Source organism: Erigeron canadensis, chromosome 1, assembly GCF_010389155.1.
Source record: "Erigeron canadensis isolate Cc75 chromosome 1, C_canadensis_v1, whole genome shotgun sequence".
NCBI classification, from domain to species: Eukaryota; Viridiplantae; Streptophyta; class Magnoliopsida; order Asterales; family Asteraceae; genus Erigeron; species Erigeron canadensis.
Genome location: NC_057761.1, coordinates 49,748,562 through 49,887,497, shown reverse-complemented (window position 1 = coordinate 49,887,497; position 138,936 = coordinate 49,748,562). Strand labels below are relative to the sequence as shown.

The 138,936-nt window shown below is 32.6% G+C and overlaps 13 protein-coding genes, 2 long non-coding RNA genes and 2 pseudogenes across 19 annotated transcripts; 8 read left to right on the top strand and 9 right to left on the bottom strand.

The window, feature by feature from the left end:
* Positions 1-4,331: 4,331 nt before the first annotated feature.
* On the bottom strand, positions 4,332-11,429 carry LOC122594203 (ubiquitin-like domain-containing protein CIP73). The gene is made up of 19 exons (XM_043766677.1): positions 10,513-11,429; positions 9,936-10,095; positions 9,700-9,817; positions 9,212-9,319; positions 8,984-9,102; positions 8,791-8,874; positions 8,513-8,668; positions 8,332-8,419; positions 8,122-8,252; positions 7,746-7,910; positions 7,592-7,663; positions 7,379-7,502; positions 7,216-7,275; positions 7,068-7,133; positions 6,949-6,983; positions 6,529-6,681; positions 5,526-6,023; positions 4,812-4,967; positions 4,332-4,479 (listed from the first exon to the last, which is right to left on the bottom strand). Exons 1-19 carry the CDS (start codon positions 11,427-11,429, stop codon positions 4,420-4,422), a joined length of 3,270 nt encoding a protein of 1,089 aa, XP_043622612.1. The 3' UTR covers positions 4,332-4,419.
* Positions 11,430-14,845: 3,416 nt separating this feature from the next.
* LOC122603039 (DEAD-box ATP-dependent RNA helicase 8-like) lies at positions 14,846-22,965 on the top strand. Its single transcript, XM_043775656.1, has 10 exons — positions 14,846-15,287; positions 16,285-16,345; positions 17,336-17,570; positions 17,789-18,027; positions 18,182-18,433; positions 18,514-18,694; positions 19,046-19,134; positions 19,212-19,285; positions 19,391-19,502; positions 22,566-22,965. The coding sequence occupies exons 1-9, from the start codon at positions 14,962-14,964 to the stop codon at positions 19,467-19,469; spliced, it is 1,536 nt and encodes a 511-aa protein (XP_043631591.1). The 5' UTR covers positions 14,846-14,961; the 3' UTR covers positions 19,470-19,502; positions 22,566-22,965.
* A 140-nt stretch (positions 22,966-23,105) lies between these two features.
* Positions 23,106-24,584, bottom strand: LOC122603050 (remorin-like). The gene is made up of 5 exons (XM_043775667.1): positions 24,505-24,584; positions 24,165-24,360; positions 23,733-23,820; positions 23,544-23,625; positions 23,106-23,464 (listed from the first exon to the last, which is right to left on the bottom strand). The coding sequence occupies exons 2-5, from the start codon at positions 24,313-24,315 to the stop codon at positions 23,264-23,266; spliced, it is 522 nt and encodes a 173-aa protein (XP_043631602.1). The 5' UTR covers positions 24,316-24,360; positions 24,505-24,584; the 3' UTR covers positions 23,106-23,263.
* A 15,947-nt stretch (positions 24,585-40,531) lies between these two features.
* On the top strand, positions 40,532-45,063 carry LOC122585108 (myosin-9-like). The gene is made up of 8 exons (XM_043757206.1): positions 40,532-40,929; positions 41,584-41,784; positions 41,882-42,004; positions 42,128-42,165; positions 42,238-42,340; positions 42,445-44,364; positions 44,450-44,587; positions 44,669-45,063. Exons 1-8 carry the CDS (start codon positions 40,852-40,854, stop codon positions 44,840-44,842), a joined length of 2,775 nt encoding a protein of 924 aa, XP_043613141.1. The 5' UTR covers positions 40,532-40,851; the 3' UTR covers positions 44,843-45,063.
* Positions 45,064-45,697: 634 nt separating this feature from the next.
* LOC122585090 lies at positions 45,698-49,656 on the top strand. Its single transcript, XR_006321662.1, has 2 exons — positions 45,698-45,842; positions 49,311-49,656. It is a non-coding gene; the product is annotated as an uncharacterized LOC122585090 (long non-coding RNA).
* Positions 49,657-58,955: 9,299 nt separating this feature from the next.
* LOC122583343 (protein LURP-one-related 11-like) lies at positions 58,956-59,644 on the bottom strand. Its single transcript, XM_043756034.1, has 2 exons — positions 59,408-59,644; positions 58,956-59,306 (listed from the first exon to the last, which is right to left on the bottom strand). The coding sequence occupies exons 1-2, from the start codon at positions 59,642-59,644 to the stop codon at positions 58,956-58,958; spliced, it is 588 nt and encodes a 195-aa protein (XP_043611969.1).
* Positions 59,645-79,111: 19,467 nt separating this feature from the next.
* LOC122585597 (probable LRR receptor-like serine/threonine-protein kinase At1g63430) lies at positions 79,112-83,394 on the top strand. Its single transcript, XM_043757720.1, has 11 exons — positions 79,112-79,272; positions 79,389-79,521; positions 79,844-79,915; positions 80,000-80,143; positions 80,233-80,469; positions 80,931-80,995; positions 81,089-81,534; positions 81,632-81,764; positions 82,076-82,233; positions 82,342-82,557; positions 82,955-83,394. The coding sequence occupies exons 1-11, from the start codon at positions 79,182-79,184 to the stop codon at positions 83,198-83,200; spliced, it is 1,941 nt and encodes a 646-aa protein (XP_043613655.1). The 5' UTR covers positions 79,112-79,181; the 3' UTR covers positions 83,201-83,394.
* Positions 83,395-83,980: 586 nt separating this feature from the next.
* On the bottom strand, positions 83,981-84,973 carry LOC122585598 ((+)-neomenthol dehydrogenase-like). The gene is made up of 3 exons (XM_043757721.1): positions 84,884-84,973; positions 84,596-84,787; positions 83,981-84,488 (listed from the first exon to the last, which is right to left on the bottom strand). The coding sequence occupies exons 1-3, from the start codon at positions 84,941-84,943 to the stop codon at positions 84,111-84,113; spliced, it is 630 nt and encodes a 209-aa protein (XP_043613656.1). The 5' UTR covers positions 84,944-84,973; the 3' UTR covers positions 83,981-84,110.
* Positions 84,974-91,243: 6,270 nt separating this feature from the next.
* LOC122594194 ((+)-neomenthol dehydrogenase-like) lies at positions 91,244-92,456 on the bottom strand. Its single transcript, XM_043766665.1, has 4 exons — positions 92,443-92,456; positions 92,049-92,301; positions 91,698-91,952; positions 91,244-91,621 (listed from the first exon to the last, which is right to left on the bottom strand). Exons 1-4 carry the CDS (start codon positions 92,454-92,456, stop codon positions 91,244-91,246), a joined length of 900 nt encoding a protein of 299 aa, XP_043622600.1.
* Positions 92,457-97,019: 4,563 nt separating this feature from the next.
* On the bottom strand, positions 97,020-102,749 carry LOC122582594 (stress-response A/B barrel domain-containing protein UP3). 2 transcript variants are annotated; one of them, XR_006321205.1, is made up of 12 exons: positions 102,647-102,749; positions 102,471-102,536; positions 99,771-99,828; positions 99,510-99,637; positions 99,230-99,369; positions 99,041-99,109; positions 98,810-98,948; positions 98,627-98,689; positions 98,490-98,533; positions 98,279-98,384; positions 97,557-97,616; positions 97,020-97,214 (listed from the first exon to the last, which is right to left on the bottom strand). XR_006321205.1 is itself a non-coding variant. In XM_043755014.1 (11 exons), the coding sequence occupies exons 1-10, from the start codon at positions 102,738-102,740 to the stop codon at positions 98,298-98,300; spliced, it is 888 nt and encodes a 295-aa protein (XP_043610949.1). In that variant the 5' UTR covers positions 102,741-102,749; the 3' UTR covers positions 97,020-97,214; positions 98,279-98,297. The 2 variants fall into 2 exon arrangements, 1 of the variants encoding a protein (XP_043610949.1); XM_043755014.1 differs by lacking the exon at positions 97,557-97,616.
* A 1,269-nt stretch (positions 102,750-104,018) lies between these two features.
* LOC122594183 lies at positions 104,019-105,475 on the top strand. Its single transcript, XM_043766656.1, has 2 exons — positions 104,019-104,036; positions 104,792-105,475. The coding sequence occupies exons 1-2, from the start codon at positions 104,019-104,021 to the stop codon at positions 105,473-105,475; spliced, it is 702 nt and encodes a 233-aa protein (XP_043622591.1).
* Positions 105,476-106,939: 1,464 nt separating this feature from the next.
* LOC122594175 (jacalin-related lectin 2-like) lies at positions 106,940-107,904 on the top strand. The gene is made up of 2 exons (XM_043766645.1): positions 106,940-107,137; positions 107,484-107,904. The coding sequence occupies exons 1-2, from the start codon at positions 106,940-106,942 to the stop codon at positions 107,856-107,858; spliced, it is 573 nt and encodes a 190-aa protein (XP_043622580.1). The 3' UTR covers positions 107,859-107,904.
* A 1,933-nt stretch (positions 107,905-109,837) lies between these two features.
* Positions 109,838-113,048, bottom strand: LOC122598062 (protein NLP4-like). Of its 3 annotated transcripts, none has more exons than XM_043770682.1 (5): positions 112,756-113,048; positions 112,512-112,672; positions 111,769-112,223; positions 111,423-111,470; positions 109,838-111,242 (listed from the first exon to the last, which is right to left on the bottom strand). In XM_043770682.1, the coding sequence occupies exons 2-5, from the start codon at positions 112,663-112,665 to the stop codon at positions 110,781-110,783; spliced, it is 1,119 nt and encodes a 372-aa protein (XP_043626617.1). In that variant the 5' UTR covers positions 112,666-112,672; positions 112,756-113,048; the 3' UTR covers positions 109,838-110,780. The 3 variants fall into 3 exon arrangements, with proteins under 3 accessions (XP_043626617.1, XP_043626612.1, XP_043626622.1); XM_043770677.1 differs by having other exon boundaries at positions 112,765-113,048; XM_043770687.1 differs by lacking the exon at positions 112,756-113,048 and having other exon boundaries at positions 111,769-112,231; positions 112,512-112,587.
* A 1,427-nt stretch (positions 113,049-114,475) lies between these two features.
* LOC122598048 (DEAD-box ATP-dependent RNA helicase 47, mitochondrial) lies at positions 114,476-118,310 on the bottom strand. Of its 2 annotated transcripts, XM_043770666.1 has the most exons (3): positions 118,225-118,310; positions 115,447-117,204; positions 114,476-114,856 (listed from the first exon to the last, which is right to left on the bottom strand). In XM_043770666.1, the coding sequence occupies exon 2, from the start codon at positions 117,138-117,140 to the stop codon at positions 115,458-115,460; it is 1,683 nt and encodes a 560-aa protein (XP_043626601.1). In that variant the 5' UTR covers positions 117,141-117,204; positions 118,225-118,310; the 3' UTR covers positions 114,476-114,856; positions 115,447-115,457. The 2 variants fall into 2 exon arrangements, with proteins under 2 accessions (XP_043626601.1, XP_043626592.1); XM_043770657.1 differs by lacking the exon at positions 114,476-114,856 and having other exon boundaries at positions 115,259-117,204.
* A 2,821-nt stretch (positions 118,311-121,131) lies between these two features.
* Positions 121,132-123,200, top strand: LOC122594165 (annotated as a pseudogene).
* Positions 123,201-125,983: 2,783 nt separating this feature from the next.
* Positions 125,984-126,866, bottom strand: LOC122594156 (annotated as a pseudogene).
* Positions 126,867-137,135: 10,269 nt separating this feature from the next.
* LOC122598107 lies at positions 137,136-138,264 on the top strand. Its single transcript, XR_006323536.1, has 2 exons — positions 137,136-137,699; positions 138,007-138,264. It is a non-coding gene; the product is annotated as an uncharacterized LOC122598107 (long non-coding RNA).
* Positions 138,265-138,936: the final 672 nt, after the last annotated feature.

Sequence of the window (138,936 nt, the reverse complement as noted above, 5' to 3'; positions counted from 1 at the left end):
TCTTCGTTGGCCTTTCTAACACAATCTAAATCGTTTTCCCCACTTGCATGACCGATTCGAGTATAGATTTGGTTGAAGTTTTGAATAATTGGACGTATCTTCCTCCATTTCGCACTCACAACTTCGGGGTCACGGTAATCTTTCGGCTTTTCTTCTAATGTCGCCAAAGCCTCGGTTATTCGTGACCAATATACCCCTTTTTTTGATAATTTGCTACAACAAAAAACCAAACACAAATAATATTTCAAATAAAAAAAACTGTTTTTTTATTAAAAAAACTCGGCTTTTTTTTTAAAAAAAAAACTGTTTTTTTTTAAAAGTCGGCTGTTTTTTTTTAATTAAAAAACTGTTTCTCTTTTTAAAAAAATCTGAAATATATTTAAAAAAAACTAAAACAGTTTTTGTTTTATAAAAAAAACGAAATAGATTATAAAAAAAATATATGTTTTTAACACAAATTAAAAAAAAAAAAGCGAAACAGATTTTTTTCCAAAAAAAAAAAACCGAAGCAGTTTTTTTTTTTAAATGGACATATTTATATATAAAAAAAACTAGTATGCATAAAAAGAAAAATACCACATTCCGGGTCTTCGGTTACCGATAGCCAAGCCGTAGCTAAATTCATTTCTTCCGACGGTAACCACGTTTGTTGGACATTTCTTGGTCGTGGTTCGTCTTCGCCGGCCACTTTTTTCCTATGCCGCCTTGGTTTTGATGGTTGAGGGGTGGTTGTGTCTCTTGAACAACATCATCATCTTGAGAATCTTGTGGTGGAGTATCAACTAGCCTTTGACGATCAAAAAATGAACCGGGAGTGTTTTGTTGGCTAGAGGACCCACCAAAAGTTTCATGTTGGCTCGAACCACCCATACCCATACCCATACCCGGACCCATACCCATAAACGAACCCATACCCATACCCATTTGTTGATTAGTGGACATATGTTGAATCAATTGAAAAAGTTGTGGGTTGTTGAGTAAATTAAGGTCGTTCATCATATCGGGTTGTTGATTTGGGTTATTTGGACGTTGACTACGACTACCCGGGTAAAAGGGTTGTTGTTGAAGTTGTTGTTTGAAAACATTTTTGGTTAAAAATGAAGAAGATGAATGTAAAAAAAGGAAGAAGAAAGGTATATGTGTGTGTGAAATGTAAAAGGAAAATGGAATGGAAAAGGATATGATTTTAAAAAAAAGGGGAATTTTTTTTTTTTTTAACTTGGTCAAAAACTAGCCGGTGGGAATTAAATTACCTTGGTCAACGTGCTGGTCAAAGGGAAAGAGGGCAAGGCGTGTGGGTCGGGCGAGTCAAGCGTTAGTCGACGGGGGTGGTGTGGGGGGCGACGGTCGGTGACAAAGGGCGACGGTCGGCGTAAAAATGGTCCACTCCGTTTAATCTAAGTACAAAAGTTAAATACCATTGGAACTTGAATACCGTACACAAATACCCAAAGATAGGTGGCTCAAATTGTAGAGGCGGCTTAAATAAATCACACATCATTATGAATATCAGTACCCTCCAAAATAATGATGCAATTAACATGATATGGAGACAATTTATGACTAAATTGCTGGTGATGGCTTGATGTAAATAGGAATAGAAAGCTAACACTCCATTCTTGAGTTTTTATTTTGAAGGATAAAAAAGGGAAAGGAAAGAAAACTTTGATTTTGGTATTCTTGAGTTTTTCTTTTGAAGGAATAGAAAGTGAAGGGAAGGAAAAGTGAAGCAATTTTTATCTCAAAACTTTCCAGCCAAAAATGGCATGATTTGGAAGGAAAGATTTATAACACATTAAAAGACTACATTAGAACCACTACAGTATCTCTCCACAATCTGCTGCTGTTGCTAAATTACTGCTGCTTAACGTTGATGTTGCTGTCATTTGGTCACCATCAATTGTGTATGTGTGTTAAACTATGTATGGCTGCTTGAATATGCAAAAGGACAGTGTCAAAAGGATTGCTCATGACAAGTTTTTGTTGAATCGTTGATGTGCTATCATTATTTGGGTTTCTAATTTGAAAGTTGACTTTTTTTCATTTATAATCGCTTGAAGATTAATGTTCTGGGTAGATATATGGTTTTATTGTTTTAGGGGCTTTTATTTTTTTTTTCTTTTTACTCAACTAGAAAATATTAAAAAACTTTCTTTTTTGTTTTCTTTTCCATTCAACTTGAGAATGTGTTTTTTATATATAACATTTTTCCTTTCTTCTCCTATCCAATCTTTCCTTTTCCTTCTTTTAAAAAAAACTTGAGAATGTAGTGTAAAAGTCACTGACTCAACATGATTAATTTGCATTGTTGTCATAAGTCATAAAATGTGTAATTATTCAGGATAACCAATTGTTTCAAGTATTTTATATAGTTTTCCGCATTCTTATGAAATCCTAAAGTTTGACCCGTTTTTAATCAAACGTTTTATTTTAAATTCGTACATAACTCCTAATATTCCTAAAATTTGCACACGGGATCAATCGCTAGTAAATAACTTAAACAATAATAAAAACAGGGGGAGGGGGGACACACATAATCTGGGTTTTGTGTCTTGAAATAAACTTGATATTCGATCATATTCCAAACGGTGTCTTTTTTCCTGAGGTGTCCGCCGTTGTAGGTGAAACGCAGCTTAGATCCAACAGGGTTTCCAGAGTTGTCGGTTATGATCTCTTGTTCCCCATGGGGTCGATAGTATCCCTTTAAATCCTTCCCCTTTCCCACGTTTCTTCTCCGGCGCAACTTTTTGGAAAATACTTCCAAGAAAGATTCTTTCTTGATCACCTTGGTATTTGTAAATGCAAGATAATGTAGAAGTCCATCCACATTGGCCTTTACAAACTCAAACTCAACTATTAAACTTATTTAAATTTATGTGAAATATTAGGAAATATTAATTTAATAAGATTGTGATTGGTTAATATTTAGTTAAGATTAAAATAACATATATAAGGAGATGATTATTCTCTTAAATATGTGTGTTAAATGCATGTTAACACCATTGTATATGTAGTCACCCGCCATTGGCTTAGCTTAAAAAGCTATTTGAGAAGATAAAAAGATATTTAAAAATGATATATGTAGTCTTGTAACGGTGTGTGAAAAGATCAAAATCTTAAAAACTTTGACTTATTTAAATGAGTACCAACATACCTAACCTTAAGGTTGGGACCTTCGATTGACCTACACTTTCATATCCACCCCCGTCATCTCTTTAATCTTTTAAGCTGAAGAAGAAGTCGTAGCTTTTGGGGTAATAATTTGCAGTTTTGCAAAAAAAGATATATATTATTTTTCCCTTTAAAATTTACAATAAGAAGTCAACAACTATAGGGTAAAAAGGAAAAAAAATTGTAAAAAAATATATATTACTTTCGACCCGGATCTATTTGGTTGCAAATAAAGTACGTAAGGGTCTGTTTGTATAACCATTAAGTGACTGAATGAATTAAATGACTCAATAATTAAATAATGTGTGTACGTATTAAGTAAATAAAGTTGTTTTCTTAAATATTAAGTCAAAAATAAACAATTTTGATTGACTTAATAGGTTAAGTACTTTTTTACTAGGTCCACGAGTAGTAATCATGGTTAACCACATAAATAAATATGCATCACATCTAATTTTAAAAAATATATTCATTTTCAAAAAAAATTAAAAATATTTTTTTTATTGTTATATTTATACAATGCAAGTTTTTATTTTAAAGTATATCATAATTTATTACATAAAATGTCTTCTATATGATATTAGTAATATTTTTTTTTATATGTATAACAAAGTAAACAAACTTTCTTAAAAAGATATACTTTAGGATTATATGTAGGCATTTATTAAAATTCAGTTCAGTTCGGTTAATCACATACAAAGAAAATAAATAAATGTAACTGAACCATTATATATCGAATTTTATCGGTTTTTGGTTTTCTTAGGTTTCAATTTTTTTGCATTCGGATCACACAGTTCGATCCAGTTTTTCGGTTTTCCCATTATATTTTACACCACACTGCAATACAGTTTTTTTGTTATCAAGGATTGGATCCAAGACTCGATGCTAAACCAACCCAATGGAAAATTCACAATTACCTCATAAACCGATAAAAACTTTATCTGATTTCATTTATCATTTCTATGATCCTAAGGATAGATAGATAGATAAATAGATAGATAGATAGATAGATAGATAGATAAAAAAAAATATATATAGAATCAATCTAATATATAAAGGGGAAAAATAAATAAAATTTTCACATATAACGTCATAATTCAGATTGTCAAAAAACTTATCAAAAACTTATCAAAAACTAATAACATCTCATGATATGCGGTACAAGAACTTCATATCTCTCCGGCCAATAACAATGCATGCCACAGAAAATGGTAAAAACTAAAAAGGAACATCAAAAAGTTGCAATGATCATCGTCTGGCTCCTTGAAGTCGTCGAGAAATATCACGTTTCAACATCTCGTTAAATTCCTGCAAGTCCCATACATAACTTAGTTAAACCCGTTAAATTTGACCTCTTCCTTTATCTATACTTTATGGGAATTTTGATAAATGTACCATTATATATAAACTGTATAGCTAACTATACAAGTCACTAATGTACAACTGTGATATATACATCAAAATAAATTATAGGAATATCCCTTCCCATATTTTATGATTTGACCCATTTTAATAATGCATCTCAGATAGGCCCATCAATGGGTTGAATTTGCCATTTTTTTAAAACACAGGTGACCCACAAATTTCTATCTCACAAAAAGCTAAAATAATGAGATACAAAGTTGAGCGAAGAGGCTAACCAGAGCAAGCTGCTCCTCTTCCATACATAACCCTTCAAGAGCATCATGATCAAAAACGTTGTTGTGTAAAGCAGCAGCAGTTTCGACTACGGATGAGAATATTTCTAGAGGTGGGTACTGCTCCACAATTTTCTGGGCCGCGTTTTCAAGGTTCATCTACATATATGAAGCAATTCACCAAACTAAGCATCAGTCCAATAACAATAAAACAAACGCAAGAAAGAGATCGCACACATATACTAACCTCCTCAACCCTTGCAAATCCAAGGAGCCATAGACACATATATGTTAGAAGTGGTGATAAATTGATAATGAAGGGTAGGATGAGGTGGATACCGGGTCAATTTGGGCATGACATGCAGGTTGACCAAAAACACTTTTGGCCTTAAACCTTTGTAGCTTTTATAACTGACGTGTGATTTAATTTTGATAGGAATTACATCATTTCAATTATGAAAAGAAATTAATCAAACGATGCAGGATATTTTATATTATAAATTACACTTTTGACAACTTTTGATCCATTAGATAGCTATTTTTGTCCGTTGAACTTGTTAAATACAACATAACCTGAACTTTCATTGATGAGTAAATAAATGGATTAAACTTGCCACTTATGGTACAGGCATCTTTAACACACAAAAAAAAATGAAAATAGGTCATGCATCTATAAAACAATCAGATACTGTCAAACTTGTCTGGGTCAGAACACACCTGAAAATCACTTGATGATCTTTCACGAACGTTCAAACTCTTCACACTACTGTAACGTCGTTGAAGAGTACCTTTCCTAGATGGTGTTGATTGAAGTGAGTTTGAACTTGAACTCCCACTATTGAGAGCTTGACAAACAAAGGGCATCATCTGCTGAATCATATTTGACATATCTTGGTTTCCGCCACCACCAGGCCCACCCGTGCCCGTCAACATGCTAGCCAAATCCTGATTACCATCCATTTGTTGAGTAACTGTGTTCATCATTGCAGGGTTCTGAGCTAGTTGACCCAATAAATTTTTCAAGAAATCTGGAGATGGAGCCCCGGGTTGATTTGAAACACCAGCCAACATATTAACTAAAGCAGGATTCTGCATAACTTGATTCATGGTTGTAGCAGGATCCCATTGGCCACCAGGAGATGCTAGGCCTTGATTAGAATGTGACGAAGAAGCACCACTACTTCCCATCTCTGACCTTGTCTGTCGATGGCGTCTCTGGTTGAACCAACCCATCAACACTATTTTTTGCCCACTTGTTTGTACTTTATAAATAATTAATGTACTAAATAAGATTACAAATTTTAAGTAAGAGGTTTTAAAATTTTGAGAACACTTTAGGCGACTTTTTACCCGTTTAACCCATTGGAGATGAAGTCTTTTATAGTTTTATGTATGATATGATATTCATAGCCATGATAGATAAAGTGGTCACTGAACTTTTATGGTTTTACTCACTTACATACTATAACAAAATATTTCATAACCCAGTTTGATTGTCACAACCATACCAGTTATAACCTTTAGTCCAGTTTTTATCCAAATTACTCACAGCAAACTGAATAAAATTCTGAAGGAGCTTAATGAATCAATATCCGAAAAGGTCAACGAGTGATATAAATTGAATGATGAGCATTTAGATTTGTGAAATTGCACTTAAAATAGATAACAATGATGTGATATTTCAGTTTTATACCAAATGAAAATTTGGAAAGCGGCACACCTTAGGTTGTAAACCACCTGGGCCAAGTCCAAGAGGAATTCCTGAAGCATTTCTAGGCGTATTGCTCCTCCGACTGGATGACGGACCACCTTCTGTTTCACTTAACGATTTCATTTTAATACTATCAGAAGTAGCATATCCTGTGTCTCCATCCTGTTAGATACTATGTTACTACGGGGTCAGATAGGTAGGGAAACAGGATCTTTAAGTGGGTTGGATCGAAACGCAATCAATTTTTGTTATTTACAAAAACTGACTTAGTACAAATCTGGATGTTTAAAACATGATTTAACAGATTGTATAAACTAAAAATACATTTTTGTGCTTTTATCTCATTAGAGCTAAAATATAAATGAAATCAGGTAATTCATCAGCATAGGCGCAAAATTTTTGACATCTAGAACCAGGCCTAAAACATACCGTCCTAATCTCAGGAAGACCCGCTTCTGCATGTCCTAGATTGGCAAAATACCAAAGTTTAACAAAGAATCAAACTATAGAACCAACAGCAAATACCAAATCAATTTAAATGAACCTACCAACAGAAGCCTGATTTTCACTTCTCATGTTATCACCAACACTTCGGGTTTGGGAGCTGGCTCCAGCTATTATCATAGATAGTAACAAAAAATTTGTAGTAAAACAGAAATGCAAGCTTGGACTGAAAAGAGGGGAACATAACATTACCATTTCCGATAGTAAGTTCTCTTTGGTTTGATTCAACATTAGGTCCCCTGGGACCTACTCCTACGGAAGAACATAAGTGCAGACTATTAAAACATGTACAGTGATTAGACTACTCAACATGAAGTCCCATGAAGTCAGCATGGTGTTGATTTTAGTTACTTACCAGCATGGATATGTATGTTAAGGTGTCTTGGAACAGCTCCACCTCCAATGGGACCAAAACCCCCAGTATCCACAGTAGGATTTACATGGCTACCAAATAGAGAATTGGTTTGCAGAGGAAAGGGCTGCAATAAAACGATCATTGTTGAATTTATTTGATCATGATTTCATCTGTGTTGGTCAAAGCAATATATTTAGTGGAAGTTTAACAAACCTGAACCATTATAGGATTAGGACCTGATGAAGATATGTAAACAGCAGGTCCGGCATTCACAGAAGATTCAGCCTAATATGTTCACTTGGTCAATAATAGATCATGATTCCTATAAGAGTATACTAATGAGATGAAAAACAAAGAAATAACATACAGGAGTTTGTCCAACACGTAGTGTCAGCATTGTACGGCCAAGCTCAAGTAGAAGAGCTCCTAAATGTTGCATAGCAAGCCCAGACTGCATGACTTCTGTCTGAATCTGGGTTCTCACCGTGACATCACTAGAACTCTCATCTTCCTCCATTCTTCTTGCTATATGCTACAAATTACAAGGTAAATTTAGTTTAATGGCCATCTGAATTATGATAAAATTTTGGTCATTTGGCTATTTTCATAAGTGTGCCAACAATACAAAAACGCATACACTGCAAAAACATAGATGCAAGAAAGAATAGATCTTCCAACTATTGAAGAATAAATAAGTGGAAAACTTAAAAAGAAATTCGGGATATAGAGAAAAAGGTAAGTACAGATAAAGAATCAATAGCGGAGCCGCTGAGAAGACGTTGTGCATGTCGGAGAACAACCACCAAAGCTGCTGGTGATAGCAAGCCACGAACATTTAACGGCAATTCTACAGCCGGTAAACTTTCTGTACTATCTGAAGGCTGATACCCTGCAAAGAGCTCCAAAAGTAAAGGTCATGCAAACAAGAAGTACTTAGGTTTTTATAAATATACTTGATCTTGAGGTAATACCATTCTGCGATAAAGCCCGCTCCATGTGATTCATAAACATAGAAAGTGTGTACAAAGACTCGGGAATTGGCTACAGATATACAAGTAAAGGAAAAATGCAAAGTAAGACTATAGAAGGTACGCAGACTTTTGATATAAAAAGAAGTTCAAAATACGTGACTACGGTAGCAAGCGTAGGTATAGTTGGTGCAGGAACTTGAAGCTCTCGAGGCACTGATTGACTAGAACTTCTAGGCTGGGAGTGGTTTTCCGTGTGAGCATGATTGCTAACACTTGCTCCTGTTTCATTTCCTTGGGCAACTTGCACTGGTATACTGAACTGTACATAAGCAGACAATCAACATATATATGTAATCAAGTACTAATCTCAACTACATGCAGACATATCATTAGATTGTTGATGAGATGAAAGGGAAGTAAGGACAACAGTCAGTCAGTCACCTGCATATTTGTCTGTGCTGAACTAGTACCACCCAAGGGGGCCTGACCCGTAAGTCCAAAGGAATTAAGAACTGCCCCAATAACCTAGAATGAAAGAAAAAGAGTCTAAAGTCTAAACTACATTGGCCATTAAAACTATACTAGCTTTTATAGATAGCAGTTAACAGAATGCACGGATTAAAAAGGAACACACCTGACTTATATCTGGATTTCCACCATCATCTTGATCCCCAGCGCCAAATGTACCAAGAACGACACTATGTGAAACATGTCCAACCTGAGGATATGTATTGGTAATATCAACATCTTGACCTGTGAAGAAAAAGGTCATATTTTAATTCATTTTTTGACTTAATATCACATGCATTTGGACTACATATAGAACATAAGTCAGTATTTAACGAGAGTACAAAAAAGACACCTGCATAGCTACTTCTTGCAGTTGTCTCTACATTGGGGGTGCCAGATGAGGGTTGGAATTCAGATGGCTGTCTAGCCACAACATGCAGAGTATGTCCATTTTCAATATCTATAGACCGTCAAGGCTAGAACTTGAGAACAAATTAAACACACACACACATATCAAACCATCTAAAACATATTTTTCGGAAAGGGCCTGTCCAAAACAGTAGTACAACTTACATCGAAAACTACTAAGTACTAACATGCAAAAATAATTTGAAATGAGATACTCAACTATCAACTATCAAATTATTTCCTGGTGAGGATAATTTTCAAAATTCATACAAAAATCTTTTTGGGCCTTATATCCATTTTGCCAAAAAAAAAAGTCTGTATCCTGATAAGAAACAACAAAATAATAACTATCAAAAGTGTTGAATTTTGATAAAGGAAATACATTTTCTACACCAAACAACCTTATTAACATGTAACATAAATTTAGGATACGATATTCGGAAAGAAGGTCGTCATCTTTCAACACCTTGCCTCTAAAGATCAGCCGTTGTTGCTCCACTGGAAGGGCAACTTCACTAGCTATTTTATCCTTAAATATTGAAACTTGCATCTGAATTTGGCAAAAAAGATACATGTAAATCTAGCAAATAACAAAAGAACAACCATTCAAGTCATATTGAACCGATTAACAAATTAAGCAGGGAGAAGAGATAGGGGGAGGGTGATACATTTTTGTCGACATTAAAGCTATGTAACTGCGAATCTAGTGTCATGACATTAATCTCCACTGATGTTCCATGTCTCGTTGATTCAACAATTATATCGTTAGCGTTAGCAGTAATTGCACCTTCCTCGACATGTTTATCTGCAACACTTTTCGATTTCAAACTTTTAAGGGCAACATCTGCCATACTCATGCTTTCATCAGCTTGCTGTTCTGCCACACTAGTCAATTTAGTAACATCAGCATGATCTGTACTCAGACCCTCTTCATAAAGTTGATTCTCCACACCCGTTGATTCTAAACCTCTAACAGCAACGTTAATTGTACTCGCACCTTTATCAGAGTGTTGATCCGCTTCCCCATTAAAATCTGACCTAGTAACAGCAACATGATCTGTTTCATCAAAATGTTGGTTTTCCACATCTTTTGATTTCAAACTTTCAAGAGCCACATCAGCTATACTAACGCCTTCATCGGAATGTTTATCAGCCACGCCAGTCAATCCTAAACTTGTAGCAACATCGTCATCTGTTCTTAAACCTTCATCAGGATGTTGATTTTCTGATTCTTTTGATTTCAACCTTTCAAGAGTCGGATCAGCTATACTAACGCCTTCATCAGAATGTTTATCAGCCACACCAGTGGATTTTAAACTTGACGCAATAGCATTGGCTGTACTTAAACCTGTATCAGAATGTTGATTTTCCACTTCTTTTGATTTCAAACTTTCAAGAGCAACATCAGCTATAGTAACGCCTTCATCATAATTTTTATCTACCTTCCCAGTAGATTCTAAACTTGTAGCAACATCTGTACTTAAACCTTTATCAGGATGTTGGTTTTCGGTTTCCTTTGATTTCAAACTTTCAAGAGCAACGTCAGCTATACTAACGCCTTCATCAGAATGTTTGTCTACTGCACCAGTCGATTCTAAACCAATAGCAACAACATGATCTGAATTCAAACCTTTATCAGAATGTTCATTTTCCGAATCTTTTGATTTCAAACTTTCAAGAGCAACGTCAGCTATACTAGTAACACCTTCGTCAGAATGTTTCTCTGCCACACCAGTCGATACTGAACTTGTAGCAACGACATGATCTGTACTTAAACCTTTATCAGAATGTTCATTTTCTGCATCTTTTGATGACAAACTTTCAAGAGCAACATCAGCTATACTAACACCTTCATTAGAATGTTTATCTGCAACATAAGTCGATTCTGAACTTGTAGCAACAGCATGATCTGTACTTAAACCTTTATCAGAATGTTCATTTTCTGCATCTTTTGATGACAAACTTTCAAGAGCAACATCAGCTATACTAACACCTTCCTCAGAATGTTTACCTGTCACACTAGTTGATTCTAAATTTCCAACAGAAACGTTATCATTACTCACATGCTCATCCGAATGTCGATCTACTACCCCTTTTGATTCAGAACTTTCAATAGCAGCATTATCTTTGCCATCGCTTTCACCATAATGTTGATCTGCCATGAATAACTATCTTGAACAAGATAAGTGTGAACTGATCAAGACTATCTACTAAGCATATACTTCTAATCTTCAACAAAATCTGTTCATCTGAAACATAATGATCGTACGTAACATAACTACTAATTATTTCAAAACGCATAATTAAGCAGTGATATCATAACATCAAATCCTCGGCCACTAATGTGCAATTTGATTACTAGTAATATCAACTTTGATTAGTTTTGAGTATTAATTTGGCACACAGAAAGAATTGTTTTCTAATGATATTGGGAAAACACCACTTATAATACACATTTTCAATTCATGATCTTTAAAGATATCAATAAAACTAGCTAGGATATACTTACAATATTATTCAGTTAATATTAATTCGTGAAGGAAATTACAATAAGGATTTCATATCATGTCATAGATTGCTATGAGGTTACTAAATTGAATAATACACAACAAAAACTAGAATTCACATTTGAATTTAGAAATTAGCTTCTAATTATAAATTAATGACTTGCCAGAAATAGTCGATCATCTTCTTCTTGGTGCGCGCATGCATGCATTAATTAATCTAAGTAAGAAGGAGATCCAGAGGATTGATTGTTTGTGTTTTTAGGATCGAACTCTGAATTGCAATGCATCGAATGCATGATGAAGTTTAATCTGCATGTGCATGTATATCTATATTTACGAGCATGATACCCGCGCGACGCGGCGACGACGGTTTAGTGGTGTTGGTGATGACATCGACAATTGGTGTCGAGTGATGTAAGTTGATGTAAAAATAATAGTGAAAATATTTTATAAGATAAGGACTTAGAATGTAAATTAGCAAGATAAGAGTTTAGAGTGTATATTAATTCATTAAGAGCAAATATGGTAAACGCTAATATATGGGGTGTTTATTAAGAGCAATTTCGTACTTTCGTATGCAACTATTGTGTAACACTTTTTATTTTTAAGGGGTGGATAAACTTTATAAAGGAGTATAGATACTTACTTTATATTATAAAGCAAATAGACTTTTGTTTAACATTGTAATTAAGCTTAACATTTCATCAAAACCAAATGGGAAAGTGAATATAAGGTTGTCCCATACTTAAAACTTAAGTATGGAACCCCTCACATAGCATTTTCAAAAACCATAAGGTCGCGTTTAGTTCACAAAATTTGATGGAATATATGGAATTGGAATTGAATTTCATTCCTTAGTGTGTTTGGTTGTTCAAATAATGGGCGTAAGAATGTAAACATTCCATTATTGATGGTATCTTTATTTCTTAGGGATGCAAGAAGAAATTTCATTCTTTCCGTCCTTTAATTTTTCAAAAAATCAAAAACATTCCGTCAAATTCCAAACCTTCAGATTTCAATTCCTTTGAAAGATTTCATTCCTTGCAAAAATATTCAGTGAACCAAACGCGCCTTAAAATTCATGGGGGCCTTGTGATTTATATATTATATAACAAATATTAAAAAACATTATGTGAGGGGTTCCATACACAAGCTTACATATGAGACAACCTTATATTTACTTTTCCCAAACCAAATTACATCAATAACCTACACTATTTGCCGTTGCACTGCCACCACCACCAATCTCCGCCGCCACCACTGCATCACCACCACCACCGCAACACATGGATACCGTTCCAGTATATATACGGGTGTGTTTCTTAAACTTTCAACCGTTTGTATTTGGTTGTTAGATGTTTCAACCCTTTGTATAGTGGTCACGTCAGACATAGTTTTCTACTACGACTACTAATCCACAAAAAGAAGAAGAAACGATGTCATTAAGGATTTCTAACCATTAAGTATTACTGGACTAGTTACTAATAAAGTAATAAAACTAATTACTAATCTACCAATAAACTAAAACAGGATTGAAGTCTTCTTTGATAAACATTTGGCTCATTCTTTAGACGACACGTGTCTCTTTTAAAATCCTAATCTGATTTTTTTTTTTATAATTATCAAACACTATTGAATAATTAATATAATATTATCTATCTATCTATCTATCTATCTATCTATCTATCTATCTATCTATCTATCTAATATATGTCTATTAAAGTGAATTATATATATATCCAAATCCTTGCATTCGATGTGTATATCCATTGTCCATAATTACACAATGTAATCTTCTTTTTATAGCATGGCACGAGTCGCTTTACTATTTAGTTTTTAGTATCCGGTTTAAAAGATGATCTATGTTTTGAGATAATTATAATTATTACCCACTTTCTGTATAAGTCATTTTATTCATTAGTTTATTTTTAATTTTCTTTGATTCAATGTAATAGAAAGATAATATTTCGGCTGCTGCTTTTTATGTTTGCAACCATATTTGCGTCGGTAAGTTTTCCTCCCTTGGTTATATGTATACTAGCCTTGTACCCGCATGATGCGACGGGGCATAAGAATAAAACACCTGTTAAGTAGCGGTACCGTGTTATTACATGAATGTATGATTCAACTTAAGTGTTTCTTAGTCCGGTAGAAAGTGCAAACCACCGTTGTTTTAGGGTGAGCGTAATTAGTTTGATCGATTATTAAATTTAGTAAGGCATGTGTGTTCTTTTGGTATACTAAGTGAGCAGGTTCAGGAAAGGGAAGAGACAAGCGTAAGGTATTTTTTAAGGGTGTTTTTGGAATTTCAGGGATAAAGTTTTGATGGTAGTATAGATTAAAAGGGTAAATTAGAGATTTTAAAAGTAGAGTGTTAAATTTTAGGGGGGATAATTTGTTTATATAGATAGTATAGATATTTTCGAATTTTGATTGTATAGGATTATTATCCAAAATCGATTTTGAAAATATTTACTAAATTCTTCTGTGTTATTATGATTAATACTTGATTATTATCACCACACTTGCTTTTGTATTCTTTTTATTTTTACATATAGGATTAAAATAGCGTTATGTATAATAAATATGAAGTTTCTTTATTAGTTTTGAGACATACCACATTATCATTAACAAATTTCGTATTGCATGACATATATTGTATCAAACTGTTATATTATATATCAAATAAAGTTTTTTATGCGCTGTTATTACAACCATTAAAATATATAATTATAAATAACTATAAGTCCAACCGTGCAACACGCACGAGTATTAGTATTAATAAAGTAACAAAACGTAACGATAAAAAAATCCAAATATTACTCTATAAGCCAAGGATGACCATTGACTAACCAATCTGGCCATTGACATTTTCGGTTTTATCTAAGGTATGTTCGATCCTAAGTAATGACTAATGACAAACTTTTGTATTTCTATTTGTAATAAGTCATGATCAACTTTGTCTAAGATATGTGTCAATCCCAACTAAATTTTTTTTTAAAAAATATTCTAAAATAATTATAAAAAGTTAGATAAAACAATTAGTTTTGGTTTTGTTTCCACTCCACACTCACTAAAACGCACCCACTCTCGATCTGAAAAAACACACACACGCACACAATCAAACAAGCATTCAAACTCTCATCTCTGGAAAACCATAACTTCGCAATTAACCGTCATCTTGCCGATGAACAACAACAACAATAACAACAACCGCCGGTATCCTCCCGGTATCGGTAACGGCCGTGGCGGCGGAGGATATTACGGCGGCAGCGGTGGCAATTATCAAACAAACCCTAATTACCAAAATCAACCTAGAAACCCTAATTACCAAAATCAACAGTCACAACAACAATATAATCAGCAGCAGAAGCAACAGTGGCTAAGATTAAACCCTAATAATAATACTAATAATAATAATCCTACTGGTTCTTCTTCTTCTAATAATAATAATACTAATTTTGAAGTTGAGAAAACTGTTCAGTCAGAAAACACTACTACCGTCGATTCAAGGTCTGTTTATATATATATATACACGTTTATATGTATATATACATTCTGTTCTTGAAACTGCAATGCTTTAAATTAGTCGAATTCTTGACTTCTTGTTATATTTATCATTAGGTTTTACGGTGTTATCATGATACATTGATACTATAATATGTGTGTATATATATATATATATATATTTGTGTGTGTGTGTGTTTATCATGATAACTTACTTGAGAGAACTGGATGTTTGCAAATATTACTCGTATGTGACAGTTTTATTTTGGAATTTCGAGTAAAATGCGTGTATAGATGTGTTATTGTAGAGAAAGCGGAGATATGTACATATGAAGGCAATGTGTTTTTATTTTTTATTTTTTTTCCAATCTTGTAATGAATGTTGTCGTCGGTGGGTAATATATATATGTGTTTGTGTGTTTATACTATATGTATGTATACGTTTATTATCTTTTTGATAAATGATAATGTAGTTGAGAAAGCTGGATAATTGAAACTTTGATGTAATGTTGTATTTAAGAGTTTCAAGGGCCACGTGCTCTCTATATGTGTCATTATAGAGAAGTTAGAAAGAAAGAGGAAATACGTAGGCAAGGAATGGTTGTTTTTTTTTGGTCGTCAGCAGGCGAGCAAGTACAATTATCTTCTTTTTTTGTTTGTTTGTTCAAAATGCCAAGAGATGTGTGTATAAATGCCATAGTTTAATATGTTCGAAGTCTGTTACCAAAGTTTCCTTTATCATTTGTTTTTACCTTTGACCTAAGGTTTTCTTTTGCCGTATCTACAATTTCCAAGTTTTTCTTTTATTAAAACTCGGCAGCCTTTTGGTATGTGAGATTTTCTCTTTTTTCTTTTTGCTTGCGAAGTTTTGGTTGATTTGTTGTTTCCTTTACTTTGTTTGGTTCATTAAAATGTGTTGTTGTACATTTGTTTTCCATATGTAATTTACACCTATATGTAAACGGGCCCTGAATTCAAATATCTGTCATTTCTATGGGTTTAGCTCTCAGGACTGGAAGGCACAACTGAACATACCTGCAGCTGATAGCCGTTTCAAGACTGAGGTATGCATGTATCAGTTGACGCTTACACTAATGATGCTTAATCTTTTAGCGTTGTGTTTTATTACCTTTTACTATCTGAAAACTTATGTATATTTTAAGTAGCAGATTTTATCATTTATAGCCATTATTATGCTATTGTCTTGTACATAGGAAGTGTTAATATATATCCTGCATCCAAAATGGAAATCATCGTTACAAAGCTACAATCTTGATTCTTTACATAGAAGTTACTTGCTCTGGATTAGTGACAGTCTATTCTTATTGAGGCTGAGAACAATTTTTTTATTCTATGCTTTCATATAGATGAGCTTTTTTCCCCATTCTTTGAGCAGTTAGGATATAGTTGCAGTTCTATGCTATTACCACTTTACTCTTTCACTATTAAGGGAACTTTAAGTCAATCGATGTAGCATTGTTTAAGTTATAAGACACTATTGCATTCATTCATCTCTCAGAATAACAATATACTGGGATCTTAGATTAACCTGGAGTAATATAAGCTCTCTTGCTATGTTGTAACTTTTAAAATATCTTGTTTTACTTCTCTCTGTCATCTTTTTGTTGTCAAATATATTTATTGTCAAATGGGAATCTTGTTGGACTAAAAACAGTCACACGACGATAGTAAGAACCAACAGCAAACTATAAAAATACAGTAATAGTAATACTGTAATAATAATGATAATAATACCAGCTTAATAAATAGAGCGAACCATTAAGATATAACAATAACAATGTCAATAATAATAGTAGCCTTAATAATAAATTAATTAATAATGGTGATAATAATAATGAAAAATCATTGAAGGGTGGTTAAATAACTGGAAATGAAGCACTTCAAAGGAGTTGCTTGAGGTTCAGTCCAGCCGGTCGCCCAGTCATAATTTTGCTGGCTTGCTGTTCAAAAAACTGATAATTGTGAATATCTGATCACTGTATATTTATACTTGGAAGGAAGTATCTTCTTTTTAATAAATGTTTGCTATACAGGATGTTACAGCTACCAAAGGAAATGAATTCGAGGACTACTTTTTAAAAAGAGAGCTACTTATGGGAATCTATGAAAAAGGTTTTGAAAGGCCTTCTCCCATACAAGAGGAGAGTATTCCTATTGCTTTGACTGGTAGTGATATTCTTGCTAGAGCAAAAAATGGAACCGGGAAGACAGCAGCGTTTTGCATACCAGCACTTGAAAAACTCGATACAGATAACAATGTCATCCAAGGTTACTATTTATCTACATATGATAATGGATACATGTATGCCATTCTTGCAGATGATTTGGTATTATATGTTCAGTAAGCCATCCTTGCAGATGATGTAGTATTATATGTTCACTTGTTCAGTAAACATATTGGTTTAAGCTTTTGTACTCTTGAGAGAATAGGGTGCTCAAACATATGAATTCTATAGCTGACTAGTGTTGTCAATAATCTATTGCAGTTGTGATACTAGTTCCAACTAGAGAACTGGCTCTTCAGACATCACAAGTTTGCAAGGAACTTGGTAAGCATTTGCAAATTCAAGTAATGGTCACCACTGGAGGAACAAGTTTGAAGGATGATATCATGCGCTTATACCAACCTGTCCATTTGCTCGTTGGTACTCCTGGAAGAATTCTTGATCTAACAAAGAAAGGAATTTGTCGTCTTAATGAGTGCACAATGCTGGTGATGGATGAGGTATCTTCTATAGCAGTTTCATCCCATATCCCGCTGACAATATATTGAACGTGTGATAATCAATAGATTGAACGTGTGATAATCAAATAACTTATTCTGATCCATTTGTGAGTCGCCTAAGATTGAATCTAACTTTTTTTCTTTTTATACTCAGGCTGACAAGCTGTTGTCCCCAGAGTTTCAGCCTTCTGTTGAGCATCTTATCAGTTTTCTTCCCGAGAACCGGCAAATATTAATGTTTTCGGCCACATTTCCTGTTACTGTCAAAGATTTCAAAGATAGATACCTAAGAAAACCGTATGTTGTTAATCTAATGGATGAGCTTACTCTTAAAGGTATCACCCAGTTTTATGCTTTTGTTGAAGAAAGACAGAAAGTTCACTGCCTCAACACTCTCTTCTCAAAGGTTTGGTCATAACTAGAACAGTTTTCTCTGCAATATATTGTTGTCTACAGCTTTTGATTTGTTTTATGTCTTATTTACAGTTGCAAATCAACCAGTCAATTATTTTCTGCAACTCTGTGAACCGTGTAGAACTATTAGCCAAAAAGATTACTGAGTTGGGCTATTCTTGCTTTTATATTCATGCTAAAATGTTGCAAGATCACCGCAATAGAGTGTTCCATGACTTCCGCAATGGTGCATGTAGAAATCTTGTTTGTACCGGTATTACTCCACTACACTACTTCGCAGTGTTGCATGCTATTGCATATTTAGGGGGTGTTTGTTATTGTGATTACAAAACAGATTATGCGTTTTCAAAATAGATTATGCGTTTTCAAAACTGCGTTTTGAAAAAGCAGGTAGGTACATGCTTCTTCAAAACTGCGTTTTCATAGCATATAATCACTTTTTTCACACAAACACTTTTTTAAATTATTTGCGTTTTACAAACGTAATAATCAGATAATCACTTCAAAACGCATTCCCAAACACCCCCTTAATGCTATTACTACATTAATGAAATGACAAGTACCTGATCAATGATTTAATACTCAATTTGGTTTGCCTTTACAGATCTATTTACAAGAGGTATAGATATCCAAGCAGTCAATGTTGTTATCAATTTTGATTTTCCTAGGAATGCCGAGACCTATTTACACAGGGTAAGTCATTTTCTTAAATTTAAAATATAACTCTTTATGGTGATCTTCTAAACTGAGATATTGGCTTCTGATTTTAGGTGGGTCGTTCTGGAAGATTTGGTCATCTGGGGTTAGCTGTGAATTTGATTACTTATGAAGACCGTTTTAACTTGTATGTACTGTCGTATTTCTATGTGCTATACTGCTAGGTCATGGTATACCTTGCTGCCCTATAAGCATACTTACTAAAGCTGATGTATATTGTGCTTTCCTGTAGGTATAGGATTGAGCAGGAGCTTGGAACTGAGATAAGACAAATTCCTCCCCAAATTGATCAGGCCATTTATTGTCAGTGATCCATAACATATGCTTTACAATGGTCAATGATGGTAAGAATTTCTTGCAATATGTGGTAATTTGGATTTAAAGCACCTTGATTTATCTACTTCATAGCTTAGTAGAGATGGCAAGATGCACAGATTGGGGAAAGGGTCAAACATGCAACCTTTGTATATAAGATTTAGTTACACGTGAAGGAAAAGAAACTGATGTATCTCATAAATCAAAGTGAATTGATGAGATAGATCTTTACTTCCTGATACCATTAGCGGTTTATATTTTTTCAAACATATCTCTCCCCTAAGCTGAGAAATAGATGTCCTTTGTATTAAACTTTTCTACAAGATCACGATAACAGAATCATGTTTTAATTCTATATCTATGTTTTTTGTCCTATATAGTTGTATTGAATTGTGATGATAGTGATAGACTGATAGCTGAGTTACTGTCACAGTAAAGCTTTATAGGGTCTTCTAGTTCATTTTTAAAACATCTAAAAGATTCTTACAAAGTAGAACTTACATCTTGTGCACTATCCTTAATTTTGATTATTCTAAATTTCTAATGAACGTGCCCCAACAATCTGTTTTAACTTCCCCAATGGACCAGCTTATTTCTAAGGAAAGTATAGTACCCATACCTGACTGTTAAGTGGAAAACTGATTCCTTGGACTTGGGTTTGAGAGGAGGATTGTTGGGTGAAAACCCAATCCCACATGGAAGATGTCAGAATAAATACCAGTATATAAGTCTATGGGTGACTCACTGACTCTCATTCTGTTACTAGCATCCGTTGGTTTTAGAGTGAAACCCAATTAAGCTTCTGTGTTGGGCATTATGGTTGGCTAAATATCAGTCCTATCACGATTCACTAGAGAAACTGCATAATCTGTAGCATTATAGGTCTGAGTAAGAGTTCTCTCTCTTAAAAGAAAATCTTTTCTCCCTAGCTGTCTTTCGAGTAATATAGTATTCTACTTGCAACTTGAAATTGAGGTTCTTTTGGGTCTTGCATAAGTCCACCTGTTATACTTGTTATTTTTTAAGTGAACATAGTGGAATTGGAGCAAGGTTGTTTTGACACATACATAACCTTTCTTTCGTTGCATATTTCATTTTTTGCATCTCTTTTGAAAACCCTTGTGGGATGTTCTTGTAAACTCTGTTGTCTAGCACTCCATAAAGAGGGAATGTTTAAGTTGGAAGTAATTGCTAGTTAATGTGAGCTGCTAACAATGACAAATTGGATGTCTGTTCATCTTTGCAACAGGAAAAATCTTCTTGTAATCCACTCTTTTTTTTGTCTCCTTTTGCTGCTAACCTTTTCTTGTATCTTTTAAGAGACCCATCTGCATGTACTTATGTGTGATTTGCAATCTACAATATACTTTACATTTGGCTCATTCATCACCTCCCTAGTGACACTGAAGGACTATCAGACATAGCTTTTGTTTTTAGACTCATGAATTTTTCGTGGCATTGTCTTGTTTTTAAGATAGACATAATATGATAGTGCACAAGAGGATTTTTTGTGTCCAATCTTTTGTCCCTTTTTTAACAGCGATGTGTGGATTAAGGTTGTTTGATGGATTCATGAATAGTTCAACTGGTGTGCATGGCGTAAATACAGATTCTTACTATCCATTCCCCAATTTGGATTTTGAAATTTTGAACTTGTCATTGCGGAAATGTTTTCTTCTTGGACGCACATGAGAAAGTGTTTGTGACTCTACATAACCATTTTCATAGCCTAGTGACTTGATAGTATGATGACTCAACGCCCAACGGAATTTGGTTACTGAATGTGTGATGGTTTATTTGGAAGATAAAATATTTAGGTTGTCTAGCACTCGTAAAGGAAGCCTATCGATCAAGTATGTGGCGTTATAATTAAGTTTCAATTGGTATTGAAGAGATGTCTGTTATCCTCTCAACTACTGCATTTCGTTGTGCTATATTACATATACTGAACCACAATTCATAGGTGATGTCACGCAATAGTCTCTAGCATTGGCCGTCCTAAAGTTTTGCAGTTTCCTCTAAGTTGGTTAAAAAAAGCATCAAGTAATATTGGATTAAGCAATGTTCTTTGTACTTAGAAACATGATTTCCTAAATAAATACTTTTTAATGTTACAACAATTTGAAAAACCTGCAAGGTTTTTCATTATGGTTTACTATATGGGTGTGGAATAGTTGGCTTACCAACGTCATGTGGTGAGTAGCATAAACTCTATGATTGACAAGGCGGGATTTATGTTCAATGTTTTACGAGACAATCATGTAATAGGAATGTAAGATTTACTTGAAAGTCATCTACACTTTTCAACAGCTTTTCTTGGTGTCCTGGAAAACTTTTCAGTTTCAGTTTTGTTACCATTAAAATCTAAACTTTCTTCACTTATAGGTTCTGTATTTTGTGCTTGCGATCTCCATTGCCCTTCATAGGATCAAAACTTTATAGTTGCAGTTCGTTAACATTAAATTCTATGTTACCATTAACATAGAGGTTCTGCTAATCATAGAAATCTCAAAACATAATTCTTTACCTTCAAGACTGTTGCAGATTCATTTGGATCATTTGAGATAGTCTTTTTTTTAAGTTTATAGTTGGCTATTCTGCATTTAGAAGATATTGGGTGGTTTGAGATGTTTTTGTTTTGGTTGAGATAATGAGATCAAGAGTAGGGATGGGGATGGTTGATAGAAGTCAGGTAGGAAGGTTGGTGACCAACTATAAGTACAAGTTTGCAGCAATGAAGGTTGTATAAAGTTAAGAGAGAATCGCTGAAAGTCATTGAAAGAAGGACAGGAATAAAATCTCAAGTATTGAAAGACTTGGTAAAACTGTACATACCAAAATTTACAAGTGGAAGAAAAAGTAACTAATTTGTATTCTATATTAGATAACATTGATCAGACAAAGCATACATTAAGTTAAAAGATTTACTAATTTCTACAACAATTTATCTACATTGGCAATTCTATTACTTAAGAGGAATCTTGTTATTATACTTTGGTATTTTCTTATTGTTTTGATGTTGAAGCCTGTCATTTTTCTTGAGTCTCGGGACTCCATTCTTGAGCAAGTCTAAATATACTTTGTTATTTCAGTGTACCCTGCAGATTTAAAATCTTTGTGCGTTCTGAAACCTGAAATCAACGTTGAGAAAGCAGGAGTTGATACATGGATTGTGGGATAGAGAAAGTAGAAGGATAACAGTGGTTCAAGGCAAAATGACAGACAATATGTTAGAATCTTTTTTAATTTCTATACTTCTCTTTTTTAGTTAGAATCTGTTATATGCTAGCTCTGTATGTAGCTGAATGTGAGTGAATAGCATATTAGCATGTAGTCTGTTCTTCATATCCTTAAAAGAAAAAAAAAAAAAAAAAGGCAAAAAAAAAAAAAAGAGAAAAAAAATAGTATCAAGATTTAGAGAACTGAAATACCTTCTGAGCATTTTTTAGATTAATTTTGGATATCAATTTGAAGTTTCTTTTTCCTTGCTCAGTATTTGTGTTTTACACTGTCGTTTTTTATGCTGATATTTTCTCTGTGCCTGTTGTTATATAGTGGAATTCATTTGATGCTTCTTCAGGTTCTCCTAGTATGTATGAATCTAGTCATAAGTAAACACACTATATTTGATATATATTATACAAACCTCAGGTTTGTTGAACGAGAAATGAACACTCTAAAATCAACAAATGATTACAAGATATAAATTTATAATTCAATGACATAAGGGTTGCCATTATATTCTTTATGATATGTTTGAGACCATTAATGTGTCTTTTGAAGCTGCTAATCAGTAGCCGAAGCATTTAAACAGTTTGGTTGGCAAAGTTCCTGTAGCCTGGAACTTTGCAGCTGCCTCTTCCGCCTTAATGATATCTTGGCCCCTTTTGGCTATTACTACAGCTCGTTTTTCTTCCGCTTCCTTGTGGATGGCCGCCATTTTGTTCTTCGTCTTTTCCCTCTGTTTTCCCTTCTCAATCTCAATGTCTTCCTGTTCCATTTACATATTTGTAAGTTACTGTTTTTACAATGTATTATTAATGTTATAGGGCAGAAAGGCAAATGTGCACCTCAATCTTCCTGAGGTCTGCTTCTATTTCTGCTCGTTTAGTGTTCTCCCATGCTTCGATTGCTGACATTTTTGTATAGGCCCTGCACACACGTCATGCATGTGTATGCGATTACTGAAAGGTGTACAGAATATGTATACCATGTATAGAGTATATTAGTATAATTTTGAAGAAGGTGAAAATAAATACTTGTTGTCAGCCTTAGTCTTTTCGTTCTCTTCCCAGGCTTTGATCAGTGCCAGTTTCTTTTCTGTGACGATCATATCAAGTGCAGCATCTAACGTCGAAATTGCAACATCCAAAAACAATTACAGTATATATTATAAGTTTCTCACATGATAGTCAGAGCTTATGTATGCATGTATATGTTAACAGTGTATTTCTCGGACATGTTTAAAAACTTTTAGACATCTCAAAAACGATCATCCAAAGGCAGATGCATGTACAAAAAAGCCATTATTTTTTGCTGATGTGTTTGTGAGAGATAAATCAATCATAGATTATGAGATGATGAGGTGCGTAATCGCCACCTGCTAGGAGGCGGGTGATGAGTTTTATTTGCGTCTGAATTATATTGATCATCTCACTATCTTGTGCACGAAAGAGCAGCAGAAAACTTACCGTCGCTGACAGGAGGTGGTGGTGCTTTCTCTGATGGTGGTGTTGCAACCGAACTTGATTTTGGCTCCGGGGGTGGTGTTGATATATGAGTTGATTTCAATTCGGTTTCCAAAGGTACTTCGTTCTTGGTTTCTTCTTTTTCTTCCCCCATGTTTCAATACCTCTTTGATCACACTTTTTTTTGTTATCCGGATACCTAGAAAACAGTCAAAAGGGTTTCAAAAGATTGTGAGAAAAAGAAAGAGAGGAAGGTATGTGGGTAGGTTAGGTTGGTAAAATAGGAAGTGGGTGATGCTAAAGATGGATGATACATAAAGATCACAATCGGTTGGAACGTTACCTACTAAGTTCGAAGATTACAATGTTTTATTTCCCATTTCCGAACCACTTGGAACATATCTGGCTGTTACTGAATATCTTAAATTTATAGTGATGACTAAACAAATAATTTGCTTCTTAATATGGCTAAACAAATATAGTAGTCAGATACATATATGTTGCTATATTTCACACCATTTATTTTTGTAGAAGTCGGTTATTTATGTCCTATTTGTTATTAGGGATCAATAAAATAAAGTAGTCAAACATGCATGTTTCATTTTTTTTTTTTTTAAATGCATGTTTTGTACAAAATAAAACATATATTTAGTTCACATAATTCTTATGACCAATTATCGAGAATACACTTCTGAAAAGCCGGTTATGTCTAGTCCGAAATTATTATCCAACTTTTTTGTTTATCTAGATGATAAAAATGTCAAAGAAAGTGAAAGTATCTCAACTGTTTTCGATCACTTCCGTGTTACTTTTACTTTCTTAGCTCATGGTTATTTACCAAAATATATTATACTAGTACTAATACCCGTACGATGTACGGTAGTTATATAGACTGTATCATAAAAAAATTCGAATATGCCTCATACATGATTCGTGAGTATGAAATAAATTGTGGTTAAAGTAAACCGGTGATCGAAACTAAATTATAATAAACAGTAATGATAAATAAAATATATCTTTAGTTAGAGTTTTGGATTTACCTTAAATTTTTAAAATCACATCAAAATCGAAACTTGTAAGCATAGTGAATGACAACAAATAACTATGTGATTTCGGATCGTAAACTCAAATTTTTGAAGTTTTCATGTTAATAATTTATTATAATTAATAGGAGTTGAAGAATTGAAAAAGAAAAAGAGATAATTTATCAATAAGAAAACAATCAATCAAATAAGGTTATAATGTTATTTGTATTAATAAGTAAAGAGTTAGAATTTAATTCTAAGTGTAATAAAAAAATTGAATCTATATAGAATTTTAAAAAACTAATTAAAATAAATAAATTAAAATAAAACTTATCGATAAAAGATTACGCCACGTGTTATTTAAAAAATATTTCAATCCTATTTTAGTTTATGGGTAGATATTCAATGGATGTTGATATACTTCATATTTTTAATATTTCATAGCTCGTAAGACGCTACATGTGTCTAGTTTTACTTTTCTCATACATCATATCGTTTTCATGTCTAATATTTTATATTCTTGCTTACAAAGTCATCCACTCATTAATTATCTTGATAATCTTTATCTAAATGCAATCAAAATATTAATCATGAAGATGAAGAATCAGGATGCTAAGTGTTTTTACTTTTATATAAGGGTGATTATTAAACAAGTATTGTTTATTAGACATGCACACAATTTTTTTTTTATCACGCCCCATATATAAATCGCAGTTAACACAACTATTAAAGATCAAATGACCCAACATGTACATACATGGTTAGCCCGGACAGTTGGAAAAAGCCCATATACGAAGCCTTTATGATCAAATGACCCAACATGTAGAACGGCAATTTACACACATACACTGATACACACAATGACACAAAATAGAGTAATTTAACCAATGTTTTTTTTTTTTAAGGCAATTTAACCAATGTTAATGTCATGAAAATTTGCAGCTGAAAATGAGCTAGTGTACTGTCTTTCTTGTAAAGTTCGTTGTCGATTATACTCTCGAAAATCAATATATTTTGAAAACAATGTACATTAAAATTTGTTGTTGGGAATAGGCAAAATCCATATTTGGTCATTGCAATATCCTGACATTCGACTTCACATCGAACAAGTCAAACCTCGGAACATGTTGACTCAATAACTTTGACATATATTTAACTAACAATCACTTATCATAGTGAGTCACCGAGTCTAATATCCCAAAAAGTGTAACTTCAGATGTATCGAGGTGACTTGACAACTATGAAATTATACACTCGAGTCCATAAACAAATGTATTATAAACATAATGTGTGGTATAAAAATATTTATCTGAAAGGGAAAACAAATTTTCAAAATCCATAATATTGGATTTGTATGACAAGTACAACTACCACACATTGAATGGAAGAGTTTCATTCAAGATATAAAAAGTTATTTTGTCGAGCAACTTATTCATCAATGTAATAAGGCAGTCAAATGACATGATATAAATATAACTTCAAATTAGTCCCTCTGCTTTTATTAGTCTTTATAAAATGGTTATTAAAATTTTGTTTTCCAATTTTCATGTTAAACTTAATGATTAAATTGAACATATTTTTGTAAAATATATATGATGAACATGTTTTCGTAAATTTTTATGAAGAAGAAAAAAATGAAGAAACTGCTCAGTGCGTCCCTCCAACCTTTGCTTGGGATGAGGATCGGACACATAACCTCTGTCTCCAGATCCCAAAGTGTTTACCACTGATCTAGTCATGCTGCTTTTTAAGTTTTTATGAATAAACCAATACTTAACGGCTTAATGCCTGGAGGGTGAAATGACGTGAATTTCTTTTATTTGTTGGCAATTAAGAATTTAAGATCAACAGGGAAAATTTAGATCGTGTATTATTTGTTGTTTCATGGATTGTATTTTGGTATTGGTTATTTTCTAGTATCTCACTAGTTGGTATTATATCAATATAGCGAACTTTCACCACTTAAAGACTTTATGGTTTGATAACTACAACTAAAGAATTTTGGCCATTAAAAAAAAAAAGAACTTTTATGGCTAACTATAACCACAAAGAAAAAAAAAATTATTCATTGCTAATCAGGTGAACAGAAACATAATTATTAATCGTTCATATTGAACAGAAACATAATATAATCAACCAAAACACAAGATAAATTCTCAAGTTGATTACCAGATCAAATCAATCTAAATTCTCAAGTTAATATAAATTGATTTGATTATCTAATTATTATTAACAGTATTCTCCATTGCTAATCAGGTGAGATTCACACAACTATTTGTTATGTGTTCTATTACAATCAATCTAAATTTATATGAAATAAACGATAGAATACAATATGAATATTGAGAGAAAACCAAAAAAAAGGGATACGGCCATACGGGTTATGAACCCTAAGGGGGCGTTTGGTTCGCAGAATTTTTTTGAAGAAATTGGAATCTGTCAAAGGAATTGGAATTTGATTGATTTATAATATTTTTTTATGTTTGGTTAAGCAGAATTGAGTGGAATTTATAATATTAATTATAATAGTAATAATAAAAGTTAAAATATATATTTTTAATTAGCAATATTAAAAATTTTTACAAAATAAAATTTTGTTATAAAATTAAATATTAATTTTATTTTGTAAAATATTATGTTTGTAATATTTTTGAAAATTTATATGTATTATTGAATTTTTTTATAAAACAATACTTTTAAAAATTTATATATAAATTTTTTTAAAATTTTGTAAAATAATAATTATATAATATTTTTTAAAAAAAATTATATATATTCTTAAATTTTTTATAAAATAATGTTTTTGAAAACCAGTAATGAACTTTATAAATATTAATAAATTTTTATAAAATTTTAAATAATTTTTAACAAATATGAAGTAATTATTAACAATAATATTAATTATTTAATAATAATAGTAATATAAATATAATAATTTTTTAACAATAATAATAATAATAATAATAATATATAGTTTTAAAATATATTATAATAGTTTTAATAATCAAAGAATAACTATAAAAGATTTAATTTTAACAAAACTTGAATTTTAATAGAATCTCAAACTTTTCATCAAAAATGTGAATGAATCTTGAATTCCATTATATGATGGAATTTGAAGGATTCCAATTCCAATTCCATGTGAACCAAACAACTAATGGAACGGAATCTGAATTACATTCTGCCAACCAAACATGATATGGAATGGAATTCAGATTCTAATTCAATCAAATTTCTTGTTATACTGCGAACCAAACACCCCCTAAATGGTTCATAACCAGATATTTATGCATGGAAAGAATGGGCATTTGGCAGGAAGAGTCCCTGAACTTTAACTTTGTCCATCTTGTCATCTACAGCCATAGTCTTCTATGCTTGACATCTTTAGTCCTTTCTAGGAAATAATTATCACCTTTAGTCTTGCACAAATGCTAATCATACCATAAGTAAAGAACACTTTAAACAAGAATTAGATCATTCTTTCTAACACATATGTTGCTGTAATACACAATGATGTATCAACCATAGCCATTAAAGTTATGGTTAACTCTAGTATTGTGCCTGTACCTTTACAAAAAGATTGACACGATAATTTTGGAATGATTGTTTTACCTTAATTTTAACAGGATTTGACTTTTACCATTAATTGGTGAGCATGAATACAGATGGTCAAGTTGATCGTTTTCCCCTGCATCGTGAAATACTAAAATTAACGGGTTTTGACTCTGTTCGGCTAGGTTGGACCAGCTGACTGTAACTTTTAGTCATCGAGTTATCTTAGACGGGGTTTAAGCTATAAAGTGTTTAGCTCGCTGTTAACAAAAAATATTGTTGCATCAATTTAAACTTAAAATACTTTTAAATCCATTTGTAGAAATTTAAGCATAATATTTAATCTTTTATAATTTTTATGTGGAGTGATCATAATCTCATGTATGCAACTTTATGAAAAGAAAGAAAAACATAAAAAGGAGATGTTTTTAATTTTGGTCCAAATAAGAAACAGAGGAACCGTTGGCTTCAAGTTTCCACAGAAAGATTAATCACGTGAGAGGTTTTGTATTGCAGGCTGTCGGCGCACGTGATTAGCTTCTTTTTTGAAGACGATATTTTCAACTAATATATGCTCACATATATCGTGGGAGCATGACCATATGCCACCTACAAAACAAATACGGAGTACTATCTTTTATAAAGACATTTTTAATCATTTTCATTAACTCCCACATCTACCTATATCTTCTATTCTTCTTCACTTTAATACATTGATAACCTGGATCAAGAAATTCAAAGATTTTTTTAGTTTAGGTAATGAATAATCTCGTCACGTAATTCATATGAGTTTTTTTTTTTTTTTTTTTTAACTCTTTTTATACTCCTCGCAGTCCAAATATCAAAAAGTATCTACAATCTTGTTATTTGTTTTGATACATATATTTTACGAGTAAATATTACGTATAAATATTGTGAGGTTGTCATAACCAACTTTAATCACCATATAACTTCGTTTTTGTGCTTAAATAAATTCATTTATGATTAGATCTTCTACATTCCTATTAACTCCAAATACGACAATTTGATAGAATTATAACATAGTTGAAAGTCACGTAAATTATAAGGTCAAATACACATATACTTGTCTTGGTAACTCCATAACGACATAACGGTCCTTCAAAAATCAAAACTGTTACAAGGTGTTGGCTTCAATAAAGTGGTGAAGAATAAATGTAGTCAGATGCTTTTTTAAGGTTTTGATAAACATTAACAAACAAAATACTTACTTAGTCAAAGGTCAATGGTCAATACCCACTAAGTAAGTCATAAACACACTCTTAAAAATCCGTTATTATTATTGAATCACAGTGTTCTTTATTGTTTTTTTAACTACATTTTGGGTTATTGATGGAATGATGGACCATTGGGTATCATCATACAAGCCGAGGAAATCCATTTTTTTTAAAAACCCGCTTGTAAGATTCAAACCAAAGACATGGTTATTGAACCTTAGGGGTGAGTATGGATCGGTTTGGTTCGGTTTTTGTTTAAAACCGAAACTAAAATCGATCCATTCGGTTTTTAGAAAACCAAAACCATTGGATTCGGTTTTTGTTCGGTTCGGTTTCTCGGTTGATGTTCCGGGCGAGATTTGGCCGAAAAGTGGGGGAGACACGCCCCACTTTGTTTAGCCTTAAGAGTTAAGACTAAAATCTAAAATTAATTAATCAAGATAAATTTATCATTGTTGTCATCATCTTATCGCTAGCAATTGTGTATTCCTTCAAAATAAAAATAAAAAGGGTAAATGGGGAACCATCTGGTCCCATGTATCATTTTTAGTACGCATAACGCACATCGCATAGAACTCATGTCAGGTAAGTCATCATCTTCACAAATGGAATCACAAGATATTTTAACAAGTTTTAAACATGTGACTCCTGGGCTTCATCTGTGAACCCATGACATCTGCTTTCCTTGAAAATGATACATGGTTTTTATGAATGATGATAATAACAGTTGTGAATAAAAAGCTATTGTATTACATTCATCAAAAGTGAGAAGATTATAAATATTAAACAACTTCTTGAATTTTCTAACAATAAATAGGAATATTAATGCAACCAATTATTTGTTGTTAACAAAAATACAAAATCAAAATACCTAGACAAACAGATATCAAATACGCTTGTAAGGATTTAGCTTTAATGGCATTGTTTTAAGGGTCTTTGAAGTATGTAATTATGCAACCCAAAAATGAATATTAAAAATTTTAAAAATATCACGAAAAGGTTCAATCATGGTGACAAAAGAGGATGCATGTGTGGTGGATTGAGGGACCGGGCCGGGCCTGACCATTTTCATGGACAACATTACCCGTGATCCGACATAACTTGTGCTTTCTTTCTTTCTTTCTTGAGTTTCTTCTTCTTCAAGTTTATCATCTCTTCCTTTAAATCTTTTTCACCACGTGAGACATCACATAATAGCTATAGCTAATCATCGAAGAATTAAATAATGGCGTTTTAGTTTGAGAATGTTATAATGCATAGTTTGATAGATAATTTGATGGAAAGATATATTTGTTTATTTATTTATTAAAACTTTAGTAAATCTTTTGATAACACTAAAACTTCTACATCTTATTGGTTTATACACAAGTTAAACAATTTTAAGCAATGATTACTAAATAGAATATAGTTCATGAGTCTAAACTTTTAGAAAAACTCTACATCTTTAATAAATGAAGAATATGTAGCCTTTAACTTTACAAGAGCAATAGTAGAAGATGAAGAGGGTCATGTGGCAAAACCTATAATCAATTGTGACAGTAGTAAGAATAAGTGGATTCTTATGTTTTCCTTATTAATGAACACTAACTTTATAGTACCAATTTTCGAAAAACATTTTTTTTTATGTGTTAAAGACAAGAATTAATTTTACGGTTATGGACATGTACAACATAACTTTTTCTTAACCACCCATGATCATATTAAAAGCTTTCGTTGTGACGATGATACAAACACAAAGTAATACAGTATGCAGTGGCGGAGCCAGGATTTTTATTCTTGGGTTGCCAAACGGTTTAAGTAACACTAACAAGTACTCGTATAAAATTAAACTACAAAATTAGGATTATACTAGTCTGGGGTTGTTAATTATCTTAAAACTAAATAAAATTCCCATAAATAGTATTAGAAATATAGAATTTTATAAACATTGTGGGGTTGTTATGGTCACCCTTAGCCACCACACAGCTCCTCCACTGACAGTTTGTGTACCATTCGATGGCTATACAAAATGATAAATCAGCCAATTTTGGATTAGAGACGAATGGTAATTAAGAGACAGTAATTGGTGTTGGATTAAGGGTAGCTTTCATCGGAAGAGGGATGAGGAGCATAATTCTCAAACGATCACATTTGATCTATTGATAGGTGCCCTGCTCCAAAATCCCCAAATTAAGTTAATTAACCTGTCACCACACACATTATTGAGTGACTGATTTCACTAACCTCACATTAGTACCTTCTAAGCCACATTAATGACTAACAACATAAATGACAAATTAGGTGTTGATTAAAGTGAGAAGATTAATGACTTTGACACTGCAGCATGAATGGTTAGGTTCAACCCACAAACATTTTCCTCATTTTCTCCCCTTATTTTCAACACAACTAAAAGACTAATCAAATAGTTTAAAATGGTCCAAAGTATACTATTCTGTACTCAATTTATATGCAGCAATTAGAGCATAAAACCAAGTCCTGGTGATTATATCATGGTCTTGTGTCCTTTGTGTACTTTTTATGCATATACAGTCTAACCTCTATAAGTTAATACTCGATAAATTAATATTTCGATAAAATTAATAATTTGTGCAGTCTCAACTTAAGAAAATTATTGTAAATTAACACTCGATAAATAACTAAATCGCTAAGTTAAAAAAATATCTAGGTCCTAACGCCATTAATTTATAAAGGTTCTAGTGTTCTACTGTAAATTATTATTCCACACTATATCCGTCATGAGATTTATTAACCATTGCACAAACAGAGCAAACTTTTGTGCACAAATATATATAGACTACTTTACCTCTTGACTTAGTCCCTCAGTTTACATAAATTATATAAAGGTCTAATTAACCCAAAAAAAAAAAATTGCAGTAACCCTATTCTTTTTCTTTTCTTTAGTTTAGTAGGTAAAAAATGCAGTACGTACTTGTGATCAATGAGTTTATATCGATTTACCCTTGTTTTCTCTTATTCCTCCGCCATTTCTCTTCTATACCTTTCATGATCAATCATCATCTTGTATTTACTAGTGTGATTGTGATTAATATCGTTGATTTAAGATCATCAAATTTTTAACACAAACTATAAATTATGAACACAACTTGTTAGCTATTTAAATATTACAACTATTTATGTCCCTTACCATAATTTCGACTAGCTTATCAAACATATCAAATAAAAATGCAACATACTTCCAATTGACAACCAGTCTACCCCAAAAAGGAAAATATGGAGTAAGTTGGCATGGCCACTAAAATTAAATCAAATTGGGGGTCCGTAGAAACCATGTGAGTAGACCACTCCGGTAGGCCAAGACTCACAACTCTATTGTATCATTATACGTAAGCTAAACATGTTTGACATAAAATTAATATTAAAATGATTTATACCACACAGGCACACACAACAAAGAATTTACATTCATCGTTAATATATCAGTTTAGTTTTTTTTAAAATGAAAGATATAATCTTGAATCCAGTAGTCACTTGATGCCTTGATGGGCTGATGTGGTCCTCAAATCATATTGGTAGGTCATCATCATTCAGTTTAATTATAACAGCTTTTATTTATCCATTTCGATATGTGAAGTAATAAATATTTATATATTTTTTTAAAGTTTTATTTACAGGCTAGATTTTTTTGAGGTATATACTTGTATGAAAACACATTAGTAACTAACCAATGGATATTAAGACGCGTATTGTATGGGAAAAAAAAAATTTAAAAGAAGAAAGAAAGAAAGAAAGAAAGAGGAAAAGGAGATAGATGGAAACTAACACCAATTCATCATTCGATACGAGCATGGTACCCGCGTAATGCGGCGGGGGTGGTGCGGAAAACGGTCTAATGATGTCGGTGATTGTACTATTGGTGGCGGTGGCGGTGGCGGTGTCAAGTAGTGTAGGTTGATGTAATTGTGATTAGTATAAATTTTTAGAACATAAAGACTTAAATTAATTATTACAATAAAAGTTTAGAGTGTAAATTATAATTTATTAAGGGTAAAACATAAAAAATCAAGGTCCAAGGATAATTATGGTAATCCAAAAATAAAATTACCTAAAATAAAAAAGAGGGTATTTCTTTTATAAAGGAGTAAAGATAAACATATACTACTCGTATATCTTATATTTTTCAAAAATAATGTTATTTTGTCTTTTAATAGTAGTATTATTTAATATAACAATGTACAATGCATAATTTCTTCATAGTTGTACAATTATTTTGAACCCAACTTATTCAAAATGGACCTCTCTATCTGAAAAATATTAATATGTTTAATTTAAACTCAATTAAATAAAAACTGGAACTTTTATTTTTTAAAAATATCTACAACTTAATTTATATCAATAAGATTGAATAGAAAATTTCTCATTTAACTCTTAAATTTTGTGTCAAACTTAAAGTAAAAAGTAAAATATTAAAAAATGTATATACGTGTTTAAAATATTACAACATATAAAAACATTTCCGAATATTTTACGTAATAACATGTTACTCGTAATTATAACTTAACTGTGTACACGGAAACGGAAGCAAAAATGCATAGAGGAAATCACAATATAAAAATCCACATAAATGCTACGAATTTTTTTTTTCTATAAAGAAAACACAGATAAATGGTTAATATCCCTACGCGGATGCGTCCATGCCGATTCGACTCTCGGCAATACGCTAAAGGGTTTGCTTCTCATGTGTTAGATGAGTATATATAGCAATCCCTCACCACATTTGCATATAACAGGATTCGAATATGAGACCCAGGAGAGAACAACATTGTGAAAAACCTCTGACCACTAGGCTAACTCCGTAGCAAATAGCAAAATGCTACGACTTAGCTAGTGAATAAACAATACACGTATGGTACACCATCACATGATAATAAATGCGCAAGAAACATGTGAATTGAATCATAAATTATTATGTTCTTAAAATGTAGCTCGATTAATGGTTAGCAATTCTTGACCGGTCACCGGTGGTAAACATAATGTCAAAGATTATTAGACATTCGAATGGTACAATCTGAAATTATAGCATGTAGTATAATCTAGCAAATATTATGAATAAATAAGTTCGACAAAGTTTTTAATACGAGTAATAAAGATCTAACATATCATATTATATTTAAATTTTTCACATGACATAATTGTCTTATATGTGAGTTAGAAATTTATTTATCAAAATTTATAGTCGATGAATAATTTGATATCTTATAAATTTATGATCTATAACTTAAGTTGTACTCTATTACTTTAATTTTTGTGATATATATTGGTAATTAATTATTCACTTCAGAGTACAAAGTCTTTAACTGAAAACTTTTTTTTGGTTCAATATGACTAGACTTGTAATATTTTTTTTTAATGAGAAAACATTATTGGTTTTGATAATTTTTCTATTTGTAGTACAAATAATAATTAACTTTAACTTGTTTCAATATAACTTTAAATTTGATTACACAACTTAAGAGGCCAAAAGCTAGTGTTTTAATGCAAGGAAAATGCTAATGACAGCCCTAAGGGCTGTCACTAACAACTTATTACATGCTTAAAAACTTGTACATTATATATTAAAAACCGCCCCCTGATTTTCCTAACAGCAAGGTACAAATTTTAATGCACCCAATTAGTTTTTACTAACAACCTTAAGAGCTGTCACTAACAAATCCCTTAATGTAATGCTAATTTATGTGTTACGTGATTCGTGGGGAGACTTTTGAATTAAAATAGCAAAATGTATTACTGGTACATAAAATAAATTGTCTTAATTGTATATGTTATCAGAAAAATAATTAAACACAAATTTAGTCAAAATGAGAAAATTTTAACCACTGAATTAAAATCAATGGTCAAAATTTATAGATGATTTAAAAATCCTCACCATTGATATTTATCTAATGATCAATATTATTCTAATGTTACCTTTCAAGTTAAAAACAACTTAGAAAGATCTTCACCCAAGTTTACATACAAGTATACAACTATGTGGTTGTAATTATTTGCATTTTGGATAGAGATTTTTTAAAATTGTTTTTAATTTCATAGGTGAAGTTGAGAATATCTTGACCATTATATTAAAATCAAATGTCAAGATTCAAATATGGTTTTTGAATCTTGACCTTTGATTTTAATCCAATGATCCGGATACCAATTTTACATGTAAAGTTGGGTTTTAACTTTAAAGGATCTCAATCCGTGAGTTTTTGACAACGTTACTCTTGCTCACACCATTTTAAGCAACGTATGGATAGATGTTTCTATTTACGAGTAGTTTTTTTATTCCTTATATGGTATTTATGTTCCTTCATTACAAAGGTGCGGAACAATTACCAAACTTACAAAGGGTTTGTAATGAAAAAGCAAAATTAACAGAAAATCTTCTAGTTAAGGAACAAAATAATATTTTAATTTTAGAAAGAGGTATTAAGGTCAATTAGCTACAATAGTGGTGTGTTCATCTTTCCTTAATACTATTAAGGCAACATTAGATGTGTTACTTTATATGTAGACTATTAGGCATCTAATAAAACTCATGTCTTCCCTTACTTTTTTCTTATTCATCTGTTTTTTTTCTCTTCTAAAACACTCCAATAACACCCCATTCTTATAACCCTCTATTTTTCATCTATATTTCCATTATTTTATTATTTTACTTATCTTTTACAAAAAAATAAATAAATAAATACTTTTTATTAATAAAACATTACATTCATTATAAATAAAACATTAACATAGAAACTAAAACATTACAAGGGTTTAACTGAAAACATTTTAAAACTAGTAAAATAATTTTTATACATATATTAATACTTGAGGGGATAAACTGTAAATAAATTATATATAAGGAATATAAGATTGTTCGACACTTAAACTTAGGTGTGAAACCCTTCACATACTAATATATTATTATTTATTGTTTAATGAGTAAATGCATGGGACCCCATGATTTTTATGGATTAAAAAAACAATATGTGAGTGTTCTGCACCTAAGTTTAGATACCCGACAACCTTATATTCCCATCCCCCATATATATATATATATATATATATTATGGCTGCCCAACTTATCTTCTTCTTCAATCTTCTTCACCCTGTAAATATATATATATATATATATATATGATAATCTTTTTTTTTTGGTTTGCAACGGATCTCAAAACAATTTGGGCCCCACAAATACCATCAAACGCTCGTCTAAGTTTGGAACAAACCCTTCGGACGCGACAATGGTATTAGCGTCTTTCTTTGGTGGAGCATCAAACGACGGGAGGACGCTCCTATAAGGAACGACCTTATAAACACTTGACAATCCAAATTTATCAAAAAGATGTTTTTGTTACTGAATATTTACATATATATATATACAGGTTAACATTCCGGTGAGAACAGTCTTAAGATAAGAACGGTGAGAACACTTGAAAAACATCATTTTGATGCATTAAAAGTCCATAAAACTAACATAGTGCATAACTAATTATCATTATTTAAGTGTTTAATAACACATTGATCCGTCAAAATCGAGAAAATCACATTTTTTGTTTTGTGCATCCATCTTGGATGCATATTCATCAAAATGATGCATCCAACAAAATACGTGATTTTTTCGATTTTGACGGATCAATGTGTTGTTAAACAATTGGATAATGATAATTAGTTAAGCACTATGTTAGTTTTATGGACTTTTAATGCATCAAAATGATGTTTTTTAAGTGTTCTCACCGTTTTTATTTTAAAACTGTTCTTATTTGATTGCATATATATATATATATATATAATGGCCAAATTTAATTAAAAAGATCACAATGGAATTGAGTCATAATGTACATATTCAGTTTTATGTTTTGAAAAATGTTAAATGAAGCTCTTAAAATTTTACTCAATGTGCATAAAAAGTTTGTACTTTTTCATATCAAAAGTCCACCCCCTAAATTTTATGATAAGTGTACAACGATTTAATGTACGTTAACGAAAACCTTTAAGGCTTCATTTAACAAAATATTAAGTTTTTTATATCTTTATTTTGATACAGAAAGCTTGCCACATGGTTAATAAGAGTGTAAATTTATAGACTACTAGACTTAAATGCTTAATTCAGATGAAAATTTGAAAATTCCTTTTTTAAAATTAGAAATGATGATTAATCACCTATTTTTACGTGAAAGAAAGTATTAATTTTTTTTCAAAATTGCTATAATTTTTATTAAAATGTTTCGGTTAGACGCCTAAGAAATAAAAGGAAAGTTACAATTACAAAAAGAAAGGACTCAAAAGCCATGCCGGCTATGAGAGTCAAGACTTTCTATCACGGTTTGAAATTCAATAATATGACATGAAAAACTTTTTATCACGAGAAAGTAATGTTTTATTTGTTAATTAAGAAAGTATAATTGATTATTTTTTATTACAATTTGCGATGCTACAACTAAAACTTATTATTAAAATTAGTGTTTATTGTAAAAGTATTAATTTCAGGAAAAGAAAAAGTTTAGAGTAATGAGAAAATCCTATATAGGTGTTCTTTGTTTTCAACTAAATTGATCAAGTATTTCAAGGATTTGTCTCAAAAAGTATTCAACTGTGTATACATAGATTGTAGTAGACTAGTCAAATGTTCGCGCGGTGTGGCGGTGAGATGATTGGGGTGATAAATTATATAGTGTGATAGGTCATAGGAGGTGAGCGATCATAAGGATGATAAGTGATGGGAGCCTGACAGGTTCCGCCTTTAGCCATACGGGTTCCGTCATCGGATTTAAAAATTCGTCGAAAGTATATCGAATGACATTTCTAATGAAAGAGCATAAAATTTTAAGAGCACCCATATAATTTTTATAATATATGGATGTACGGTTTTTGAGATAAAAGATTTTGAATGACGTAGAAAAATAAAATGATTTATAGAAGAGAGAGAAAAAATGAGTAGTTGGAATTAAGGAGGGAGAAAAAAAAGTTGAGAGATTGAGATTTAAGGGTATTATAGGTATATTAAGTGATGATATTCAAACTAATGAATAAAAAAGAGAGGTAATTTGGGTAGATTCTTTTTTGAGAAAATAACAGGGGTAAAGGTAAATTAGGGGTGTTTATCAAATCGCCAAACCGTCAAAACCGGGATACTTGGATTGGTTTGGTCGGATTGAGTTGCTAAAGTCTGGTTTGACGGTTTAAGTTTTGAAAAACCGGGTTTCTTGGTCCGGTTACAGTTTGAACAAAGAACAAACCGTCAAACCCAACTGGGCAAAAAATTTATATGTAAATATATAATATATATTCTTTTACTAACAACATATAATTTTATCACAACAAGCATTTGGAGGTATATTTATAATCTACAAAACTTTGCAATGGATACTATATAAAAGCAAATTAGATGGTGATCCTACTGGAATTCTTTAGTTAAAATATGTATATAACATGAAATGTCTGTGCAATTATGCATCATTTGATGATATAATATGTAAGTTTAGGTGTATTGTTTTTTTTTTTTTATATATTTTCCTATGTTATATACAGTAGTAACTAGTAATTTTTTATTTTTATTATTGATTACAGATTTGATATTGCATGTTATGAAAAGGGAAAAAAAAAGTTGAACCGGTTAAACCAGTTTATATGATTTAGTTTGGTATGGTTAGACAAAACACTTGGTTTGGTTGGCTACATGTTAAAACTGGAAATGCCGGTTTGGTTTGATATTTAGTCAAAACCGGACCAAATCGAACCACGAACACCCCTAGCGGTAAATGCTTTATAAGGTAGTATTAAATATTGGAAAATGATTAATCAACCTAATCTTAGTCTTATCTATATATCTATTAAAATAGTAGTTATCTTAATATTTTAAAACCTATTTAAAGATATTTTTAAAAATTGACACATAAGCTTTTATCCCATGTGTCATTTTTTAAAATTTTTATTATAATTATCTTATTTAAACGTATTTAATGAATTCCAAAAATTCTATATATGACAAAGATATTTTAATAAATTCTCATCAAATATAAATATTAATAAAATATTTTGGGGTTTATGGAATTTGTTATGGTCATCGTTTGATTTTGAAAAAAAAATATATATTTAGATTTTTACGTGTATATTCAACTTAATCAGGTTCAATAAAATCATTAACATGTAAGTTTGTTTGTTACTCACACATATAAATTATACTCGGTATTTTATAAATAAATTTTTTATCATTAAACCAATTCTTTTTATTATCCGTGTCAAAATTATTTTAAAAAAGTAAATTTAATAACCGCACATCGTGAAGGTAAAAAACCTAGTATATATATATATATATATATAAAAGAAAATCTTAGAGAAGCTTCCCTTTCACTTTTTCGTTCTTTTCTTAATTACTCTCTTTTCTTTAATATTTTTGAGATTAGTCCTCTTTTTTTAATCACCCCTCTCCAACGGACTATAGATACACTAGTATCAGACACACACATAAAATAAATCTATATTATGATCACAGAGAGATAAACACATGATTCATTATTATACATATATATCCCTATATGTATATGTATACACAAACAGACATATATCATACATGACACAAGTACATATTTAGATCTACTCCTACTCCAACTCTTACTCTCCACCTGCAGCTTACCTCATTCTTAAATTTATTCACAAGAGACACCCATCTCACCAAACGTTCCCATTTTTTTTTACTAAATTCAGTTTAATTATTTCTATCTATCTCTCAATGTCTCTGTTTTTGTAACAAAATATACATGATCACCAGCAGCATTGCCGGACCTCGGCTCCTATGATGTTACAGAATTCCATGATTTAGCATTTTGATACATAGTTATCACATACATATATTTATCTATATTATATGTGTGAATATATATAGAGAGAACAATGTTTAAGTCGGCTAGATGGAGGAATGACAAAAATAAGATCAAAGCTGTATTTAAACTGCAGTTTCATGCAACTCAGGTAATTTATATATATATACATTTACACTATAATACTATATCATACATATACATTTTTTTACAATTCATTCGTTGTTAGGTGTACGAAAATACCGAAATGATTGGTTTCATTATTGTTCTTTTATAATGGGCATTTTGTGTTTTTTCATAGGAATGCAATTATTATATCTATATTTATCATCTTGATCTCTAAAATAGTCAAGTTGTAAAATTCATCAAAACATAAATAAATTATATTATGTACTTTTTGGGCTGATATTGTTTAAGATTCTCTGCTTTGGTTTTGCGTGTTTGTATGATTTAGTTCATTAGTACTAATTTCAAGATTCATGGGTCTGACTGTTTTACTATTGTCACTGTGTCTTTCTTGTTATTAAAATAGTTAATAGCCAGTGAATATTGGCTATGAATCTGTAATCCATTATATGCTTTTATGAAAATTCATAAGATTTAATTTTTTTTGTTTTTTGTTTTAATGTTTCTTTCCATTTGGTTCAAAAAGATTGAAACTTTGTAAATGCAGTTAGTTAATTGAGAAACACATGTTTGGATCAGAGTCAAGAAAGTGGTTTAGTTAGTGTTATATGATTTTTGAGACCAAATTTTCTTGGTGGTCTAATTTATAGTATTTGGATGATCTGTTTTGTTCATGTAGCTAAAACACTTAGCAGGGGATACTTTGATCATCTCTATAGTTCCAGCAGACATTGGAAAGCCGACAACGAAATTAGAGAAAGCGAAAGTTAAAGATGGAAGTTGTTATTGGGAAAAACCACATTATGAAACTGTGAAATTCATTCAAGATCCTAAAAATGGAAAGCTTCAAGAGAAAATCTATCAATTTGTTATGGCAACGGTATGATTTGTTTCAGATATTTTGAGTCGTTTTCAAGAATTCCACATTTAGTAAACTTAAAATCAAAGTTAATTTTGAGGTTGTTCATTTTTGGCAGGGCTCCTCGAAATCTAGTAGTGTTGGTGAAGTTTCAATTGATTTTGCAAATTTTGCTGAAGCTACAAAGATTTCTTCTATATCCCTTCCATTAAGAAATGCAAATTGTGATGCTTTTTTGCATGTTAGTCCCTTCCCCCTTTTAGTAATACATATTTTTATTTTTTTCTCTGGTTACTAATTTGTTAGTATATCGAAATGGATCCTTCTGTTTGTGTCTGATGATTGTGCGTTTCTTTTGAGATAGGTATCGATTCAGTGGGTTCAAGACTTCTTAGATAAAAGGTAAATGCATTTTCAAAGAGTCTTTTCTTTAACTTATTCAAATTCTTATGTTAATGCTCGATCAATTTAAAGGGAAACTGATGGAGGTGAAAATGGAAACCGGCAAGATAGGAGTTTAAGGGCTCAGTTAAGCAACAGTGACATAGAAGAAACTATTAGAAGCAATCCTAGTGAAGTAAGTTCGGATTTAACATTCTATGATGTATGTGACATTTGACTTGACATATAAATTTAACAGAAAGTTCTAACCAAAGTTTATGAATTCTATGGACTTGACAGGACCATGGGACTTTGATTCGTGAAAGAGATCGTCGGGGATCTAGTGGGTCTGATATCACATTATCAGGTTCTGATATTAGCTCAGGTTTTGATACTCCACGAGAACCCATACCCAAGAAGACTAAATCAACTTATGAACCACCGGCTACAACAATCTATGAGGAACGTCACATGTCACAATGGGATTGGTTAGATGGTTCACCGCCTGAGTTGAGCACAGATGATTCATCAGTAAGTCCCGGGGAGCTAGTGTTGGGGGAAATACCAGAAGAGGGTTCTACTGAAGCCGTGATCAAAAAACTCAAAGACGAGATTGAAGTTTTAACTAGGCAAGCTGATGTTTCAGGGTTAGAACTACAAACTCTTCGTAAGCAAATCGTGAAGGAAAGAAAGAAGGGTCAGGATCTTTCGAGAGAATTAGTTGAACTTAACCAAGAAAAAAATGCTTTCAAGGAGGAATGTGAAAAGCTGAAGGCAAACAAAAGATGTACAGAAGAAACAAAAGTCAAAGTCAAAGTCAAAGGCGATCCATGGGATCTTGTTGGTGAACTGAGACAAGAGCTTAACTATGAGAAGGATTTAAATTCCAATCTCCGGATACAACTACAAAAAACACAAGAGTCGAATGCTGAATTGATTCTTGCAGTACAGGATCTTGATGCGATGCTGGAAGAAAAGGATTCAAAGCTGTCAAAGCCAAAGTCAAAATCTCGTAATTTTGAAGTGGTTAAATCGGAGACAGATGAGGATGAAGATCAAAAGGCATTGGAAGAAATTGTCAGAGAACACACTGGTATGCAGGAGACGTATATACTAGAGCAAAAGATAACTGACCTCTATAGCGAAATAGAGTCTCACAAAAGAGATAAAAACGAACTTGAAATGCAAATGGACCAAATTGCTCTTGATTATGAGATCCTAAAGCAGGGAAACCACGATATGTGTTATAAACTTGAGCAAAGTCAAATTCAAGAACAACTGAAGATGCAATATGAATGTACGTCTTATTCTGTCGTCAGTGAACTTGAAGCACAGATTGAGAGCTTGAACACCGAGCTCAAAATGAAATCTGAAAAGCTATCAGAGTCAGTTCTTGCTATTGAAGAGCTGGAAACGTATGTCAAGGACTTGGAGAAAGATTTAGAAGATCAAGCTCACGGGTTTGAAACAGATATTGAAGATCTTATGAATGCTAAAATTGAGCAGGAGCAGCGAGCCATTCGTGCAGAGGAAAGCATGAGAAAGATGAAATTACAAAATGTTAATACAGCAGAGAAGCTTCAAGAGGAATTCAGAAGGCTTTCCACACAAATGAATTCAAGCTTTGAAGCAAACGAGAAGGTTACGATAAAGGCAATGGATGAAGCCAATCAACTGCGCGTAGAGAAAAGGTATCTTGAAGAAATGCTTAAGAAAGCCAAACAAGATTTAGATAGTATTAACGTTTATTATGAAGAAAAACTGGCTGACCTTTTGAGTCAACTAACTCAAAAGTCAGAACAACTGGAGAAGATGGAGAAACAGATCGAAGACATTACCCGCACACTTGAATTACGAAAAACCAGTTACAGAGATGAGTTAGACAGGCTAAAATCAGAAATACAGAATCTTGAAGGTGAAAGAAAGGATCTTGAAACCATTAAAAAGCAAAAAGATGCCGATTATGAACAACTGCAATCAGAAACTGAACGTCTTCTATCTCGTTACAATGAGATGGAGATTTCTTTGATTAATAACGAAACGGAAAAAGAGAAGCTAAGAAAGCAGATATCGCAACTAAAAGGTGAAATCAAGAAGAGTGAAGATGCAATAAGTAGCATGGAGAAGAAGCTTAAAGATAGTACCAAAGCCGTTTCAAGAAACAATCCTCGCAGCTCAAAAGAGGTTACAAGTTTAAAGAACAGAATAGAACTACTCGAGGTAACCATATCTTATAAATCTGTTATGAAAATCTGTTTGTTGATAATAACTAACCCGTTTACTTGATTCAAATTTTGATCATCAGGGACAAATAAAACTAAAGGAAGCCACTTTGAAGAGTTCCGAAAATACATTTATGGAGAGAGAAAAAGATCTTCGGTGTAAGATTGAAGATTTGGAAAGAAGAATGAAGGTTGTTGATGAAAGCAATGCCATTTCAAAGGTAGCTAATAGAATGAAAGTTTGGATCTTTTTTAAGTTCCATTTTCACATGAGTGATCGATGATGTTATTTGTAATTGCAGGCATCTGCAGCTGATGAAATCGAGTTGTTAAAGAGACTAAACAAATCCATGGAAGTAGAACTGCAGGAAATGCAAGAAAGATATTCAGAAATAAGTCTCAAGTTTGCAGAAGTCGAGGGTGAAAGGCAACAGCTTGTAATGAGAGTAAGAAACCTCAAGAACTCGAAGAAATGATACTTATAATGGAATGTTGTATCGTATAGATTCGGAAATATATGGGTTTTCTTTCATTTTAACCACGTAAGTGTATCTTACGAGTCCATGTCATGGATAACATACGAAATATACGTAGCAGTTTACATTAGGGAGTCTAGTCGATATCAATGCCCGTGATTTTGTGAAAATTTATGTGTGTAACGAGTTAGTTTGGCATAATAGACTTTGTTGTTCGTTTATTTGCTTTGATGTCAAACTTTGGATTTTCCTTTCGAAGTTGCCAATTGGAAATGGTCTTCTTTATCTTACAGGCCACTTCGTATCATTTATTAAACCAAGCCGACGCGTCGTGATAAAAATTTAATATTGGAAAAACAAAACATGAAAAAAGAGAAAAAGGAAGGAATACATAAAAACTACTAATTATTGAAGATAATTATTTACTTATTAGATATAACCCGCGCGTTGCGGCGGTGAGATGATGGGGGTGATATGTCATAGAGTGTGATAGCCAAATGTCTTAGCCGTACGGGCTCCGTCCTCGAATTTAAAAATTCGTCGAAAGTATATCGAATAACATCTCTAATGAAAGAGCATGAAATTTTAAAAACACCCATATAATTTTTATAATTTATCGATGTACGGTTTGTGAGATAAAAGATTTTGAACGAATTGGAAGAATAAATAATTTATGAATGAGAGAGAAAAAAAATAATTTGATGAGATTTGATGAGAGAAAAATGGTGTTTGGTAATATATAATTAATAGAAAGGGCATTTTAAAAAAGTAAATGTTAATTAAAAATTGAAACCCTATTTGCTTTATAAATATCGAGTCGGTAGTCGTATTATTAATCAGACTGTTGACCGTTAAGAAACCGCGTATTTTATATCCAAATCGACTTTACTAATCGGGGATACCCGTATCCATAAATACTCCTTCCACATTCATTCATTCTTTCTTTCTTTCTTCAGCCAAGAATTGGAATTCACATTTACATCAATGTGATCGCATATAGGTTCTTCTTTCTTCTTTAACATCACATTAATTAGTTGATTAATTCATTAATTACTGTTCATTGATTGTATTGTTAGGAAATTAGGGCCTTTGCCTGAGATGAGTCCTTTGCTACTAATCTGTTATTTTATTTATCTTTGCTTTCCCAGTCTCCTTTGTGAGTGAAGACTTGTTAATTATCGATACGGTCGGAGTTAGTTCTATCGATCGTTTAGGATTGTGGTATGTGTGTACTCTGTTATTCTTATTTGTGAGCTTTATTATAATGATACTTATATGTTTGTCGTGTACTATCTTCCTAAATTTGTAGGCTTCTTATTCAGTGTAGCGATAGAATACTTGTGTAGCGATAACTATCTTACTTGAACTTTGCGTGCTTCTACCTCTTCTTTCTCATTACTTCTGCTAGTTTTTCCGTATACATGATTTCATAATGTAATTAATTGGGTGCGGGCTGATATGGTACATTACCATAATCTGGATGACATGCTTGTATTGTGTCCATCCTTGGGCGAGAAGGGAAAATTGGGCCAAGTCTCAATGAGACTGCTAGAAAAGTGGGTATGAGCTTGTCATTAAAGCGTCTAACTATAAATTTGCTTGGATTGTGCTAATTGAACATGCAAAGATTAATCTTTCACATGGCTGGATTGAGACCTTTTTATGTGAGGACTGACCTCTCACATGGCTGGATTAAAGGAGCGAAAGTTTTGTGAATTCTTCGTTTAGGTTGGTTAGTGTCCTCCTCGTTCATTTGTAATTTGTAATTATGTTTAGTGATTCAATTTTAAACAATATTTGGATTTCTGTCTTCTGTTGAAATGTGGCTTCTGAAAAGTGTATGCTCTTTGTTTTGGTTGTATGTTTTTTTTTTGGGTAAAAGGTAATCTACCCTGGTTAGCTTAAATATTGAAAAAGTTAGATGTGCATCCGGGGCGGTCAGTACCGTGGGAGGGTACCATGATACCACTACACTAGATACGCTTTACTTTTTGTTGTATGTTGTAGAGCATGGTCCTTGCTTTTATCCGAGCAGGAATTCTAATCAAATTTTGGTATAACCTGTAGAATTGGGTGCAACTTTGCGTCATCCCTATTCCCTTGGTAGTTGGCACTTCATATAATACTTGTCTGTCCTAATTAAATGGTTGGGTTATTGTTTAGAGGCTTTGGACATATAATGCTTTGACATTTATGTTTTTTGCTGCTGGTTATTCCTGGTCCTAATCAAATGGCTGATTTACTGTTTAGCCATTTTCTAACTCTTTTATATTCATTTTGTTGGATTACTAGCAAGAGCAACTACATCACATTTTGCTGGCCAGCACCTACTTCACTTCCTAGGAATCATGTGGTTTTATTAGGCTAATTCTCACTGACGATTGTTGATATCACAATATGGGGAGTTTGTAGAGTTCCTTCGAATTTTTCTTGTGAATGAGTGATAATTTATTGGCTACTTGTTTATTTGTAGGGTTACGTTTGCACAAGTGCCTATCCTTTTGATCTTCATTATTTTATTTTGCCGGTTTAAGTAGGTTGGTATTATCTTTACTATATTAGTTACAATTGCTAGAATTCTATCAACATATCTGGTTAGTTCCAAGTTCTTCTCAGTTATCAGCTAGGTGGTGTGTAGGTTCAACGAATTGGATGTGTGGCTACCATCAACCATGAAAATCATGATATGTGAGATTTTAGTTTTTGATCACCAATATCAGTTCGAAAGCTATTTTGTTATTCGTGCTTATTACATCTTTTTTTGGTGTTTATTTAAGTTTGTTCTTTGGTATCACTGTTTAGAGCTATAGATAACTTCTTCATATTTCCGGTTTCGAATTCATTAATGATATTTGAAATTCAAGCTATTATTCTTCTTTACTGTGACAGAATCTTCGGTTTAGGGTTTTGTAGGTTCAACAAATTGCGGAGATGATATGTGGAATTCATGATATGTCAGATTTTACATCTTTCCGTTAGCATTTTTTTCAAGTTTATTTTTTGGGTTTCTCTGTCAGCTATTTTCTTGTGTGTTTGTAGGGTTGTCTGTTTGGGAGGGATCCTGGCCAATAGTTCCATCTCTTAGCGTTTGGTTGAGTGTGTCTTACTCTTATCATCTTTCTCATCATAATTACTGTCATTTTTTTTATGTCTGCATTAATCGTTCTGTTAATTGGTAAAAAATTACATTTTGTAGGCCTTTACTAGGAAAGAAAAGTAAGGGAAATCAAGTCCTTGCTAGATTGATTCGTTCTTCTTGTTGTACTCTCTATTTGATCGTTCAGATCTTCTTTTCACCTTCAAGCACTTCTCCTATGAAATCTATTTGTAATTTTTGAGTTTTTGCCATTTTTGGTATCATTTTCAAGAGTTTTTAGATAATTTCTTGTTAGTTTGTAGGGTTTTGTTGGTCATGGAGGGATCTTGGCCATCAGTTTCATCTCTTTTCCAGCAATAGGTATCGTTAGGAAATAGGAAAGCAGGGTAATTGCGTCCTTGCCACACAGATCTGTTCTTTTTTATGCACTCTGTAGGTGATCGTGACAATCTTCCTTTCCCTTTCTCGCACTTTTCATCTGATATTCCTTTTCCTTGGATCTATATTCCATCACGGCTAACTTTAGAATCTTTGGGTATGTTTTCTTTCATAGACTATCATCAGAAAGTGTTCTCAAGGTCTCATGACCAGTTTTTACGTTCGAGTACCTGCTCACGATTTTATACGTTCATCTTACATTTTTTGTGTGTTTTCACAATGACATTTGGTTAGATATTCCATGTGTGTTTGTAGGCAAGGGATCCATGATATTAGGTTGTAGATTTTGATCATCATTCTCGGGTCTAAAGCCATCAGCTGGTCTGTTAATTTTTTTTCTAACTAGAGTCATCAAAATTAATTTTGGTGACATTGCTTTGTCTTCTACAAGCGGAAGGTGCAACGGAAATACTAATCCCATGTATTTTTGTTGATCCTGTCATTGCAAAATCTAGTTAGTGTTTTCTGATTGGTAAATTGATGGTTCCTTGCAAGTTTATGTTCACTACAAATGATACGGGTGGTATTAGAGGCTATAAGTTGGCATTATCTTGATATGTTCTGTGTTTTTTATGCCTATACTATCAGCTGGATGTCATCATTGTGAGGTCTTCCATACTTCTAATACTTTATTGTTATTGTCTGTAGTATACCACTACGGTTGTCAGCAGGTGTTAGGTGTATGGATTTTTTATAGGTCCTATTCAGAAGGCAGAGCATGGGAGCTCGAGACCTTGCTAGACAGATTTTTCTTCTTGGTTATGAACCAAATATATGCATCTTAGAGTTTTTGACTGTCTTTGTTTTTCTACCAACTTAAATAAAAATAAAAAATTTAGCAGCAGGTTTGAAAAACGTGTTCTTTTAGGTAATTTAACTATAAAAAAGAGTTAAAAAGTCTGAGTCTTAAACAAAATCAATTTTGTTATCTAGGTATGTGAAGTTTTATGAAAATGTTGATCCTTCCAAGATGAGTAAAGATGGTCAAAGCTGTTGTTCTAATGGAATTCATGATCCTTACACATTCCAAAAGTGAATACCTGGCAGGAGTGAAGCAGGACCTGCAACACAATCTGGTGACTAGTTCCTTTATTTCTTGGGTAATTCATCGTGTTCTTTTTACTTATTATCTGGTATCTGTTTAAGTAAAATCTGTTCACTATGTGTCTCTTTTGGTTTTTTAATCACTAAACATGAAAAAAGTGCTTCATGCTGTTTATCGACTATCAAAGTTTGTTAGTGTGGTTGACGTGCTCTTAAGTGTGTAGTATTTTATGCATGAAAGGGGGTTCTTGATATTCTTGTTTTGACTGTATTGACTTCACGTATAGGGAGTAATAATTTTGTAGACTGTTTTATATGTTGTTGAAAGTACTTGAGACGTCGGGGTGTCTAGATCTTTGGCCTCCCTTTTTTTGAAGCATCATTATGTTGTACTTCCTGCATGAATGATGGTACTCTTAGACTAATCGGACTATGTCGCCTCCCTTATCGCCATGAACAACAATCGGAGTGGCGCTTGGAACGATTTTTGCTTTGTACGCCCGATTTTGGTCGCTCACTACATCCCTTTTTTCATTTTTCAATGCCAACTAATGAGTACGTACTTTCTTTTAACCACTTGGGCTTTGGCACGTGGCGGTTAGTCTTCCCACCCCAAAGATAACCTCACTCCAAGGTTTTTTGAGGGGCTTCCTTTTTAGTGAGTTGGCGTCACACGGCGGAAGGTTCCCTTTGGGGTTTGTTAGCCTTATAGAGTTATAGGACCAACCTTTTTTTTTCTATCAAAGCAGTTCTAGAAATAAACAAATACCTTACTTGTTTCAAAAGACTGCATACTTGCAGCTTTACTTTTTAAAGGATTGGTTCCGACTCTGACTAGTGTTAATTTGATTTTGGTGTTACATATCATTATCATACACTATTTCTTTGTAATTTTTGTGTATACATACATTTTTTTTTTTAAGGTGAATTTTGCTTGAAACTTCGTGTTGCGATTCGACAACGAGAGGTCTAACATACGTTATCTTAACCGTGTCCGCGCTAGAGAGCTTTCTTGAAGTAGAAATGCCTATTTCAAATACCCAATGGGGGTTCCCCTACTAATCCGCCGAAAGCACGACGATTAATAACGGTAAACCCTGCCCCCTCAGACTTGAACCTGGGTATACCCAAGTCAAGCCCTCATGGAAGGACTACCTTATATCTCAAAGTTGGCCGAGTAGAGATTCAAACCTGAGACCTAAAGATCACCAAAGAACCCCATACCATTACACCAACTCATTAATTATACATACATACTTATGTAATAAACATATCCTCTACTTTATTGTGTTTTTATTTATCTTTCTTCAATCAAATAGAGCGTGTCTGTAAACATTCAACCCATTGCTGGAAGAACATAGTCATTTACATAGTTTTGTGTTATTATTCATCTTTCTTAATGTATACTTTAATGTTTTTTGTTTATCTTCAAGTCATTTCATTTATAATATAAAAACATAACTATACAATATATATAGGAAAAAATGAATTTAAGGTTAATATTGTTCAATGAATAAATTTTTAGTCTCCATGAATTATATTTATATGTTTTCAAAAATTAATATGTGAGTGTTCCACACTTAAGTTTGAATAACCATCAACCTTATATTACCATTAATCCATTATATATATGTGTGTGTTGATTCATATTGCTACTAACACTAGTATAATTTATAAAGTAAATTACACTTTTCGTCCCTGAAGTTGTCATGTTTTTCACTTTTCGTCTTTTAAGTGAAAAAATTACAATTTTGACTTTAAAGTTGGCAGATTTTTTCAATCATCGTCCCTCACCAAACGTCGTTAAGTTTCAGCCGTTAAGTCGGACACGTGCAAAACACGTGAGGGACTGCACTGCAAAAAATGACAAGTTCATGGACAAAAATTGAAATTTACTTTTCTATTGTCATCATCTTCATCTTTTCCGGCTGATTTTCGTCTGAAAATTCGCCGGAAAACTTAAAATGCCGATATCTCACTCATTTCTTCGAATTAGACCATGAAACCACCACTAAATTTCTCAAAATTAATTTCCGTATGAATCATAACCAAAAGATTTCAGATTCAACACTTGCCAGAAAACTCAAAATACCCATAACATGGATTTTGAGCAATATTTCTGTACGATTTAGTTTGTTCCAAGAATGCAATATTTCTGTTTTCGCAAATAAGTCCATGTTGGATTAGGTGTACGTGTTTCTCACTAAGACACCAATGGTCTGCACCAAAAAGAAAAGTACAAAATGGGGAGAGACCTTCATGTGGGTCTGATTTTTGTCAATTAGGCAAAGACATAAGATCGAAAAATTAGAAATATATATAAAGAAGGAGCAAAGATGGACGAAAGGACCAGGAGGCCTGACAAGCCCCTGCAACTCAAATCTTTTGGTTATGATTCGTGCGAAAATTATATTTGAGAAGTTTGGTGGTGGTTTCGTGGTCTAATTCGAAGAAACGAGTGAGATATTGGCATTTTAAGTTTTCCAGCGAATTTTCCGACGAAAGTTAGCCGGAGAAGATGAAGATAATAACAACAGAAAAGTAAATTTCAGTTTTCGTCCCTGAACTTGTCATTTTTTGCAGTTTCAGCCCCTCACGTGTTTTGCACGTGTTCGACTTAACGGCTGAAACTTAACGACATTTGGCGAGGGACGATGATTGAAAAAATCTGCCAACTTTAAGGTCAAAATTGTAATTTTTTCACTTAAGGGACAAAAAGTGAAAAACGTGTCAACTTCAGGGACGAAAAGTGTAATTTACTCTAATTTATATTACGTACATGTTAGGAGCAAGGATTAACAAATATAAATTTAGTTTTAGATAAGAGCAATGACTCCTTAATCTTAGTTCTTAAAAATCAATTACGTAATTACTTTTCTTAATAGATATAGTGTTAACTATCTTACATCAGTTAATTGCATAATGATTCATATCTCACTAAATGGTGATTTAGGATTCCAACTTGTGCTTAAACTACTCGTTGAATGCACATAGTTTCCCATTTGCTCCAATAATGAATACTAAATTTGTTCTTTATGTTAATTTGGTTTGTTTTGTTTGGTTCATTCCGAAACGCTTTAATGCTAAATTATTAGATTATGGCTCTTAGCTGGCCTAAACTAAACATTCTTAATTGTGTTTTATTAAGTAAATTAAAGTATTAAACTAAAAGCTTTGACATTTTGGTCCTAAATAGGCTAAATGTGCTCAATAAGCTGCTACCCCAGAAGTAGCCAAACGGTGTTTTTATCTGTTTGTTAATACGAGTATATTGTATATTATGCTTCACGAGTGTACTTGACTCATGGATCATTGGGGATCCTCCATAGGATTAGGGTGGTTAACACTTAACACCCATTCTCATTTTTTATTTTTTATTTTTGTTAAATGGTGGAAATCTATTTATTCTTTATGCAATTTATGTTTAACTAGTGCATTAGCTAGGTTCCCGACCTCATAAACTTCTAGATCTTCAGTTACGGATGATATGCAGGTTATGAGAAGAGCTATTTAGATTTAGATTGATAGTTTTAAAAAGAAAAGAGAATTGAACAAACTTAACAATTATTGTAGTAGAGGCAAAAGTTTTGTACCAATGAGATTAATCACCCCAATACTATAAAAAGGTAGGTTTCAGTTGTAATCTTAGTCAAACTTTACGCTTTCCGTACGTAACATATATAAAGGTTTTAATGGATATAATTAGGTATTTTCAACACATGCAACTATATATGGGAAGTCAAAGTAATCTTAATGCTTGTACTAATACGGAACTCATGAACTTTTTATTTTTGCTACCGTTAATCATGTAGTATATTGGACTTTTTTATAACCAGCGAGTGAGTGACCAGGGCCCAAGAATGACAAACGCACGAGCCTATTAAACCCCAAACTTTTCACACAGTAAATCTTTTAACTCTAACATGTTAACTGATTTTCAAACTACAATTAGAGATGTTTTTGGATTCTTAAAAATAAAACTAACTACTTTATGGGTTTGATTGCAAACTTTTAAATCCTTTCACCCCTAATTAACCAAGCAAACTACTGATATCAATATATCATTATAAAACCCAAATCTCATTCACAAACTACCCATACCAAACATTGCCTAAGTTTTATCACCCTCTATTTTTTATCAACCTTTCCAGTAAGTAATCAAGATATACCCAACACATCCACCAAAACCTTTTATTTTGTATATTCTTGTCTGAACACTAGCATAACCATTTGGGTGGGTAGTTAAGAAAACATCCATGTGAGAATGATAATGAGCCCTAGCTAACCATGCACCCCACCCCCATCCTATCCAACATAACATGGACCATGGTTCATATCTTATCATTTACTAAATTGGTTCAAGCTTTTATATGTGGATGCAATTCTCAACTTTCTTTGTCATGTGATCATCTTGTTTTTTGTCACCTTGATCTTCATTATTGCCGCTGTCTAGATTATATATTTTTACTTATAAGAGGATAAAGGATACAGTTTTATAGCAAGTGTGATTTAATTAAATAAATTCAAAGCTAGGTTCGAATCATTTGCATGCGATCGAACAAATTAAAAGACACAAATTTTAATTAAGTTCCAATTTGTGTTTTCTTCGAATATATTTTTACATATGAAGCTAGATAGACATGTTGACAATGAACACACATATAATTTTGTGATTTCCATTTTTTTTGGTATTGTACTGTTCATTTGAGATTAAAAACAAAAAACAAAAAAACCCAAAACTATAAATAGACATATCTTTTTCTTTTCTTTTTTTATTCGATAAGGTCTCGTGGGGTTCTTTCATGGAGATTATAATGGCGTATAAATTTACTGCCTTTCCAAAATATATATATTCTAACTTTTTACTATATATATGACATGTCTTTTTTGTTCGAATGTATATAGTCCGATAGCATATCATTATTATTTTTTTCAACTATATTTGGCTTTCATAAAGCTTACTAGTAATGGTTCGAATTTAAAAGCTCTTATGAGAAAATATATATTCGCGACCATTTTGAGATTATCATCCAACACTAATATATATTTCAAATTTTAATAAATCGGTAACTTATAGAGTTATAGTGCCCAACACAAGTTTAGGACTTCGACAGTTGTGGAGTTATACATGATGTAAGTAAAATCGCATATGACCCGTCTATTTGTTGAATTAATGTGATGATTGTGGCCAAATAAGTATGTGGGGTTAGGCCCCAAGTGAAACTGAAGAGTAACCATCAATATAAATGTTATGCTAAACCTGAACACAAACATTTTGATGGCTGGAGAGTTTCCAAGTATGGGAAATATATACATGCTAAGCTTATAGGATTGTCATTATCAAAAAAGATGTGCCAAAAAGTCAATAATGGTTTCTATGGAGAATATTAATCCATGAATTGAACTATCAAAGCGTTACGTTGGTTTAATCTTTCCTTTACGTACATTTATCAACAGACATTTTAATTTATGCATCACTGTATGATAAATTTTGCTTTTAACATACCTGTTTGCAAAATCCACTTAATTTTTGCCTAATTCTCAAAATTTTAAGAAAATTTACCAACGATCTTTATTACTCGATCAGGTATGGTTTCTTTCTTCTAAATCCCGCTATATAATAATACTAGTGCTCAGGTCCGTCCAATGGACGGATAGTCTCAAAATATATTAATCAAAACTAAAAAATTGAAATTTAAGTATATTAAATAGATACTGAATTAAATTAAAATACATAAAAATAAAACATAAAACGATTCAAATAAGGCAAAAGGTTGAAGAAGTAATGCGTAATAAACTAATCGTTCGGGGAAGGCCTATCATACATTTCAAAATCGTACTCATTATCAGAATAATCGGTATAAAACATAGGACCGTCTTTTGATTCATTTAAATAGTTTTATTCACCTTCATCATTGGTTTCATCGCTATTAAGCATTTCATCATAAACATCAGTTTCGTCAGAATCTTCATCATCTTGATTAAAATCTGAATTTGTTTCAGCTTCACTTGCTGACAAAATGTCGTCGTCATCACTGTCCTAATTCAAGAGTGTTTTTCTTATGCAACAAAGATCAAGTAATAATCAATAAACATAAACATATATTAATAATTAAAAAATAAAGAAGTTGCATTGCGTACAAAGATCAAGTACTAATTTTTGATGGGTAAGTTTCTGCTTCATAAATCTCTATATTAATTTTATTAAATTGATTCTTGATGACAACTTTTAATGTTCTTTTAGTCAAAGCTATTCAAGAGTGTTTTTCTTATGCAACGAAAAGCTAGCGAGCAAACACTAATTTCTTTTGGTTTCCATCAAATATAGACGATTTAAAAAATTTACACAGTATCGGTATGATTCGAGCAACCATAAATATGACCAATATCACAACTTAATTACTACGAAAGCTAAAGAAGAAGCATATGAAAATTAACTCCATATAAATATTGATTCCAGTTTACTCTGTTTTTTTTTTCAACTTTAGTTAAATAAAAATTTTGCAGTATGTTATATCTAAACTTACTACAAACACAAACAACAATTTTAGACTAAACGATTTAGAGTTAAGCTTAACAAAAAGAAAAAAAATCAACAAAAAGAGAAACAAAAAGTGTACAGTATATAATTTGAAAAATACATACCAACACGGACCATCTCGAACATTTTGATTTTCTTCGGGTTGTTACACTCCGAAACAATTCATACATGCACAACACGGAGTCATAGATGATGGTTGTCATGTTGGCTTAAGATTTTGAAGATGACTAATGTGGTCTTATTTTTTGTTGTTGAATAAGAAGTCATAATGAACCTATAATGTACAACAAACTAAATTAAAAGAGATAATAATAACAATTACATAAAAGTTCAATGTTAAATAATAATAATAGTGATTAAATATGAACAAAGTATTTCTGGTAGTCAATCGTAGTTTTTTTTTTCTTTTTGTCGTAGACTTTATTTTTTGTTGAAAATATGTGATGGTTTTTTTATGTGGTATATATAGATAATAGTAATAAAAATAATTTTTTTTATAAAATTTTTATTAAAGGTTGGCCATTTATTTATTTATTTATTTTTTTAGGTCGGCCATTTATTTAATAAATATTAAAAAAAAAATAAAGGTAATAAGAAGAGAGTATTAGGTTAAAGAAGGAGGATTAGGGATGCCAAGTGTACCCCTAACCTCCTCTTTTAGTTATATTATAGATGTTCTTGCTCCTTCACAACTGATATAAAGAGATTAGAGCGTTGTCAATGGGAGTGTATTGAGAATGTATTGGGAGTGTATTCACTTGAACACCATTGGGAGGGGAGTGTATTAGGAGAAATTGGGGTGGTGACCATGGAGTGTACTGGGAGTTTTTTTTTTCTTAAATCCTACTCTCACAAACATATATTTATTAATTTAAATTGTGGGCGTTGGAATATATATATGATGTATTGGGTGTTAAGTGTAAATTAAGAGAAAATGTATTAGGAAGAAAATTTGATGATGTGACGCTGATATCACAATGTATTAGGTGTATTGGGAGAGACAATTCGGAGTGCTCTTAAGAGGATTTATAACAATTTTGTTTAAATAAAACTTGATTAATTAGTTTTATTAAATCAAATGATTTATCTATAATATAAACTTTAGATAATTGATATTAACTTAGACTTAAAAATACTTGATGGTGTAATTAAAACAATGTTACATACTAACATGAACGTATTTGATCAATTGTATAACATGTATCGAAGAGTGTACCTAATGCGTTGAAACTTAAGTTTTGTAAACAAAAAACACAAAAAAACAAAAACAAAAAACGTTGAATGCATTATAGGTAGTAATAATGTTGTACTAGAATGTGAAAGGGGGAGGCGAACTATGAGTTAGAGTTTTTGTTATGTGTTTTGTGTGTGACATTGTAAGAGTATTTTAGTTACAATGTATAGAATGAGAATAAGAATGTATTAAAATGAAAGGTAAATTAGACATATCAGGTTCTTAAAAGCTTTAGAAAGGGAGTCTCAGTTTCTTTTATAAAAAAATATAGATAGATGTTGTAATAGTTAATGTGATTTTGATTCCAGCTTATACATATTTAGGGGTGGTTACAAATATATAATTTTTATTTATGATGGATATATGAGTAAGTTTTCATTTTCCAGATCTTTGGGTAATAATAATAGTTTCTCATTAAGGGGTTAAATTGATCTATTCGGTGAGGGGGCTTGATCTCTAGCGCGATTTCGGTTAAAACAACATAAGCTAATATTAACAAGTAATTCAAAGCTTTTTTTTTTATAAAAAAAACACGGGTTTGGTCAACTGTACAACATGCATTGAATAGTGTAATATGTTATAACTTGAATTTTGTATATTAAAAAAAAATTAATAAATGATTTATAGGTAGTAATATATATAGTTTCTGATTTGGTTCCAATCGAAATTTCGACTAACCAAATGATACTATCTTTATTTTATTCTAGGAGCATGTTATCCGTGTAATGCAGTGGTGGTGGTGAGGAAGACGGTCTAATGGTGTTGGTGATAGTATGGTGGCAGTGTCAAGTGGTGTAGGTTGATGTAATTGTGATAGTGGAAATCTTTTAAAAGATAAGGGTTTAAAGTGTTAATTATTAAAAATAAAAGTTTAAAGTGTAAATTAATTCACTAAGGGTGAATTTGATATTTTATAAAAACTCTTTTCATAGTGGGTGTTTGATAAGGGTAATTTAGTAATTGCGTATGTAACTATTCTGTAACTATTTTTAAAAATAGGGGGTGTGATATTTTTATAAAGAAATATAGATGAATACATTTACTGATTTACATTTTGATGGAATGACTTAAACTAAATTTTATTTTATTAAAAAGAAAAGGTGAATTTCATTTAAAACTTCGTGTTGTGATTCGACAGCGGAAGGTCTAACTTTCGTTGTTATAATCAATCCGCGCTAGAAAGTCATCTTGAAGTAGAAATGCATATTTCAAATACCTGATGGAGGAAAACCCCTACTAATGTGACCTTAAGGCATGACGATTAACAGAGGTAAACTCTATCCCCTCATACTTGAATTTGGGTATACCCAAGAACCCTCATGGATCGGAGAGACTTATTATGTACACCCTAAGACTTGAAAAGGAGAAGCATTGAGCTAATGCTCAAGGACCAATGACTTTATTAAATATGAGTTTTGCTAAACACATCCCTTAAGATTGCAGTTAAGGTGCATTATATAATTATACACTTAACATAAAATTGGGTTGAACTTTTGATTTGAAATATATAAAATTTTGTATACACATTAAGTACGGCCTAGGGATTACATTTAACATTTTCTATTAAATAATTAGGTGTTTTATATGTACGAGAAAGAATCAATGAAATAATTAGCAGAAAATAATCACAACTCTCGGAGGAAATTCAGTTGATCGAGGATGTACGTTAAACTGTATGTACATTCATATACTATAGTCTATATATACTGTATTCTACACATATATTATCAGTATTTAATTTAATTTATAATTAGTTTCTTCACATTTGATTGTTTATCAACCCATAAACCATGACAATTGCCATGATCAATGAATGATCAATATGTGGTTGAACTATTAACGTAAATACATCATTTCCAAAGTTAATCCCCGTCGTTGTTTGTTTTTGTTTAATCTCCGCGACAAGTGCACCATCTCGATCTTCATCTATAATCTTGAATCCCAACAATTTTCCATCCAATCTAACAACCTTGTATGTGCATCCTCTTGTTTTACGATCACATGAAGCCATACAAATACTACGATGTTTTCGTACTCGAAACCAAAGTTGTTTCTCCAAACTACAATCGTCCCATTTGTATCCGTCCCAACATCCAAATAATCGTAATTTCTGAAACCATAAAATAATCACATTATTAATTAAAAATCAAAGAATAAATTAAAAAAAAAAACACTAAAAGAATAAAATAAATAATGTGAATGAATTCGCACCTTTTGTTGTAAGGAAAAGAGAACTTTGCCTCGAATATCCATCAAGTATACTTCATGTCCACATTTGTTGTCGTAATTATCGACCCGATAGACGATATCACCTTTCGAGTTATAGACCGTACATCCGTGAGTGTTGAAAACTAAAGATTTCATCCATATTGTGAATGATTCGGGCATTGATGATGTTATGTAAGAAGAAGAAGAAGTAGAAAGTGTTTGAGGATGAATTTTACTCATTGATCGAAAAGAGAATTTATATGAAAGCAAGTCTTATTAGAAGATGCAAAACCTTGTTTATATATAGCCTTGATCCGGAAATGTTATAGCTATATGAGTATTTATTTATTTGCATGTAGGTCAGCTTCATGGAAGATAATTCAAGTATGTCCAAGTGAGATATATGACCCACGTATCTAGAACCCCACAACTTTTATTAAAAATTAATATAGTTGGATTATTTTCTACACCATTAATATAATATTGATTGTTCATAATTAACCAAAAACTTTTTAGTTGCATTTCGATATATAGTGCTTTCAGTACGTTAGTTAACATATATATTGTTAATTTCATTTATTTATCTTTTAATTAAGTTAATATGTTTAAACACTTTCACGTTAATATATGCTTTTTAAGAGATACATACATATTATATAAAAAAAAAAAACTATTTTTATGTGACAAATATACATTATTAACCTAAATAATGATGTGACATATTTAATAATTAAGTTTTATAATAACTTGTGCTTGAATTACTAAACATTATAAGTTCAGGTTAATTATAAATTAAAGCTTTTGCATATATAACTATTACAATGTTTATATTATATTAAGATTATATATATATCACGTTTTTTGTTTGGTACATCCATCTTGGATGTATATTTATCAAAATGATGCATCTAATCTACCAATATATATATAACAAGGTAATAAATTCATTCCTAAACAAATAGGAACCCTTGGATGAATTACATCTTTGATTTAGAACCATTAGATCAACTTTAATTATTTTATCTTTCTTAAATGACAATATTAATACTTTTACTTTATATATTTTGTCAAAATATACCCTTTTTAATTATGTTAATATACCATAAATAATAACATCATAATAAAAATAATAATTTTATAAAAAGATTATTTAGGGAGTCATAGTCTCATAGATCGATCGATTAGTAACATAATGAAGTAATATATATTCATAATTAAATAATTAAGGTGTACATTGGTAGATACCATAAATAATGATGCCAACGTATAGTGTTTTCTTTATCTATTATGTCAAGGTATACATGTTTAATTAAGTGCTAGAGGTGTCTAGCATGTAATGATATAGTCTAATAAATTATTAGGAGTGAAATTCGTTAGGTATATCATCATATTATCGATTACCCCTTATGATATATCACTTTCTACAACCTTTTAGTCTATCATTCCCATCAGCTATCTCTTATTACTATCCTTATATCTTATATGAATAGTTCACTAACTCGGATTAGAGAATTTTTCTTAATTTTTTTTAAAAAAATTTTATAGATCGAATTAATTAAAAAAAAACAAAAGATGAAAAAGGTGAAAAAAATAAAAAAGACAAGTTAAAAATTAAAAAACGAACATTTTCTCCTTTCTCTTCTTAAGGACCTTCTATCTTGATCACTTCACTATATATATATATATATATATATATAGGGGTTGAGTATTGTAAAACAAGTATTAAAGTAAAACAAATAGGACAAGATCTTGACCCTTAGATCATGGTTAAATTGATGCACGAAGATTCACGAAGCAATTGATGTCCGACGATTTTTATGATGCATAGTGATTTTCAGTAAAGAGAGACCTATTATTTTATTTATTTTACTTTAATACTTGTTTTATTTTACCCAAAACCTATATATATATATATATAGGATAAGATGGTCTTACCGATTTTATGTAGAAGTGAGGACCCTTAAAGATTTAACTTTTAATTCGAGCCTTTAGTCAAAATGATAATGTTATTATTTACTTTTATTGGTCAATTATAACATTTGCCTTTATACTTTGAATATTTAGACCTAAGTTTTAACTATATTTTATTTTTTTTAAATGTAAAATATAATCTTTGCTACGTATAATGATCTTTTGACCTTTGCATAAAGAGAATTTTTTGATAGTGATCTTTGTACTATTGGTCCCCTATAACTAACAACAAACTTTTTCAAGGCCAATTAGAGAGAGAACAAGCTAAACGTAAATTCAAGCAGACTTCTACACCAACTTTGTTTTCTATTTTTGTTCGTCGTTTTCGATTTATATCAAATGTTATGGTATACATTAATGCATCTTAAATAATCACTTTTTAACTTATTACATCAATATATGTGAATATTAGGTGAGATCCAAGATGATCTAACTTAAGATAGTTTACCTAACTTAAAGCTTACTCAGTTTACAACTAAAGACTATAACATTCTTTTACATATTTGTTATCAACAAATCTAATCAATTACACTAGGACTCTAACATGTATATCGTACTAAACAAGTTCGATATATAAAATTTTTTGAATAGTGATATCATCATGATCAAAACTTATCTTATCTACTATGCTGTAAGCATGTTATTATTAAAGCTTAATACATTTATCTCGCGTATTACGTGGGAAAATAATCTAGTATATATATATATATTACGTCTTCAAATTGACATTATTTTTTGGGTTATGTATCACTATATTTTTGTTTCTTAATTAAAATATGATATTTGGTCTTTGTAAACATTCTATAACGTATATTTAGTCAAGCGTTTCTCTTAGTTTACATTAAATAATGAGGCATTTTAACACAGGGAAATAGCAAATTGACTCATTCTCACTTGGTTTTGAAATATATATTTAAAGTCAAAATCCAACGATTATAATAGCGAGTTTTCACATTAACTACTAAATTCTATTGGATTAATTTAATTAGAGTGTCACTATCAAATCTACTTGACAAATTGTACCAACGTTAAGTTAATTGTTTCTAAATTACAAAACCGTAGTTTTCTTTCCAAGGTTAAATGCATGTACGTTGTCAAATGTACGTTAGAATATAATTGACCACTTTGTTAACTTGAGTAGACGCCAAATTAAAATTGTTACTCGTATATAATAACTTCTGTTAATATATTGTTGGAATTAAGTGAAGGGGACATATGTACTACGTCTTTGTGTTTTCACTCGTTTGAAAACTTTAACCATTCAATTTTGAATTTGAATGATTTTTATATACATGATAGAAGAATGAAGTTGACTATTTTTAAAGGTTACGTGAAATTCCAAACTAATTAAATAATATGGCAAACGGTAAAAGACCGTAGCAATATATATATGCTACATGTATATATTGCTTGCATGTATATATCGTTGTCATCTTGGTTTATATATAATGTTTTGCAACTATATATTAAAATGAGAAACATTTGGAATTGCTTCTCGTAACCAAAAATAAAAATAGTTGAAATATAAATTCTGGAAATCAACAAAAGTTAAAAAACAAGCAAAATATATCACTAAAAATTTAATGAGATTAAGCGTGTCACCATGACTCATTGTCTGATCATGGATGTTCATATTTTGTCAACAAGGTTCCAAATGATAAAGTTTTCTTGCACATGTACTTAATTATATATACTTAATATAAAATGACTAGCAAGCAGTTTATTGAATTTTTACATCTTATAACTTCTTGAAATCTGATTCCCGTGGTCTTTTTATCAAATCATTCTATGGGAAACAAACAGTAGATGGTTTTTTCTTGATTGTTTTAATAAATTATAACCCTCCAATTATCCAACACCCATCCCTAAAACATGGACAAAAAAGTTGTATTGATGCACTTGTCACTAATATTGGGTATAAGCTTATATGATTATGTCTCACTAACTAATTAAAGTACCATGATCAATAATCCACAATTGTAATCGATGCTCGATCGCCTTTTGATTTGTAGTTTGTCTTGGACATAAATATGAAGTAAACTATAATCTTTGGTAAAGTACTCGAAAATCTACTATATAACACAATGAATGTACGTGTTGAATTACTAAACAACTAATTAACAGGTTTTTCATAAATTTGAAAGGTACAGTACAATTTTTTGTCTTCATATATAGCTCAAAGACTTAAAGTTATCAGGCGCTATACAAATTAAAATTAATGTTAAATTCCTTGTGATTTATTTATATAAAAGTCAAAAGTCATGTAAAGTAATGAATTAGGTAGTACCAATTAAGTCAGCAAGCCTATACAGCACATTATTGGTCATTTAACAATATAAAGATTACATATGATTTGTTTAATTATTATCCTTAAAAGATGTAAAACGTTGTGTCTTTTGATACGACCCAAACTCTATATAACATTAACCATTAATTAAGTATTAACTAACTGAACAAAAGTGAACATTGTATTTCAAATATTGGAACCCCGTTATTTCAATAAGTTTGTTATATCGTGAGTTTATTATCAACTAATTAGTTACGAGTAATTAACATGGCAATGAATGCTATATCAATTGGTTAAAGTCATTCTTGATTTTTCTCACAAGTTTTGGTTCAATTGTTTGAAGTGACAAACATCTACATTTTTTTCCTGAATCATCCGTAATGGCCACAGTCTACATCTAATAGTCAAGTACTATGTGCAGGGTTTCACCATTATATAGTGAAGTATCCTATAATGTCGAATATCCGACAGTTATAAAAAATTAGTTCAATTTTATACACATACGTGACTGAAAGTCAAGTTAACTATTTAACATACTATAAATGAAATCTTCTTTTGCATATGAGTTCTTTAACGTTTGATAATACACAAAGCTTGAAAAATAAACATCAAAGAAATATAACAATTTGCAATGTGATAATGGATTAGATTAGGTCCTCCTATGAACTCTTGAAGTTGAGCATTGCAAAATAGGTTATCAAGCTTGAACTCACGCAATAGTATTTGAGCTCAACCATAACAACTTTTGCACATCGAGCTGAACTCGACTTATTATTCGAGTAGCTTTATGATGCAAGTGACTACATTACACACAGATTCTACACATATTTACATGGTGTCTATTATGTGAGTTGAACTCATAATCTCGAAAGGAAAAAGCCTTTTTAGGTATAAGGAGATTAAAGAACAAAAAAAGGGTCACGATACTGGCATGACATTGGTATGTGATGTTTAAATTTTGGGTTTTTTTTCTTCTTTCAAAAAGGCCCAATTTCAATATACTGAATTTCATTCAGACTCAATTTGTCACATCACCCAATTCCATGCTTATTAAGTAAAGTCGTACAGATAACAAATGGGCTCAAGTCCAGCCCAAAGATCAATCCAAAGCCTGAAAGTTAATACTTAATAGGTTTGTAGGAAAATAAAAAATCCTCCTAACCAAATAGCCTAATAATCCTCCTAAAACATTTAGAAGGTAACATTTGTTATCCACTAATTCTCTTTCATAATCTTGCCCCCTGATTTTTCCACGTGTCATCATCTCATAGTTAGGAGGATTATTAGGATATTTGGTTAGAAGGATTAATCATTTCCCAAGTTTGAATGTTTGATTATTTGAAAATAGCCATTAGCTCGAGCCAGCCTATGGAAAAAAAAAAGTTGATGTATCACAGATCTTTATAAAATATACACAACTATGCAATATGTGTTTGTTGATATACAAGTATATATATTTTTTATTTTATTTTTTTTGGTTCTAACGCTTTATAACTTAATTATATAATTTGTAACTATAACTATATATATCTCCAAATTTGACATTATTGACACCCTTGTATATCAAGAATTTTTTTTCTTCTTAAAACTACATTACCTTTGGATAACTATATTCATCACATTGTACAAATGTCAAAAAAATCTATACAAGTATTTGATACATGAACTTGAAAGTTTATTAAAATATATGGTACTGGACTACTTATATTATCTTTCAAGTCACTTTCCACTCACTCACTTTGCATAAATTGTGACAATTAATCTTGGTATTTGTTACCTATAAACGAGTTGATTTAGGTTTTGTGTAACTCTAACAATCTAGCTATTTCATTTGTTCAAGTAAAAAAGGATCATGCCACATGGGTTGAATTTCACCCGATTATGTTTTTAATGTATATTACTTTCAAACTCATTTTATTCAAAGTAAAGAAAGAGCGAAACGAGTCGAGTCTACCGAACCTATCATCCGGCATGTATACTTTTTTCTTAAACTCATTTTATGCATCACATTTTTGAAGCGAACTGAATGCATTACCAGATGTGAGTTAAACATTTATAGCTTCCTCACATTCATATTACATCTTTTAAATTGTGAGTTAAACATTTATAGATGTTTTTTTTTTCTAAGAATTGATCTTATAAATTAACTCATGTCCTTTGTCATAAATTGTTTGGCCGTGTATGTCAAGTGGTGCAAATAATTTCACCTAAGAAAATACAAAGCATTGGCTTCCATCAGACCATCATCAACCGTTAAAACCACCCGAATGTACGTTATATATAGTCAGTTAATCATTAATATTAATATGATATGAAAGTTGGATAGTTTCAAACCTGGATGAGTTAATATTGTCTTAAATAATACTCAAAACTCTCCAAGTCAGATCATATAAGCTTGGTGATTTGTTTTTGTCACCATTAACTTTTAAAGTGAAACGAGCTAAGAAGAGAGACAACTAATGCCTACTATCAATGACAATTGCGGTCTCTCGAGTCAACCAGCATGAACACCTTGATCCAAATTATTGAAGTTGTTGTACCTTTTTGGCGATGCAAATCAATGAAGTTGTTCCGGTTGATTAATGATGCCGAACATATTATTCTATAAGTAATAATATACTCATTCATTGATTTTTATAGGTTTATTTTTTTTTTTTTACACATAAATACTTTAAGCCCGTAACTAGAAGTTTTTTGAAATAGTTTTTAGAAACCAATGAGAGCTCTTGAAAAAGTACATTACATAAATGACCGTTATAGAATGAGTTCGATCTTCATATTCAACAAGAATGGAAGTCCTTTTTTATTTTTGGTGGAACCAGAAAACACCCTTTACACTAAGTAAGAGTAAAGTTGTCTACATTTTAACATCTCCCCATATAACGTCGAAGACGTACTGTATTTGGGAGTTTGGGACCAAATACCCGTAAAAGACGTCATTTGATGTACTTTTTTTTTTCTAACCATTATATAGTTATATTTAATATTTTGATTTTTATTTGTTTATCTTTTTGTGTTCGGCCAACAACATCATTTTATATTTATTAGTTTTAGCTTCAATTAATTGTCAAAGACTTTGTTTTTTGAACAGCAATTGCCAAACACTTAAACAAATAATGCTTTAGCAATTAATTTTATATAATTGTTCTAGCTCTCGGCTAAAGCTATCAGCTAGTTTTTTTTTAAAACGACATAATTTTATTAATGAAGAAGCCACTAGCAAGGAGCTAGTTGCTTAAATAATAAATATAAAGTTCCAGAAAAATACAAAGCAACAAATCTATAACCAACCCGCAACAAGCTACCAGTTAGTTATCCACAGTCACCAGCCGAAGTGTTGATCGACCCAAAGCATAAGCCAAGGATGGTCAATTTTTCATCAACTTCCTTGGTAATACCAGTGAGTGATTGAAAGTAAGAATATAAATTGCCGAAGGAAGATATAAATTGCCGCTAGCAAAAAATTGTACTGTGTATTACTCGTATTAATTTATTAAAGTATGGCTTATGTATATAATTGTAATTTTGTATCATGAGAGTTTTCAAGATTATTCAAGATATAAATATCTTCCATTCATCGCAGAATAATTAAGAGGATTGGACCAGACTTTTAATGTCAAGATAGCAACCTACAAAGGAAGAAAACATGGGTAAGGTTGCATTAAACATGACAAGAAAGACCATTTCTATTTTGCCTTTTTTTATATATATATATATATATATATATATATAATCGATCACTAAACGAATACTTTTAAGGTTTCTTTGTTCACTAAATTAATACTTGATAGACTATTTATGAAACCTAATCAAGTTTTATAAAGTTTGTTTTGGTTATCTATCTTGCTAAGCAATACTAGGGTTGGTGTTCGCGCGTTGCGGCGGTTAAACGGTGATAATAATATAAAACAGTGGAGGAGGAATGCGTGTGTGTAAATAGAAAAGAAAGAAAGAAATGATTGTGAGTTAGATATTGTGTTTAGAGGTAATGTATTAAGGGCAATATGGGGATATTGAAAAGATTGTTGAATTTCTTAAAATATAGAGTTCAATATGTTTTATAATGGATTATAGTAGGAGTATTTTAGGAATAATGAAAAATTGTTTAATTTCTTAATTCCGGTACCTTTTATAAGGGTTTATAGATATGTAAAATTCTAATATTTCATAGTTCCGTCCATAAAACATACATCTATATCTATATCTATATACAAATATAAATTTATATATATGATTGTTAAAAGACGGGTGAAGAAAAGTGACACATAGGTGAATAATTAAAGAGGATTAGTAAAAGGTAAACACTAAAAAGGATAGGTGAAATTTCACATATGAGATTTGGGTTAAGGTGAAATTTCACATATGAGATTTGGGTTAAGGTGCGGCTCATTTCATTTTATTTTATTTTTTAATAATATTTGTTTTCATTTTTTATTGGATGAATATTATGGGACATTGTATGATACTCGTATTAAGTTTAAGGTGGATGGTTAAAAAAAATAGTGAAAAAGATGAAATAGAGAGGTTGATGTTGCTGGAAAAAAAAAAATGTAGGTTAATCGGGTAAATGGTTAAATTCATTTTGAATCATTCATCTTTTTCATTTAAACTTTTTCATGACATGTCAGCATCATTTTTCCATCACCATCATTTTCTCTTCTTTTCCTTAACTAGTTACCTTCAAATTTAATATCTCATTATACCTCCTGATACTTTAGAGCATCAGGTATGGGAGGGTTCACCCCGACCCCGAACGTGATGTGGCATGTCGGCAAAGAACCAGCCACCATTCCGCCCCTTTCGGTGCCGACCCTTGAGTCGTGATCCGGCATCTGAAAGTCGATGCTCGGCGTTACTTTCTCTTTCTCCTTTTCTGTCTTTGTCTTTGTTTTATCAATATGTTTTTTTGTGTATTTTAGAATGAAACTAACCGATGTCGTTTGAAAAGCTGTGGAAGTTGATTTAATTTGATTTATGCGAGATTTGGTAGTAGGATGGTGGATTCTATATATCCGCCGGTGGCTGTGATGATTAATTGTTCAACACCGAAAGAAAAAGATAAAAGAGGTGGGTTTTATTTGCAGCAAAATTTTATAGGAGTTGCAAGTTGTATTTTAATTTTTAAAGAAATTGTTTGACTAAAAAATTGTGATGGTTGGCTGTTAATTTGGAGAACATAAAGTGGCAGAGTAAGTGGAGAAGACAAAGAATTCTTATCAACATTCAATATGTACCTAAAAAATCAGTAAGTTAGTACGTAGTAATTTAAGCAAAGTAAATTCATATATAAGTGTGTTAGGCAATCATATTTACAAAATAGCTAGCACTCGTTTTATATTTATTGTGAAAAAAAATTATATAGTTAAATATAAAAAAGTAATGTTCTGCGTTCTGCGTGATTCTGCATCCATAACGGTCCAAAATTGATAAAATAGTAAAAGCTGGTATGGAGCTGAAGTAGTGTTCTGCATGATTCTGTATGGTTTAACCATACCTAATGCTCTTATAATAATATAACCAAACAAAATAAAATAAATAACATATATATATATAAAAGAACTAAATCACATTTGGCTTCTTTCATCAAGCTATGTAAATACAATCATCTTCACTTTTTTACTTGTCATTTTCACCTTGTCTTTAAGAATACTCTATGGGGTGATGCATTTTCAGTGTCGGCCTTATAGTTAGAGTGAGTCAGGCATGGTCCTAAGGCCCACCAACTATTAAGGCCCCCAAACTTACGATACATCACTTATAAGTTATAATTATACAAAAGTGTAGTTTAAAATTAATAAAAATAGTTAGGGTTTTTTAATCTTAGAAAAACAAACATCGGCTTGCAGTGAACATCAACCGTTTCAACCAATCACTCATTTCTTGAAAATCAAAATTCCATTACTCACCTGGAGAAATTCGAAGAGTGGTTGTCGGGTTATCATGATTATAGCATTAAGTTTATAAAAGGTATTTAGATTATCACTTATTTTCAATTCTCTATGTCTTTAATCCCATCTCTGGATTTTTCTTAGCTTAATAAGAGCGAAGGCTTAATAACAATGAAGGCAGCATGTACGTATTAGATCATTGAAAAGCTAATAAAAGTGGATGGTTTTTACACTTGAAAGGCAATAGTTAACAATTAAAGGCATGAAAGACCCTTTCCACACTACACAATGAGGCAGGTACTAGCACAAGGAAAGGCAATAGATTAACAAGTAGTACAACACATCAGCGACTTCCACAATAGTTTTGTATATCCGTCTTAAGGCAAGGACCTTTCATTTTTGCTTGCTTTGTTTACGTTAGTTTTGTATGCTAATTAAATAGGCCCCAAAACTGATGTTGCTTAAGCCCCCAAAAACCTTAAGCTGACACTGTGCATTTTTCATCTTTCATCTGTCACGCTCTTTTTATTTTGATATTACATGTAGCTATTTCCATCTCTTATTACAGAAAATGCTCGTATTTCTAATTTTACTTTCCTCATTTTTCTTTAATTTAAAAAAGCAATAAAGAAAAAAAGAAAGATGGTACAAAATGGTTTCATAAATCATGACCAACTTCTTCATCTTACTACATTTATCTTTTTCAATCTTTTTTGGGGTGGGGAGACCGCAATACGGCTATGGTGTTGTATCCCATACCGCTATGGTGCTGTACATTTTTCCCTTTGGTCCCACTAAAGTTTAACTACTCGTATTACGGAGTATTAATTACTAAGTAATTTCTTAATTAAGAAACTTATTGTCACAAGAAAGTCTAAAAATACAATAATTTTATTAAAAAAATGTTTAACACAAGCCATAAATCCTTTTGGTTTTAGTTAACGTACACTAGCATGGTACCCGCGCGTTACAGCGGATACCATTGACAATGCGTTCGATGTTGTGATTACCAAAAACAGCATCAGTGAACAATTAATTAAGTGAGATACCACGATGATACCGTAGCGTCAATATCAACCAACAGTAACAAAAAATACACGTATTAACAATATAAATGGATATTTAATTGAAGTGAAATTGTGAAAATAGTTTAAATAGAAATGCATTTTAATTGAAATAAAGAAAGGGCATTTTTGTACATTGCATGGTTACATTTCAACATTTGATGAGAGAGTTATATTTCTTTTATATAATAGTATAGATTAAAAAAATGTACTTAAAAGTTTCCCTGATAGAACTATTTTATGTACTTTAACTACAATAGCGAGTTGTATATAACAATTTTTAAATCTTATTAATACTAGATTATTAAGGAGCTTATAATGTGAGAATGAAATGAAATTTGGTTGATTATTCATTGTATCAATAAACTTTAAATCGTCGTTTGATGTAAAGTTAAACTATAACTATTTGATGCATTACTTAACAAAAACTTTTTTTTATTAGTAACGTGAGAAATATATTCATTTTTTATAATCTTTTTAATTTCCTTAAGTTTGCAATGATAATTTAATATTTTTCTCAAACATTTAATCTTCGAACTTTCTTAAACCCTGAACAACTTGAACAAGATTTAATCGCAAACCTTATAGGCTTGTTACTATGATAAGTCGAACTCAATATATATAGGTAAAAAGCAAGAATGCCTTCGCACAATATTTGGGAAATTGTTAGTTGATCTGTGTCAATTGGCAAAAAAACAATTACCAATTATTACCATAAATAAAACATAATAATTTAACTATTATAAACAAAAAAAAATATGTATACCTAATCTTGTGTTTTACCAAATAGAATAATCGGTTTGCAACAAACTACTATACGAGGTTAGAAAACCTATAATATTATTCACACTTAACAATGTATTTCATTTAGATTTCAACGTCAAAATTTCTTTATTAAAAAGAGAAAAGAATAGAAATAAAGCACTGAAAATGACATACAATGACAATGTATATTCGCATATGATATTGTTTACACAATCTATTTCTTTTTCATGATAAAGACTCGATTCAATCCATAACTTGATTTATAAATACGAGTATATAAAAATAAAAATAGGCTATTGTTGTATATTTTTAATCTAACAACTTGTCATTTTGATTTTCTTAAAGTTTAAATTCAGGTTAGGTTTGTAGGGGATGTTTGGTATTGCGTTTACAAAACAAAATCTGCTTTTTCAAAATAAATTATGCGGGTTTCAAAATTGCATTTTGAAAAAGGCATGCAGGTACATACTTCTCCAAAAGTGCGTTTTCAGAGCCAATAATCATTTTTTCATACAAACACTTTTTTAGATTATTTACGTTTTATAAACATAATAATCAGATAATCATTTTATAACGCAATCCCAAACACCCTCTATATCATTTAGTCGACCCTTGGATCCGAATTCTTTTCAAATATATACATTCACAAACTCTCTAAAATGTAAAATTAAAGATCTTAAATCTATAATAAAATGTTTTGGAATTTTATCATCATTTTGGACACAATTTGAACTTAGATTTTGTTTCATGTACTTGTAGTTTTTATATATTCTGTAAAGGGATATTAGATTCATAAATTAACTATACAAACAAGAGTTTACAAACACACGTATAATTTTCACCAATCATATCATTTTATTTTCTATCACTATTTTTTATTTCTTTTTATTTATTGGTCTATGTCACATGCTACATATGTTTATAAAATTTTGTTTATATATTGTTAGTACGTTTAACATTGTAAAAGGGTTTCATGTTTTGTCATTCTATTATTGCAAGATATAACTATGGGGGAAAACATCACAACATGTTGACATTAAAAACCATTTGGTTCAAAAAACCAATCCACTAACTTACTAACCTGTTTGGCCAATATATTTCTCGGCTCATACGATTCAGTTAGAGTTAATAGGGTATTCACTTATCTTTATTTTCTTATAAAACAAATTATCCCTTTCTCTTTTTCAGCTTTCTATGTTTAAAAAAACCTAAAATACATTTAACTTTCTAACGCATTCTCATCTCACATATCACATCTACCCATTATATCTTTAAATATTTTTCAACCATGTCTATCCAAACTGGCACTTTCATTTATCTACTGATTTAAATATTTTCACCTAATATATTTATAATAATCTTAATGAAATTATTTACATTCCCTGACCCTTAAAGTAACTACGATAATCATTTTACATCAATTACTATTACATTAATAATCACACCGTTATCGCCACCGCCGTCACCACCACCATCCGTTGCCGCCGCCGTATTGTATGAATATCCTTCTCGTAGTTGAAAATTCTGACTTGAGGTTAAAGTTCAGTAATTTAAACATGACAATTGACAACCCTAAAACCGTGAAACCGAACTGACCTAATTAATGACTTTAGTGTTTTGTTTACATAAAGAATATCAAATTATCTTATCTGTGTTTACCGGTTGAACTATAGTTAAATATAGGCTAGATAATTAATGATGAGTTGATATAGTGGTTTGTAGTTGTCTTGATAACTTATAGGTTCCAGGTTTGAATCCTCATTCAACCAACTTTAAGATATAAACAGTCTTTCCATGATGGCTTATATTGGGTATACGTGAAGACAATGTATGTTATACCTCTCGCTATTGAATCGCGACACAAAATTTCAGAAATTCAAATTTTTAGAAAAAGAAAAAAAAATCTAGACATTATAAGCTTTTGTAATGTCTCGTTTGGAAGCATTATCAAAGGAGACCCCTCCATGTTAAGTTATTGAACGCTATAGTGACTGCCAGAGTTAACTTTAAATTTTGGTTGAGTAATTCTAAATGTTATGTGACATTAATATTTAAACATTATGAAGTGAATAATTGTTAGTGAAACATTTTTGTTGAAAACTTGAAATAAAGTACTTTAAAAAAATTATGTTTCAACATCTTTGTGTTTTCAACCTTTTACTTACATTATTAGTTTAGAAAGACCATAATAATGCCTATCAAGTTTGAATGATTATAATAATGTACCATGATTTCAAAAAGCTACTGTAATATAATTTTTTGAAATTTTGTTGAAGTAAAGTTGTTTACGATATTTTCATTAGCTTATAATCCCGATACACCATATAAAGACTTTATAGTAATTCAACGTTAATAAACTTAATACCCACGACGACGCGACGTGTTACCATGCTAATTAGCCTAATATTTTTAAGGGATAATTGCAGAAAATAAAAATCATCTTTCGACCAATTCACGAAAATAACAGTGACTTTTAAAAATTTTATTTTTTAAAAATGAACTTTCATTTTTACCCGAAATAGTAACATTTGACACGTAGACATAGTGACGTGGACATTTTTTTGATTATATGGCATTTTTTAATGACGTGACATTCTTTATAACACATAAAATGGAAACGACCTTTCAACCAATTTACGAAAATAACAATAGCCTTTAAAAATTTACTTTTTAGAACTCTAATTTATTGTCGGATTACTCCAACACCTCGTCGGTGTTGGATGTGGAGATGGTTTTTTCTTCGATTTCTTCAACAAACTTGGAAACCGCCGACAGTTTGTTCGAGTTCGAGCTAACCTCTAGACCTTCGCCATCTAGATATATGTCATTCGCGGACAAACTCTTCTTAAACGACCTAAATCCGGTCTATGAAACTCTGGTCTCACCTTGAACATCCTCAGGATCTCTCTTCGATAAAAACGAAGACGTTTTTGCATCTAATTTTAGAGATTTTAAATCTCGAGATAGATGAAGAAGATATAGATTAATGTCTCCTTTATGATCTTCATACAAAGCTTCTCAATGTTTGAAAATGGAAGAGATTAAAAAAAATCAATGAAAGCATTAGCTCCAGAATAAAAAAACGAGAAAAAAAAAACCTTGTCAGAACTGAAACTGAAATAGAGCCATATTATTATTTTTTTGGGGGAAAATGACACGACTGATAAAAATTAAATAGTAAATAAATAAAGAAAAATGTCACGTCATTAAAAAATACCACGTAATCAAAAAAACTCCACGTCATCATGTACACGTGTCAAATGTTGCTATTTCCGGTAATAAATGAAAGTTCCTTTCTAAAAAACAAAACTTTTAAAAGTCACTGTTATTTTCATGAATTGGTCAAAAGATGCTTTCTATTTTCTGCAGTATTCCTATTTTTAACAATGAATAGAAAGTTTGATGTTTCAATTTCTTATATTCGTCCGATTACTCTTGCAGTCTTGCGAGACAACCCCAAATATTCTTTTAACAATAGCTCTATTGGGTTCTATATCACTTTAACTCACAAATGACAAATTCGATTAGCTAGTCAAATTTCGAACGCCGAATTTACCAATTATAGCCATTGAAAAAAAATAAAAAATAAAAAACTTCACCAAATATTAGCATAGTCGCACAATGCGACAGATTGGTATGATATTTGAGTTTTTAGTGGTGAGATAGTTATTGTCAAGATTAAAATAATTAAATAAACCATTGTATCAAAATTTTGCATTTTTATATTTATACTCTTTTATAAAACAAACTTACATCTCTCCTTTCTTAAATTTAAGAACCTGAAATGACACATTTACACTCCATCTTAATACAACTTTCTTTCTATTTTATAGACTGTGACTAAAATGCCCTTAAAAAAATCCATCATTTAAAACCCTAACTCAAAATTCTCCCCATCCTCCCACCTTTCATATACCACACAACATTTCATCACATCTCCGACCGTAATGAAATTACTTTTACATTAATAACCACACCATTACCGTCACCATTACCGCCGCTGCATTGCACGAACACCAATATAGTGTCAATAAGATGGATCAATTAGTAAGTAAATAAGCATTCAAAAAGGGCAAGTAATCAACAATGATGTAAGATTCATCTCCCTGTTTTTTATCATGTAATTATTAGCATGGTACCCACGTAATGTGGCGGCGGCGGCGACAGTGTTTTAGTAATGTCGGTGACGGGTGGTGTAACCGTGTAAATTGATGTAATGATGACAATGAAAATATTTTAAAAGATAAGGATTTAGAGTGTAAATTACCAAGTTAAGGTTGTAAAGTGTAAATTAATTCATTAAGGGCAAATTTAGTAATCTCCAATAACCATTTCCATTAAGGGTCTTTATTAAAGGTAATTTAGTACTTTTACATCTAACCTTATTCTAACACTTTCTAAAAATAAAGGGTATAAAAGAGTATAGATAAACTAGATGGTACCCGCGCGATGCGGCGGTAACCATAAACAAAGTGCTAGATATGACGATAACTTCAAACAAAACATTTGTGTAAGCAATGATATCGATTCGCATTTGATGTTCCGTTACTCATCCGGTCATTCCTTTTAACCTTACTTGTTCTTTTCAACCAAACATCTTTTTTAACCATCAAATATATTTCCAGAAAATTAATCATAACCATTAAGATGAATCATGTGGCTCAAAGTAATACCAGCTATGTACAAAAACACACGCATAATTTGGTAAATCCAAAAAAAAAATGTGAACACATGAATTCATTAACAACTTAGGGTAGGAATAAAGGAGCACAATATATACACATCCAAGTTCTAACTTGCAAGAATTAAAAACAACTCATATAACCAATACCCACTAAAATCCCAAATATTTTACCATTTAAAAGTCTCACAGTAATGCGATGCGGCGCATCAAATATTTTTAAACAACTTCTATATTATTTTGTTCGCATTTTCAAGCGGTTCCTAAAGGTGTTACAGTGTGTATCAATCCTGACTAACTTTAGGTAAACAAACAGAGCAATGATTTATACTCATGTAAGAAACATGACAAAACCAAATATGCTACACATCGGATATTGATATTCTGTATAAGATATCACAAAACTCGCTACTACTAAAGAGCCAGGTATCAAAGGCTCTTAGCAATAAGGATTGTTCATTTACGGGTCGAATAGCTACAACGGACCTGGATTCCATCTATACCAGAATCTATAGTTCGTTCACAATTTATTAATCTTCTAACTTGTGACATGGTTAGCAGGTCAACTTTTATTCTTATAATAGACATAGAGAGCTTACAGGCATTAAGATTCATGCAAAAGCGATATCCACCCCTCGTGTTTATTCATAGAATTATAACAAAAAAGGAATTTCACGAAGAAATATATAACTAAGTTACAATAATAAGAGGGAAATACAAAGTTTAGAGGTCAAATAGCCTTCCAAATTTTGGTAAAATGGAATCTGTAACGATATTGTCATTGAGTTCCCTCCCTCTATAACAAAAGATTAGAAGCTTACAATCATTCATAAATCTAAAGAGGTAAATAAAATTGAAAGTAAGAGTGTTTAGTACAAGTCATGGAGACATATTCACAAAGGTAATGGATCCTGTCAACTTGTTGTGGAGATACCTCAATCACACCAATCTGGGGTTCGCTAAGTGCCTAATTAAATTATAAGGTAAACTTACAATGAGCATCACGTCAAGGTTTAAAATGTCGGTTAAAATTGTGACCGGTTACATATAATAACAAATCATTTCCCTTCGCCATGTTGGTTTCTGGTTAGGTTCTGATCTTGATTGTTCCTCGAAAACAGAAACTATATCAATTAAACCAAAAAACTAAAAGAACTTTATAAAATATTTCAACTATTAAACATATATGAAGAAATCTCTTACACGAAGCATGGCCACTAAAGATAGCTATCGAATAACAACATATATACATGGCATCAAAATCATGAGTTGTCATTTTTCCAAAGATTAAAGATCAATCATAACCTTACACCATCAGAAACGAATTCAAATTCTAATACCCATAAACAGATATAGAGCAAACACTTACATAAAATAAAATAAAGTAACAACCTTACATCATCCAAAACTTTCATGTTGTCGGTGTGGATAGAAATAACCTCATCTCAAACCTGCTTACATAAACCTTAAAATAGTTTAACAAAGATCAATTAAAACATTGGTGGCTGTGGTGGTCGAAAATACACATAATTTTCGCACAAAAGAAAAGAAAAAGGGTAGGTCCTAACCCCGATGGTGTGGTGGTAGTAAATGCCGGAGATTGGTGGCTGTGGTGGTCGTTTTTAGGGGTTTTGATTAGGTTACGGGATTGGGATAAAATACACACATAACAAAGAGTGAAATGGGTAGATCGCTGTGCCGGCAATGTGGTGGTGGTGACTGCCGACGTTTGGTGGCTGCGATGGTGGAATCTTGAGAGGGTTTTTGTGTATGTGTGTGAAAGAGAGAAAAGAGACCATTTGTGGGCCGCAAATTGGTGGGGGTATTTTTGGGATAACACTTGTTTTGTGGTAAGGAGTAATGATAAGTCAGAGTAATTTAGACTTATCAAAGGTAGAGTGTTTAAAGATAAAAATAGGGGCTTTGCTTATATAAGTAGTATAGATTGGCAAGAAATTTTTTTTTTAGGGTTGTGAGATATATAAATGTTTTTGCCCAGTAATAAAATATACTTACAAATTTTGAAAGCAAAAATGAATAGATTATATTTATTACACCTTTTATGCCATCAACCTTGACTCTTCTTACAAATATATACATCTTTCTTATAAACATATTTGATATTTGTAGCTATGTAATAAAGTTATGGTGGACCCAATTGAGTTTTTTTTTCTTCTTTTTAAATCTTTGAATAATACGGGTTTCATTGAGTAGTTTATATTGGACATCTATTCGGTGATGAAAATATTTATCATAAATTCGGTTAAGATAACGTATGTTAAATTTTTGAATATTTATGAGTAATTTACACTTAAAAATAATACTGACTAATAGTTTTTTTTTTAACTGAATAGTTAAAAGTGATATATTTTAAGCCCATTCATAATGAGAAACAATTTGTACACCACTAATTTTAAGCGATACACCATTAATTATGTTTTACAGTATTGTATTGTACAACACAATAAATGCATATTTGGTGTGGATCTTTAAAAAATTAGTGGTGTACAAGTGATTCACTCTCAAATTATAATCTTCAAATGATTAACAATTACAGACGAATTTAGCCCAACACCCCAAAACTAAAGTGCACACCATTCCCAACCCCACTTCACTCTCCACAAACTCTAACTATTCTACCTTTTTTTCGCAAAAATTTAACACTCATTATTAGATTTCTCCCATATCAATCAATCAAAAAGCTTTTCAACAACAAATAGTAACAAAACATTCCCGCTTCCAAAATCCCTTTTCTGCTTCACTAATTCTTCCACAAATACTTTTCTAAAAAATAAACTCTTGAAAAATAATTTTTCTGTAATATTGCCACCTTACTTCACTTTAAATCCAAGTTTTCCACAACTAGTTTGTTGTTCTTGTTTTTTTGCTTATATAATTTTTTTTCTTGAATTCATGTAAAAAGATTTATGGGTTTTACACCCTTTATCCTTTAAATAAAGATTCTTGATATTTCTTTAAATAAAGATTCTTTCTTTCATCTATTTTCTTGATTCTTGTTACTTTATCTTTTCGATATGTTATTTGCGCTTTTTTGTACTTTCACGCGTTATGAATTTTTGATGTTTTAGTGTAAACAAGATAGAAACTTTGCACTAAAAAAATGAAGAAATTGGTTCCATTTCACTTCTTGTGTTTTTTGCTAGGGTTCTTGCTTATTTTACCTGGATACGACGCCGTTTTATCAACAGAAGGTATTTTTTGGTGTTTGTTGTATTTAATTTTGGTGGTTGGAAATAATATATATATATATATATAGTCACCTCATTTTTTTTTTTCTGATATTTATATATTTTTTTATTTTTTGTAGTCCATGCTTTAAATGCATTTAAAGAAGGAATTTTTGAAGACCCAAAGTTGGTTTTGTCAAATTGGAATAGCTTTGATGCAGATCCTTGTAATTGGTTTGGTGTTACTTGTTCTGGAAATCAAGTTACAAAACTGTAAGTTTTCTTCTTTTTTTATTTTTTTATTTTTTCAAATTTAATTTCTAGATTCTACAATGTCATTAATGATATTGAGCTTATTGTTAGATAAGATTATATATATGGTTACTTTTTTGGATTTTTTTAACAAGCAATATAGTGTTCTATACTGCAGTTGATAATTTTTTTAGGAGTTGTAAATTTTATAGACAACATATTACTGCATCATGTTTAGTATACTAAAGCTAGAACAAGTTTAACTGGATATATGTATGTGAAAACGAACTATGTTTATTTCTATGGTTATGCTAATTACGGTTATTATAATTTTTTGTTCCAGTAATATTTCTGGTTCTTCCATTAAGGGATTCATTGCTGAAGAGCTCTTTCAGCTTTCTTCCTTACAAGAACTGTATGATCTCTTTCAACATTTTGTTTGGCCTTAAAAATATATCATTTAAATTGAAGTTTGATGTTTGAATTGTATGTCATGTAGGATTTTGAATGGAAACAAACTTATTGGTTCAATACCTGTCTCGATTGGATCATTAAAGTTTCTCAGGGTCTTAGACTTGGGAAACAACTTGCTTTCCGGGCCAATTCCCTCTGATATTGGGAAGTTGGTTAGCATTGCTACATTGTAAGTCATAATATAGAGGTTTCGTTTTTTTTCTTCTTCTAAATGTTGGAGTTTTTGGGGTTTTTGATAGCTCGTTTATTTTGATTCAGAAACCTAGAATCTAATGGACTTACGGGTAGATTGCCTTTTGAGCTTGGAAATCTCCGAACCCTTCAAGATCTTCGGTTAGACAGAAACAGGCTGCATGGAATGATTCCTGGTGCAAGTGCTAATGAATCGAGTGAAAGTAAACAAGGGTTTTGTCGTTTATCTCCTTTGAAATTTGGGGATTTCTCCTACAATTTCCTCATTGGGATCATTCCGAAGTGCTTGGACTATATTCCAAGGTATACATCCTATCTATTGTGATTTAGAGGTAATTTTTTTTACCTAGTTACTTGTTGGTGGTCAATGTTAGTTGTGTTTTATTTCAAACGGGTCATTTCAGAAAACTTGGCTACAATTAATGTCGTGCGGGTTAAAAGTTGTCCAGTCTATAACAGTGCATAAAATCTCAATGTTGTTATACAGTATTAGTATTGTTACAGTATTGTTTCTGTATTCTTATTAAACACTTTAAGTAGCTATTTAAGAAATTACAGTAAACAAAATAGGCAAAAAGTGTTGGTGGGTCAACCCTAACCTGACCTGGCCCGTTTAAACATTTTTCCAATAGCCTGTCCTAGACTCTTGCCAGATGTAGTGTTGTGTTATCTCTCTTTACTCCTTGTGTCTGGAAGACTCGATTCAGACCTTGCAAGTAGGCATGTAGCTAGCCTTTTGATCTCATGAAAATCAATCTTTGCAGGACTAGCTTTCGTGGAAACTGTCTACGCTATACCAATACCAAGCAACGTACTCCTGAACAATGTGGTACATATCTATCCTATATGATTTTCTATGCCTTTGAGGTTATCTGTATGTTTAGGCCAACTAATCAGTTTAATGTTGCTTTTCTTAATGCAGGTTTTGTTCAAGCTACAAACACCACAAGACTCCGGCCTGCTCAAGTTAAAGCCAAGGACCAGGATCATGATTCAAAACCCGTATGGATTTTAGCTGTGGAAGTCGTGACTGGAGTCATGGTTGTGTCTTTATTCCTTGTTGGGGCTCTCATGTTCGTTTTGAGATGCAAAAGCAAACCTTCTGTTTTGAATCTATGGAAAAATTCGACACGCTATAAGGACAACATGGGGGTCTATACTGATTCTAACATGTTAGAGGGTGTGACTAGATTTAGCCGCCATGAACTTGAGGTTGCATGTGAGGATTTTAGCAATGTTATTGGGTCCTCATCAGATAGCTTAGTTTACAAAGGAAATCTGAAAGGTGGGCCTGAAATTGCTGTCATATCGCTTTGCATTAAAGAAGAACATTGGACCGGATATCTTGAGCTCTATTATCAAAAAGAGGTACACATAGCGATTCATAAATTCGAAAACTGAAAATTTTGCATTTATATGAACCCAGCGTGTTTGTTCTTGCTCTTAAAGTATTGTGTGGTTTCAGGTTGCAGATTTGGCAAGGCTGAATCATGAGAACACTGGGAAATTGCTTGGTTATTGTATAGACAGTACTCCGTTCACGAGAATGTTGGTCTTTGAATATGCATCGAATGGAACATTGTACGAGCATCTCCATTGTAAGTCCATGTCCACCATATTCTTTTATTCTGCGTATTTTGGACATGAGAGATGGCATTTCCAGACCATTTACCTGTAAAATGGTTGATTCGGGTTATATCTTATCTATAACATGTCAAAGTCCAACAAGTAAAATAACCTTTTTAATATGAAACAGAAACGTGCCAGATGGCCAAAAGTACCCAAAGAGTGTAGATAAGAACCTTTCAAATCATTATAAGTTATTACCTGCTTCGACCCGTCTCTATTGTCAGCTGTCTACAAACCAAGTTCTTAACATCTAAAGCCTAGTGTTTTTGAATTATGGCAGATGAGGAGGGGTGCAACCTAAGTTGGTCACGGAGAATGAAGATTGTTATTGGCATAGCGAAAGGTCTAAAGTATCTTCACACAGAAATTGAGCCACCTTTTACTATATCCGAGTTAAACTCTAGTGCAATATACCTTACTGAAGATTTTTCACCAAAGGTTTACTTTAGTATCACAGTTCTTGTTTGAGATATTTTGTTAATACCTTGGTTATAGTTTATGTGGATCTTTAACATGCACTACTGTTTCATTTTGTCTTTCATATAGCTTGTTGATTTTGAAAGTTGGAAAACAATCGTCTCCAGATCAGAAAATAACTCTCGTTCTATTAGCCACGAAGGTGATATTTGTGTTCTTCCAAGTTCATTTGAGGAACGTCATTTGGATATCCAGGGAAATATATACTCGTTTGGAGTTCTTCTTTTGGAAATTGTTAGTGGACGGCCTTCTTTCTGCAAGGACAAAGGTTGCCTGGTCGATTGGGTATGAAAACTCTTTTTATCTTTCTTCAGTAAATAATAACCCAGACATGCAAAAGTGGGTGGGTGGGACAGGTTCAGTAATGGGTTAAAGTTTATTACCTTTTTGAGTTTTGATAGGTTTGCATTTGCCCGGGCCAGGTTGACCCAAATCACTTCAATAAATAATTTGATTTTCTGAATAAAATGATTTACGAGGTTATGCATTAGAAATACAATTTGGCAACTTCTGACTCGTTTGACCCGTTTGCTCCCTTTTTTAGAGATGATTATTATGCGATTGACCCATGGGAGATGGGCATAGCAGGAAACCCGTACATAAGTAAATGGGTCAAAATTGTCACCTCTAAATTGAATTCCTACCGACATAACAAAACTGATGAATTTAATGTTTTGAGCAGGCGAAAGATTTTCTCGAGAAGCAAGAGGAGATGGGTTCAGTTGTAGATCCTGCTCTGAAATATTTCAAGGATGAAGATTTAAAAGTGATATGTGAAATAGTTACTATGTGCATTCATTTAAGGCCCAGAGATCAGATGTCGATGAAAGATGTGTGTGAGGTGTTGGAATCCAAAATCGACCCGTCACCTTCTTCTGAGATGAAGGCTACTTCAGTAGCTTGGGCTGAGCTCATGCTTTCCCCTTGACCCGATTGATAGTTGCTAGCATTACTGTAAATTCTTCTCATATACATCATGGATATTACTATTCTAGTGTTCTTGATCATTTGATGAGTTCGTGCAAATTTCTGAACCATAAAGTGTATCAAGATTTCACATAAAAGCTGTTGTATTCACCATTTTCGGATAAAATGCAAGAGAATACTATGATGATTTTAAAAGATTACAGACATCCCTTCAGTTTCCCTGATCCCATATGAAGTATCAGTAATCAAAGAATGGTAGAGAAGTTTCAGTGACATGTTTTAGATACGATGGTTCATATTTAATGTTTTATGGAAAAGGAAAGGTGGAACCACAGGAGAGCAAGTTGAACCAAAGGAAAGATGATGGTTCATATTTAATGTTTTATGGAAAAGGAAAGGTGGAACCACAGGAGAGCAAGTTGAACCAAAGGAAAGATGGTTCATATCTGCATGCTATCTTTCAAAATATCGTTTCTTCCAACTAAGGGAAAAAATGACCAGGGGATCTCATCAGGGATCGAAGCATGACTAACTCTCCTTAGCTCATGCTTTGGCCTTTACAGTTGTCCCCAGGCCCCAGCCATGGAACCTACCATCACTGAAAAATCTTCTTTAATACATCGTTTTATTAGGACCCATCTAGTCTAGTATTCATGTGTTTTTGGTCATTTAATCTGATCATGCCTTCACGCAAGTATTTCTATCAAAGATTACACCTCTAAATACAAAAGGCTGCCAGAAGGATCAAAATAGTTAGATTGTATTAAGATCCAATCCTTCCAACATATAGTTAGTACCGTAGTACAGCATTGCCATTATTCAAATTCGATCAACTGTTTGAACATATATTATCTTTCGTCTAAGGAAGACACTGGAGCACAATCAAGCAAAATACAAATACAGTCTCAAAATTAAAAAGTAGTTTCTTCCATTTGAAAGAAGAAACAGCCGGATGGACCGTCATCTGGGATCAAAGCAAGCCTAACAGCGCCTCTAGCACCTTCTTCCACTGTGTACATTCCTTTATGACGGGTCATGTCCGTTTTTGTAAAACCAGGATTAAATGCATTTATACATAAAGATTGATACTTGTTTGCAAGAATCCGAGTATATGCATTGACAATGGCTTTGGATACCATATAAGCTGATAACAGCGTATTCCACCTCTTCTCTTCCAACGAACCTTCTTTAACATCGTTTAGAAATTCCGTTACTACCTCCTTCAGAATCTCCTCTGTGAGTCCATCGACGTCACTAAGCATTTTACTCGCCTTCTCATCTTTAATGTTCTACAATAAATATGTGCTAATAAACTCAAATAGCCCACCAACTAATGATAACAAGATAATGAATGATGAAAAGATTGAGATCATATCATATGTTAATTATTGATTACCTCAATTTTCTCTAGTCCAGATGAAATATTGATGATCCTTGGAGAAGAGGACAAAGAGAGAAAGGGTAGAAGAGCTTCAGTCACATTTTTGGTTCCATAATAATTTGTTTGGATGCAGTCTTTAGCTGTTTCGTAAGTTTGCAGCATAACTTGTTTCGTCATATATGTCTTCACTCCCGTATCCTGTACCAGCTACATTTGGCTGATCATCAAAAGTTTGGAACATTATGAAGTTCAAAAGCTATATATATATATTGAAAAAAACGAACTAATCTACCGAAGACCAACCTCGTCTGAGCTCGATCGAAAGCAACTCTTCTTCAATGACGGTTCCATTGACACCAGCATTGTTCACCTAATCTTCCATGTACGTTCAACTTTGACATTCAAATATACGAACAACTATAATATTCATATTTCACATATATAATTATTAATTATTGATATTTTGAGCTACATAACTTATTAATTAGTAATCTTTAATCATCAATTAAAATCAATTAACCATATGACAAACAAAAAGTTAACTAGAAACTCTATGGTACAATTATTTTTGGGGACAAAAAGGTTAACCTGACCTTACACGTTATGTCACAAGGTGTTGGACATTCTTGTCAACAATAGACATCTCTAGCTAGCTAGTAGTAGTTGTTTACATATCTCCAACCCAAGACCTTTGTTTCCTCCTGTAACAACAGCTATCCTAACCGACCCCCAATTAAAAGGGGACATAACGTACACAAAAGAATGTTAGTTCTAATTTAAGGATAATACTGCCTGTAAATTATAGTAGTATAGAGGGCCGGGGGTACTTAATGATGACCTTTTTGATGCCATATCATATGTATATTTTTCTTTGTTCAAAGTATTTGATCAGTTCAGTGGCTTTATGATTATTTGAAAATCACGATATACGTAGATAGATATATACCCCGAGTTTATCAAGACAACTTTGTTATACATATAGGTACATGATAAATGAACCTTAGTTTTTTGCTTAGTGAACCTAAAAGTCAAAAATATTATTTTATTATATATTTTTTTAGTTTGTTTCTCTTTCTCTCTCGTCACAAGCTCACTTTTTAGTTTTTCAACTTAAATGAATTTTCATTTTGTAGTAGAAATTTTTATTTTAAAACACTCTTCTTTTCTAAATTTCCATCAGCCACCCTACGCCCTCTTTCCGTCTTTGATAATAACTTTCACAAGCTTCCATAAACAAGGTTTTTTTTTTAATCTTATTTCCTTCATATCCTCTATCATTAAATTGAATATATGAACTTGTTTTTCCTCAAACTTCTAGACCAATTTTTTTTTGTTTGAATCTTTTTATAACTGAATAGTTTTTTTTAAGTTTTTTTTTACCAACATGATTGGTTGCTACGGATCTGTGTATAGATCTTTATTAAAATTTGTGGTTGGGATCGATTTGGGTTGAAAAGTGATAGATTTAGAGTATTGTAGTGGTGGCCGACAATGGTTGGCGATGGTGGCAGGCGGTGCTTGGCGATGGTGGCAGACGGTTTTGGTTGGATGTGGCCGGCTCTAGTGGATGGAGGTTTGATTGGTGTTGGTCGGTGGTAAAAAACAATAAAAGTTATTGAAAACTGAATTGTGGTTAAATAAAAAAAAAAGATGGGATAAAAACAAAAAACTGCTATCATACTATCACTGTAGTCAAATAGTTGATGCTTGATTGTAAAAATTAAAATATTATTATCTTTTTCAACATAAACTAAATTGTAATTTTGCCTTCTTGGTAAAAGGAACTTTTTCAGGAGGTGTCATCTAGCAAATCGAAACATGCAGAAAAGTAAAGTTAAAAAAATTATTATTATATTTATATTTTGATTTTTGGTATACTTAACAACCTCCTACATATATACTACCATACATAGTCAAACGTTAACTCTTCTGTTTACCTTGGTAACATCTTTGATTGAATCTAACGATTTCCTTTTAACTTTCAATTTGACCTATCGATCGGTTTGTTAATCTAACCATCATATGTGATTAAGTTTAAACGTTTTTCTTTAAACTTTCAACTAAATTTAGTCTTATGTCAAATATATGAGTTGTTTACATCATTTTCAACATAAAATTTATATATATCTAATTAAATATTAACATGGGTGGTTTGGTATCAAAAAGGATATGAGAAGCTCCTCCCTCTTGAAAAATCTAAATATTATCATAAGTTTTAAATTTTTATTGTGAATTTTTTAATTGTCTTTTTTGAAAAAAAAATATTATATAAATTTTTTAATTTCATCTCTTTTAATTTTTTTTTTAAGAGGGGCCACTACCTCCTGAAAATCTAAATTTTATCATACATGTTAATTTTTTATTATGAATTTTTAATTTGTCTTTTTCTAAAGTTTTTTTAAAATAAATTTATAATTTTGTTCCTTTTAAAATTTTATTTTTTTTAGTACTACGCCTACCTATCAATCACATAAAACCTGAAGCTCAAACTTGATATTTATGCTCTCTAAACTTTCATTTTAAAAAAAAAAATTGAATAGGAACCCCCTTATTCCATGTACTAGTGTTTAGGTGAATCTCAAGCATTTAATAATTTCTAATTATCTCAAGTTTATCTTTAACAAGAATCAAACACAAAATCCCTTAAAAAATGACGGTTGGTGGCCATTGAGCTATTATCCAGTAGTTAACTTCCATTTCATCTACATTCACATTAAATTAAACTTTTATTAATGAAAACTGAGTTGAACAGTAACTCTAGGTATTTATTTGGTATATATTAGTTTTAGTAGCTATAACACAAAAATGAAGTTAGCTAGGTTTATTTAGGCTTTTATTATTATAATAAGAGGGGTCATTGGTTCAAAGCTCCCCCACCTTATTTTGTTAGGTTTTTTGTTTTCCTTTAATATTTATATTTTGTCTCTTTTATTTCATTTATTTGTTTTCAGAATTTTTTTTTCTATTTATCTTTAATCATCAAGTTACATATGTTATAAAAAAATATATCTAGTTTATGCTTTTATGTTTGTTAACATTTTGTTTTTAGTAAACCTTTTATTTTGTATTTTACCTTTTTCATTTTTTTTTTTTTACTTTATAGCATTATGTTTTTCGTAATATGTTTTGTAAGTTATTGTTTCTTGGTTTTTTAACCTCTATAGCATTTTTTTGTTACATATAATTTGTATTTTTTTTTTTATATAAGTTTAGTGAAAATTTTGTTTTCTAATATATTTTTTTAACGTATACGTTTTTGAAATCTTAATTTATACTTTATTTATATTTTGAATTTTAGGTTCTTTTGAATTGAGTGTTGTTTTTTTATATATTTATTTTTCATTTTTGATATTTGTTTTTTTTTGATGAATTTTTTGTTGTCATATAAAAAATTAATGCATCATATGAGCAATAAACAACATGTAAAACCATTTATATAGATAACATACTAAATATTAAATGAATTTGGTTTGGATGGATTGATAAATTTTGAATCTGCTTGGATATTGTTTTTTAAAGAAACATATATTTTTATTTCTTTTTTGAATCTTTTTTAATTAACTTAATGTTTTACGAAGTTATTAATATGAGTAAACGTAAATATTTACGTTGTTGTATTTGTGATATTATCTTTAAAAAAATATAAAAAAATTTTTACACAAAGATGATAACTACACCCCGCATTGCAGGTCATTAAACTATCTATTTAACTATACTAATAGAAGAAGTGAATAGTAAACCGTGAAATGGCGAGTTTCGATTCGACCACGTCGCATCCCTTATCATCATTAGAATTTTGCCACATCTCAATTTGTTCGGGTTTTTTCTTACCGTTTTTTTATTCTTGTGCAATTCTTTTTTCCTTTTTAGTTGGTTTATAGGAAAATGTTTCATCGCTCAATTTTTATCGTTGCACCTCGCTTGGGTTTTTTCTGTTGGGGTTTTACTTTGTTTTTTCTTTCACATTTTTTCCTTTTTCATTTCCCAACTAACATATTTGAGACTTTCATTCAACTTCTTTAAATTTATGGTTTTTCCTAACCCGTTCCACCACTCAAATTTCACCACAATGTATCCCGTTTGAGGTGTTTTCTTTTAGTTATATCTTGGTATATTGTACTTTTTTTCCCCCCTTTTCGGCTTAAACCTAAATATTAGAAAACATGACGCGCACCCCATATCATTGTTCGGACATTTTCCACATCTCTATATGTTCGGGTTTTTTTCGTACGGCTTTTTGTTGGTTTCCGATACCGTTTTTTTCCTTCTTGGTTTCATGAAAATGTTTCATCACTCGGCGTTTATGTCACGTTGCACCTCGCTTGGATTTTTTCTATCGAGTTTTTTTTTCTTCCACATTTTCCCTTTTTCCGTTGCCAACAAATATATTCGATACTTTCATTCAACTTTTTGTTTTTCATTCGTTTTTATTATTATGATTTCCTAACCTCGTTCCACTGCTTAAATTTCGCCACATCATTTGTTTCTCATTTCTCCTTATTTGTTTTCTCTATCCATTTTATTTCTCATATTTTTTCCTACTATATGTGCCCTTAAAATCTAATTTTTCTACTGGCATACTTATGAAAAAAACAGAGCAATGAAAATACAAGTGTCTCGTAGCATGTGGAAATACAAGAGACCTTGACAGTTGGAGACGCATCTTGTAATCCCCGGCGACTCGCAACCATGTGTATATGTGCTCCAACATATCTCAAAAGGCCCTAGTTTCTTATTTTTGTAGGTTAGTTTGATAGAAGTGATAGTTCACAACCACCTTTTCCCCATCTTTTGATATTTGGTATGTGCTACTAGAAACAATACGAAGTTTTCGACTCTTATTTGGGCCTCTACTGAATTAGGTTGTAAGTGCCTAATTTAGGGTACACTATAAACTTATCGGGTAGCACTTGAAAACTAACTCTTACGTCTAATGATATAGTGGTTTTATTTATACTGTACTCTGTTTTCATAAATTCTAAGTTAGTGCCTTATAGACTTGGATGTTCATGGTCCAATATATAGTTAACTATATAATAGTATGTGTATATATACGGTATATAATTAATATACTAGACAAACAAAATAAATATAGCATCGTTGCTATATAACATAAGTTGAAGTTGTTCATATTCTCCTCCGTTGGAAAATTTTTCTTCCTCACTCTAATAAAACAAAACAAAATAAAAGGTAATACAAGGTTCAAAACTCAAAATTAATAAATTTTTAGTGTATGATAACTAGAGTTTTTTTGATTTTAGAAACTTAACCTAAATACGATAATTTCGTATATAGCTTTAGATTACCAAAATAATAACTAAAGATAATGATATACTAAATACATACTTTAAGATATGCTAACAAATTAGATTGCATATGAATACAAAATATGTAAAATCATAGATCAATAAAAATATTCCTTTAAACCTTGTGTATTTCACCTATGAAATTGGAATAACTAAACATGGATCATGATGGTTTATTTATCAAATAAATTACAATTGAGAATTTTGTATCATATATACCTATATAATTGGAATAACTAATATATTAAAACATCATGCCGCATCTCGTATCATTATCGGAAAGAAATGAATACTTTGAATCTTTTTGTTGATTTCCTTTCGAGTTTTTTTCCTTTTTGTTTTTTTTTTTGAAAACGTTTCATCGCTCGGCGATTATGTCACGTTGCACCTCGCTTGGATTTTTTACATCGTTTTTTTTCCTTCACATTTTTCTTTTTTTCTGTTCCCAACTAATGTATTTGAGACTTTATGTTTTTCGTTTTTAATATTATGGCTTTTCTTAATCCCGTTCTATGACTCGAATTTTGCCACATTGTACCCTGTTTGAGTCTTTCTATCGGTTTTTCCTTTGTTTATTGTACAATTTTTCCTTTTAGTTACAACTAATATATTAGGAACTTTTATTTAACATTTTGTTTTCCTATCGTTTTTAATTTTAGGTTATTGCACAATATGTGTAAACTCTCCAAACTTTTGAACTTGATTGTTATTTTTTTTTATCAACAAAAAGAATTTTATTAATTTAGATAATCTACTAGCAAGATATTAGAGATGACAAGTCAATGATATTACAAATAGAAAATACGAGAATTAACAAGAAAAAGCAAAACAAACTAAGAAGCATGTGGTCAAAACTATTCGGGGCTTGAACGTGATTGTTGTATTGTCCTTAAATAATTATTTATTTTATATGTCAAAGTTTTAGCAAACAAATATAGTGACATAACATCAACAAATTTTAAACGGACCTATTCATGACAGAATAATTTTTAATTTGAATGGTGTAGAGTTAGCGCATATACACTATCATAAGGAAACCGTATTAACGTGAAAATTTCGGCCTCGCAGCGCGGGGCCAGAACCAACTAGTTACCTCTAAACAAAATTATATTCAATAATTCATAAAATCCATCTACAATGATCCCTTTGTCCACAAAATAATTCATAATATTATATATCCGATAATAGTTCGAGCTAACAATATTTCAATTGAACTTTATATGCTCCCTTTGTCCACAAAAACCATTCTAGTTATTTTGATTATCCAACCAATTAATTAATTAAGTTTACAAAACACTAGATGATCACCAAGAATGCACAAGACATGCTGGTGTGCTTGCAATGTACATTATTGGTTTCAGAAGTTAGTTTCTTCGGTTTGAAAGAAAAAACGACCAGAAGGACCGTCATTGGGGATCAAAGCTAGCTTCACCGGACCTCTTGCAGCTTCCTCGGGTGTGTAGATCCCTTGATAGTGTGTCATGTCTGTTTTTGTAAAACCAGGATTCACTGAATTTATACGAAATGACGGATACTTTTTAGCAAGAACCCGAGTGTATGCATTGGTCGCAGTTTTGGAAAGAATATAGGCCGAAAAGGGCTCATCCCACCCCTTCTTTTCCAACAAACCATCTTTAGCATCGCATAGAAATCCGTTCACAACCTCATCCAAAACCTCCTCAGAAAGTCTATCAACATCGCTAAGCATCTCTCTTGCCTTATCGTCTTTAATATTCTACAATTAATGTTTAAACACGTCAAAAAAAATTGTGTCACTAATGTGACCATTACTGTCATCTATACGACGATACCTCAATTTTTGATACTCCAGTTGTCAAATTAACAATCCTGGGAGAAGGGGAGGAGTGAAGAAATGGTAGCAGGGCTTGGGTAACATGCTTGGTTCCGTAGTAATTTGTTTCGATGCAGTCTTTGGCTGTTTCATATGTTTGTAACATAATTTGCTTTGTCATAAAGGCTTTCACTCCTGTGGTAGTAACCTCACTAGGATTGTGGTTCAAGCTTGACTCATTGATGATAATTCCATTGACCCCAGCATTGTTCACCTGTCATCAGTCAATCCCCAAGGTCAAACTTTTACTTTCGATATATATTTTCAACAATAATATGTTAACTACTATACTCATTATATATCATAATACCAATATATCGAGTTTGCCAAACTTTGTATTGATGAAATCTGCGAACGATGCGATACTATCTGGACATTTAACATTGAGCTGCCTGACAAGCACATTTTCAGACAAACCTAAAGTTTTGAGTTTGTCAAGAGATTGGAGACCCTTTTGTTCATCTTGTGCCGTCATCACGACATGAACATCGCGAGTCGCAGACACTAGTTGTTTGATTATCTCGAAACCAATACCTTTCTTTCCTCCTGTTACAACTGCTATTCTGATTAACCAAATTTTAGATACAATTAATACAAACAACGTTGCAAGTTAAATTTAAGATGATTTTATAGATGTTGACAAAAACATAATCGATTGTAAACAAAATAATAAAACCGGCCATGAAATTAATAGAGTGAATAACCTTTGTGATGCCATTATTTGTGTAGTACGTCTAAAAGTTTACTTGGTAATTTTGTGTAGATATATAGGTTTATGTATGCAAGCAAGCATGTATGTATGTATGTGAGCTGTTTTAAAAAAACAAATTAATTACTCGTGAATATCAAAGAAATAGCTTGTTTCTTAACGACTATTAGTCAATTGATCATGTGTCATAGATTACGAATTATGTTTAATATTTTCTTAATAATCATATGTTTGTAATTTTAGCTCCCAATTTCGCTATAAAAACATAAAAGCCATATTTTACACTCAAACTCACAAGCTAATTAAGCTAAAATGAGGTCGAACATTAATTCTCGGTGCATTTGGTTCAAGAAATGAAAACAATATCTTGTAATTCCAATTATTATTTAGTGTTTTTTTTTTTATCGGTAATTAAACTATCATACTGCTAAACTAACAAAAATGTCTAAACTAAAATCTAAGATTTCACGAAAATATCCCTAAGACTTGAACCTGGTAAAACAACAACCTTATTGGCAACGTTTTTTGATTCTTGACATGTATCAAACATGCATAGTTGATTAATTATATTCCAAATGTTATTTGATAAAACAAGGAATAATTAGATGACTACTATGTGCGTGCGTTGTTAAACAACGATAATCACAACTATGTGTTCACATTTTTTAAGAGTACTCTCGTGTTGGACAATTTAATTTATATTTTTGACGCCGTCTTGAAAATGGATCCATATGTACTTAATATTCTCTTCTACAGTTATACAGCGTTTTTTTTTAAAAATAAAATAAAAAAATTATGTTGCATATCTCATTTAGACGAGCAATTAACATTTAGAAAGTTTATAATTTTGGAACAACAATGTATATAGAAAATAGCAAATTGTATAGGAGGGATAAGCCAATTATTTCAAAAAGAAATTTTACAACTTCTAGACTTCAACCAAGAAAAAAAAAAAGGGTCAAATATTATCAAAAATGTCGCATTTTATCAGATAATATTATGGCAGCCAAATACATCATTACGAAAAGGACTCCTAGGTAATTCACCTCTATAGAGATTTTTGGCTTCATACGAAAAACTAAACAACAAAACCGGCCAAACCGAACCATTCAATATATATGTTTAATATAGTTTATATTTATATTATTTTATTATTATTATTGTTAATAAAGATGTTAATATATTTATTTTTTTGTTTTTACATTTTTGTCAAAAAAAAATGGAAGCTCTAAGCCTCTAACCATTAAGTCAAACATTATTATTACCTCTTTTTTGAAAAGTCAACCATAACAATGCAATATAGTCATCATATACACCATCCACCTCATCCTACCCGTTTACAATCTGAGATCCACCTAAACAAAAATCAATATTTAAGCAATGGACATTCTTGTCTTTTCAAAACCAAAAGAATAAACCTCACACTCACACTTGCATCAAAACCATATATATTCTTCACACACCTCTCTATATTCTCATTTAGCCCGTTCGTCTCTTTACAAACATAATTAGTCTCATTTTTGTTTTTTCGCTATTCTGATCACCATTTCCATATCTTCATTCATGGGAATAAACTGCACCGGAATATCGATTCTGCCACTCATGATATTGTTGTTTGTCGTCGGCCCGGTTTCTTGTTCCCGCAACATCAACATACTTACCGTTGAAAAGAATAGTATAAACTTCCAACCAAAACACCATTACAAACATCCATGGCCAACTCCAGTAACAGCAGAACCTCCAAAAGAATCCATGGATAGTGAAGTTGACCCGATTACTGGCGTTTCAAAACGGGCAGTTCCAGGCGGGCCAAACCCACTTCACAATTGATTTTGTCGCTTCAGCCATATACATTTTTGATGTTTTTTTTATACATTGTATTATAGTTTTGTTGCTACTTCTGTATTACTATCACACACATGTATAGTACTTCCTAGTACCTACTAGTATTTGGATATATACGAATTATTTGTTACATTAAATTTGGTTTTCGTGTACAGATTTTTCATATCATGAGTTGGCAATTACGAGTACATTACATTATCTCTCTGTTAGCCTTTGACTTTTGCTACAGTTAATCAGAATTCAATATATCACATGATTTGCATCTTTTAATGCTACTAACACTAATAACCCACAAATTATGGTTGTATTCTATACGCAGGCGATACAAACTACTTAATAACTGAATCTATTTGGGTTATTTTAACTCTCAAATGGGTCAAGTATGCATGCAGGCTCCTACATTGTTTTATATCGACGATTTAGGTCATGATTCATAATCGTATCTATGCGGTGATCATTAGATTATCTTTAGAAACACGATGTACACAAAAGCATTTTTACCCAAACATTGTTTTAAACATGGTACCCAATCAACCTGCTGGCCCGTCCACCTTTCCACCTCTATGTAAAACTGTGAAATCATAGTCGGTATATTTGACCAACAAAGTCAAAGAACCAAAAAGGCAAACTTTGACTTTTACGGTCAATGAAGCTTCCAAAAAAAATATTGAATAAAAATTCTTTCGACAAAATTTCTTAAGAGGTTCTCCATTTGGTAGTACATTTCACATATGTAACATGAACTTCTTGAAGCTGTATGTAATATATTTGACTTTTAAAGATGAATTACTAGTTTCTTCAAAGAGTTACACTTGCACTTTTCAGCCAATAGGACGTACGTCAAAGAATACACAAAACTTATACAATCTCAACATCAAAAGTTCTAAGTTTGGTAAGCATTTAGAAATAGGTGATATTCCTGAAGTTGTAAGCAGTTTGTTTACTTATAGAACTCGAAACACGTTTCTTTTTCTTGAAACCGATTGAATCGTTTTATACTTTTATATATATAAGTCCGGCTTACCTACATAACACTTCGTCCATACAACCACAAGATATTATATACTCGTATCAAATATGAAACAATAATTGACATATCAGTATGAACTTAAACTATACAAAAAGATCAGATAAGACATGGGAGGCATATAGTGCCAAAATACGACTATTAGTATACACTAAATGTCAAACGTGATGACTTAGCAAACACTAAGTATGTCCAACCTTGAATGATTATAGTACAAGACCTCAGTGCAAAGTCAACAAATCCTGCTATTTAATTGAGCTTAATCAAAATATTTAATATGTTAGACTTTTGGTTGGAAAACAATCAGCCAATAAGACTATTTTAACACATATTTAAGTGTTCATATGTGCATTATTTGTATCTTAAATGTGGGGACAAAACTTTCTAATACAAAGGAATCCAAGATACAAGCAACACAGAAGAAAACAAGACAATTGATGAGGACTTGTAGCATCATGTTTGTTAAGAGACATGACATTTAACAAACAAATTACTATACATTATGCAGTTTCTCTGTTTTCATATAGTAAAGATATACTAGCCTCCAAGAAATTGAACTGGAGAGCAAGAGAGTTGCATGTATTGGTCATAGTTATATTCCAAAACTGGAAGCTTTCGTGTACGCAAAGACCAAGATAATCGGTGTATGAGCATAAATCATTCAAGTATAGCGGATTTAGTTCTAATTCATAATCGGCTAGAGTTGTACTTAACAGCACAATGAGACAAGCAACGGCATCAGCATGGTTACCCATCAATCCCAAAGGGTTTAGCGCCTGACTCTTAGTCTGTTAGATAAAAACTGTTTCGACGTGTTTTAAGTAAAATGTTTGTTTATTTCTCAGATGTTAAAGGTGTACTTAAACTCTTGAGTGACTGATATTGGAATCTTTTTGTTATCCTATTTGTAATGATGATAACATAAAAAGAAATCATTTTCAGGTGACGTTGAGCATGTGGTATGCCGGCTTCACCTCACGGCCTCATCTGAGGTGGCACCCACGGCCCCATAATGAACACCACACCAGGGTAGCTAGGCCCCGCTGATTTCGAAATGTGCAGGCCCACTCTGCCTCCACACTGTAACTTTACTCCTTTTCTGCTCTCTCTCTCTCGAGCTCATCAAACCTTGCAAGGAGCATACAGCTCAAGGAAATGAGGGGGATAGCGCATGTTCTAGCAAAAAGGTTTAGAACGGTAGAGAATCCTTGTTTGCATGACCTAACTGACCCTTCCATAAGGACTACCTCCAGGCAAGGTTCAACTATCTTTAGGTACCACCTTGTGGAGTGAGAACAGATTTGAACACACAACCATTTCTAACAAAGTCTTCCACAATGGCACCACAAAACATGCTTTAAGAAAGAAAAACGATCAAGTGTCACAAATTTCATGGAACAATATCAACAAATATAAAAATCAATTATCTCAAATTTTCCACTACACCTTCAAATCTGACATGATTTATATGAGTTTAAAAAGAAAGGATTAGCATTATGTTAAACTTTATGGACAATACAACTACCACGTCTACCAGCAAAAAGATATTGCTACTTGTGTAAAACCATTCACGAACATTAAAGGGGTAAAACCAACTATGTCAAACTTTGATGGCACCAAATCACTTGAAAACAAATCATTAACAAACAGAATTGTTAAATGAGAAGGCATGATAGTTTGGGAACATCAAATCAGTCATATGGTCCAAAACTTTGATGTCTTATCAGTGGATAAACTATTGATTAGACTGTTACAGACTGAAGCATCAAATCACTTGCATATAGAATATAAAACACTCACGACACTGACATCAATATTAGTTGAATACTATTACAGAAACATATAAAAAGTTTCTACAGATTGATTTTCACTTTCCACTCTCAACATAGGCAACCCTGCAAGACAAAAGGAATTTAAAGATAAATTTTCATCCAGATCAATAGAGGCTAGAACAACATGGAAAACTGTTCAGTTGAGAGATTCACTACAGAACCACTTTGCACTTTTGCAGGACACAGGGTTAAACGGTTTGAACCATCATGTGTGCAATTTTAAACCTGGCTTTCTAATATTGACCCAAATCATCTTTATTACCAGGTAGAAATTTACTCTGTCGGGCCAAGGTTTTTTTACATTGACTATAATAAGATTTCTGTGTGACAAAGTAGTGATTGAACCCCTTTATGTAGGAGTAGAAAATTAAAACATAGTTGGCAAAGATAAACAAATTAAATCACCTTTAGTCCTTTCCATAAAAAGCAAAACATCCACAAACAAGAATGGCTTTTTAAGTAACCCTGATGTAAGTGCACAAAAAATTATAAAAATCAAATACATGCAAACATAAATTAAATAAGAAGTGCCAAGAATACAAACATTTCCAAGACAAAACCTCCAAATTCTATGTCAAACTCATATACAATGAACTAAAATAGATATGGACAAGCCACTATAAGTTAGCTTCAGTATTGTGACAAGATCATACTCGAACAATATAATTTTACAATTAGTGAGTAAATTCAGTGATACTGTAACCAATATTTCAATTACCATTGTACAATTCAAGAATAGTAACTCACATTGCCACTCAGTTCATGACAAGAGAACAAGTGGAAGAAAATCTTGAGTAAAACAATTAATTGTTTCAGATGTTAGAAATATTGATAAAAATTGGACATAATATGTAATAAATATGATTAAGTGCTAAATGTGCAAATGTATCGGCAACCATTTTTTTTTGAGTATGTAATTGTAATAAGAAAGTGTAAGGGTGAAAGGTGTTTATCTATAACAGCTTTAACATCGGCTTCAAACTGTAAAGTAATATGCTTGACATTCAAGGCCAAACTATGCTAGCATATGAAGAACTGTTTGGAGTACATTTGAATATCAAAAGACCAAAGTCAACTTCTTTGGGAAGTGACTGGAGCAAGATAGTTGAAAGGAGTAGGAGACAAACCTAAAATCAGTGAAGCTTGTTACATTAACTCATTTCCAACTGGATCTACAGAAAAGCTAATGGACAGTTTCTTCAAAGTAATCGGCTGAAACTTAAACCTCCATATCTGCTCATATTAAAACATACACAATGTTCACTGTCTCATGCTCTAAAAGTATTACATTAGAATATATCCTATATATCATAAAATAGATTGGACTTCAAAGATTACAGCTTTGTATTCTGAACTGCCCATGAATATTTCAAAAGCATCCGCTGTGAAAGACCAAGAACCAGCAGTCAATTATAAAGAGATAGAAGGTTAATAGTTTGATACTTTACAGATCCATATGAAAAAGAAAAACTAACATGATCGAAATCGTATCACTACAGCATGTGTGTACTCTTTGCTGCCAGGATTAAAGTTTGATCCTATAAGCCAAATCGAACATAATAAAACAAGTCAGTAATGCATGATAATATGCATTCATCAATATAAGTTTCATAACTAATATATTTTAGATATAAAAAAGATAATTATATTGGCAGTACCTTTTGTAGTTTGGACAACTAATGAAGGAAATTCCAATAGCAACTTTGTGAAAGAACTTAGTGCATCATTTACCACTTCCTCCGATGAATTCTCTTTAAATGAAAGAAGAATTATGAATTCCACACCAAAATTAAACTCCTGCCACAAAAAGAAAATTAATCTCTATGCGTGTTTTTTTTTAGCTATACGTAGTAGCTAAAGGCCCTATGATATGTGAAATCGACTTTAACCTCTCCTTTCCGAAAAATGGGAAGTATATCGTCTTCTACTTCAGATTCAAAATCAAAATAAGTGAGTTCCTGAGGATATAATATAAAGCATTACAAGTTAAGCATAACACAAAGGATAATCAACAAAACGGGAAAAGAAAAGATAAAAAATAAGACACTGAGAGTATTGGTGTTTACATGTCAGCGTACATGACAGTAAGGTGTTACATGATCCTTCAAGACTCCCAAGTAGAATGGGTTTTCATAGAACTTTGCAAGATCTTCCCTTTTCTGAAAACGCATGAAGACAGCATGTGTATAGCTTTCGAGATTCTGATACAAGATACGTCCTACATGAAAAGGTAAGGTTGTCACATGAACACTTGAAAATATATTTTGGGGGGTGACCACATATAGTTATATATCTCGTTCGAAACCCAGTTTATAGATGCAAATAAATCATTGATTAGTATCAGTGATCAGTGATCACCTAATGAGATGGCAAGAATGCCACGCATTTGATATTGACAGGTATATAGAAAATCCAGCATGTCCTTTTCATCCTCATCGGATAAATCATCCTTTGCTTTAAGCAAACATATGTGTTCTACAACTTTTCTGCAACATAAAGAATTTTATCATACTTAGACTACCAACATGTTAGCTTTATGTCATTTTTGTTGCTTCTTGATAGTTCCTATTTAATAAAAAGCATAGAAAAAGCCCATGAAATTCAATGAGAAACGGAAACCTTGTTGTCTCTGCACTTGTGCTCGAGTTCTGTCCCTCTGAAGACGAGTTTATGGCACCTAAGAAAGTGCAAATTTCAACATTTAATAGCATTAAACTTATATATGGATTTTCAAAATGCTTGTCACATATATTAATCAAGTACCCCAGATTAAGAAAACTAATACTCGTATATGTTTGTTATAATATTATGCATCCCTCACTCACTCTCTCAAACACACTCACATAGAGAAGTTACATTTCAACTTTTTAATCAAATTGGTAAATTTTCTGATAAATAAAAACGTACAAATTCAGCTAGGGTCCATCTGATGACAATGCCATATTTTTAAAATTATCCAAACAGTATAACCAATAACAAATTAAACAATCTTCAGGAGGACCAACAGGCTTCTAGCGTAGTGGCGGGAGTGGCAATTGGGTCAGTTTCTGGTTGCCCAAACCTGACATAGTTGATCAGCAGGTTGGGATTCTCAACCCTAACCGAAAACGGGTCAAAAAGGTTTCTTGGTCAATTTCGGATCAGAAGAGTTTTAAGTCAACCTTTTTAAGAAGGTGTTTGGCCTAACATTAGCTTTAGCTTAGTATCTTATACTATATCATAACACAATGCAAATGGCTAACCACCTATAAAATAAAGTTAATGGATTCATGGGTCGAGATTATACAACCCTAACCTATTAATCTTTGTGTCGGGTCATTGGCAGCCCATTAGACCAAGGGTTTAACCAAAATGTGTGTATATTTCATTATCTATATCTATACTATATTATAAAGCAAGTCCACTTTTCAACTTTCAACATTTAATTTCAACGATGTACACATGATAATATCCTTACATTATATAAATCTCACTTCAAAATTTGTTAGTTATTGCCTATGTGGCATGCTTAAAAATGCAAGAAAGCCCAAAAATCATTACAATATTGCTCCTTGGAAGGTCTACGGATTAGTTATTTTTATAAGAAGTTCAAATTTTCGAAAACGGATTATTTATGCTTTCAAGAAGTTCAAATTTTCGAAAATTTGAATATGTAACCGTTCGTGTATTGCTTGTGGCGGTTACTTCCTTGCATGTCTATGTCTATATAAGGCCACTTCCATTCAGTTTTAAGGCATTTCAAAACGTAAACACATAACAGATCAATTTTAGCATGGCTTCACTAAACTATGTTTCAATTAGAAATTTGCGTCCAAATAATAAGCATGTACGATAACGGTTAGAATTTGCGGCTATGGAAGCAACCTCTATATGGAGATGTTAATAACATAGGTAGTATTGAGATGATCCGGATGGACGAACATGTAAGTATTCATTGTTTGTGAATTTTTCTTTTTTGATTAGATTACTTTTTAATATAACTTTCTTTCGAATTTATAACTAGCTTTTTAACATTCTAATGTATAAACATTTTCATTTTGACAGTTTGATAAAATGGTATTCAATGGAATGTGTGAACTGTTCTCAAGAAGTTAAGTTGACCGATCTCTACATGGATGCAGTCGACATTATTGATGCTTTAAGGGACAACAAAATGTGGATTTGTTGTTCATGTAACAAGGATGGAGTTCTCATCAACCCTAGGTATATATTTATATTTCATATTAAAACTCTATAATCATTAAGTTGTGTGGTAAAATTATATCTCTGTTTTTTGGTAGGTTTAATGTGCAAGTTAGGATTGTAGATGCCACTGTTACTATTGGAGTTAAAATGAATGATCAACAAATTTCAAATCTTATACAAAGAACAGCCTATCAAATTTGTGATGAAAATTATGAGGTATATTTGGTTTATTTTAGTGCTAAATAAGACTTTTCTATGCATTTTAAGTCATTAATTTTTTTTAAAATGGTCATTAGTTGTAATAGGAGTACATTTACTTCGCTACATGCATGCTTGAACTGGTGTTAAAGAAATTATTTAAGGTTATAGCGCATCCACGTGGGTCTATATATCAAAGTGGGGGAAAATTCATAATACCTATCACATCCAGTTAACCAACATAATCCTTCTTATATGCGCCTACTACGGGCAATCCATTTTATAATTTCTCTCCGGCGTGCAACGTACGCGTTTTAAGCCCTCGTGTATCATTAATAAATCCCAAGGTATATCTAGCATTTTTCTTCTTTAAATTAATCAACTCATAAGAATATTTTTATTATGTCCAACTTAGTTATATTGATACAATCTTAAAATAAAGTTTAAAAAAAATTATTTAGGGTTGTCCGTGCGGGGTCTAAGCACTAGTATATATATATACCATATTATAAAGCAAATCCACTTTTCAACTTTCAACATTTAATTTCAACAATGTACACATGATAATGCATAACGTACCATACATCAATGCCTATAACTTTCTCTCTCCTCAATAAATCATTTTATTCCTCTAATTTTTTCAAAATCTTTTATCTCAAAAACCGTACATCGATAAATTATAAAAATTATATGGGTGTTCTTAAAATTTCATGCTCTTTCATTAGAGATGTTATTTGATATACTTTCGACGAATTTTTAAATCCGAGGGCGGAGTCCGTACGGCTAAGGCATTTGTCTATGACATGCTATGACATATCACCTTCTATGACCTATCACTCTCACCATCTTACCGCCGCAACGCGTGGGTACTTGCTATCGTTATAAATAAATGGGGAACAATATTGAGGAAAATAAAATGTAATTCAAGAAAATAACCTCCAAGATTCAAGCCCAAAGGAAACTGATGGAAATGGGTATGCCGGAAACTAACTCGGGTCCCACCTGCAATATATTCACCAAATTATGAATTAAACACAATAATAATAATAATAATAATCAAAGTTAACTAAAAAAATTATTTAGAAAAATATAAAAGAGGAATGTGACATTACGGAAAATGGATTTGTTGGGAGGGGAACGTTTGGTGAGATAACGAGGAGTAGAACAGCTTAAAGTGTGTGTCTGAAAATAATGCTGCACCTGCATATTGTATTGTATGTAAATCAGTATATGTATGTATGTGTACTATGAATGTGTTGTGTGTGTGTTTTTGATAAAATTGTTTGCATTTGAGAAAGGGAAGAAAAAAATTACTCCTATTTGTACAAGAAAATTGATAATAAAATTGAGTGGACTACGAAATTGGCGCTTAATTATCAACTCCGGCCCAATCCACTACCATTATGGTAGTACCATACTACTCCCATATATCCATCCTCGAATCTCAAAAAAAAAATTAAAAAATAAATAAATCCAAACATCAAATAATGATGTTTTTTTTTAAAATAAATGCATTGGTAATTCGTCGTTTTATAACTGTTATATCAAAAGGACTTCACTAAAGCTAGATCCGAACTAATGTTAACCTATTCTTACAAAGGAAGGTGACCAGAGTAAAAAAAATGATAATTAACAAACACCAAATTCAAACATAAATTCAAACATAGTATAATCAAATAAAAAGAAAAAAGTTATTTTAACAAAGAGATGAATAAAATGTGTCTCTGTATTATTTTTTAAAAAATTGTCTATAAAACTTCTTAACACAAATCAACTTGAGAATAATAAATAAAAAAATAAAAAAATGTAGCTTTTATATATTGCATTAAAAATGTTCTAGATGTACATCTGCGCGATATAAAGACGATAATGGTAACAACAAATTAATAAAACAATATAATTATATATGCCAAATAATCCTAAAATACCTCACCGTCTCATATTGTCAAAAATCTTTTTATTATACTAAAGCACGGTTGCTCTAATAACTTATCGACCAATCACAGTTCCTTAATGTTGACTTTTGTTTTCAATTTTGACTTTAATTTACACTTTTTTTTGTTTTCCATCACAAATTTACACTTTTTATCCAATAATTTGAATATAATAAATAAATAATAATAGCTTATATATATCCAATAAAATAATACTCGTAGCTAATATCTATCCAATAAAATAATAGCTAATATATATCGTTCTATCATATATATATATATAGTTATATAAAAATAAATTAAATTTATTGTAAATATATTAAGATTTTAGTAGTGGTTGTATTTGAATTAAACACTCAGTATCTACTTATATCTTTAGTTTTTACTTTATAAGCTTTTACGAGTTACATACTTACATGTATTAATATCTAATATTAATAATGTCGTAAGTCTTGTGTCCAGTGTTAGACACGGGTTAAAAATCTAGTTAAATTATTAAACCTAATCTTTTACAAGAAGATGCACGACCTCTGCCACCCCATCAATAGTGATGGCAGTTGCTACTTGGGTAGGTGTGGAGCTCGAATTCCATGGCGGAGTTTTCTTAGAGTAAGGGGGGAGGGAGCCGGAGCGAGTTGAAGGGGAGAGATGACGGCGAGCTCGAGAGATGGAGCGAACTTCGTATGCCAGTGAGGGGAGATGGGAGAGAGAAGGGACCAGCGAGTAAGTAGCTCGCGGGGAGTTGGAGAAGACAGGGACCAAAGGTGAAACATTTCAAACGGTCATATGACCGTTAAAAGGACAGTCGGTGCAACTTTAGACGCTCCAGGGACCATTTGTGACAAGTCTGAGAAACTTTTTTTTTTTTAATTTCTATAGAAAGGGCCGAATGTATACTACCAAAAAACACAACCAAACACCATTTTTACTCTATATTTCTCATTTTAAACACAAATATTAATATATTTTCATCATATGGATCCATTATCTTCATCATCTTCATCATCATCGTCGTCCGAAGCAACTTATTCGGCTTCGGAATTTTCAATTCCTTTGCCGTTTCCAAATTTATCCACGGGTAGTAGCCTACCTTTTTTGCAAAGTGTTCTTGACGCGGTTGAAGACGACACGGCAAGCTCAACCGAAACCCGCGCCTACATCAAGCGATTTCGGGAACGAGCTCACGAAACGCTTATGCGTGACTACTTTGTTGAAAACCCAAAGTTTGGCCCGGTTTGGTTTCGTGAAAGATTTCGAATAAGTCAAAGGTTGTTTTTGAAGATTGTTACTGACATTGAGTAACGGTTCGTTTACTTTCAACAGCGTATAGATCGGTCGGGGAGAAAGAGTTTAGCTGCCATACAAAAATGCACATCCGCGGTGGAACAGCTTGGAACGGGCAACCCTCCAGATAACTTTGATGACTACTTGTGCATGGCAGCAAGAACTTCTCGCGAAAGCCTTGATCATTTTTGCAGCGTAGTCATCGAGTTATATCGTGACGAGTACTTACGTAGGCCGACTAGTCATGATGTTGCCCGGTTGTACGAAGCGCATGAGCGGAGACACAAGATTCTGGGAATGCTAGGAAGTCTTGATTGTACGCGTTTTGTTTGGAGAAATTGTCCCAAAGCGCTGAAGGGACAATACAAGAGAGGTGATCATCCATACCCAATAGTTACGCTTGAAGCCGTTGCTTCACAAGACTTGTCGATTTGGCATGCTTTTTTTGGTCCTCCAGGGTCGCTCAACGATATCAATGTCTTGATGCAATCGACTTTGTATATGAGGGAGCGAAATTCGACGGCTCCTGACTCTTCTTTTACCGTAAACGACCGTCGTTATAAACGGGGATACTATCTTACCGATGGAAGCTATCCTAGGTGGGCGACTCATGTCAAGGCAATGCCATATCCGACTGAAAAAAATGACAAGAAGTTCAAGAAAGTTCAAGAATCGGCAAGAAAGGATGTGGAGCGAGCGTTTGGTGTTTTGAAAGGAAAATGAGGGATTTTGAGTCGGCCAATGCGAACGATGACGGTCGACAAGATTACTAACATTGTGCACGCATGTATTATATTGCACAACATGATTATAAAGGATGATGGAAGGGCAATATCACTGGTTCGTATTGTGGATAAGGGAGTTCAAGTGGTTTATAACCACGATGTAGTTGATGAGATAGAAGATGAAGAAGTTCATCATCGTCTTCGATATGATCTTACAGAGCACGTTGGGAGACAAAATTTATCCCATCTCGACGACCCGGCGGCTCAACCAACACCGATTGCCGATTTATTTATTTAGTTTTTTATATTTCGTAATAAAATGTATGTGTTTTTATTTTATTTTATGTTTTGTATCTTTAAATTTTTAATATCTAAATGAAATGTATGTGTTTTGTTTATATATTTGGTTAGTTTATAATTAAAATGGTTAGTTATTTATAAAGTTAAGGATAAATTATTAAAATGTGAAGAAAAGGTTGGGAATTTCGGATGCCACTAAAAAAAGGTTGAAAAAAGGGTGAATGGTTGAAATAAGGTGGAGTAATTTGATTGGATGGTTGAAGGGAGATGAGAGAGTTGAACTCTCCACTCACTCCACCCTAATTATTAATATAATGCTAACAGCTACTAACATTTACCCATTAAAAAAAACATATAAAAATAGTGATGGCAGTTAGTAACATATTTAGATCATGATTTTCAATCTAAATAAAATTATTATTATTTTTAACATAATTATACAAATAGTAATTATATTAGATAAATGAGGTTTGCTAAATACAGCCCTTAGGGCTGTGTTTAAGGTGCATAAATTATTTGTACATTTACCATGAAAATCAAGGGCGAGCTTTTAATATGGAAGGTACAAGTTTTTTTATCCACGTTAAATACAGTCCTTAGGGCTGTATTTAGCATTTCCCTAGATAAATATTATTACATATTTTTAAAATTTAACCTTCGTTTTAATTAATAAACTATAACATGTAGTTTCAAGAATTCTTCAATCTTATTTTAGTATATTGGTAGATTTCTATTTCTATGTATATTTTTTGAAAAGTATATTTAAAAACTTAACGATACAAGGAAACAATAAAAACTTAACCATATAAGGAAACAATTTCAACTAATCTAATCTATATCTATATAAGGAATAATAATGTAATCCAAATTCTAATGATAAACTTTGGTTTTACTAAAAGATCGAAAACCCTTTGACAAAGTTTTGAGCAAGTCGAAAGGGGTATTTAAACTTCAAGCAATTCTCTTCGATCTGTTTCTTTTCATAAAATAAAAGGTCAACGAGACACAGGCTTTTTACAATTATTACATATAGACATATAGTATATATTGATGATTGATGGATATTGTAATTTGTTAAGTTGTTGATATATAGGCATATATTTTACGTGTTTTTTCATCAATCATCATCATCATCATCATCAACGAATTAGGGAGATCGATAATGTTGAAGTTGGGTCCAAAAAATAAATCTGAGCTAGGAACCGCGTGGGATGAATATGGGAATAGTAATGTCGTCCAAATCTTAATTTCACATCAAGGAAACACCATCAAATCCCTTCAATTTGTGTATGCTGCTGATAACGGATGCCTGCGATATTCACAAACTTACGGACAACCTGATGGCTTGAATTTTAATATCGTAAGTCTTCCCCCCTAGCTAGCTATATCGAATTAATTACTTGCATAGCACGATCGAGTACTATTTTTTGTTCGTTTTATCAAGTATCAAACTTAACTTAGCATATATAAAAAAGTAATTACTAATACGTATACATATAGTTGTAATGTCTTGGGGATGAGAATATAAGCTTGGTACAAGTGTAGAACACTCTCATATTGTTTTTTTAATCTATAAAATTTATGAGGTCCAAACATTTAGTCATTAATCAAAAAATATTAAAAAATTTGTATGTAAGGGGTTAAGCTTAAGTGTCACAAATTATGTGGCCGGGTTGCTAATTTTTGGAATTACGTACGTTTTACAGGTCACATTTAAACATCCATCTGAATATTTAACTTCGGTAAGTGGTACATACACTTTGCAAAGAAAAACGGAAAACAATAAAATCAAGACGACAGCGGGGTTGACTTCACTTACGTTTGGTACAAATAAAGCCAAGTATGGACCCTTTGGTGGTGGTGGTGGTACCACATCTACTACTACTTGCAATTGTACATTCAACTATGATTTTGGACATAGATCTTGTTTCTTAGGATTTCACGGAGCCCTAAACAAACAATCACAAGTGTCTGCAATCGGAGTTTATGTCAAACCGACCGGATCACTTGATGAACTAAAGGATGACGAAGCTGTACGAGTGTCTTCAACCAAAAAAAAAGTCCCAAATTACTTTATATGATTGATGGCAGGGGATGTTGCCATGCATATATAGATTTCATTCTTATTCGTCTTATAGGCGCTATTAAATTTTCTCATGAATGCAATATACGAGTATATAGAATAGCTAGTATTGTTGACAGCAACTCAAATAATGAATTGTTGCAAATTGAATCCAACACAATGGGTTGAAAAATACCCAATGCCAAAAGACTTGAAATTCTTGGAGAATGCATCATATGAAACCACTTGTTAAAAGCTTTTTTCTCTTTAAATATATATATAGGTGAGAGATATTTTGAGACCACCTTTTATTTTAGGACCAATTAGGACCATTGATTTTTGTACACCATCATCATCTACTATGATATACAAGACTTTTTTGTAAAAACACTAAGACTTTCCGGCGACGGGCCCAGCAGAAAATCATGTGTAAGTTAACTTTTTCTCCCCAACCAGATTTGACTGTTTTTAGGCTTTGACCGTCGTTGACCGATTCTTGATGCCGATCCAGCTGAATCGAATCGTCAAGGTGCCGATCCCGATTCAGAATCCGGGAAATCGGCTATCCCAACCGATTTTTAAAACCTTGCTTCTACCTATACAATCCAATCTAATTCAAATTTCTACTTCCATCCACAACCCAACCTAAACCAACTTTTCATTATATTTAATGATTTATTATTTTATAATATTAAAACTTCTTATTATAAAATAAATAAATAAATGGTTATGATAATCATCTCAAAAAAATTTTAAAAAAATTCAAATTTAGTAAAATAAAAATATTCCACACTCATTAAACACAAATAATTAAGAAGATAAAGAAAGCTACAGTTTTTCGTAGGTAGAACCATTAAAGTAATATGCTTATTTTGTTTAAAAAATCTAAATCAAGTAGTTTTATATAAAAATAAATCCAATTTTTCAAATAACTCTTTTTAAATAAAATTTATATCAAAATGTTCGTAACAGAAAAATAAAGAATACCATGTTTTTATATTTTTATAAAAAGTTATAAAGAGATAGATATTAAAGAAAAACTAAAAAATTCATAACTAATTATATATAATAAAATATAATAAAAGTTTTTATCAATAACAATTACAATCTCAAATTGTTTCTTGGTTCAAATAGTTGGAGTTTAAAAGGAATATTTTGATTTTATTATTTCTTTATTCCACAATCTAATAATGATGGTCTTATTTTTTTTGAAAGGCAGTAACGGATAAATGGCTAACCCTCCACGTGGATGTGCCCACGTCGGTTCATCTCTTGGCAATGCCCTAAAGGGTTTGTTCCTCATGTGTTAGATGAGTATGCCATTGCTAACGCCCCCTCATCACATTTTCATGTGGCATGATTCGAACCTGAAACCCCCCAAGAAGAAACCAATTTGTGGAAAACCCCCTGACCACTGGGCTAACACCCCAATGGCATGATGGTCTTATAACTAGCATAATAATAATGATTAATAACAAACGCACACATGATGATTGAGGTCGCACAACCGCGACCGAACCTTACTAGTTATTGTTATCAGGCACAACAATAAAAACAAAACATCAGCTCTTTAATTGATGATTCACTTAATTGTTAATTAACGAAAAACCAAATAGCAAGTTGGTTTAGAACCTTAGATATTTTGCATATGGAATTCTTTCATGAATACCTAAAGCAAACTATAAACTGCCAATATATTGTATGATGGTGCATATTTCATACTAAACCTAAGGTGACTCGAACGTTTTTAATTTTTATGCTCGTAGTAGTTAGCCACGTAAAAACATGTAACTGTAATTCAAGTATTAAACTTGGTTTTCAGAAGCAATCAAAAACGATAAAGCCAATGTAAATAATATACTTTAAGTTTACAGGTATATCGCGCTTCAGTCAAAAAGCATTCAAACCCTCTATGCTTCTTTGAAATATAGATCTCACTCTCCAGTAACCTAAACTGGTTAAAAGTATGCAATTGAAAAGCAAGTTGAATGTAGGTAATTAGAGAATAAGGAACATTAATATCCAAATCTAAACAATGGTGATGGTGACTCATTGGTAAAGTTTTTGACCTTAAGAAGATCCACCTGAGTTCGAGTCCCACTCTCCACAATTATAGGGGTGGATTATTGGGGTTTTTCGGAAATCCTAGGTTGCATTCTAGGCATTCGTGTAGTTTAGAAGAAATAGTCGCATATATTGCCTAAAAAAATAAAAATCCAAATCCTATTACAACCAACTTATCTAGTAAGCGAGAAACATGAACAAGTTTTCAACTTTCGATGACTTTACTTCCCAACCAACTATTGACCTGCATATCCACATTTTGATAGGGTAACTGTAGGACACGCACCGTCATGGGACTCCTCTCAGCACTCATGCAAACTTCGAGGCAACTCTTAAAGTCTGCATCATTATTCAGCTTGGCCCATTTTCCATCACCAAATTTGAACTCCAGCTTGTAAGTCTCAGGATCCAAGTTAAATTGCTCATCTATTTCCTCCATTACTGCTGCAAGGGTAGACGAGTGTGAAAGCCGGAGAAGTGTCACTTCTTCTCGATAATCTGCGAATATGAATGCAACATCGTCATCCTTGTCATCGTCTTCTTCATCCAGATACGCTGTCTGGTTGATGTTAACTGAGGGTTCTTGACATGTTGTGTTATCTTCCCGATCCGAAGCACTCCCAGAAAAGTGGCTAAACTTTCTCTTCAAAAACTTTGGTCCTTGCAACTCGGAAACGCCAAGAACATTGCGACTCTTCTTCCAATGTGATAATCTGTTTCTTTTGAGAGTGTTGGAAAATCCGCTTCCAGTTTCTGTAGAATTCTCATAAACTGTTACACGTAAATCATCACCAAGTTCTGTCCCAGAAGCAAACTTGAAACTTGGCAAACACTTTTTTAGTGTTGATAAGAGTGACTTCAATATCACGCTACAGTTTCAATTTCGGGGCCACAAGAATTCAAATGCATAATCAAGATCGCCAGTGTCAACGTTCCTCAAGCATATTGCAAAGCAACTACATTTAGTATTGGCAGAGAGTAGCCCCAATAGCCCATTATCGCTCAGCTCCTTTAAATTTTGGCAGAAGAGTGGTTCATAATTTTGGAGCGTCTTCCCAGCAAGTCCCTCTCCCAATTTCAAAGGAAGCATATCGCATGTATCATAATAATTCTGGATAACAAGCGTACGATTATCATCTGAAACATCAAGATAACCAATCAATTTGACAACTAGCTTTTGTTTCATCCGGGTGTTCTCTGCAGAAGAAGAAGAAGAGGGCATCTCATTTTCTTTCTCAAAAGGAATCCAAACTTGAGCAAGAGTTAAGCCATGGGATTCACAGACGATCTCTAATGCCTCTTCAATTTCGTTTGTAGCACATTTTAGACCAGGTATACCCTGTTTCATACATTACAAGGAAAGTATTAACACACGTCCAATTTTTAGTAGTAGGAAAAAGAGCTAAAAAAACAAAAATCACAAATATCAATAAGACATGGATGGTTATCGCTATAACTGCAAATCATTTACTTAACCCAGTAGAAGTAGAAAATCAATTATAGTTGTGGAAAAATTTACCTTGTATGGTCGAGATTCTTGTACATGATATACACTTAGACCGACTCTCTGCACAGAAAAGTTAGCAAGCTGGAGTTAAATGTCACTAGCAAGTGCAACACAGATGGAATTTGCCCTATGAGCTACAACTAGCTTCTTACAATATATGAAAGAAATCAGCAAAAATAATAATTAAAAAAAGCAATATCGAGCTCTATTTCATTGACATGATTGTACAAGGAAAAGGTTGTAATAAGGCAATATGTTTCATTACATATTTTGGAACAACAATTTGAAAGTTAAATAATGATGTCAAAAGAATAATGCAAAACTAAATATAGTAAAAAGCAGAAAGAGAGATGATTACCTCAAGAGCAGTTTTAAGTTGATTGAAAATGACAAGACCAGAGCGCTTGACAGAACACTCGACAACACCAGCACAACAAGAAGAGGCGGTTTGGGAAGGATGAATAAAAACAGGGAGCAATAAAGAACAAGTCAGTCCGCATTCCAAAGCTGAACGAACCAACGGATCGTGCTGGTGAACACTGAGATCCAAAACAACTGGAAAACGGTTGAGGAATGCAGTGGCGGGAGGACCAGTTATAATCTTAGGGTTCTCTTGAAATTCAGTATAATCATCGATAATAGTAGAGCGATAATTTAGAGAGGATAACCTATATTTGTGGCGGAGAGAGTTGAGATAAGCAAAGGTAAAAGGTTGACTGGAAGTCGAAAGAATCAGTCTTCCACATGACGTTTTCAGGGGTGCCCAAAACTGAAGTACACCCTTTAAAGGATCCAAATACATATCACCAAATGCTGTGAAACTATAACCCAAAATCAATTATACAAATATACAATAAGAAAATTTGGCGGGCGAGCTTTTATTTGAAAGCTTGTAGCTTTTTTAACTTATTTAGAACAACTTTAAAAGTATAAGGAAAAAAGCTACTTTTTATAAGTAAGCAATTAAGCATAAGCCATTTGCCAAACACCCTCTTTCTAAACCAGTTTAACTTTTTTGCCAGAGTAATAGCTAAGCATCAATCGATTAATTTAGATTGAATATTAATAAAATTAAAAATAAAAATTTGGTAGTAGACTCACCAGATGAAGATGATCCGATTTCAGCCTCTTGGGTCCAAAAAACCCGTCTGTTGACAGAATATTCGGATTTGGAGCAACCAAGTTTGGTTGGAAAACTCGCAAGAAACCTGGAGAGGGGATCGTTGTCCGGGCGAATCGTAGCAGCTTCTGCCATCGTCTATCTGTCAATTTTAAATGACACTATTCATCAAGTAATTCGATATGTATACTCGTAATAAATAAAAATAATCAGAATTTTACAAACCGCCTTCACCTCCATGGAATGGGTCGACGAGGAGAGAGATACAGAGAGGAGATGGTCTTTCTCTGTCGGCTTCGTAGTTTACATTAAAAAGGGGAATGCGGTATTATGCACTAGAAAATCAGATTTTATGAAAAAATAATGTCAAAGGGACATTTACTTGTAGAATTGAAAGAACACTACTTAGACCGAACGGAGCACACGCCTTCAATTTCACCTTTTCCCTCCTCGGAACGCTCCAAAACGTCCCGATAACGCCCGGAACAGTGCCCCGAGGGATATTCTTGGACAAAAATAGTCAAGGGCGTGAGATATCCAACGAGAAAAGATGACGTTAAACAAGGGGAGGGCCCACTTGGCGTTACAAGGCACGCCTTGTTTCTTTTTAGCCTAATATGTCCGCACAGTTTTGTAGTGGTGGTAATGATGCCCGTGACGACCATTAGAATGTGATATAATTATGATAAATGAGGTAGTTTAGTTATTTTAAAGAGTAAAAAGGTTTATAATTTATTTTATCAAAGTTACAACATCCACCCTACCAAATTCCCCAAGCATGGTTTGGACCACGGGTCTTAATTTTCAGATACCTTTTTTCAGGGTATACATCCTGACATTTGGAGACAGATCTCATGTAAAAGATCGGGGTCTTTTTCTACCGTTTAGGTAGCACCTGGAAACAATCTTTCTATTTTGATAAGGGTAAGATCTGCTTATATCATAACCTCCTTATATATTGTTGAATACAATGAACAGTTTTTTTTTTTTCTTTTGATAGTAGTATAATAATAATAATATAGTAGAATCAGAGAGGAAAGGAAACATTTAAATAACCCATTTTAGTTTTGGAATGAAAGAAAAGGGCATGTCTTGTCTCGTACTCTCCTTACTAATCCAATATGGAATCCATCCATCCGTCAAATCTAAATAAGGAATATATATAATCCAAATTTGGGTAGGACAAGTCGATGAGCATTCACCTTTAAATATGAAATTCTAATGATAAACTGGCTGGGTTTTACTAAAACATCGAATACCCTTTATAAAGCTTGGAGTGAGTCGTAAGTAGTAGTTGATTTTTATTATTATTATTTTTTTTTTCATCATCAAGGAAGGGTAGAAAAAGACAATAATGTTGAAGGTGGGTCCAAAAGTTGTATCATAGGAAAAAATAGGAACAACTTGGGATGAATATGGGAATAGTAATATCGTCCAAATACTAATTTCGCATCAAGGAAATATCATAAAATCCATTCAATTTGTGTATGCTGATCCTGATGATCATAAAGATAGCAAATGCCTCCGACAATCACAAACATATGGACAAATCGATGATACCGACTTCTCTTCCTAATAACATATACTATTTTTTCTTTATATACATACATAAGTACACACTTGCATGCATCTTTTTCTTATACATATATATATTACTATTACTATTACATAATAAAATAATTTGGGTCTTGTTAATTTTGGAACAGGTGACATTAAGATATCCATCAGAGTATTTAACTTGGGTAAGTGGTGCATATATTCTTCCAAAAACAATCAAATAACAATATCACAGGAGGATTGTCTTCAATTACGTTTGGCACAAATAAAGGCGAGTATGGACCCTTCCGTGCCGGTACTACCCAGAGGTGGCTCAACAATACTACGAGACTAGGCGATCGTTTTAGGCCCCCAAATTTTCAAGGCCTCATTATTCTGTATATTAGACTTATTGTATGGATTTTGGACTAACATTATATAATCTACATTACAGTAATGCCTTTTTAGTTTTTGTATCAATATCTGCATACAAAAGTCAGCTATTTTTTTTATTTACTTTAATTTATATGGTAATGGATTAGGCCTCCAAAATTAATTTCGTTTGAGGCCTCTAAAAACCTCGAGCCGCCACTGGTACTACCAATACATTTACCTATGATTTTGGACATAGATCATCTTTCTTAGGATTTCATGGAACCGTATACAAAGAATCACGCGTGTTTGCAATTGGAATTTACATCAAGCCAATCGAGTCACTTGATGAACTACCTGAAGATGAAGAAGCAGCAGCAATCCAACCGCGTTCAGAGAAAAGCGTTGTCTCCAGTATCTATATATGAACAAGAGAATATTACATATATATATATAGGCCAGTTTCATTCTTATTCGTCTAACTATATGTATAGCCACCTATCGAGTATCGAGTTACTTGAATGTATTGATACAGATTAGTGTTGTTGTTATTTTCATTTTACGTTATTGTCAATTACTAGATAAAGGGATTTGGAGTTAAGCTTGGTGAATACAGGATGCCCACTCGTTTGAGCTAATTCATCCCGTTAGCTTTATGTTTAAGGTCGAGACAAACTCGAGATTGACAATACATTGACTTGGTTGAGTTACAACCCTACTTATATTAGTTAATATATCCCATGGTACAAAAAAAACTCGTAACCAATCCAAATTCGATGCAACATAATTCCACATTATACTTCCAATATAGTGTCAGATATAAAAAAAACTTTGGTATCAGTTTTAACATCAAAACTGGTAGCGTCTAATTATAGATAAAGTCAAATATCACAAACAATTTGTTATAGATGAACGAAACTATATTAGATGCTTTTCATGAGCAATGATACCAAAGGCTATTCTTGTCTACTTGACTACAATAAAATGTATAGAACGAAACAGCATTACCTCTTGAAATTCTACTTCTCTTCCTCAATTACAAGTTTCCCATCTGCAAATTCACAAGACTGAATTGGAACCCCAAGCTGCCTCTGAAGCTTCCTGACCACGAAAACTTCTGACTCTTCGCAGATGGTGACAACAGAACCCTTTCGGCCCAGTCGACCCGTTCTTCCAGCCCGATGTGCATAATGAACTGAGTCGGTAGGTAAGTCCACATTAACAACAAGATCACAGTTTGATACATCTAGACCTCTAGCCGATAGCTCGTTTGTCACCAGTACCCGTATTTCACCTTTCTTGAACTTCTTCAAGATGGTTGATCTTGTAAGCTTCCCAAGATCACCATGTAACTCTTCTGCAACCAACCCACGAGCTTGTAGCTTAAAAACAGCGTCTTTCAGTTGTCGTGTGTGATTCATGAAAACTATTACTGTTTTTGCATCAAGAGCATGCACACATCTTCTCACGGTGTCAACCTTATGTTGCAGTCTTGAAAGACAGTAGTAATGTTTTAAAGATGGTGGTAGACTATCGGAAACCGCATTACTCTGCTGCACATCTGACCCTGGATTCGAAGTAGAGTTGGGTCCCAATGACAAGTTAACAGGGCCAGCTGGGCGAGGGACAGATTCAAGTGGCCCCACTTTATTGGCTTGCACAAGAAACGGGTCTCGACCCCAACTCCGAGCCGCTCTTGTTACTGCAAATGGAACCGTTGCAGAAACCATGATCGTTTGTCTTTCAACGCGTTTCTTGATTACACTTTCCGAGTTCTGAGCCCTGCCCGAATCGGCTTTCTTCCCAACGTGTTCAACTATTCGATGCATATCTTCTCGAAAATTAAATGATAGAAGCTGATCAATTTCATCTAAAACTAGAAATCGACATCCATGGGTGTGAAGCTTCCCAGCAGAACTGATCTCAGCGATCCTCCCGGGTGTCCCGACAACTATACCGGGCTTGTTTTTTCTTAAAGCCTCCTCTTGTCTTGACCGGTTTGCACCCCCTACAAGCTGTTGGACAAAGTTTTTATTTTCAGGTCCCAGTAACTTCTCAATCTCTCTCACAATCTGCATACCAAGCTCTCGTGAAGGTGCAATGATCACCGCTTCAATATCAGCTTTCTTTTTAGCTTCTTTGTTGTCAATGGGTGAACTTTTCAGTGGGCCCACTTCTGAGAGTATTGGAAGAACATATGCCAATGTTTTTCCAGACCCCGTGTATGATTGAATCACAGCGTCATGACTTTTAAGGATTGTTGGGATGGCTGCAGACTGTACATCAGTCGGAACTTCAAAACCTTCTCTATTTAGTGCCTCAATCAGCAATGGAGGAAGACCGAGTTCCAAAAATGATTTTGCAGAAAACGGGGCTGAGTCAAGTTCAACAGGGTTTTCGATAGCAATGGCTTTTGTTTTGACCTTGACTCGCTTGCTTCTGACTTCTTCGACATGACCTACGAAAACCTGAGGAGTGGAAACCGTTTGTGTAACATTATTTTTGTCAAATGTGGCCATTGTTTCATCCTCATCCCTAAAACCGAGGCTTTTTAGAGTTAAGGGGCCATCTGTACTACCAAACCCTCTTAACACACAAGCACTCCTGTGAAATGAAACAGCCCTAGAAATCTTTGGGAGCTTTCTTATGGGTAAAGCATCTCCAATAAGAAAAAGTAAACGAGTTGCTACTAAAGCTGCCATTTTTCCTAACACTTCTTTGAGTTAACAAGTTCAAATGTTCAATATCCATTCATTGTAGCCAAACCTAAAAAGAACACACGTCAGATAATGAAGCTCACAAGTCATGAGCACCGGCTAACTTAACTAGACCACCAGCTGTCAAAAAGGTTTGGATCACCATTACACCATATAGCCTCTAAGATGTTAAGCAAAAGTTATCAATAGCAACATTGACCAATTAACAAACTATCATTAATATTTCAGTAGAAACAAATTACAGTTTTGTAAGAATACCAAAACACAACCAATTTATGCAGCAATGAGGGATTTCTGAACAAGAAAAATGCCAAGAAAGTGTCATTTGACACACATAATTCCAAAGATTAATCATTTGTACAACCTAAATTGTTATTTATATAAGTTGGATACCAAAAAAAGAAGCTATTACAATTAAACTATATAGTATATATGCATTTTGACTTTAATGGTCAAACAAATCAATTCCAAAAGGGTCATTTGCTTGGAGATGTATCATACTATAGCCAAAAATCTATAGTATATTCGAATTGTGGATATTCAATTTCTAAAAGGTACTACTTCACGCACCGGGTATACATGACAAGGTAAATTCCATATAGGCTGCCATGTCTAGTTTCGTGTCATCGGTTAGAAGATTTTAATTGGTCGAAAACATATAAAAGCATTTTCAAAAGTCCGACACATACTATAAATATTGAGCTACAGTTTGATACATTTCCAGTCACTTAACCCCATTTCCAAAAGCCAAACTTAACATGGTTTTTGTGTCCAAATTTCAGTAACAACCTAAACACTCAAACTCTATCTTATATAATTCATCATTAATTTCCTCTAATTCCAAAAGAGCCCACATCAATTTGTAATTCCAAAAATGACATTAGAAAAACTATAAAGATTCAATCTTTTTAACTTTTAACCCAATTAAACTTGTTATTTGAGGTTTATATACAATACCCAGTAAAAAACTACAAAACTTATCAGATTCTTGAAGTAAAAAGTTTCTATTTTTATAAATTGTATAAACGTTTTAAAAAGAACATATTCATATGTAAGTATATGAGAGTACCTGTAAATGGGTAAACGTCCTACGGGAAGATAAAGACTCCGGTTAAACGGCCGGCGGCGACAGAGATAGAATGGAAGGGCTGAAAAGAAAGCTAAAAAAAGTATTGTATTATCAGAATTCAGAAAAGGATATTTGTATACAATTTTTTGTTTGTGTACCCTGTAGTTTAGTGTGTTTTCCAAATCAACCATGATATATTTGGTGTAATCAAATTAGGGACTATATTTCGATACCTTTTTATAAGTCAGATGGACATGAGACCGTCTAGTATCCATCTTGAAAATTGGGATAATGACCTCTGGATTTAATGAACTATGACAGAATGTCTATGTTATGTATTGATCTAATCGCGGGTCTATGTTATGTAACGAACTTACCAAAACTGTCTAAGTGATGCATGTAACCTGCTAATCTACAAGTTGCAGGTCATTTGTTTAAGGAATAATGACCTGTGGATGTAGTGAATTATGACAAAATGTCTATGTTATGTAATGATCTAATCGCGGGTCTATGTTATGTAACGAACTTGCCAAAACTGTCTAAGTGATGCAAGGGTAAACATATGTTTTTTGTTTCGATCTATTTGCTATACAAATTGGTATTGTATTTGTGCTTTATTTTACATGGGTTTTGTATTTATGTTTGATTTTAAATGGGTTTTGTATATTTGTGTTTGGTTTATATAAACACACTGAATCAATCCCTAATGGATAGAAAATTAATCGAATTTGGGATTTAGATTCTCAATTGGACAACAAAACCCTAACTGATGAAACTGAAGAGGGGGATTTTGAATTGGGCGGATTGAAATTGTTTGGATAAATTAAGGACTGAATTTCGAAATCAAGAAATTGAAACTGATATTGTGTTTGTGTGTATGTGTGTGCGCGTTGGTGTTATATATATATGTGTGTGTGTATGTATATGTAAATCTATATATATATATATATATATATATAATAACTCATGAGTTAAAAAGTCACGGTCAAATCTCCACGTCAATGCCACATAATAGAAAATTAAAAGAAATTTAAATTATGACCAGCAACTTGTAGATTAGCAGGCTACATGCATCACTTAGACAGTTTTGATAAGTTCGTTACATAACATAGACCCGCGATTAGATCAATACATAACATAGACATTTTGTCATAGTTCACTACATCCACAGGTTATTATCCCTTGAAAATTACTAAAACATGGTATCGATTCAGGTCTCATATAAATTGGTATCGGTATAAGACCAGTATTTTTCAGTGTTCGCGGGATTTTTTCAACGTCCATATGGAAAACTATTAATAATGGGTATAGTGATTGAGATGGTATGGGTGAATGGATAATAAAAAAAAGTATACGCGTTTAAAAAAAAGTTCAAAAAGTTAATGATCAAGGTGGTCATATGTCCTGGTGTTATCATAAAAGACGTCTTGATGACATCATAAGAGATCTCATATTCGAATCTCCCCATGATAATAGTTGGTCTTGTGAGTAAGATTACTAAAATCTAGATAACCCTAACTAAACTAAATCTACTTTTAAGAATAATATAAAAAAAGACATATCCGGGGGTGCTAATGAAAGATTTCGGAAACGGTTAAGGTTATTACCCGGTTAGGTTAAGCACATACGATTCAAAGATCCGACATCCCTAGGTAGTTTCAAGTTTTCAACTGACTTCATCCGTTTTCTGTTTGTAGTTGGAAGAGTCGAGTTGTCTATTTGTGAATAGACGAGGTGGGTACCCGCGCAATGCGGCGGAGGTGGCGGCAACGGGTGGTGCTAGTGGTGGTGGTAACTATGTGGTTATTAATCTAAAAGTAATTGACATAAATGGTCGTGTAGTTATTTTATAGTTAAGGGATGTATCTTTTGTAAATTACTTTATTAAGAATATTATAAAGATAGATGGTGGAAATATTAAAATTAATTAATAAAGGAGATAGATAATTTGGATAAATATGAGTGTAAAATCTATAAGCCCTTATAAAACATATTGAATTTTCCTATTTTAGAAAATTCAGCATTTTTTATACCCAAAATACTCATATTTCTTAATCTTAATTCCCGTATACACCTAATCTATATCTTTATACCAATAAAAAAAATAACTCTTTCTCTAAATGTTACATGGAGAAATCATTTAAAATAACATTAATGATTAAATTACACTATCAGTTCTTTATCTTTTAAAATATCTTCATTAACCTTTTAAATCAATTACTTTTACATCAATTATCTACACCACTTGACGCCGCCTCCACCACCAACAGTCGCTCCCACCACCACACCGTCGCCGCTACGACCACCGCAGCATTGCGCGGGTACCGTCCTAGTATTTTAGGGATATATTTGGTAGATTTAAAGTGTGAGTTAGGAATATATTGAAAATTAAGAGTATTTTGGGTATTTTAAAGGTAGAGAATTGAAAAGAGGGAAGAGTAGTTTGTTTATTAATATAGTTTTGTTTTTTCTTTTTTTTTTTAGAACAGTGGGCCGGATCACAGGATATCTGGATTGGATACCGTGAGCCTACCCATTCCCCTCCCCCTGCCAAGCCCCTCCCAGGAAATTCAACGCAACGCTTAGAATATAGGCTAGTTACCACGTCCGAAGCGAGATTCGAACTTGTGACCTGAGTTACAACATTTGGGTGCCTTACCACTAAGCTAGTCGATCATTGACTGTTTATTAATATAGTATAGATGATTAGTTGTACCATGTCATTGGCAGTGGGCTTGTACAAGTATAGAATGGAACAATTTCATTGAGAGAATAGTACAAGAAATGTTGCAAAACAGGGTTATTAGACCATGTTATAGTAGTTTAGCATCCTTTGTGATTCTAGTCAAGAAGAAAGATGGGTGTTTGTGTCTCAATTTCAATACGAAACTAAATCAGCTTACCACCATGGATTTATACAGTATACACATTGTGAAGGAACTTCTTGATGGATTACATGGACGTACAATCCTTTCTAAGCAGGTCAAAGAAGTGATCAGAATAGAATTGAGGGGAAAAGACATCGAGAAGACAGTTCTTTTCCAACACATAAGGGCACATTTGAACTTATGGTGATGACATTTAGGTTGACGAATTCCCAGACCAACATCTTTAAAAGGTTAATAAATTTGGTGTTCAGATCTTTTCTAAGGTAGTCTGTCTTTTTGTTTTCTATAACGATATTCCCAATCGCATTATGAGGAGCAATTGCAGTATCTACACTAGATCCTGTCCAGAAACTTGCTGATCGGATTTCCAAGTTCTTCGTGCTTCTGGTTAATTGATGGTTCCATAGTTCCATTTCACATAGTTATTGTTTTTTTCAAAGATAGTTATCACCTAACCAGAGGTGGCAACATGGGCGGGTTGGGTAATGGGTTAGAAAGAGTTTGGGCTGAAACAGATTAATCATATAGTACTGGCCAGTTTGGATTGACCTGAGTACACCTTTTTGTCCATTTTTAGATAATAAACACTATTTCAAAATCAATACTATAACAATTTGTCTATATCTAGAATATGATTTAGGAGCTGAATCACTACAAACGAACTTTGTGCTTCTTTCAACATGTTCAAACCTTTTGGGTGATTCTCTTTTCTTAACTATTTGATTTGACATGCTTTATATAAAACTCAATGCTACATGTTTGTTTTTGTCGGTTGTTCATTGCAGGTAATTATGTTTTCTTTCTCCACGTGGCTCGCTTGGTTCCTAGCTGGAAAGTTTGAGAGCTATCCAAAATCATGGATACCATCTTCCATGGATAGCTTTCAGCTTGCTCTTCAGTTTGGAATCTCTGTGATGGTCATAGCTTGCCCTTGGGCTTTAGGTTTGGCTCTCCAAATGCTGAAATGGTTGGTACCGGTGTAGGGGCTTCTCAAGGTGTTCTTATAAAAGGAGGTCAAGCACTAGAAAGTGCACACAAGGTCAGTTTAGTCATCTTCTCTTCCAGTATCCTTCTCCTGTAAATACTACTACAGTTAGGAAACATGAAAGTTTTTTTTTTAATTCTTTGGACTAACTTATGTAGGTGGACTGCATTGTGTTTGATAAGACGGGGACACTTACAATTGGCAAGCCACTCGTTGTTAACACGAGACTGCTAAAGAACATGGTACTGAAGGAGTTCTATGAACTGATTGCTGCGGCCAAGGTACACTTTGTCAAGCAAACTCAATTTAGTTTGAGTAGATTATTCAATGTTTACGTTTACTACTTATTTTATAGGTGAACAGTGAGCACCCTTTAGCCAAGGCTATCGTAGAATACTCAAAGAAATTCAGAGACCATGAAGAGAACCCGGTTTGGGCAGAAACACAAAACTTTGAATCCATAACGGGACATGGTGTGCAGGCCACTGTTCAGAACAGAGAAATAATAGTGGGAAACAAGAGTTTGATGATAAAGAAAAACATTGGAATCTCCATGCAGGCTGAGGAAATGCTAACTGAAATTGAAGATCTGGCGCAGACAGGAATTCTTGGGTGTATAGATAGCCAACTCACTGGAATTCTTGCAATTTCTGACCCTTTAAAACCCGGGGCCCGTGAAGTAATCTCCATACTCGAGTTAATGAAAGTCAAAAGTATAGTGGTTACAAGAGACAACTGGGGAACTGCAAACTCCATTGCTAAAGAAGTCGGCATTGATGATGTCATTGTCGTAGCCAAACCAGAGGATAAAGCAGAGAAAGTGAAGGAATTACAGGTATAGTTCTTATACAAGTAAACCTTATTTTTCTCTAAATCAAAACTGTTTTTTCATGATGAATATTTGAACCAAGATATGTTAATGATTCAGGCTTCGGGGTATGTTGTGGCCATGGTAGGTGAAGGGATCAAATGACTCACCTGCACTAGTGGCTACAGATGTTGGAATGGCTATCGGTGCAGGCACAGACATAGCTATAGAAGCAGCTGATATAGTCCTTATGAAAAGCAATTTAGAAGTAGTCCTTATGACTCACCTGCACTAGTGGCCACTATTGGTCTATTGCTAGCATCATACGTATCTATTGCCAAAATACATAGATGACATTTACTAAATGCTGTTAAAACTACTCATTTTCACTAGATCCTTTTTTCATTGTTAAGTTAGTTGCCCTACCCTTATCTAAATTTACATGTTTGACCAACTTAAAGTAACAAAGGAAGGCTTCAAGATTTCATCCAACAACTCATCAAGGATACATATATCATATATGTTGATACGCATGTTTTTTCTACAGCGTAATCTTGCAACCGAAACTCAAAAGTCAAGTCAGAAACATAGACACCACAATAATACTAGTAGAAAGTGCTCTGCACAAAAACCTACATCTAGCTCTCATCCTCAGTACTCCCATAGGTCTTCATCATCTGGCAATGGTTGGTTCATACCCTTTTCGAGCTCTTCTTCGTTCCTGAAATTAACCAACAACAATTCATCTAATTACTCACCACCACGGCATATCAACCCAAAAACGATAACAATCATCATAACAGAAAAAGCTCTAAGCAAAACAGGCATTAAAGATCACAAATCTAACTTCAAACGATGATCCGTATTTGCTAGAGATGGCAATCAATACTTTTTATGAATTAGTAGATTAGGGTCTTCTATCTTTAACAGATCTAAGCAACTATAGAGGTTGTACACAATCAACACGTTAACTTCCTCCTAAACAAGGGTAACGAGTAATAAATAAATCTTTGTGGGTCAACCTGATTCTGCCCGCATAGGCTCCTCCCACTAAGTGTGACCCATTTCAAGAGAACCCATTTTAACCCATTACCTACGCCACTAAATCCAGGCAAAGAGAAACACAACTGATATGTCGTATTTTATACCTATTTCCCACGGTTTATTAGTTAAGTTAGCATGTTTAATGAGTCGTTTCGTATACATTTGTTGCGTTTATGGTATTTGTTAGTGTTTCAGGTTAGTAGCAGATACTTGAGCATATTTCGGAAGAAAACGACATTCTTGGAGTGAAATAAGTGCTTACGGATGATTTCCGGGTCGTTTGGATGAAGTTTGGTGAAAGTCAAAGAAAGTCAAACCTGGAATCAAGATAAGCTGCGCAGCAGCTTATAAGCTGCGTGGCAGCTGTAAAACAGAGGACCAAAGCTGCGTAGCAGCTTAGTAAGCTGCGCAACAGCTCGTCTAGTAGGTTTCCAGCAAAGTCAATGAAAGTCAAACGGTCAACGGGAGCTGCGCAACAGCTTAAGGACGAATCTGCACAAGTTTTTTTTTTGGAAACATATAAATAGCTTGTTTTTCATTCCAAAACCCTATTCCATTTTTCCCAGCCGTTTTTAAGGATCAAAAAGGAGACTTTTCATAAGTTTTTCTACCTTTGAAGATCAAGATTACGATTGGATTTATTTCGTTCATTGTTTTCATTTATCATCATTCGGTAACAATGAATTCCTTCATTTTGATTTGTTATTTGTATTTCAATATGAGTGGCTAATCACCTTTTCATCCATCTTGATGGAGTGAGACATTATGTAGGGATTGCACAATATTTATTAATTCAAGTGATTTGATTTAACATTTTGTCGTGAACTTAATCTATTAATTCTTTGTTATTCAATTATTGATTGCGGATAATTTGTGCTCATTTTTTAGTGACGACTAGGATTTGGGTATAAGTTATTTTGATTGCTTAGCTAGAATTAATTGGTTCTATGACGGGTACGGTAATGGGTAGTCAATATTTGATAAGAATTAACGGGTTGACGGTTGGGTACAATCGATAGGCAAAATTGTTATCTGAAATGACCAAAACCATTGTTTAACTGGGGAAGTTATAAAAAGGCGTCTCGGGGTACCGGTCTTAATAATGAAACTAGTTTATACAAGAGAGTCGAGTAAGTAGTTAACTTGACGGGTACGGGGTTGACGATTAATTTGAGTCTCGGTCATTAAATCACTAAATTGAATTTGAACTTCATCAAATGTGCAATCCTAACATTCTGTTGAGCGAAATCACGATGGGTGACTTTTAAATTCTTGTTTTAAACTACAAACTCTTTTTCGATTAATCCTTTGGGATTACTAATTTTCAACTAACTACTTGCAACGTGGCAATTCGGCCACAAAACCCCCCCATTTTATTTGAATCATTAAACGTTTTTACAAATGCTTGTTTAAGTCCTTGCGAACGATCTCGGCTTACCAGTTTTTCACTATACTGCATACGATCAGGTACACTGCCTGTGAGTGTGTAGTAATCAGTATTTTCGGTAAATCGTGTTTATAAATTTAAAGCTAAATTTCGCACGTCAACAACAAATCCTGCATGTTCCTAAAAGATATTCATGGCTATTGATATGTGCAAAAATGTGACAACATTTTCTTCTATATTAGTGCTATGTGTCTTATGTAACTATTTTACAAATAAACAAGACATATCCATCTATAGAAATGGTAGACAAATACATACCCAAACTCCGACTTAGAAGTGACAATTTCGACTAATTAACTTACGAATGGCTTACTGGAAGGGTTTAATGACTTTATCTTAAATGAGTCAAATAAAATTTAGCTAAATAAGTTGCTTCATATTTAACTTAATCTAGTAAGTTTCAAGAGTGGTCATCCCAAATTTTTCTATAATCTAATCAAAAAGGCAGAATCATAGTGGTATTTAACCACAAATTGCTTATGCAACTTCAAATCACGATACTAAGTTTAAATACTAAAATACATCTCCAGTAAGTACTGATCTGGTAGTAATTGATTACAAACTAAACAAGCAAGTATGACGTGTAAATAAATCTTAAATACTTAAAATTATGGGCGCTTACTTCTTTATTTCTACAATGTTAATGTGAACTTCTGGAGGCGCGAGGGCAGGTGACTCCACGAAATAAAGATTAGGATCCCTGCCAAAACGAGATATGAGTTAATGTTACACACAGTACTAGTGATGAAGGCATCCCAAACCCATTTATGGAATAGGTGGATAACTTTTCTTATGTATAAGATTATAAATTTATATAAAGAAGAGTAGCAATGACTACCCAGCAAGCTTCCTGGCAAGGTACAAGAAAGGCTTTTCAAAGTTGTAGTTGCTTTTTGCGGAGATCTCACAGTACTGCAGGTTCTTCTTCCTGTGGAACGTAACCTGCTTCACTTTAGCTGTCTGTTTCTCACATCAACCTTGTTCCCACAAAGAACAATTGGAATATCCACACAGACCCTAAGCAAAACACAATCAATCAATTAGTACTTTTTCATGTGTCGAAGAAGAATGCTGATAATATCCCAAAAGCACAGGATGTAAACCAACCTGCAGAGATCACGATGCCATGTAGGGACGTTTTTGTAAGTCTGCCTGGCTGTGACATCGAACATTATAATAGCACATTGACCACGGATGCTGCAATTTGAAACCGTACGTAAGACATACAGTATTTGTTGTTAGTAGCAAATGAGAATAGATATTTTATGACGATTAACAAAACAAATTTGTAACTTGTTGCTGATCAGCCAGCCAAGACTTACTAGTAAGCATCTCGAAGGCCACCAAAGTTCGAATCTTCCCTCGGTTTGTGAAGAAGTCCAATGGGTGAACTTCAACTCCAAAAGTGGTTGTTTGATGCAATAAGACAGTAACAATAATCAAACATGATGACCGATAATAATCAAACATGATGACCGATAATAACAAATGCAGAGAATACAATGTTGTTTAAATCAAACTTACGGAAATACACTGCTGCTCAAATTCAAGTCTTCCCTGCGCGTATGATACAAAAGAATAATATGATCGGTACATACATACATACACGTTAACAATACCCAAACTAATGTATTTGATCAAATAATTAAGATAACGAATATAATCACAATGTCAATGTCGATCATATATGTAAAAAATAGTTTGCTTGAACAAAGACAATATATACTTGTATTATTTACTCAACCTTATAGCATATTCGGAACAATGATCAGCAACAATCTTTTGATTCGAAAGAGCCATTGTTTAATTGAGAGGTGATTATGCGGAAGCAAAACGATATATGCAATGTGAGTTTGGTATATTGCATGGAAGAAGAGTTTTTTCATTCACGCTCTTCTTCTATTCCTAATTTTATTAATGTCTCTTCTAAAAAAAAACTAAAAAGTAAAAAAGTACTTAGTATTTTACAACATACAAATTTAAGAATTCTGCTAACAGATTAGCACATAATAAAGATAAAATAAAATAATCGGCCGTTAACCATCAAAAAGTCCCAATGCGGCTTTACTTGAAACGCTATTTCATCAACAAAACACGCGCCGAATCACCGCCATAAATAAAATCATTAATCTTTTTTTCTCATCAAATACGCCCCCGCCCTGAACTATTTCTAAAACATCTGATTATTTCTTCCTTCCTATTCTATTATTATTCATATTTCTGTTAATTATCCACATAGGGTTTGTTTGTAATATACAACAGTGTATCTATTAGGGTTTTTTAATCGGCGCCGGCGTTTTGTTAATCTTGAACAATGTTTCTCTCAAGAACTACTCAATTTCTTGATCGGACTGCTGGTGTATCTTGTTATTGCTGGGGATATAGACGCCGCCGTTTTGTATAGGAAGCTTTTGGGGGATGGTTTATTTTACGCACGTGCTTCTTTATGCAATGGTAAACCCCACTTCTTCTTTTTTTTTTTTTTTTATATATATAAATAAATCTATTGTTGATGATTTTGTTTATTAAAATCCATTGTATTTTAAAGTAATTTTTTCGGAAAAAGACCCTACTGATTAGCCTCTAATCTCTATGTTGCTATTACTCATAATTCTAAATTAGTTTCAACATGATTTTAATTTTAGTAGCTAACATCTTCCTAACAACATGGTTTCCCAACTACAAGAACATCTAATCACTTGTTTTAAATGCTCTTGTACTTTGAGGGTTTGATCGTGTGTATTTAGGTTGTTATCGTAGTCGGGATATCTTTTAGCTTTCAAATTTCCTTGCTTTATGTGGTTTTGACAGGGTTACATATGTAGAATCTTTCCAACTGCTTTTGTATATTATAACACCTGATCACTCCTTTCAGCTTATCTTGTACTTTGAGGCTTGTACTTGACAGTATGATTGCGTGTATCTAGGTTGTTTGTGTAGCGGGAATTGCTTTTAGCTTTTGAAATCTTCTACTTTATGTGGTTTGTACGTCTTCTTTTAAATAACAGGGTTACATATGTTCAAATATTCAACTGCTTTTGTATTTTCCGACTACTATAACACCTAATTACCCATTTCGAATGCTCTTGTACTTTGAGGCTTGTACTTTGGGTGTTTGCTTGTGTGTATTTAGGTTGTTGTTTTGGCGGGGATTGCCTTAGCTTTTGAATTCCTTTACCTTTTATGTGGTTTTGACATTTTTAATGGCGGGGTTACATATGTTGGAATTTTCAACTGCTTTTGTATTTTCCACTACTATAACACCTAATCACCCATTTCAAATGCTCTTGTACTTTGAGGCTTGTACTTGGGTGCTTGATTGTGTGTATATAGGCTGTTGTTTTAGTCGGAGTTGCTTTAGCTTTTGAAATTCCTTACTTTTTGTGGTTTTGATGTTTTCCATAATGGGATTACATATGTTTCAACAAATTTCTTTTGTTTTGGTAGCCCTGTATCATGTGACTGGCTATTCTTGTAGCGAGCATTACATTTGTTTTTGAACTCCCTTGCTTTATGTGAGTTTGACAGTCTTGTTGTTGGGATTGCATATGCTACTAAAGTTTTCAATTGCTTTTCAAATTCCTTACTAGAAGTATGTATGTAGTCTGTGTCAGTCAAATGTCTTCCATCATTTAGACTAGATATTTACACCGAAAGTTTTTTTTTTTTTTTTTAGTTTGGAGTGTCAATTAGGCCACAATATGTGCATTGTTATCTGGTTATTACTTGCAATTACATGATCATAAAGCTTCAGCCTGGTCCAGATTGTTATTAATTGATTCTTTTCTATGCGAGGTATATGGACTAATTCAACCTGTACCATGGGAAACTACTGCCACACGTCTGAGAGTTTCTTTCTACTGATTCTTTTGCTTGGATACTGGAAATTCATTTGTCGCTGATCTACTGTGAATGTGGTGAGTTTGAAGTTGATATCTTTATCTTTTTATGCATATTCTGGTTGAAAATGTGGGGAGTTTTATGAGAACATCCTTGTCTTATTATGCATAAATATTGCACCAAGACATTTTTGCTGTGGAATTATGGGGGTATTTGGATATGTCTTTTGAAAGTGATTATATGATATTGAATAAGTAGAATAAAATAATTAGCAAACACCAGTAACAAAACAATCTATACAAAATGATAAACATGAGAATGTTAACAGTATTGCATCTCATTCCGGTAAGGTCAACCGTAAGGAGACTGATAAAGCGTTGCAGTGACAAACGTTTTATAGCTCCTCCAGTTTGTAATTGTAATAATAAGAATATCATTATGGTATGTGCGCATATTTTAATTTATTTTTGAATTTCCTTCCACAATTTAATGATTATAGGAGTGAACAGCTTCAAGAGAATGTTTCAAGAAGGAGAGTAAGTCTGCCAAAGCTGCTGTTAAAAAGGTTCCTAATAGTGAGTGGCTACTTGTTTTACTTTGATATGAAAATTTTGAGGTTTTTGGTTTGTGCCTTTTGATCCTTTTTCATTGTTTTAAGTGGAAATGTGAAGCTACTCAGCCTGGCGAACTCCGGTATACGCACGGACACTGGTTTAGTTTCGATGTATATCTGGAAATACAATATCTGATATCATCCAAGTACTTTTAATACTAGACTGAATCAAAAAGTTCAATAAAATTGCTTGTTTTGCTGTATAAACGTGGACATGGAATTGGTTTCAGTAGGTGGACTAGAATTGGACTATTTGTATTATGTAAGGAAACTGCTTGGTTATTTACATTATGACATGCCAATGTAGGCCAAAACATGTAATGCAAATACATGATCATAATGCTCCAACCCGGCATACTTGTTTTTTAACTGATTCTTTTTATGCAGGTTAGTTAGATCATCTTGCCTTTATGAGTGCAGGCAACGGGGACTACAAGTATTGGATGTGGATCTCTTTGTTTGCTAAGCACATGAAAGGGTGTGCTTGTTGTTGCTGGGAATATAGATGACGCCATTTTGTAAAGGAAGCTTTTGGGAATGGTTTATTTTACGCACGTGTTTCTTTTTGCTGCACAGGCGGGTGTCAGGTACGCAATGGTAAACTCCACTTCTTCATATTAAATCCACTGTTTATAATTTTGTTCATTAATTTGTATATTAAGTCCATTAGATATTATAAATCGATTTACCCTTGGCCGGTTATTGTCTGGGCATCCTCTATTCTCAGGTAACCTTTTTGGAAAATGACCCTACTGATTAGCCCCTAATCTTTCTGCTGTGATTACTGATAGTTTTAAATAAGTTTCAACATGATATTAACATTAGTAGCAAACATCCTCCTAACAACATTACTGCTCTTTATTTTTATTTCCAAACAATTTCTTGTGTTATTTTTACTTGTCGTTTTCTTTTGTGACGGTTTTGCTATTTTTCTCAACTACAAGAACATCTAAACACTCGTTTTAAATACTCTTGTACTTTGAGGCTTGTACTTGAGGGTTTGATCGTGTGTATTTAGGTTGTTATTGTAGTGGGGATTGCTTTAGCTTTCAAATTTCGCTACTTTATTTGGTTTTGACAGGTTACATATATAGAGTTTTCCAACTGCTTTTGTATTTCCCAACTATTATAACACCTGATCACTCCTTTCAGCTTCTCTTGTACTTTGAGGCTTGTACTTGAGAGTTTGATTGTGTGTATCTAGGTTGTTGTAGCAGGGATTGCCTTCAGCTTTTGAAATCTCCTACTTTATGTGGTTTGTAGTTTTTTAAATAATAGGGTTACATATGTTCAAATTTTCAACTGCTTTTGTATCTTCCAACTACTAAAACACCTAATCACGCATTTCAAATGCCCTTGTACTTTGGGTGTTAGTTTGTGTGTATTTAGGCTGTTGTTTTGGCTGGGATTGCTTTAGCTTTTGATTTCCATCACTTTTTGTGGTTTTGACGTTTTTAATAGTGGGTTACATATGTGAGAATTTTCAATTGCTCTTGTATTTTCCAACTACTATGAAACCTAATCAAGCATGTACAACCTTCCTGTTTTTTGCATCTTGACCCGTTGCACCACTACTCATATCTGATTGGTTGAAGGTTTTGTGGACCATGTATATCTTGTACCAACGGATATGTTCATTAGGTAAACTCTAAACGGGAAGGAACCTATTCATTAGCATTTAGCAAATTACAATCTTCTTTTCATTCTTATTAGTTTTCATTTTTGTGACTTGAACTTCTTTCAAACCTCTGTGCAGACCCGATGAAGAGAAACTTTTCGCTGAATCTCCCCAAAATGCTTATAAACAGTTTCGTTACAAGGGCAGCATCTTCAAGATCCATTAGTGTATTAGTGTATGTGGTTACTCTAGTACATATATTAGAAATGTAGTTTTCATTGGTTGCGCAACTAATAACCAAGCCATTAACTGCAAATGGATGAGATGGAGGAGTTTGCTCAAGGGAGAGAACAGACTGGAAAAGATGCTGCTTCACTGGGGTTAGTTGATGCAATTGGAGGGTTGTCGCGGGCTATTGCCATAGCAAAACAGAAGGCCAACATAGTTCAGGACAAACAGGTTGGTTTTACTGTGCTCGTTGTTTGCTATGAAGGATTGAGATTAATTAGAATGGCTGAATAAAAAAAAGGTAATCCTAATATCATAAATTCATAATAAAGACCCAAACCACAAATTCTATCATGATGCACTTCACGAAAAACAAAAGTACTTGATGAAACTTACTTTCAGAAGTTTAAAAAAGAAGGCTGTCATATTAGAAATCTAGAATATTCTGCTCAGACACTAGCATTGACTAGTTTGGTGGTCCAAAATGTAATTATTTATGTATTCGTGGGGAGGGAAGAGTGCACCATTACAGACTAAAAACTCGAGAATAAGAAAGTTTATGTTTGTTTCAACTTTGAAGAGTAGAAGGGCTATGTTTGTTGGTCAAAGTTGAAGAGTGTATTATAAAGTTTCAAGTTAAAATGAATAACAGGCAATGGGTCAAAGTCTTCCAAAATATATTTTTAGTGCATACAATCTTCTAAATCACTTTATGCTAAATAAACTGTAGGATTATGATCTTATTAGTTTGTAATCGTATATTGACTCGAGTTAAGAAAGAAACTTTAGGACAAAAAGTAATTATATCTCTTTTGAACAATTGAACTATACTATTACTTGACTAGTTCGTTTTGCCACTTTTACCTATGGTGACACAGTTATTTTATTCTTCTTCATTGTGTCCAGGTTACTTTGGCGGAGCTATCAAAGTCGTCACCCATATGAAAGTAGTTCTATATCTGCGGGTATGAAACCCCTCTAAGTCACCTGGCCCATGCATAAACTGTTCATCCCTTTTTCATCTACATATTTTCTTATTAGTTGTGGCCAATTTGACCCAATTACTTCTGATTTACCTCAAACGAATCAAACCAAGTTTTTTACCTTACTAAAGGAGAATTTCTGCTGATCTCATCTTTTCTAGGTGTCAACATATAAAGATGTTCAAGTATGCTCCAGCTAGGCATGTAAGCAAAGGTGATGTCATACTTATATTCTTTTGGATTTTTAAATTTTGGATTTTGATTGGGTCGTTCAAGATGGGTCTGCCAATTGGTGCTTTCCATCTATGCAGTATTGTTTTTCATTTATTCTTTGATTCACTTGAAGCTTTTAACAAAAGCTTTAAAATTGGTTGGAACTATACCCCAGCTTTTCTTAAACAATATTTTTCTTTAAACAAGAACAAAAATCTCCACTAATCTTTATTCTTCAACAAGTATTCTAGACCACATTTAACCATGTTCAAGCTTTTTTTGTGTGGTGTATTTCATGGTCAGAATGCGAGCTTTAACTAAAAGGTTGTTTGATGAACACTAACTATTTGATGCACAGCGAATGTTGGATGAAATGCTTTAATGAACAATATAACATAAGAACCTTAGAAATGCTTAATCTTTTTTGTTTGTTGTGGTTGTATACTATAATAGGGCATTGTTGCTAAAAACCGATGCTGTGGTTAAGTTTTTAGGTATACATGCATCATTACATTAGGGCCAGGTATCCATTGTAGCTGTTATTCATTGTGATACTTTGTCGGCCTTGAACTTTGACATATAGTTAAATTTTGTGATATTAACCTGTTTAGATGCCCAACCCATTTACGACCTACATAGCCTGCCAACATGTTTGACCTGTCTTATCAAATGGGTTATGTCGGTCGTGTTTGCTTATAAAGATATTGAACCAGAATATACCAAAAACGATAAATGCGGAAAGAGAGGCTACTGCCATGAGTTTGTTAATTGTGTTCTACTGATTCTTCTGCTTAGACACTGGAAATTCATTTGTTGCTGAGCTACTGTGAATGTGGGGAGTTTGAAAGTAACATCTTTACCTTGTATGCTTATTCTGCTTTAAAATGTAGGGATTTTTAAAATAACATACTTATCTATTTAGGCATATATATTGCACCAAGGCATTTTTGCTATGGATTTATGCGGGGGTGAACCCAAACTGTTTCAAAATTCAGCTAATATTATAAAATGACCTGTTTTGGCCATTTTGCCACCTCTGATTGTCATCCTAGTCCTGAAATTACTTTTCATACGGTAGTTCTTTTTGGATGATCCTTGTGCATCGTTTTAGCATTCATTACCTTTTCTAGAGAGAACAGGGTGCGCAGATATTTTTCTTATTAAACATCTTTAGTTGAGGATAATCAGGTATGCTCAAATATTATTTTCTTTATTTTTAAATCATCTGATTATTTCTTCTTGTTAATTTTTATTCATTGTTTGTTATATGCCTGTTCATTATCCTCCTAGGGTTCATCTACAATTTCATGATCGAAATAGTGTGTTTGTTATTAATGAGGATATAGAAGACGCCGTTTTGTAAAGGAAGCTTTCCGGGATGGTTTATCCTAGGCCTTGGTTTTAAAAGGCGATAGGTGCACAAAAGCGACAGGGTTTTCGTACGGGAGGCGCGCGCATTCGAAACAAAATTTATACATGATTTATATAGTATTTACAAGTTATAACACATAAAATACTAAAACACCTTCATATATACATATAAAACACCTTTTAAGTAACAAAAACACCTTTACGTAACAAAACAATATACTACTCAAGTTTTATGGCAAATATTTATGAGCAAAACAGCTGATTGTACAAAAAGCCCCTGGATTTTGACCCAAAGCGACAATAGCTGAGCCTTAGGTGGCCTTGGGCTTAAGCAAAACTACAAGAACCTAGACACTAATTTTCAATGTGTTTTCTAAAACCAAGTCCTAGGCACGTGCTTTATTTGGCTGCCGGTGTTTGGTATGCAATGGTAAACCCCACTTCTTATATTAAGTTATTGTTGATGGTTTTGTTTTAATTAGAATTGCAAAAGTTGATTAACCTTCTGCCGGTTATTGTCTGGCATTCCCCTGTTCCGTTTACGGTCTTAATTCTGAAGTAACCATTCGGAGAAAGACCACACAGATTGGCCCGCTAATCTTTATGCTGCTATTATTAATTCTAAATAAGTTTCAACATGATATTAATATTAGTATCAAATATACAACATCACTGCTCTTTGTTTTTTTTTTCCAAACATGTTCTTGTGTTATTTTCACTAGTCGTTTTCTTTTGTGATGGTTAATATTTTTTTCCCAACTACAAGAACCTAGACACTAATTTTCAATGCTCTTGTATTTTGAGGCTTGTACTTAAGTGTTTGATCATGTGTATTTAGGTTTTTATTGTAGTGGGGATTGCTTAAGCTTTCGAAGTCCTCTACTTTTTGTGATTTTGACAGGGTTACATATGTTAAACTTTTTGACTGCTTTTGTATTTTTTCCAATAACTCATTTTAAATGCTCTTGTACTTTGAGGCTTGTACTTTGGGTGTTTGATTTTGTGTATATCTAGGTTACTGTTTTAGCTGGGATTGCTTTAGCTTTTGAAATCCCCAAGGTTTTGTGGTTTGACGTTTTTAATATTGGGGTTACGAATGTCATACTTGTCAACTGCTTTTGGATTTTCCAACTACTATTATACTTAATCATCCATTTCAAATGCTCTTGTACTTTGAGGCTCGGGTGCTTGATTGGGTGTATTTAGGTGCTTAATAGGATCATCTTACCTGTATGAATGCTTGCAATGGAAACTATTGACGGGTTGGCAGGTATTGGACATGGATCCTCTCTGTTTGGCTGACCTTGTCAGCAGTGTCTTCATATGTATGATTCAGAAAATGCAACTGACCTTTGTTGTGGAACATAGTGGTGATTGGCTGTTTGTTACAGTTGGGCTCATTTAAACCACTCTTGTAATATATGCTAATGATAGTCTAGTTTGGACATTCAATTGCATGCTCAAGCAGCAGTACTATTGCATATGACGGTGTCGTCTGAGCATCGTATTGGAGTTTAGGGAGAATTGAAGTAGTTCTGTACAAGGGAGATGAAATCCAACTAAGTCACTTACTCACTTCCTTGCCTAATTACTAATTAGGCGTAGCCATTTCAAGCCTTATACTTTTGAATGGGTCGGTTGTGGTTTCCCACTAATGTATCCAATCAAATTATTTAGGTAAAAGGGTAACGGGCCAAATTGGTTGAACTGCATACAACCTCCTCCTGTTTATTTTAGTTATCGTAATGACATTGATTTGTCAATCATTAAGTAAGGCCCCAAATACGTTAAGGTTAAAAAAAGGATAATAAGGTGCTTATGGGTCAACCCATGTCTCTTGAGAAATTCAGCTAATACTATAGAACGACCTGTTTCAACCATCTTGCCACCTCTACTTGTCATGCTAGTCCTGAAACTACTTCATACAGTATTATATTTTAAATGTTTGTTTGGTAATTTATCCAAGGGCATGGTGTACCAATCTATTTTCATACCAGGTAATAAGGTAAATATCTTTGAATACATGTTTCCTGCTTTCGTTTTATGGGTATCTTTGTTTCTTTTTTATTTACTTATATTATAATCGGTGCCTGATAGTCTTCTGTTTGTATTTCATCACAAAGCTTCTTTAGGGGCTAAAAAGCGCCCTCGTCCACACTCGTTTCTTGGCTCGTCTCTGCCCACTGACCTATTCAGAAGTATAAGGCTCGAAATGGCTACGTCTAATTACGCAAGGAAGTTACTTGGTTGGATTTCATCTCCTTTGTACAGAACTACTTCGATTCATAATGACATTGATTTGTCAATCATTAAGTAAGGCCTACTTTAAGGTTAAAAAGAAGGATAATAAGGTGCTTATGGGTCAATCCGTGCCTCTTAAGGAATTTAGCTAATACTATAAAACGACCTGTTTCAACCGTCTTGCCACCTCTACTTGTCATGCTAGTCCTGAAACTACTTTTCATACAGTAGTTTTTATTGAATGTTTGTATGTTAATTTATCCATGGGCATGGTGTGCCAACTTATTATCATTGTACTAGGTGATAAGGTAAATATCTTTGAATACATGTTCCCTGCTTTCATTTTATGGGTAGCTTTGTTTCTTTTTTATTTACTTATATTATAATCGGTGCCCGATAGTCTTCTGTTTATATTTCAGTGCAATTTACAAAGCTTCTTTAGGGGCTAAAAAGCCCCTCGAATTGTAGGACCTTGTGGCTTGGAAGGGGGAAGTTGGAGGAAGATGAGAATATGGGCACTACTGATAATGCAGATAGTGATGATGAGTGAGACCAAATGATGTTGGTGACCATTACTGAGACATTTAAGTCTTTAATTTCTTCTGACCCTTTTGTTGAGGTAATATCTACTTGTTTCTGTAGGAGAACGCGTACTTCAAAAGTATTTTAATATGGCCTTTTGTTTTTGCTCAGACATATTAGCGTAACAACCTTGATAAACTCATAAACCTTTATAAATATATATATGCCATGTGACCCATCAATGCCATATAAACCTTCTTTCATATGCCTATCTCCGTTACATAAACGTTTAGGCGGAAAAAAAGTTCAAGAGAAAAAGATGATAATAGTTTATAAAACGTTTGAATATCCATGCCACATTAACGTGAAACACCAATTCTTCATTTTTGAAAATTTCATTTCGAAGTTAATGTCGTAGAAGCTCCCAATGTATCGCTCTAAAATTGCCTTTTTGCTTTTAGTCTAATTTCCCGTGCTCTTTACCTCTTGTTGTTTTACTCTTCTGTTTTGTGTTTTGAAGTGGTAAATTAGTTCTACCGAAAGTATGTTGGTTTGTATTTTTTAAGTCAAGTTGGACCAGGGCCTAACTAATACTCTCCGCACTTTTCTGATTCTCACAAATACAATATGAGAGACGAATCACGGTGGGACATTTCCAACATAAGTCAAGTCAGGTGAGCATTGGACAATATGAAATTAATATTGGTCCTCTATAGTCTATAGTTAGAGAAGAATTTTAAAATGGTTTTTTGTGCATTTGTTGAATATATATATATGTTTTTTTGCATTTTTTTTTACGGCAGCAATTGCTTTCAGTTCTCCAAGTGTTGTAGACATTTAATGTTACTAACACTGCACTTAGTTATATGTGAGCTTGACTTTGTAGTTCATCATGGTTAGCTTTGAAAGCCCTTCTCTACTTGCCAAATAGTTGAATATGGCGTAGCTCAAATTGAACTCACTTATGTACTTTTTGTGTAGGTGGACTCGCTTAGCAAGTGAAGTGATCCTAGGACGACCATTTGCTTTGCGGGAGTTGGAGTCATCTATGTTGTATCGTTGTGTATGCATACAAAAATGATGTATATGTAAATTTGATTGTCGTAATTGGACTATTGTTCCTGGTAAGAGTGCATGCATGAGAAAAATTTGACGGTCGGCAGGTATTGGGCATGAATCCTTTTCGTTTGTCGTCTCATATGGAAATGGAAATGGAAAATGACAAGTCCTTTGTAGCGATAATCAGTTTTAGAAAAAAGGATCTATATCAATTTAAAATTTTTGCTAATCATAGCTCTTACAGCGATAGCTTTTAGGGCTATGATTAGCAAACTTCTTAATTGAAAGTTTTGCATATGATGAGATCACGTGCTTAGTAAATGTTTGCATTTAACGGAATATACCAACGGAGTTGGCTTTAGGGATGTTTTTGGGGGGAAAAACGACCAACCATGAGGATGTCTAGTATCATATAATTCGTGGATGAATAGTTCGTGAAAAAAGACAGCCCAGAAACGGAGGTTGTCAGTTTTTCCCCCTTTTTCCCCTCTTTTCTTTTTTGGTATCATCCTGCATATGTTCATTTTAAACTATATATGTATCAATTTATAAACCTTATCGTCACTAATATCTCATCTATATCTATATCTATATTTCCTTATAAAAAAAACTCCTTTTTATTTTAGGTAATTTTACCTTTGAATTATAGAATTATCCTTGACCTTTTATGTGTGGTCCTTAATGATTTAATTTACACTCTACACCACTATTATAATTACATCATCCTACACCACTTGACAACGTCACCACCACGAATAGTACCATTACCGACACCACTAGACCGCCTTCCCCATTACTGCCGTTGCATTACGCGGGTATCATGCTCGTTAATGTTTCAAACGTGAAGAACTT

Bases quoted from the DNA above. Each gene is read 5' to 3' on its own strand.
- LOC122594203 (XM_043766677.1), bottom strand. From the start codon at position 11,429: ATGGCAGATCAACATTATGGTGAAAGCGATGGCAAAGATAATGCTGCT. The intron at 7,911-8,121 runs GTACTTACCTTT...TGTAATTTGTAG, and splicing joins CCGCTATTGATTCTTTATCT to CATATAGCAAGAAGAATGGA. The intron at 4,968-5,525 runs GTGTGTTCTGAC...TCATATATGTAG, and splicing joins GATCATCAAGTGATTTTCAG to ATGAACCTTGAAAACGCGGC.
- LOC122603039 (XM_043775656.1), top strand. From the start codon at position 14,962: ATGAACAACAACAACAATAACAACAACCGCCGGTATCCTCCCGGTATC. The intron at 16,346-17,335 runs GTATGCATGTAT...TTTGCTATACAG, and splicing joins ATAGCCGTTTCAAGACTGAG to GATGTTACAGCTACCAAAGG. The intron at 17,571-17,788 runs GTTACTATTTAT...AATCTATTGCAG, and splicing joins AGATAACAATGTCATCCAAG to TTGTGATACTAGTTCCAACT.
- LOC122603050 (XM_043775667.1), bottom strand. From the start codon at position 24,315: ATGGGGGAAGAAAAAGAAGAAACCAAGAACGAAGTACCTTTGGAAACC. The intron at 23,626-23,732 runs GTATTTATTTTC...ACGTGTGTGCAG, and splicing joins AAGACTAAGGCTGACAACAA to GGCCTATACAAAAATGTCAG. The intron at 23,465-23,543 runs GTGCACATTTGC...TAAATGGAACAG, and splicing joins CAGACCTCAGGAAGATTGAG to GAAGACATTGAGATTGAGAA.
- LOC122585108 (XM_043757206.1), top strand. From the start codon at position 40,852: ATGTTTAAGTCGGCTAGATGGAGGAATGACAAAAATAAGATCAAAGCT. The intron at 40,930-41,583 runs GTAATTTATATA...TTGTTCATGTAG, and splicing joins TGCAGTTTCATGCAACTCAG to CTAAAACACTTAGCAGGGGA. The intron at 42,166-42,237 runs GTAAATGCATTT...ATCAATTTAAAG, and splicing joins CAAGACTTCTTAGATAAAAG to GGAAACTGATGGAGGTGAAA.
- LOC122583343 (XM_043756034.1), bottom strand. From the start codon at position 59,644: ATGAGTAAAATTCATCCTCAAACACTTTCTACTTCTTCTTCTTCTTAC. The intron at 59,307-59,407 runs GTGCGAATTCAT...TTATGGTTTCAG, and splicing joins TCTTTTCCTTACAACAAAAG to AAATTACGATTATTTGGATG.
- LOC122585597 (XM_043757720.1), top strand. From the start codon at position 79,182: ATGAAGAAATTGGTTCCATTTCACTTCTTGTGTTTTTTGCTAGGGTTC. The intron at 79,273-79,388 runs GTATTTTTTGGT...TATTTTTTGTAG, and splicing joins CGCCGTTTTATCAACAGAAG to TCCATGCTTTAAATGCATTT. The intron at 80,144-80,232 runs GTAAGTCATAAT...ATTTTGATTCAG, and splicing joins TTGGTTAGCATTGCTACATT to AAACCTAGAATCTAATGGAC.
- LOC122585598 (XM_043757721.1), bottom strand. From the start codon at position 84,943: ATGCTGGTGTCAATGGAACCGTCATTGAAGAAGAGTTGCTTTCGATCG. The intron at 84,788-84,883 runs GTTGGTCTTCGG...AGCCAAATGTAG, and splicing joins TTCGATCGAGCTCAGACGAG to CTGGTACAGGATACGGGAGT. The intron at 84,489-84,595 runs GTAATCAATAAT...TATTTATTGTAG, and splicing joins CTGGACTAGAGAAAATTGAG to AACATTAAAGATGAGAAGGC.
- LOC122594194 (XM_043766665.1), bottom strand. The intron at 91,953-92,048 runs GTATTATGATAT...GACTGATGACAG, and splicing joins TTGGCAAACTCGATATATTG to GTGAACAATGCTGGGGTCAA. The intron at 91,622-91,697 runs GTATCGTCGTAT...CATTAATTGTAG, and splicing joins CTGGAGTATCAAAAATTGAG to AATATTAAAGACGATAAGGC.
- LOC122582594 (XM_043755014.1), bottom strand. From the start codon at position 102,740: ATGCAGGTGCAGCATTATTTTCAGACACACACTTTAAGCTGTTCTACT. The intron at 102,537-102,646 runs GTAATGTCACAT...AATATATTGCAG, and splicing joins TCCCAACAAATCCATTTTCC to GTGGGACCCGAGTTAGTTTC. The intron at 98,534-98,626 runs GTTAGTTTTTCT...GGTCTTTCACAG, and splicing joins AGTGATACGATTTCGATCAT to CGGATGCTTTTGAAATATTC.
- LOC122594175 (XM_043766645.1), top strand. From the start codon at position 106,940: ATGTTGAAGTTGGGTCCAAAAAATAAATCTGAGCTAGGAACCGCGTGG. The intron at 107,138-107,483 runs GTAAGTCTTCCC...TACGTTTTACAG, and splicing joins ATGGCTTGAATTTTAATATC to GTCACATTTAAACATCCATC.
- LOC122598062 (XM_043770682.1), bottom strand. From the start codon at position 112,665: ATGGCAGAAGCTGCTACGATTCGCCCGGACAACGATCCCCTCTCCAGG. The intron at 112,224-112,511 runs GTGAGTCTACTA...ATAGTTTCACAG, and splicing joins AATCGGATCATCTTCATCTG to CATTTGGTGATATGTATTTG. The intron at 111,471-111,768 runs GTAATCATCTCT...TTTTCTGTGCAG, and splicing joins AACTTAAAACTGCTCTTGAG to AGAGTCGGTCTAAGTGTATA.
- LOC122598048 (XM_043770666.1), bottom strand. From the start codon at position 117,140: ATGGCAGCTTTAGTAGCAACTCGTTTACTTTTTCTTATTGGAGATGCT.